This window comes from Medicago truncatula, chromosome 4 (genome assembly GCF_003473485.1).
Source record: "Medicago truncatula cultivar Jemalong A17 chromosome 4, MtrunA17r5.0-ANR, whole genome shotgun sequence".
Classification (NCBI taxonomy): Eukaryota; Viridiplantae; Streptophyta; class Magnoliopsida; order Fabales; family Fabaceae; genus Medicago; species Medicago truncatula.
The window spans coordinates 15,298,236-15,442,414 of NC_053045.1; the positions used below are offsets into that span (position 1 = coordinate 15,298,236).

The 144,179-nt window shown below is 34.5% G+C and overlaps 11 protein-coding genes and 1 non-coding gene across 18 annotated transcripts; 5 read left to right on the forward strand and 7 right to left on the reverse strand.

The window, feature by feature from the left end:
• Positions 1-19,550: 19,550 nt before the first annotated feature.
• Positions 19,551-20,480, reverse strand: LOC112421387 (uncharacterized). The gene has a single exon (XM_024782992.2). The coding sequence runs from the start codon at positions 20,462-20,464 to the stop codon at positions 19,571-19,573; it is 894 nt and encodes a 297-aa protein (XP_024638760.2). The 5' UTR covers positions 20,465-20,480; the 3' UTR covers positions 19,551-19,570.
• Positions 20,481-28,682: 8,202 nt separating this feature from the next.
• LOC25491973 (cysteine proteinase inhibitor 5) lies at positions 28,683-29,119 on the forward strand. Its single transcript, XM_013600022.3, has one exon. It carries the CDS (start codon positions 28,744-28,746, stop codon positions 29,092-29,094), a length of 351 nt encoding a protein of 116 aa, XP_013455476.1. The 5' UTR covers positions 28,683-28,743; the 3' UTR covers positions 29,095-29,119.
• A 1,039-nt stretch (positions 29,120-30,158) lies between these two features.
• LOC112420792 (uncharacterized) lies at positions 30,159-30,911 on the reverse strand. The gene has a single exon (XM_024780485.1). It carries the CDS (start codon positions 30,909-30,911, stop codon positions 30,159-30,161), a length of 753 nt encoding a protein of 250 aa, XP_024636253.1.
• Positions 30,912-31,469: 558 nt separating this feature from the next.
• Positions 31,470-37,487, forward strand: LOC25491975 (receptor-like protein EIX2). Its single transcript, XM_024780486.1, has 4 exons — positions 31,470-34,603; positions 36,034-36,571; positions 36,716-36,859; positions 37,380-37,487. The coding sequence occupies exons 1-4, from the start codon at positions 31,470-31,472 to the stop codon at positions 37,485-37,487; spliced, it is 3,924 nt and encodes a 1,307-aa protein (XP_024636254.1).
• Positions 37,488-40,380: 2,893 nt separating this feature from the next.
• Positions 40,381-44,416, forward strand: LOC25491976 (aminoacyl tRNA synthase complex-interacting multifunctional protein 1). The gene is made up of 3 exons (XM_013600025.3): positions 40,381-40,901; positions 42,716-42,922; positions 44,062-44,416. The coding sequence occupies exons 1-3, from the start codon at positions 40,479-40,481 to the stop codon at positions 44,203-44,205; spliced, it is 774 nt and encodes a 257-aa protein (XP_013455479.1). The 5' UTR covers positions 40,381-40,478; the 3' UTR covers positions 44,206-44,416.
• A 62-nt stretch (positions 44,417-44,478) lies between these two features.
• Positions 44,479-47,866, reverse strand: LOC25491977 (receptor-like protein EIX2). The gene is given in 2 exon segments (XM_013600026.3): positions 44,479-44,906; positions 44,909-47,866. Coding segments are annotated over 2 exon segments (3,150 nt in total). The 5' UTR covers positions 47,682-47,866; the 3' UTR covers positions 44,479-44,529.
• A 19,841-nt stretch (positions 47,867-67,707) lies between these two features.
• LOC25491979 (pentatricopeptide repeat-containing protein At2g06000) lies at positions 67,708-71,244 on the forward strand. Its single transcript, XM_013600028.3, has 3 exons — positions 67,708-69,586; positions 70,508-70,659; positions 70,928-71,244. Exon 1 carries the CDS (start codon positions 67,871-67,873, stop codon positions 69,443-69,445), a length of 1,575 nt encoding a protein of 524 aa, XP_013455482.1. The 5' UTR covers positions 67,708-67,870; the 3' UTR covers positions 69,446-69,586; positions 70,508-70,659; positions 70,928-71,244.
• Positions 71,245-71,732: 488 nt separating this feature from the next.
• LOC25491980 (receptor-like protein EIX1) lies at positions 71,733-74,846 on the reverse strand. Its single transcript, XM_013600029.2, has one exon. The coding sequence runs from the start codon at positions 74,844-74,846 to the stop codon at positions 71,733-71,735; it is 3,114 nt and encodes a 1,037-aa protein (XP_013455483.1).
• A 10,389-nt stretch (positions 74,847-85,235) lies between these two features.
• On the forward strand, positions 85,236-91,731 carry LOC112418158 (uncharacterized). Its single transcript, XM_039832654.1, has 7 exons — positions 85,236-85,815; positions 85,940-86,167; positions 86,263-86,343; positions 89,641-89,879; positions 90,080-90,280; positions 90,691-91,196; positions 91,563-91,731. The coding sequence occupies exons 1-6, from the start codon at positions 85,288-85,290 to the stop codon at positions 90,851-90,853; spliced, it is 1,440 nt and encodes a 479-aa protein (XP_039688588.1). The 5' UTR covers positions 85,236-85,287; the 3' UTR covers positions 90,854-91,196; positions 91,563-91,731.
• LOC112418157 (uncharacterized) lies at positions 91,263-101,009 on the reverse strand. 6 transcript variants are annotated; one of them, XM_039833573.1, is made up of 10 exons: positions 100,737-101,008; positions 99,809-99,938; positions 99,444-99,694; positions 96,032-96,234; positions 95,416-95,938; positions 95,040-95,267; positions 94,640-94,944; positions 94,155-94,298; positions 93,808-94,053; positions 91,263-91,539 (listed from the first exon to the last, which is right to left on the reverse strand). In XM_039833573.1, exons 4-10 carry the CDS (start codon positions 96,175-96,177, stop codon positions 91,491-91,493), a joined length of 1,641 nt encoding a protein of 546 aa, XP_039689507.1. In that variant the 5' UTR covers positions 96,178-96,234; positions 99,444-99,694; positions 99,809-99,938; positions 100,737-101,008; the 3' UTR covers positions 91,263-91,490. The 6 variants fall into 6 exon arrangements, with proteins under 6 accessions (XP_039689507.1, XP_039689506.1, XP_039689503.1 ...); XM_039833572.1 differs by lacking the exon at positions 91,263-91,539 and adding an exon at positions 92,522-93,441 and having other exon boundaries at positions 95,518-95,938; XM_039833569.1 differs by lacking the exon at positions 91,263-91,539 and adding an exon at positions 92,522-93,441.
• A 10,474-nt stretch (positions 101,010-111,483) lies between these two features.
• Positions 111,484-117,435, reverse strand: LOC25480671 (uncharacterized GPI-anchored protein At1g61900). Of its 2 annotated transcripts, XM_024774431.2 has the most exons (8): positions 117,263-117,435; positions 116,028-116,185; positions 114,855-115,730; positions 113,281-113,526; positions 113,163-113,174; positions 112,462-112,608; positions 112,319-112,366; positions 111,484-112,147 (listed from the first exon to the last, which is right to left on the reverse strand). In XM_024774431.2, the coding sequence occupies exons 2-8, from the start codon at positions 116,059-116,061 to the stop codon at positions 112,071-112,073; spliced, it is 1,440 nt and encodes a 479-aa protein (XP_024630199.1). In that variant the 5' UTR covers positions 116,062-116,185; positions 117,263-117,435; the 3' UTR covers positions 111,484-112,070. The 2 variants fall into 2 exon arrangements, with proteins under 2 accessions (XP_024630199.1, XP_013442315.1); XM_013586861.3 differs by lacking the exon at positions 113,163-113,174 and having other exon boundaries at positions 117,263-117,434.
• A 1,498-nt stretch (positions 117,436-118,933) lies between these two features.
• On the reverse strand, positions 118,934-119,040 carry LOC112418159 (small nucleolar RNA R71). Its single transcript, XR_003008419.1, has one exon. It is a non-coding gene; the product is annotated as a small nucleolar RNA R71 (small nucleolar RNA).
• Between the last annotated feature and the right edge of the window lie 25,139 nt (positions 119,041-144,179).

Genomic DNA, 144,179 nt, shown 5'->3' on the forward strand with positions numbered 1-144,179 from the left:
TTGGTAAACGATTTGGTACCTTTTCCTAAATTCGACCATCAAGTTTTTGGCGCCGTTGTTGATATTTTCGACAAGGTGCGCAATTTAAATTACTTATTCGTAATTATTATTTATTTATTTATGTATTCCAAATATATATATATATATATATATATATATATATATATATATATATATAGAGTCAGGATCCATTGACACCAGGTGTCAATGGATTCGTTGACACCAAATTTTAACCGTTGATTGTTTTTAATCAAAGGCTAATAATAACTTTTTAAATTGATTCACCGTATCTTTACTTTTGATTAGCACATTTATCAGTTTTAAAACAAAATTAATTTGTTTGATAACAAAAAAAAAAACTCAATTTGCTGACCGCCGCCGCCACCGTAATGATATTCATCTTTCCTAACCGAAAATTGTTCTCCACCATTTCACATATGCATTGAAACCGATGCAAACTATGATTAATTGAGTTTTTGTAATTGGATTAATTGAATAAACATGATTTTATAGCAACTGCATTGAATTTGTGAGAAAATGGCTTGAATAGATCATATCGGAATCCCTTTAAATTAAATTCAAAAAGATCACACCTTTTGGTATGAAATATGACTAAGGAGACGGCCATCGGTGATAGCGAAAAGGAATTATGCCCTGTGTTACAGCTGATGGGAAAAAGGAGTATGCATTCCTGTAAGTCTTGAGAGAAAAAGATCACGCTATTAATTTAACAAATAAACTCACACCCTTTGATTAAAAACAATCGACGGTTGAGATTTGGTGTCAACGAATTCGTTGACACCTGGTGTCAATGGATCCTGACTCATATAGAGTCAGGATCCATTGACACCAGGTGTCAATGGATTCGTTGACACCAAATTTTAACCGTTGATTGTTTTTAATCAAAGGCTAATAATAACTTTTTAAATTGATTCACCGTATCTTTACTTTTGATTAGCACATTTATCAGTTTTAAAACAAAATTAATTTGTTTGATAACAAAAAAAAAACTCAATTTGCTGACCGCCGCCGCCACCGTAATGATATTCATCTTTCCTAACCGAAAATTGTTCTCCACCATTTCACATATGCATTGAAACCGATGCAAACTATGATTAATTGAGTTTTTGTAATTGGATTAATTGAATAAACATGATTTTATAGCAACTGCATTGAATTTGTGAGAAAATGGCTTGAATAGATCATATCGGAATCCCTTTAAATTAAATTCAAAAAGATCACACCTTTGGTATGAAATATGACTAAGGAGACGGCCATCGGTGATAGCGAAAAGGAATTATGCCCTGTGTTACAGCTGATGGGAAAAAGGAGTATGCATTCCTGTAAGTCTTGAGAGAAAAAGATCACGCTATTAATTTAACAAATAAACTCACACCCTTTGATTAAAAACAATCGACGGTTGAGATTTGGTGTCAACGAATTCGTTGACACCTGGTGTCAATGGATCCTGACTCATATATATATATATATATATATATATATATATATATATATATATATATATATATAGATAGAGAGAGAGAGATGGGATCACCTGGTGTCAACGGATTTGTTAACACCAAATCTTAGCCATTTAATACATTTAATCCAAGGGTCATAATTATTGTGAAATTAACTCACGTGAACCTTTCTCCATCTGATCCCTCCTCCTCTTTCTCCTTTGCTCTAACCAACAAAGCTTGAATGAACAACAATGAAAGTGTCTATTTCAAAATTATAATTGATCAACAAACTGGATTATTTCATAGATTGATTGTTGTCGGTGATTCAATTTTCAATTTTACCTCCCTATTCAACGGCCGACGGAATGTTCATCGTCTCTTCTCTTTCTCATTTTCTTTATACCAATTTGCATTCTAAACATTAAGGTCAATGGGGAAATTAAAGTTAATAGAATAGTGTATGTGGAACGTTTTTGATTAAAACAAATTAAAAGTTATACCCTTTAATTTCTTTGGTCAAATAAAAAATCAAACCTATCGAATCAATTGGTAAGATCATGAGTTCTCTTTGTTCGTGCACAAAACTCAAGCCTATGATATCAATTGTATTACCTATCGTATGCACAAAACTAACGCCCTCTTCTTGCATCCTTTTTTACTACGATCAAACAATTTGGAATTTGGATAGATTTGCTTTGATTGTTGGTCATTAACTTCTCTATGTTGAAGCTGACGAAGACGAAGAATGGGCGTGGATCAGGCAAGTTAATGGAAAGTAATCATCATGTGAGATTTCAATTAAATAAATACGAGCCTTTTGATTAAATGAAATGTATGGTTGAGATTTGGTGTCAACGGATCCTGTATATATATTTGACACCAGGTGTCAACGAATTCGTTGACACCAAATCTCAACCATCAATTTTGTCTAATCCAATGGTCCATAATTATTGGTTCAATTAACTTGTGTATCTTTTTTTTCCTTATCTCACCTGATCCCATGCCCAATGTTCTGCTTCATCTTCTCCAACACACATCAAATAACCAACCCATTCAATATCGATCAATGCAAACCCATCCAAAATTTAGAAACACAATTTTCATGTTAATTTCACCAATCAAAGCAATTTAGAAATTGAATAACTTAATTTCAAGAATAATTCTTCCGTCTGAATTTCAAATACACAACTAAAAGTGGTGAAACTCAAGAACTCAATTTAAAAAACAATTTTTTTGTCTAAATTTAAAGAACTCAAGAACACAATTAAAAGCAATCTTTGCTTCTCACATATCTGAATTTCCAAAGTCAATTTTCACACCTAAAATTCCACCAATCAAAGTGAAGCCATCCAAAATACCATGAATTCATTAGCTTCCTCTAATTCCAATCGATTTCATGAATGATAGATAAATTATATGTATAGGTTGCAATCTATATATGAGCAATAAATCAAGGAGTGGATGTGGTGGAGAGCAGCGCATTGTCCAGAACAAACAATTGAGCTTCATTGTGATTTATTTTTTTGTTGAACAAACATCATTGTGATTTTAAATTGCCATCAAAAGTAATTAAGTAAGGATACATTAGCGTGAGTCAATTTAGAGAATATTACTAGCCTTTGATTAAAATAGATTGACGGTTGAGATTTGGTGTCAATGAATCCGTTGACACTAGGTGTCAACGGATCCTGACTCATATATATATATATATATATATATATATATATATATATATATATATATAAATTCTGATTAACTCTGTCTTACTAAGAACTTTGTTAAGTTTGTTTCATTCGTGATACCATAACATCTATTCTCCCGCTAAATCCACACATATAGACAAAACTGAACGAACACTTCAAAAAGCAGATTGAATTACAAGAGAAATGACAAGTCAAGTAGAGATCATCCCAATTCATGACTATTCATTAGATTAGTCAGAAATAGGAGACGAAAATCCTCGCATATCTAGAAGAGACTATGTGAGGCTGGATAACTTGGATGAAGTATCTCTTTGGTTCCAACATGCTACCCTGTAGTGTTCGACATCAAGAACAGCGTGATGATTAATTTGAAATCTAACCAATTTTCAGCTAAAATCAGAAGATTGCAATGCTCACTTGACGCATTTTTTGGCTTCCTGCAGCACCATCAATCCACCAGGGTTATCATAATCAGACAAGTGACTTAGGTTGTTTGGATATTCTCTAACCGGATGAACAAATGATTGACTTGACACATTATCAAGAGTCCCACAAGAGTCCCACAAGCAACACAACAACACAAGCAACACAACAAGTTTATCATCTACATAGACAGTTGTCATACCCCAATTTTTGACCTAAGGCCCCACTAACACATGTCACTTGACTCTGATCGATCTCTGATTTTTCAGTGAAATTTTTTTTCGGCAGCGAGGTATTTTAAAATACCTCATTTTTTGATTCCGAGTCGGACCCTCTTTTCTCTTTTTATTTTCTTTCCACATTTTATTAATTTTAATTTTAAGATTAGTTACGTTTTTTATATTTAATAATTTTTATTTTCCATCTTTTAATTTTATTTTTCTTTAAATAATTTAGTTTAATTTGTTTTTATTTTATTTCGTATTAGATTTATTTTATTTTATTTTATTTTATTTCTTTTTAATTAATTAGTGTCCAAAAAAAACAAAGTGTCAATAGGTCCAAAATAAAATGTACAAGCTCTAAAAAAATTTTAAGTCAAGTGTCAACTTTAACATTCCTTTTTCAAAATTCACCATAATTGTCCATCATTTCCATTAAACCAATTTTCCATTTTTCATCAACCTCCTCACCTATAAATAGAGCCCTCATTCCACACAATTTCACACACCAAAAGATCTCTTGAGTTGTCAAAGAACTTTTCTCTCTTCTCCCTCTTTAGCTTGTGTTGACAAGCTATTCTTTTCTTCTCCCTCTTTTTTCTGTCCCTTCGGAATTTTGTCTCTTCGGTAATTTTTGTCCCTTCGGTTGTCAATTTCTTTTATTTTCTTGCATTTTATTTCATTTTAGCATTTTTTTTATTTCTATTTAGCATTTTAATTATTGTTATTTATTTTCCAGCAATTAGAATGTATTTAGGTCCATATATAAATATAAATGAGAAAAATGTGTGGGTGTGTGTCCTTTTATTTCTTTACCGCCTTAGATATATCCAAAAAAATGCAAAAAAATTAGATTAGGGATTTTGTGGTTATCCAACGTCACTACAAAAGTCCACGCGCTTTTATTTTTATTGCTCCATTAGTTTAATTTTCATTTAATATTCCAAAAACAACAAAAACATGCAAATAATCAAAAATCACAAAAATATTTTCATAATAAACCTTGATTTCAAAATCAAGTGATCCTTTTTTATTTTATTTTTCTTAATCAAACTTTCAATCAATTTAATCATACATTGAGTTCATTTTCTTTTAAATTAAAAAATACAAACAAATACTCATTTGCCACTCGGCTTTTCTTTTAAAACTTTTTTCAAAACTAATAAAAAAACACAAAACCAATCAAACGTCAATTTCTACCCCGAACTATGAGGTTTTGATCCCTCACGGGTACGTAGGCAGAGGACCATGTCCTTCCAAATCAATAAAAATGTAGACAAATTAGGTCTCACTTTCTTTTTCTTTTAATCATCACATTAACTTCTTTTTTCAAAAGCAAGCAAGTTATAGCACCTTAAATTAAATAAAACCAAAAGGTTCCCGTAGAGTACTACGGACATAAAGGGTGCTAACACCTTCCCTTTATGTAATTAACCCCTGAACCCTAAATCTTTTTAATGTGGGGTGGTTTGAACTTTTTTCCCCTTTTTCTTAAAAAATAAAATGTTTAGTCGTGAAATAATATGTGAGTCAAAAGCTAATCATTAGAGTTAACACTCTATCCTACGTGGCTCAACACGACTCTACTACACGGTCGGACGGACCAACCTGCTCTGATACCAATTGTAACACCCCGTTTCTCAAAATCATTTAAATTAAAGAATATACATCAATAATCAGAGTAATTCACAACGGGCATGCCACATTTCTTCATTAAAATTTACTAAATAGAATGTATATAAAAAATCTATTTAATCAAACGTCATTCACAAAATTGTCATTAAACTCGCAGCGGAATATTTGCAACATCAATAAGTCTCCAATGATTATTCTTGGCTTAAAAGCCAAATCAGCATAAAATTCAATCACAAAAAGGCTACATCAGCAATATTTCAAAATTGATACATAGGAAAGAATTCAAGCAGTAAAATCCCATCCCACGTATCAGAGCCCTAGACACTGTGAGCCACCACCTACTACTCAGGATCACCTGCAAGTTACCCATAGGAAGGGCAACATTTTCAAGCAGAAGGGGTGAGATTCTCAAACAATAATAATAATAAATAATAACATAAATGAATCTAACACCCTATCATCATGATCATTCATCAATTATAAGTATAGCATCATTAGCAACTTCTACATCCAATAGTAATAAAAATAGTAAATAACGACTCATGCAACAACCCGACTTCACCGCTAAGACTCATGCAAGACATGACAACTCCACTAAGACTCCTCAACAAATGCAACCATGCATGTGGTACCATATCAGAGCCGAAACCCTCATCGTTATAGAATGGTTAAAGCATTCTTTTATCAGGACATGAGTCCTCATCGTTAACATCGTTTTGAACAACATAGTGCTCCATCGTTTTGAACGACAAGGCGTTCCAGGACCGAAGTCCTCATCGTTTTTATGCTTATGCAACTGACTCCACTTGTGTATACCTACATACAACTCAACGACAAATGCATATGTACTTATATGACTCACCACCCTTTTAATGCAACATGTTCATTCACTTTATTCAAGTACTCCAACATCTTCAAAATTCATACAATTAACCAATTAATTAACATCGTGATATAAGTAGGATTTATGCCTATTCAAGGGTTATACCAGCTAAGAGAAACACTTAGAAGTATTCGAAAGGGTCCCCTAGTGCACGAAGCAAGATTCAGAAAAGGCTGACTAACGCTCAGTTCGCTTAAGCGATGGCTAGTTCGCTTAAGCGACCAGCTTACAGTAGGTCTGGGTTCAGTTCGCTTACGGGTCGCTCACGGCTCGCTTAAGCGAATTCTTGGCAGAATCAAACTTAATTTTCGCTTACCAGTTCGCTCACTGTTCGCTTAAGCGAACAGGTAAAATCGTATTCTGGGCAGTTACATGAATGTTCGCTTAAGCGACGGCTGCTTCGCTTAAGCGACCAATCATCTAGGCAGGGTAAAAGTTACGATTTTCAGACTTCTCCTCACTCCAAAAACCCAATTTTAATCCCCTGATCACCCAAAACGTTTTCCTGAAATATTTACAAGTCCTATACACAACCAGACATCAAAGGAACAGAAAACTAAACATCAACAACAACAATTCAGCCCATTCAAGCATTCGTACAAAACTTCCCAATTCATCCATCATATTCTATTTTCATTTAAATTACGATCAACATCAACAACATAGATTAAGAAATCATACTAAACATCAAAGTACAACATTATAAACTTGATTCTTATACCTTTTCTTTCAAAATCATCATTAACCCTTAATTCCCAATTTGACCTTAAGAACAGTTCAATTGATTAATTTTCAGAAATTATATATTATGACTATTGAAAGATAATCCCACCCTTACCTTAGAATTGCAAGGACAAATAGCACAGCAAATCCGTTCCTAAGTTCTTCTCTCTTGGTCTTCTCCCCTTGCCTTAGCTTTTCTCCTCTCAGACTTGTTTTAACGTTAAACTGTTTTCTGACTTTCCTTCCTTAACTCACCAAAACTATAACTTCCCCTTTTTCATTAAAACCTCCCTTATTACTATTAATTTCTAATTATTCCCCAACCTCCTAAATAATTCCATTACTCATATTATTCTATTTTTATTAAATAAATTATATAAATAAATACTACACACCACATAAATCACATATATTAATTAAAAACACACAAAAGACTCTAAGTACTTCTAAAAATAATAAAATAACGACTAGGGCGTTACATTGATCTTCGAAAAATGACGCGACAGAAATGGCGACTTCACTGGGGACCTCCTAGAGGGTTGAGCCTAACTTGGCTTTATTTAAATTCTTTGTTCTATAACTTGCTTAAAAAAAAAAAAATGGAAATACGTGTATATATGTTCTCCCTCTTCTTTCTTCTTTCTAACGTGAGTGGTGAGATAAGCTCTACACCCGAGCTTGAGAGAGATTTAAGATAGGACGGTGGTATAATCATAGTTCCATGCCAAGAGTACTCTTCGGTATTGGCACATGTGATAACCCCACTCAACGGAGAGATCTTGGAAGTATATGTTGTCAACGTGAGTACTCATGTTTGGCATGCTATTTTCAAGGGACCATTGAAGTTGAGGACCTTTAGTCACCTTTAACCCATCTTGGCCTTTTAGGACGTAGTGCGGTGGCTAATCGAGAGTACTCTTGAATTAGTTGATACGCGATACTACACCCAAACGAGACTTTCCGACGAATGTTAATTGGAATGGGAGTACTCCCGTCACCCGATAAATAATCGGAAGTGGTTAAAGACTTTGGGAACTTGGTAGAACCCTTGTTACAAGTGCAATTTGAAACCATAGTCCTTACCAAATGGCGCTGTTACCCTTAAGCTCCAGCATTGTGGACTTAACCTCACCATGCATTCCATGTTCTTTAGCATAATCATTGCATACATGCATTCATTCATAAAACCTTTTTCTCACTAATATCGAAGCACTTAGATAAGTTTTTGTAAACATCAAAGATATGGTCCATGTAAGAAGGAACACCAAGAAATACAACTTCAAAAATCTTAACTAAGCTTCCACTTTTGTTAAGAACTTTTTCCTTGGTTTCGTTATTACCTTTGAAGAAGGAACCGTTTGCAATACCTTTAAAATTTTCAAATAAGTTCATGTTCTTCTACAATGTTTACAAATCACTTTAACAAGTCCTTCAAAAAAAATGTGTCTATTTTTGCATAAGCATAGCATGCATCATTTTGCATACATAATTTCAAGTCTGAGTCTTACACTGTGTCTTTTCTACTAAAGGTCAATCCATCTCAAAGGTGTCCCAACTGTCCTCGTCCAAAGTCAACTCGCACCTACAACACTCGTGCAAACAAAAAAGAGAACGTATCAGTTTGAACAAGAAATCCACGAGCATTCGTGAAGAGGTAACAACACTATTGACGTTCCTTCCGCTACTTTTTGTTCAATTAATGTTTGTTTGTTGCTTTTCGCTTTTAAAAAAAAAAAAAACATCCTTTCGTCCCGCCCGAGATGAAAGTGATCTTGTGTAGGGCTTTTTGCTTTAAGTATTGGTCATCATTAATAAAAAGGTCGTTTTGATCCCGACTTTATTTTATTTTGTGCTTTTTCTGAAAAATGGTAATACAAAAAACCAAAAAAAAATTCTTTAATCATTCTCATATATCTGCATAATCATAGCTTGTACTTACTTGTCAAAATCAATAATCAAATCATGCATTAATAAACCCGTTGAACATAATAACCATGTACTCTCTCCCAACTTTGAGTTCTCTATGACCGAAGATGAAGAAGAGGAGAATGAAGAGACTCCCAGCAAGATCTCTCGCCCACTAGGGCATCTTAGCCGTCAAAGCTGCAAACAAAATATCAAAGAAGATTGTCCAAAAGATTGCTTTCATTTACAAAGACTGGCACGAGATGCTACCACTTGCACTTCATGAGTATTGTCCGGTAGTACACACTTCAGCAGGGGCAACCCCCTCCTTCCCTCAAGTATATAACATAAAGGTCGTGCTTCCTGTGGAGGTCGAAGTCCCGACAATAGGAGTTTTGCCGAAGTCCAAGCTTGATTGAACTTAAAATGCATGACGACCTTGTACAACCATGTCAAAAGAGGTTGAAATAAACTTCCAACAAAAAGGTTCGTCCCCGCAAAATTCAAGAAAGAGACTTGGGACGCCTAACTATGAAGGTTCATGTGCAATGACTTTTACAACTATGGATGGTGACAAACTTGCACTTCCTATGAATGCCGGTGTAGTCAAGAAATACTCTGTCAAATATAAAAGCTCGATAAGTCGCAAACCTGAAAAGGCGGCTTAGGCAAAAATGAGCATCTCGGTGGACTAAAAACCCAAAAGGGCGGTCCAGGCAAAAGTTAGAGACATGAAAAAAAAGATTATCCTGATAGACCGCAAACCCGAAAAGGCGATCTATGCAAAAGTTAAGGATCAAAAGACAAAGTAACTGCATCCGGTCAGGCACAGTCCACTTGGGGCATCCAGCTATCAAAAGACCTCCGATACGAAGCATCTGCAGATCAAAGACTCGGAACAGGGGCATTCAAAGTTGTTAGGGAGAATAGCGGTTATTGTTTTCAATGTACCATCCCATACATTTACCATTTTTCCAAAAAATTTCAAAAATCCGTGGATCCATGCCCTTGGCAGGTCACCACTCAATTCATCAAAATTTGAGCCTGTGCCCATTTATTTGGAACTCTCATTTATTCTATTTGCAAAATTTCTTCTATTTTCTATGGCAATACTTAAAGCAAAAATTTTCAAAAAAATACAAAAACTTTTTTTACATCTTTTGAAAAGTGTGAACAACAAACACACTCACTTTGAACTCATGAGTAGGGGAAGTGTACCTCAACATTCGCCTCAAGAACGGTTACACTCCAGAAGAGAAACAGGGCTAAGCACTATGGAAAGGACCTCTGCCTTGAACAAGATGCTGTCACAGTCAAAAAAAAAAATAAAAAAAAAAGTACAAAAAAATCAAAGCTCGCTAAGTTGAAAACCTGAAAAGGCGGCTTAAGCAATAGAGAGCGCCCAGGTGGACTGAAAACCCGAAAGGGCGGTCCAGGCAATAATTAGGGGCACAAAAAAAGAATATAATCTCGGTGGACTGAAAATCTGAAAGGACGGTCCAGGCAAAAGTTAGGGATTTTTTTAAAAAATGACTGCTGAAACATACCAATGGAGGAACACTCTGTGCCAGTTCACAAATGGCGACTTCTTCCAGACTTTTTATCAACGATGGGCTTTACCCCCAGGAGGCATCAGTTGCTCCTTGTGTCGGGTCTTACACCGTCAACGGCTCGATTTGTTCATAATAATATCATCTCCAATGAAGTTTGCCGAGTGTTTGTGCTGTGATGTCAGTTCGCCTCCAATCTTACATGTCTTGTCTCGTTTCATCGAGTCACCTGTCATATACAGTCTATATAGTCATGCAGTTGCATATTTGTATATTCGCACATTCATACATTCACACATCCATGCATTCATACGATCATGCATTCATCAATATTTTCACATATTCGCAAGTTTCTACAAATAAGCCTCTTCCATTTACCTTCTTATTGTCAAAGTGTCATCCCCGACGTGAAGCCGTGCTAGTCATGACACTAATCAAACTTCAATTTCAATTTCAAAAAGTGTCATCCCCAGCGGTAGCTGTGCAAGTGGTGTCACCGGTCAATTTCATCTCTCAATAGTGTCATCCTCAGTGTGACTGACCAAGTTGTCCTTTCATTCTTACCTTTGTTAAGCTATCTCATCGATAGTTAGGTAAAAGTATCATTTGTCTTTGTTAAGCTATCATTTCAACGGTAGTTAGACGATGGTTTTTCTCTCATTCTTACCTTTGTTAAGCTATCTCATCGATAGTTAGGTAAAAGTATCATTTGTCTTTGTTAAGCTATCATTTCAACGATAGTTAGACGATGGTTTTTCTCTCATTCTTACCTTTGTTAAGCTATCTCATCGATAGTTAGGTAAAAATATAATTTGTCTTTGTTAAGCTATCATTTCAACGATAGTTAGACGATGGTTTTTCTCTCATTCTTACCTTTGTTAAGCTATCTCATCGATAGTTAGGTAAAAGTATCATTTATCTTTGTTAAGCTATCATTTCAACGATAGTTAGACGATGGTTTTTCTCTCATTCTTACCTTTGTTAAGCTATCTCATTGATAGTTAGGTAAAAGTATCATTGGTCTTTGTTAAGCTATCATTTCAACGATAGTTAGACGATGGTTTTTCTCTCATTCTTACCTTTGTTAAGCTATCTCATCGATAGTTAGATAAAAGTATCATTTGTCTTTGTTAAGCTATCATTTCAACGGTAGTTAGACGATGGTTTTTCTTTCATTCTTACCTTTGTTAAGCTATCTCATCGATAGTTAGGTAAAAATATCAATCGTCTTTGTTAAGCTATCAATACGATAGTAGACAATCATTTTCCCCAATGAAAATACATTCCCCTAGCGGAGTCAGATCCCTTTTCTTCAACGAATTAGGGTATCCCGTTGTTGTTTCTCATTCGAGTCAAATCATCCTGCATTCATAAATTGCATCACATGCATTCATAGCATCTTAGGTCAAAAATGGTGTACTTTGTATTTAAGTCTCTTCGACTCGTCAAATCAAAGATTTCATCTTCAAATCTCCGGACGAAGAAACTTAAATAGGGGCATCTGTCATACCCCAATTTTTGACCTAAGGCCCCACTAACACATGTCACTTAACTCTGATCGATCTCTGATTTTTCAGTGAAAAAAAATTTCGGCAGGGAGGTATTTTAAAATACCTCATTTTTTGATTCCGAGTCGGACCCTCTTTTCTCTTTTTATTTTCTTTCCATCTTTTATTAATTTTAATTTTAAGATTAGTTACTTTTTTTATATTTAATAATTTTTATTTTCCATCTTTTAATTTTATTTTTCTTTAAATAATTTAGTTTAATTTGTTTTTATTTTATTTCGTATTAGATTTATTTTATTTTATTTTATTTTATTTCTTTTTAATTAATTAGTGTCCAAAAAAAACAAAGTGTCAATAGGTCCAAAATAAAATGTACAAGGTCTAAAAAAATTTCAAGTCAAGTGTCAACTTTAACATTCCTTTTTCAAAATTCACCATAATTGTCCATCATTTCCATTAAACCAATTTTCCATTTTTCATCAACCTCCTCACCTATAAATAGAGCCCTCATTCCACACAATTTCACACACCAAAAGTTCTCTTGAGTTGTCAAAGAATTTTTCTCTCTTCTCCCTCTTTAGCTTGTGTTGACGAGCTATTCTTTTCTTCTCCCTCTTTTTTCTGTCCCTTCGGAATTTTGTCTCTTCGGTAATTTTTGTCCCTTCGGTTGTCAATTTCTTTTATTTTCTTGCATTTTATTTCATTTTAGCATTTTTTTTATTTCTATTTAGCATTTTAATTATTGTTATTTATTTTTCAGCAATTAGAATGTATTTAGGTCCAATGTAAATATAAATGAGAAAAATGTGTGGGTGTGTGTGTCCTTTTATTTCTTTACCGCCTTAGATATATCCAAAAAATGCAAAAAAAATAGATTAGGGATTTTGTGGTTATCCAACGTCACTACAAAAATCCACGCGCTTTTATTTTTATTGCTCCATTAGTTTAATTTTCATTTAATATTCCAAAAACAACAAAAACATGCAAATAATCAAAAATCACAAAAATATTTTCATAATAAACCTTGATTCCAAAATCAAGTGATCCTTTTTTATTTTATTTTTCTTAATCAAACTTTCAATCAATTTAATCATACATTGAGTTCATTTTCTTTTAAATTAAAAAATACAAACAAATACTCATTTGCCACTTGGCTTTTCTTTTAAAACTTTTTTCAAAACTAATAAAAAACACAAAACCAATCAAACGTCAATTTCTATCCCGAACTACGAGGTTTTGATCCCTCACGGGTACGTAGGCAGAGGACCATGTCCTTCCAAATCAATAAAAATGTAGATAAATTAGGTCTCACTTTCTTTTTCTTTTAATCATCACATTAACTTCTTTTTTCAAAAGCAAGCAAGTTATAACACATTAAATTAAATAAAACCAAAAGGTTCCCGTAGAGTACTACGGACATAAAGGGTGCTAACACCTTCCCTTTATGTAACTAACCCCCGACCCTAAATCTTTTTAATGTGGGGTGGTTTGAACTTTTTTCCCCTTTTTCTTAAAAAATAACATGTTTAGTCGTGAAATAATATGTGAGTCAAAAGCTAATCAAATAGCCTTGATCTCCGAAAAATGACGCGACAACAGTATATAATAAGCCATTGAAATCAAAAGAAGAAACCCACAAGTTTATCATGTTATTTAGGGAATCAAATAAGAATATAAACAAACAAGAAATCCAAAATCGAACAACATACTTAAGTGGTTTTTCAGAATCGAACAAGCTCGTACCTGGGTTTTTCACTTCCATGATTTCCAGTCACGAGTTTGAATTCTAGTTCCAATCACCAATTCTCAGTGCTAATCGAGTTTCAATCACAAATTCCTCCAAATCATGTTCCAATTGACCAAACCCTAATTCATTTCCCCCAAATTTTATTACAAGAAAGAGTTTGATAGGGAATACGAATAAGAAGAAGATGAAGACCGGGGCAAAACAGTCATTTCACGCATGGGCTTTCTCAATAAGGGCAAAATTGTCCATCCATGTCTGTGTTGCTGGCGTAGCATCGCTCATACCCAGTCACCACTAGACACATAGGCGCCACGTCGCTAATGACTCTTCACCTATGCAAAAAAATAAAATCCCACACCCTGTTTAAAATTATTGGACTGGGCTTATAGTACAATGTTTTGAAAATTGATATGCAAGAAACAAAAAATCCGCGCTTGTCTTTTTAAAGCTAAAACTATCACCCTATGATACAGAAAAATCTTGAATTTCCTTTCTCACTCTCTTATTATTTCCTCTTCTTAAAAGAAATCTCTAGTCACCTCACCTCTATGAATAATTGAACCCTAATCCCCTCTCTCATTTTTCATCACTCGTTCACTATATATCGATTTCGGTTGGTGTTTTTCTTATTCTCTCATATTTATCTTCTGCTATTCAATATTTCTCCTTTTTTTGTTCAAATTGATTGATTGTTTTTTTTTTATTCTCTTTATATATTTAGGTTAACGAAAGACTTGAACCAGTGACCAGAAGTGCTTGTTAAACCAACACAAAGGTGTGCTTATCTGCTTTATGAAATAGGTTTTGGTTTTGATTTTTATTTTTATTTTGGTAGATTTTAGTACCATATGAATGTGAGATTCATTTACTATTTTTGGAACCTGCTTAGTGATGTTGATTGAGAAATTCTTAACCTCTACAACACTGCGATTGATGGCATGTGTGTCCGACACACCGACACGACACTGACACTAACACATTAGATTTTTACCTGATATATACACGCAAAAGAAATTATTTTCCAAATAATCTCACAAAATTCATTTAAGTAGATAAACTCAAATTAATAATCCAAAAAGGTCCTTAATCTCTTTGAGTTATGCTAGTATTTTGCTTTCTGTTGTTTGTTTGATCTATATTTGTGTTTAAATGATTGATATATACACACGCATTATTCCATTGTATTTGTATTTAGGCTATTCATATATACTCACATCCATGCATCTGTGGTTTGGTTTTCCTTTGTCTCACTAAGCTATGCCAATAAACACACTTGATCCTATCAAGTTTTAGGTTTTGTATAAGAAAATAATTTAATGCTCTTTTAGAGCTATCATCTATGTAAAGGACTGTTTCTTACAGTTTTCTCTTTCTATCTTGGATATATTCTTCTTCTTTTTTCCCATACTATGTTTACAGTTTTCTTAAGAAATCATAACTATGTTTACAGTTTTGAACTAGTAAAACATGCATATAGTATCAATTTTATAGATACGGACTTGTTTTCACTCTTTGGTTTGTTAATAAATGCTACATGATGTTGGCAACACATGGTCAATACTTTTTATTTCCCATACTTATATGTAGAAATGAATATATCCCATACTCAATTCTGCTAGTTTAATTACATTTTTGGTCCTTGCATTTTGACCAACTCACGAAATTGGTCATACCTTTTTTAAATTAAACAAAATCGTCCCTAAACTATATGTTTTTTGCAGTTTTAGTCCTATCTCCCTATTTCCAACTCCAGAAACGCACAGAAATGACAGTTTTAGTCCAACCACCTATGCTCAACCATGAAATAAACAAGGAATAAATCATGTGGGTACAAGGAATCTACTTTGTTCAGCACACAAATCAAGAAAAACCCTAATTTCTAAGACATGTTTCAGGAATGTAACATGTCTCGGAAATTAGGTTAGTGTGCTAAATAAAGTAGATTCCTTGTACCCACATGTTTTATTCTTTGTTTATTTCATGGTTGAGCATAGGTGGTTGGACTAAAACTGTCATTTCTGTGCGTTTCTAGAGTTGGAAATAGGGAGATATGACTAAAACTGCAAAAAAAATATAGTTTAAGGACGATTTTGTTCGATTTAAAAAAGATATGAGCATTTTCGTGAGTTGGTCAAAATGGTAGGACCAAAAGTGTAATTAAGCCATTAATAATTACACTTTTGGTCCTTGGATTTTGACCAACTCACGAAATTGGTCATACCTTTTTTAAATTGAACAAAATCGTCCTTAAATTATATGTTTTTTTGCAGTTTTAGTCCTATCTCCCTATTTCCAACTCCAGAAACGCACAAAAATGACAGTTTTAGTTCAACCATCTATGCTCAACCATGAAATAAACAAGGAATAAATCATATGGGTACAAGGAATCTACTTTGTTCAGCACACAAATCAAGAAAAACCCTAATTTCTAAGACATGTTTCAGGTATGTAACATGTCTCGGAAATTAGGTTAGTGTGCTGAATAAAGTAGATTCCTTGTACCCACATGTTTTATTCTTTGTTTATTTCATGGTTGAGCATAGGTGGTTGGACTAAAACTGTCATTTCTGTGCGTTTCTAGAGTTGGAAATAGGGAGATATGACTAAAACTGCAAAAAACATATAGTTTAAGGATGATTTTGTTCGATTTAAAAAAGATAGGACCATTTTCGTAAGTTGGTCAAAATGGTAGGACCAAAAGTATAATTAAGCCCATAATTAATTGTAGCATCTAAGTGTTGGTTACTGGATTTTTTTTTCTCATAATTATTTAATAGTTAATCTTTTATTGAATACATAATTATTTATATGTTACATAGGGTGACATGGAAGGAGATTCAAGACATTGGTTAATGGGTGCTATGCGATCTGCACTTTTTAAGGTACAAATTTGTAATATTATTTGTTTTTAAATATTGATTAAATTATTATTAAAATTACAATGATATATTATGACAATTTGATGATATTTTCTTGTATGTCAGTGTAAAATAGTTTTACATTGACAGCGCATATCCGGTGCACCCTTATATAAATGGGATGATATTTACTAAGTTCCTAATATATTTTTTTTAAGAAGCTAAAATGAAATTTATTTAAAACACTAAGAATCCTAACAAGCACAAGAAATGTTAGACTAGGAGACTTAAAAAACAATATACTAAGGAAAAGTTTGTCGTATATATGCGGAACACCCAAACAAAATAAATACAAACTTCTACAAACAAACCAAAAACACCCTCCATGGAGGGCCCTCGAAACCAATAAAAACTAAACACCAAACCAAGAAGTCATCTTCAAAAACCAAAGTCTGAACGCCCTAAACAAGCCACACCGTCTAACATCCATGTATTTGAAAACCTCATCCACAAACTAAATGCATTTAGGCGGTGCATAGAAGAAAACCCACAAAAAAGCACAACCACCACTAGCCACCACAAGCACTACCACCACCACCAAAACTACCATTAACCAGCACAAAAACCACCATTAATCCTCACCAAAAACCAGCACTAGTCACCAACAAAAAACCAACACCAGCCACCACTAAGTTCCTAGTATTGATTATAATTATGTAAGAAATAATTCATTTTATCTAAAGATATTGTTTCTTAATCATAAAAATTTCATCAATTTGGTCTAATCAGTTGACATCAATCATCAATTATAAATAATATCACTGGCTAGTTCAATAAAATATTTTTTTATTTTCATTAGGCAAAAGTATTACATGATTTTTATATTGTACTATACTTTCTCTTAAATGTATTGGCGAACCAGGATTGTGGCACAAAAGTTGCTCAGAAGCTTTGCAAGATTGCATCCTCTTGGAAGGACTTTCTAAAGTTTTGTTCATCAGAGCTACACAGTGTTGAATTTGCAATTTTTTCATCTCTAAGTCACTTAATATTATTGTTTATTTTGGGTCGTGCTTATCATCAAATCTTCTTAAGAAATGACTCAAACACATTACTACTAACCTTGTGGAAGGCATTTACTAATCTTTTTTGGCCAAGTATATTGAATGCTATGTTCATTGTGAACATTGTCTATGCATTTGCCTACAGAGTGCCTTTGGTTCAACCTCCAGCCTTACGCGTGCCTGTTACGATAATGCTATCGCTTAATCTTCTATATGGCTTATCGATTTGGGTAGTCGCAGCATCAATGTTCGATGTCATCGTCTTCTCCTTTAAAATGAATGGCATCTTGTTTGTGTCTCTTTGGATTCCTGGTCTTACCTTGCTTTATTTTATTTTGACCATGTTTGTGTTTTTTGTTGTATGGAGTTGCACAAAACAAAACTGAGCATTTTATAATATTCATATAGATCAATTACTTTGTTACAGTTTAACATTTTTTTGCACAATGAATGAGGGGAAATTTTTGTCACTTGCTTTTACCACAATTCATTCACCAGTATAGTGAAATGTTGTGGGTTACAAAAGTGTTCTTATTTGCTATTATAAATATTGGAACCTCCATTATTCTAGGTTTAGGGTTTGCGATGTAGTTTGGATCAAATTTGTTGTGACAAGTGAGAGATGAGTTAGAAGATCCACATTATTTAAACAATCTCTATTGTGTGAAATTATTTAAAATTTTGATTCTTCGATGTCTAAGTCTTCTTCCACATAGATCACTGTTTTATACTACTAGAAGTCAATTTTTCATTATAAATTGTCTGTTTTTGTAATTATAAAAATTTTGTCTCTAATTTGGGGATTATAATTTTCCAAACCAAAAAAGAAATTTATTTACACTTTCATGGTTTAATGGGTTAAATATGTTTATGGCACCTGTAACATTTTAAAATTTTAAGTTTTAGTCTCTAAAAAAAATTTCATCAATTTTTGGTCCTTGCAATTAAGTAAAATTATGTGTATCTTTCGAAATTTTATATTCTTTTATAGAAATCTATCTTGCAAAAGTTTAATTTTTTTAACAAGTAATGAATTAAATATAAATTTTTAATTTTTTAGCGCTTAAAAATTCATACATAATCCATATCTTGTTAAAAATTCAAATTATTTGTAGAAGAGGTTGTTATAATATTATAATCTCTATAAAAATTCATTCAAAAATGTGAATATACACATGATTTGATTTAAAAACAGGGAGCATAAGTGGTGGTAGAAAATTTTGTAGGAACTAAAACTTGATGAAATTTTTTATATGGACTAAAACATGAAATTTAAAATTTTTGTAAGGATCAAGAATATAATTAACCCTAGTTTAATTGTATCAATGTTTGATAGGGGATGTGTGTCTTGCTTAAAGAGAAAAAGGGTAGAAACAAATGAAATGACTCATATTTCACTATCATTTTCATACGGACGCAAATGAATTGGAGGGAGCCGATATAATCTTTTTTTTATTTACCCTATTTTATATGGAAGCCTTCCAGTCACATGGTAGAGTTCAAAATGGTCTCTATCTTTGCTCAATATTTTTATCTTCCCATTTTAATGTAATAATATTCATCATTTTTCTTGTGTACATGTTTATACTTTATAGTACATCATGGTTTTTATATGAGAAATGATATTTGAACAATCATTTTTTGACAACTTTTGTGACAATTTTCTCTCTCATACTTATATTATTATTTTACTTTCTCTCTCTATTGCTTTAATTTTTACGCCACTACCTAAATTCCTTTGTATAATTTAGTTGTCCAAAAGGTTGTCACAAAAAATGGTTGTTCAAATATCATTGCTCTTTTTATATACGTCGTCGGATATTCAAATAGATCAGTTTTAAATTAGATTTCTTTTTTTTTTTTTTTTTTTGACAATCCACTCTTTCATTAAAGAAACAAATCAAGAGAGAACAAAGACCAGACTTTAAGAGGGGCATTCCCCACCCAAGTACGTGATCCTATTGATTTTGCAGCCTGAGCAAGCTCATGAGCAGCTACATTACAAGAGCGATTAACAAAGCTAACAGAACTACCAACTAAACTACCAAACAAGTCATGACAGTCACTAATAAAGGGACTAATACTAGCTATTGTTGACAGCCCATTGAAACACTTAACTACAACAGAAGCATCCAATTCAAACATAATATTACTAAGTTGTAATTCTAGGACAGTTTGGATACCCCATCTTAGACCAAGAGTCTCTGCCAAAAGTGGATCAGCCATGATATCAGGACTTTGAGTCGCTGCAAAGAGCACCTCGCTTTCATGATTGCGAATAACCAGCCCCCAAGTGACCTTCCCGTGCTTGTCGCGCCCAACATCTATGTTGGCTTTCAAAAATTCAGTAGGAGGAGCAATCCAAAATTGTGCAGGGATCTGGAGTCTGTCAACGGAGCGCGTCGGATTTGCTAGATTAAACTCCGAGACAAAATCATGAGCACTTGCAGCAACCATCCTAGGCTCAAAAACAACTTGATTGAAAATAGCTTGATTTCTAAAAAACCAGATTTTCCAAAGGCACGCACAGAAAAGTTGTACAGCTAGAGGTTCTTTTGCTGATAGCCAACTTTGTAACCAAGCATTTAAGTCTGTTTGAGGGGGAGGTTGGAAACCCAAAGGGGAGGCAAACCATACCTGCAGCATCATAGGGCAAGCCATGAAGAGGTGGTTGGACGACTCATCCGCGTCAAAACAAAGAGGGCACACCGTATCAAGAACTACTCCCCTCCTTCTCAAATTGCACCTTGTTGGGATGATGTTACGGGCAAGTCTCCACATGAAGTTTCGGGCCCTTGTTGGGAGAGGCAGTTTCCAAATGAGTTTCCACAACTTATCCCAAGGGAGTAATGACGGTCCCGGCTGGTTCACAACTTTTTCATTGCTCAAGAAATGATGGGCTGATCTAACAGAATATTCACCACTCTTTTCACCCGGCCAAAACAATATGTCTTCCCTAGCACTTGACGGAAGTGGAATGTTTGCAATAGCCTGTGCCTCCATGGGAAGAAAAATTTGATTGAGAAGGCGCCTATCCCAAATTCGAATATCATCAAAAATAAGCTCGTTCACAGTGGCTTCCTCCTGAATCCCTCTAACCGGACTAAAAACCGTAGCATGAAGATGAGGCGGCACCCAATTATCTTTCCAAATTCGAACCTTCCTGCCATTTCCTATAATCCAAGCAGCTCCTCTTTGAACAATATCTCTAGCTGATAGGATGCTCCGCCATGCATAGCTCGGCTGATATCCTACTGAAGCCTCCAAAAAGTGACCTCTAGGAAAATATATGCTCTTGAAAATCCTTCCCATCAGGGACTGTTCATCTTTGATAAGTCTCCAGCTCTACTTCCCTAGAAGTGCTTTGTTGAAATCACTGAAATTCCGGAAACCCATACCACCTTTCATCTTTGGTGCTGACATTCGATCCCAACTCAACCAATGGAGCTTCCTTGTTCCTTCCTTTGCACCCCACCAAAATCTAGCAATCATGGCCTCTATCTCTTTGCAACACCCCTCTGGGATCTTGAAACAACTCATTACATAATTCGGGATGGCTTGGGCTACAGATTTGATAAGAACCTCTTTACCGGCCCTCGATAGACATCTCTCCTTCCACCCTTTAAGCTTCTTCCACACTCTATCTTTCACAAAAGAGAAGATTACCTTCTTTGACCTCCCAAAAACAACCGGAAGGCCAAGGTATCTATTCTGAGAAACCACAGTCTTTGCTCCCATCATATTACAGATGATTTGGCTATCTGCTTCTTGCACATTTCGACTGAAAGAGGCCTCAGATTTCTCCATGTTAACCACTTGACCAGAAGCTTTCTTGTAAGTTTCAAGAACTTTGAGAATGACATTGGCTTCTTTTTGACTTGCTCTAGCAAACAAGAGACTATCGTCTGCAAACTGAAGGTGGGAAACTTGTGGGGCTGTCCTTGCTATTTTAATACCATGGATATTTTTGCATCGAACTTCCTTGTGAATTAAACCAGATAACACATTAGCACAAAGGATAAAGAGGTAGGGTGAGATTGGGTCACCTTGGCGGAGTCCACGCTCCGGAGAGAAAGCTTTGCTAGGTTGGCCATTTATAAGAATTTGATATGAAACTGTTGAGACGCAGCTCATGATCACCTTCACCATATTCTCTGGAACTCCCATTGTTTGAAGAACGGTTTGGACAAAACTCCACTCAATGCGGTCATAAGCCTTTGACATGTCTAATTTAACCGCCATCATACCTTTCTTTCCTTTACGCTTTTTCTTTAGCCAATGAAAACACTCCATAGCAATTAAGCCGTTATCAGTGATCAACCTTCCCTGCACAAAACCACTTTGTTCCTCATCAATAACATTAGGCAGAATTGCCTTTAGTCTATTGGCCAAAGTTTTTGTTACAATTTTCATGACCACGTTACACAAACTAATGGGCCTATACTCCTTTGGGGACTTCGGATTCTTGCCTTTTGGGATTAAGACAATATAAGTACTATTCAAATGAGCAGGAGAACTGTTATTATTAAGGATATTCTTTACAAGCTTTTTCACATCAGACCCCACAATGTGCCAATACCTTTGGTAGAAGAGTGTTGGGAGTCCATCCGGGCCTGGAGCTTTTAAGGGGTGCATTTGTTTGTTCGCTGCTTCAATTTCTTCATCAGAGTAGAGTTGAGAACACCAATTCTTGTCTGCTTCGGTTAGCCGGTTTTTTACCACATCACAAGTTTGTGCCATCATCTCCGGTTCAGAGCAAGTAAAAAGGTCAGAAAAATAATTAACCAACAATCTTTCCACATTTTCAAAGTCGTTCCACCAAGCCCCATGATCATCCTTGAGCTTTGTAATCTCGTTTACATTCCTTCTTTGATTAGCCTTTCCATGAAAAAACTTTGTGTTCTTATCCCCTTCTTTAAGCCAAACTGCCTTGCTTTTTTGTCTCCAAATTAATTCTTCTGTTTGTAACAGCTCCCCATGTTTCTTCTCAAACTCTTTATACCTTTGAATACTAGTCCCCTCTTGCTCCCACATCTTGTTATCCTTGAGCTGAAGCTCAATTTGGTGAATTTCGTTCCTAATTTCAGGCCAACGATACTCTTTAAAGTCACTATCAAGAGCTTGCACCGCCCTGGCTTTTGTGTCCCAATCTTGAGCAGAGTTCCCCCAATATTCCTTAACATAATTCTCGCATCTCGCATCCTTCGCCCAACATTCCTCAAAGCGGAATAAATGTTTTCTTCTTCTGTTGCGAATACCAGGTTCAGCCTCCAAATGGATTAAAATTGCTGCATGATCAGATCCGAAACGGGGTAAATGATAGACTCTGATAGGAGAGAATCTATTTGCAAACTCTTCTGAACCCATTGCTCTATCATGCCTGCACTGAACATTGTCACTACCTTCGCGTCCATTTGACCAGGTGAACTGATATCCTTCAAAACCAAATTCAGCAAGACCACAAACCTCCATCACCCTTCTCCCAATCGCCATTTGAGACTCAATTCTAGGATTACCCCCTTTTTTATCTTCAGCCGACACCACATCATTGAAATCACCAAAACAAATCAGTTTAGGGCCCATTTGATCACACAATTGCTCAATTAAATCCCATGTTTTCTTCTTGTTTGGCTCCTCTGGATGTCCGTAACAACCCATCAAAAACCACTTCTCATTAACATTAGGATCTTCAACTGAGCCACAAATATGATTAGTGGAATAAGATAAAATGGAAATATTAGCTAAGTCATTCCACATAAGAGCTAAACTACCAGACCTTTCTCTCCCCACACCATCACAATCCACTGCTATACAAGAGTTGAAACCACACTTAATTTTTATTCGATCAAATTCACTAGACTTAAGGCGTGTTTCCATAAGAAACACCACATGAGGACTTTCCACCCGAATGAGCCTTACAAAGGCTCGAACTGCCCGAGGACTCCCCAATCCCCGACAGTTCCAACTTATAAGTTTCATTGGGATAGGAGGTGTTGGTCATCCAACACCCCCTCTGGTATATCTGTCAATGGACCATCAGCATTCAACCGTCTTCTTTGTTCCCCTCCACACAATTCCATGGGTCCCCTTCCACTATATTCACTTCAATAAGTTGGCGCTTTCCCAGTTCTGTTGCTAGAGTTGCTGTAGCTTTCACTTTCTTCACCCCTTTCTTTCTAGACCACTTTTTAGTGTCCTTCTGGATTGGCTTTGGTTTTGTGTGAGAGCCTTTATCAAGTTTACCTAGAATTGGTACTGATATAGCAACATTATTTAGGGATTCTGCAACGCTTTCCACCTCTTCCTGCTCCTCTCCTCCCCTTGCATCTGTTCCAACCTCAAGTGGCAGTTTTGAAACTAAAGGGCTTACAATCTGCTCAACCTCCGCCTCTTTCCCCTTCTCCTTTGTTGCCTCCTTGCTGTTACTAGTTTCAGAGAACAAGGTTTTGCTACAAGATCCAGTGCTAGTTTCTTTTTTCACCTCACCCGTCACTTTCGGCAATGGTGAAGCTCTCAACCATTGTCCGAAAGGAAGCTCTTTTTCCTCTAACTCATCAAAATTTGTATCGTCCTTCCCTTCCATATCATCACAGTCTTTGATTTGGTGTCCAATCTTCCCACACACAAAACAAAATGTTGGTAATCTTTCATATTTAAAGTACACACACAGATTGTTACCTTTGTACTTTATCACTGTTCCCCGCTTGAGTGGTTTCCTCAGGTCAATTGTAGCTTTAACCCGTAAAAATTTCCCCATCCTGTTGCTTTCCTTGGAGTCAACTTCAACAAATTTTCCCAGCATATCCCCTAGTTTCTTCGCTATCTCGTTCGATCTGAGTTTGAGAGGAAGATCATAAACTCTAGCCCATAAATCACTAGTGTTCATCTCAAGATCTGATGGCTGCTCATCACCAGATATTCGTTTCAGAATAAGCAAGTTCCGATCAAAACTCCATGGTCCATTCTTCATTACCGTCTCAGCATCCCTCTTCGACGACAACCGAAAGAGGTACAAATTCTTGTTCAGATCTTGAACCTCTACTGGATTCTTGAGTCGCCAAGCTTGAACTATAACCTGCTTGAAAATTCTCGCATTATATGGATCTGTAGACCACAGTTTCCCCACCAGTGAACTTGCGAAAATTTCATCCCCACACTCTACCCCATCCACCTCGAAGCCGTCTTCTTCTTCCTCCTTTGTTAACTCCACTTTCCTCCAGCTCTCCATCACAAACCAGTAGCACACATTCACCAAAGAAATACAACCTCAACAAGTAAGGGTATGGGTAGGAAAGAACCTAGATCAGCAACCCATTTGAGCTGGAGCACCAAACAGGATGAACCGGTGAAGACTCGCCGCCGCAGAACTAAGAAAACCTAGATTTGGGTGGTGAGAGACACGATAAGTTTAGAGAGAGAGAGTCTACCTTCTCTCTAGAAACACGTGGAGAATTTTTTAAATTAGATTTCTATTTTGTCCATTTATATGCTATCTTACCGTTTTCTTATTATTTTATGTAAGTGTGTTCTTCAAAAATTAATTCCCCAAATCATCGTTTCTTCGAAGTTCAAAATTTAAAATTATTTTATCTCATGATTTAGTTATAGCATTCCTTAACCACACTAACGGTTCTTTAAATTATCGACATATTTTGTCGACATTATACATAGTTTGATCAATTTTTTTTAAGTTTAATAGCAGTTTTCGCCCCCTAACTTTCACGAAGTTGAGATTTTGGCCCCCTAAGAAAAACAACTACAAAACTGTCCTTTAAGTTTTGCAACTATACCAGTTTTGGCCCCCCAATGCCAATTTTCGGTAAAAAAATAAAATAAAAAATAACACGTGGCACCTCACTTATGGTGCCACGTCAGCGTAAACCGAGTCAAAATTGGCCTTGGGGGCCAAAACTGCCACAAATGCAAAACTTAGGGAGCGGTTTTGTAGTTTTTTTTCCTTAAGAGGCCAAAATCGCAACTTTGGAAAAGTTAGGGGGCTAAAACTACTATTAAGCCATTTTTTTAACAGGATAACGCTAATAGGATGGACCTTGGGCTTCTTGAAAGCTATTTTAACCAAGTGTTAGATGAGATTCTTGATGATAGAATTTTATTTGCCCCTGAATATGGTAGTGTAAGAAACATGTGGTTTGTGTAAACTGAGAGCAGAAGTGGAAGAAAAAGATGAAGGGGACAGAGAAATTCAGAGAAACAATGTTCTTATGCTTTTATTCTATCTATAGTTTTACTACCGTTTTCTATTTTTTTAGGGCATTGGTCAATTTAGTCCCTTAATATGTGACGAGTAAGCACAATAGTTCCTCAATGTATCGAAGTTCTAAAATAATACCTCAACCCATACGATAATCCTAACCTGCTAAGCACCAATACCAAACCCATGGATCCTAATCCTTTAACTTATAACTAGCACCAATCTAACTTCGAGGTTGTCACCCTAACGTTTTAACTCCTCACTTTGAGGACCAAAACTCTCTTTTTGAAACGGCACCACCTGGAAAACATCTCAGAGGAGTAGGATTGTCTCCCCCACTTGATTCTTTCCCATCGCCTCTTGTTGAAATTTTTATTCTTTCCTATTAGCCGGAACCTCATAGGTTCTACTACCCTATTGATTCTTACCCGCCTTCTCCCTAGTGCTCTTGTAGTGAGCGGATTCTCGCTAGACTATCCTCGTCTAACCACCCTTTTCATGCACCTTCAGTAGTTAGATACACTATTAAAGGGATCAGTCATTGATAGTGTCTGCACACGTGCCATCTGTGGGGACTCAACAAAATTATAAAACCTAGGATGGATGGACCGACTTACTCTGATACCAACTATGTAACACGCTAAAGCTCGACGTTGATTTATTAAATAATAAGAATATATTTAAATAAGAGGATGTCACAAAACTCGCCATCCGTCTTGTAATAAAACAAAAGTAAGTCATAATTAAGTAGCGTAAATAAATTAAGCATTTCTCTCATAAAAGGAATAATCTGATTCTCAACATTAATTGTAGAAATAACATAACTTTCACAAAACTTAAACTTCATAGGAAATAAGAATTCAACATTTGACCTCAACCTTAGTGTTACAGATCAGATCACGTGTTTATTCGACTACGTAAAATTATTAGGCAATAATAACGGAATTCTGTCACCACCTTCTAAGCGCCCCACAAACTAGAGCTACTTGTCATGAGTATATGTACCCCAAGAGTACAAACACTATAAATACAACAACAAACAAAGGGGCAAGAATACACATCACAATATTTATTGAGATACATGAATAATAAAATAAGCAGTCATAACGTCATTAGTCCTCGTTCATAAATACACTCAATTTACTTCATAAAATCATACACCCTCCGATCACTATTATAAGCAAAAATCTACATTTTAGATTCATTCATTTAATGATGCACATGGTCTTTATTATAGATCACATACATCATTAAACGAATGAACCTAAAATGTAAATTTTTGCTTATATTAGTGACAGGAGAGTGTACATCATTAGCACATTCATCATTGACGCCTATATCAGTTACACACCTTTGACACACACATATCGTATAGAACGCCAAGCATAAAAATCCATTTAAACACCTTTGACCCAATCAAGCCAGTAATGGTTATGATCCTCAATTAAATTGTCACGAACTTCAAAATAGGTGATGCTACTTTTGTTTTTCTAATTTCCATATTTACTCACTTTATCCAAAATAGGTGTCAACCTTACCATTTTTCTTTGTCTCATATTATTTGTCCATTTTATGATAACAATACATCATTAATTATGAGAAATGATATTTGAACATCCATTTAGTGACAACTTTAGCAACAACTTTCTCTCTCATACTCACATTAGTTTTTACTTTATCTCTCTATTGTTATGGTTTTCGTGTCAATACCACTTTTTTCTTTGTAAAATATGGTTGTCAAATAAGTTGTCACCAAATTGGTTGTTCAAATAACACTCCTCATTAATTATTATTTTTCACCAACATACCATTGTTTATTGCATTTCAATCATCTAACTACTCCACTAATTAACCATGATTAATAAGAGTGTTTTAGCAAATGAAACACATTTTACCATTTTTTTTCTTCTCGAATAAGCTAAATTATCCCACTTAAATTGACACCGGGAAAAATTGAACCTAAGACCTTGAGGAGGAGCACACTCTCATATCCCAAGTCAAACCACCGAACCAACCCAAGTGGGTTAAACACATTTTACCATTAAAACAAGGACAATGATATTGAGTGCCTTAAGGGCACTCCTTAAAGGGTTTTAGATAATACTCGTTTCGTCCAAAATGACCGATTCATTTGCAAAAGCAAAAATTGTCTCATTTCACTTTTTTATACATTAGCACACCTGTTAGCATTTTTCTTTATGGAATACTATCTAAATCCCTTTAAGGAGTGCCCTTAGGGCACTCATTAGCACACTTGTTAGCCTTTCCCTTTTTCTTAATAAGTGTGAAATGAACAAATGACTCATTTACTATGAGACTGAGGGGGTAAGCTTTCATGGGGAACTTGTGCAGTCAATGTTTCCCAAATGACTGCCGAAATTGAAATATTAAGCTTTGCAAATGACTGCACAAAGGTGAGGCTCCATAATTTAGTATCCTTAAAGAGTGTCCTTAAGACACTCGTTAGCAAGACCCACTAGTAAAAATTAGGGGGTACAAGTGATATAATTTTATGAGATATTATAAAGAGGTTTTAGTTATTTGGTAAAAAAGTGATATAATTTATTTTCATTAAATTGAATTAAATTGTTGACTTTCTCTTTTAACAATTTTAAATTTTTGACTTAATTTCATTGACCTTCGGTGGTAAAAAAATACCATTAGTATTTTCATTAAATAGAATTAAATTTTGTATTTACTTTTTTTACCAATTTTAAACTTTTGACTTGATTTTATTCATGAAAATACCAACTTGCATTACTGTTATGCAATATATATGCTCAAGTATCTAAGGCTAACTCACACCATCGTGATTTCTGAAACATAAAACGATAATAATATAAACATCATGAGATTCCAATCCCTTGTTCCTGTCCTCCTTGTTTTGTTGGCTTATGTGGCTAGGATTCAAGCTATAGAGGATGGTTATTCCCCCATTGGCAACATCAATGATCCACATGTGATCGAAATCGCTAATTTTGCTGTGACCGAGTTCGACAAGAAATCAGGAGCAACGATTAAGTTCGAGAAGATCATCAAAGGTGAATCACAAATTGTTCATGGGACCAACTACCGCCTCACCTTTTCTGCCAAAATAGATTCACTTACTAAGGTTTATGAAGCTATTGTGTATGAGAACAAAAGCACAAGGAAACTCACTTCCTTTCGACTTGTTGCCTTTGGACTTGTTCATGCTTAATTATTAAATGTTGCTTATTATGTGATCTTATAGCATCATTATCATTTATGTCTTATTATCATGCCAATAAAATTTTCTATTTTGTCATATCATAATGGATTATAGATGATAGATCAAATTCACCGATATGATGCTCTAACTAAATATGACCAAACATCATGTTATCATCTTCTAAAAAAATCACCATTTCGATAAAAAAAAAATATTATTTTCATAAAATTCCTAAATACTTGCTTGAATACATTTGGAATTGGTCAAAAAAATAAACAAATGGAATTGATCCAAATAATGTATTTTCAAACAAATGTTGTCTCATGACATCGGCATAGAGAAGGCGCAAGTCAAAGATAAACTCGATGTAAATCTAGATTTAATGATCAACACGGTGATTTAGAATCTTGAAAACGACTCCTCTTTCTTACCAATCGTAACGCCATTTCGATGTCGTTTACTGTGGAATGGCTAAAAGGTATTTCACTTTATGGATCAATTAGTATCATCTTATAAACGATCCTCTCCATTCTTCAGCATAGTGAAATGATCTAAGTCACAAATGTTCTTACTTGCTCATCATAAATAACGGAACCTCCCCTATTCTAGGTCTAGGGTTTGCGATGTAGTTTGGGTCAAATGTGTTGTGGAAAGTGTGATCCTTGTTTAGAACTGCAGCTGCGACCGATTTCTCGCATCCCAAAACGATATTCCTAGAATTTAAAACGAGACTGTTTGTTTAAGATGATAGCCATTGGTACTTGGCAGCTCCAATCAAAATGACCTGCATTATAGAATATGAAATCAGTTTGACTTCTTTTTAGATTTCTTGGACTCATTGTATTGTATTGCTAGTCTACTGATCTATTACTAAACAATGTAGAATGACTGATTCAACATTCCTATTGTATTTATCAATTTTATTTTTTTTGAACAAATCAAAATGGGATATATTGCTCAAAAGAAAGGTGAATCACCCTGCACAAGGTGTGCAAAAGTGAAAGAACACCTAAAGTCTGTTACAAACAAAAGCACCTAAAAGTGATGCCAAAAAAGTTGAAAGCTACAAGAGATTACATAATACCCATACAAAACCGTGGATATCGCCACCAATCATGAAAACCAAACGAGAAACTAGCCACGTTGGACGAAAGCCAAAGAAAAGACAACAACTTCACTCTTTCAAAAATGTTAATAGGATTGGTAACCAACAAATTGAAAACACAGTTATTTCTCTCCTTCCAGATTGCCCAAACACAAGCCAACCAAATAACCTTCATAAAATCATGAGAAGGACGCGTCATCCCTGCCATCTGACTAAACTGAAGAAAGTGTCGTTTAACCGAGCCCTGAAAAACGCATGGTATACCAAGCCACTGACACACAAGATACCAGACCTGCCCAAATGAAGTACACTGAATAAAAAGATGATCTGCCGTCTCAGGGTAGCCACATCCACCAACACACAAATTATCAACAGCTTGTAACACACGACGACGCACCAAATTTGCGCGAGTAGCAACTCTATCTTGAAGAAGACGCCAAGCAAACACAGACACCTTGGAAGGAACACATTTATGCCACACATCAAGACCTACAGCATCAGTCACCGGAACCTCCGTATTCGTTAAGAAACAATAAGTCCCCTTAACCGTATAACCATGAATAGGATCAAGTAACCACCTCCACTGGTCCTGAATATTATCCTGCAAAACAATGTTATGTAACAAGTTGACACAATCCCTCACGCCTTCCTCCTCCCAAGCAAATAAACGGCGTCTCCACTCCCAACCACCTCCACCAGCGTCCCACCCCGCTCGCGCCATATCCTCCACCGAACACTCCTTATTAACAGCTAAATCAATGGGTGTCCGACGGAGGAGTTTCCGATCCTGAGGGGTCAAATTTGTTCTAGATCTAGAATATGATTAGTCAAAGCTATTAATATCTCAAAGCTATTAATATCTCAAAGCTATTAAAATTTGTCAATGTTAATAGCTTTTATACCTCTGATTAGTCAAATTTGTTTTTTATATCTCAAATATAAAATGCAAAATAAGTGACTTTGTTGGCAGCATTTTTTTGGCACTAGTTGTAAATATGTTAATCTGTTGACGTATATTTTTTGTAACAGAAGGAAATCAAGACATACAATTTAGTTCCTTCCATAGGTTTTGATTGTGACCCCTTCCATGGAAAAAAAATAAATCAAGTTTCCTATGTTGGTTGTGAACACAAATGGTCAAGTGTTGAATAGAGGAAATTATTAAAACTAGTCCCGAAAGACCAGCTACGCGGAATTTCACTTTCAACATTAGGTTGAAAAATTGGAGCTATAATTATCTGTAGACAGCCATAGCATTAGAGCAACTTCAATAGAAAACATGTCTCAAGTTTGGTTGTTAATATTACTAATTTATGGATTGTTGTTTCTGAATTATGTTAATAGCAATACTCTAGCTATTGAATGCTTAGCTTCTGATCATGAGGCTCTTGTTGACTTCAAAAGTGGTCTTGAGGATTCTCACAACCGTCTCTCTTCGTGGAAAAACACCAATTGTTGTCAATGGCGTGGAATTTATTGCGATAACATCACAGGTGCGGTCATTTCAATTGATCTCCATAATCCACATCCACCATCATTTGATTATCCTCCTAGCAGGTATGGAATGTGGAACCTGAGTGGTGAGCTAAGACCATCTTTGTTGAAGCTCAAATCACTAAGACATTTAGACTTGAGCTTCAACACATTTGGTGAAATTCCAATTCCTAATTTTTTAGGATCATTGGTGAATTTGCAATATCTGAACCTGTCAACTGCTGGCTTTGCTGGTTTAATTCCACCCCATTTGGGAAACCTTTCTCGCTTGCAATCTCTTGATCTCACCGATTATAGCTTGCATGTTGAAAATCTACAATGGGTAGCTGGCCTCGTCTCCTTGAAATATCTTGTCATGAATGGAGTTGACCTTTCATTAGTAGCAGAAACAAACTGGGTTAGTTCATTAAGCCAATTTCCTTTTTTAATAGAATTGCATCTACATTTCTGTCAGCTTTTTGGTCATATTCCATCTCCCCCGTCTCACAATTTTACTTCACTTGCTGTTCTAGATCTTAGTATTAATAGCTTTGTTTCCAAGATACCCGATTGGCTTACTAATATTAGCACCCTACAACAAATCGACATAGGAAACAGTGGTCTGTATGGACAAATACCACTTGGTTTAAGAGACCTACCAAAGCTACAATATTTGAACTTATGGGACAACCAAAATCTCACAGCAAATTGTTCTCAACTCTTCATGAGAGGATGGGAAAAGACACAGGTGCTAGCTTTGTCGTTTAATAAATTACATGGGGCACTTCCTTCATCCTTCGGAAACTTGAGTTCTCTCACTCATCTTGATCTTTCTTATAATTCTATAGAGGGTGTTATTCCTAGTTCCATAGGTCAACTCTGTAACTTGAATTATCTTGATTTATCGGATAACAATATGGCAGGAACTCTACCTGAATTTCTTCAAGGAATAGATAGTTGTCCTTCCAAAAAACCTCTTCCTAGTCTTGAGTTTTTTGAAATGACCAACAACCAACTACATGGTAAAATTCCAGATTGGTTAGTTCAACTTGAAAACCTAGCCCGTCTAAGTCTTGCACATAATCAACTTGAAGGTCCTATTCCTGTATCCTTAGGGTCATTGAAAAATATAAACAGTTTGGAACTTGAAGATAATAAATTAAATGGTACCCTCCCAGATAGTTTAGGACAACTTTCTAAGCTATCGCAGTTAGATCTTTCTTTCAATAAGTTGACAGGCATGGTAACTGAAGACCATTTTTCAAAGCTAATTAAGTTGAAGAGGTTGATAATGTCTTCCAATTTGTTTACATTAAATGTCAGTGACAATTGGTTACCACCATTCCAAGTATCTTTTCTTCATATGAGTTCATGTCCTTTAGGGACTTCATTTCCACCTTTGCTGAAGTCACAAAGAGAGCTCCAGTATTTAGACTTATCAAATGCAAGCATTTTTGGTTTTATACCAAACTGGTTTTGGGATATTTCATCCCAGTTGATAAGATTCAACATGTCTCATAATGAGTTACAAGGTCGGCTTCCAAATTCAATGTCTATGGCATTGAGGGCTCCTGTTATGATTGATCTAAGCTTTAATCTTTTTGACGGACCGCTTCCTGTTATAACATCTGGATTCCAGATGCTAGATCTCTCGCACAATCACTTTTCTGGTGCAATCCCGTGGAATATTAGTCAACACATGAGTTCTGGGCAATTTTTATCTCTGTCTCATAATCAACTTCACGGAGAAATACCATTGTCTTTAGGAGAAATGTCATATGTTACTGTCATTGATCTTTCGGGAAACAATCTAACTGGAAGGATCTCTCCCAACCTTGCAAATTGCTCTTTCCTAGATGTACTAGACCTTGGGAACAATAATCTATTTGGGACAATTCCAGTTTCTTTGGGAAAGTTAAAACGTCTCAGATCATTGCACCTTAATGATAATCACTTTTCAGGGGATTTGCCGTCATCTTTAAGAAATTTCTCGAGGTTGGAAACCATGGATCTTGGTTACAATATACTGTCCGGTATTATTCCAACTTGGTTTGGGGAAGGTTTTCCATTTCTTAGAATTCTTGTTTTGAGGTCTAATGCATTTTTTGGTGAATTACCACCTGAGCTTTCAAAGCTACGTTCATTACAAGTGCTTGACCTTGCTAAAAATGAATTTACCGGCAGCATTCCAGCTAGTTTGGGTGATCTGAGAGCAATAGCCCAAGTGGAGAAGAAAAATAAATATTTACTGTATGGAAAATTTGAAGAACACTACTATGAAGAAAGCTTGGATGTGTCTACGAAAGACCAAATGTTAACGTATACCACGACTCTTTCCCTTGTTACTAGCATAGACCTTTCTGATAACAACTTCACTGGGAATATTCCCAATGAAATAACAAAACTATCCGGTTTAGTTGTTCTCAACTTGTCAAGAAACCATATAACTGGCCAAATTCACGAAACCATGTCAAATCTGCTTCAATTATCATCTCTTGATCTCTCAAACAACCAACTTTCTGGACCAATTCCTTCAAGCTTGTCTTCCTTGTCATTTTTGGGGTCCCTAGATTTGTCCAATAATAACCTGTCTGGTGTCATTCCTTATACAGGCCATATGACAACTTTTGAAGCTATCACTTTTTCTGGGAATCCTAGTCTCTGTGGTCCACCACTTCCCGTAAGGTGTTCAAGTGATGGCGATTCTAGTCATGACTCTGACAAGGGACATAGTAATAATGATTTGTTGGACAAATGGTTTTACTTGAGTCTTGGTTTGGGGTTTGCATCAGGCATTCTAGTTCCTTTTATCATTTTAACAATGAAGAGTTCTTGGGGTGATGTCTACTTTGATTTTGTCGATCAAGTTATTCAAAAGTTATTGAAGTTCACTCACAAACAAGGAATAAATCATGGCCAAAGGAGGAAGATACGTCAGAGGCAATAGTTGAGATATATGTATACATGGTTTTATGTGTTAGATCATAAGGAATTGGGCTTAAGCTATTGTGTCTTTATATTACTAAGTTAGTAGTCTATTAGGTTTTATATACATTCTCTTGTAACCTTTTGTGATATTAAGTTATTGGATTTCTATGAAACCCTTGCCGTCTTTGTTAATCTTTGTTATTCTCTCTAATTATCTATATTGTTAACATTATGAACCATCCAAGGGAAAGATAAAAGTGTTCAAGATTCAAAAAATTGTTCATAATCATCGAGCATGCTGTAACTTGATCTTTTATTCTACCTCTTGACGCTACAATAAAATCTGAAATGTTTAATTAATAAAGAATAGCTTGTTCTCAAACTTGTGATGTTATTCCTACTTATATTGTTGAAAGTTGAAACTATTATTGAGAAATGTTATGACATAAGTTTGTTCCGTGTAAAAAAAAAAATAGTCAAGTTCATAGTGAAAACTTATTATCTGCAGTGTAAATTCCGAAATCAAAATGTAAATTCCGAAATTCTATTCATGTGGATTAATCTTTGCAGTGTTAGCTGTTGATGAAATGTGATGCAAATGCAGTAAATAAGAGGAATGGCACAAATGAATATAAATGTCGGTGTATTATTGAGAATGAAAAGTGAAATGGTGATGGGAATAAGATCCCTATCAGCTTCTACTATAAAGATAGTATCTCCTCCGTTAGTGACTTCAACTCTTTACTTTACAGCTTTCTTAAGTAAATAACAATGAAACACTGAAGGTACCCTAACTGTTTCCGGACAATGGAGCTTATAACCTATCTTTTCGAACACTTGATAGGGACCAAATTAATACCTTTCCAGTTTTCTTAAAAGATGATAATCTGTACAGTTAGTCTTTTATTTTGTTCTGTTCTGAGTTGCTTAGTTGATAAGCTAAGTGAAAGAGCAACCAAGGATCGCATTTCTTACCACAAATCTATACGGTATAAGAAAAATGTGATCCTCTCTATGTGTGTTTCTCTCACCTTTCAAAGGACAGTTATTTTTAATCTACGATGCAATATTACAATATTTTATTACCTATAACGATAGAAAGCACCCACCATGGTCTTAAACCAAGGCCGCGATGTAATGTGATGCGGCTTTTGCACCCACTTTGTTACAACTGTTGTGTTGTTACAAAAAGAAGTTTCTCTGACACGAGGGATCAGAATTGGTCAAAAGTTGGCATCTATTTATAAATATAATTTGCCTATCAAAATCAATCAAATAAGCTTAAAATGCAATGTTTTGATTGTGACCTAAGCTTTCACAATTGACATATAATTATCAGTTTACAGTGAGAGGATGAGAGAAACATCAATGGAAAACATTTCTCAAGTTTAGTTGTTAATGTTAATAGTTTATAGCTTGTTACTTGATATTTCTTTTAACAGCCGAGCTCTAGCTATTGAATGCTTAGCTTCTGATCATGAAGCTCTTGTAGACTTCAAAAATGGGCTTGAGGATTCTCACAACCATCTCTCTTCATGGAGAAACACCAACTGTTGTCAATGGCGTGGAATTTACTGTGATAACATCACAGGCGCGGTCGTTTCAATCGATCTCCATAACCCACATCCGGTGCTCTTTGATTCTTCTCCTAGAAAGTATGAAATGTGGAACCAAAGTGGTGAGCTAAGACCATCTTTGATGAAGCTCAAGTCGCTACGGCATTTAGACTTGAGCTTCAACACATTCAATGGAATACCAATTCCCGAGTTCTTTGGATCATTGGTGAATTTGCAATATCTGAACCTGTCAACTGCTGGTTTAATTCCACCCCATTTGGGAAACCTTTCTCACTTGCAATATCTTGATCTCAAAACTGTTGGCTTGCATGTTGAAAATTTTCAATGGGTTGTTGGCCTTGTCTCTTTGAAATATCTTGCCATGAATGGAGTTGACCTTTCATCAGTAGCAGGAACAGACTTGGTTAGTGCAGTAAACCACCTTCCTTTTTTAATAGAATTGCATCTATCTTCTTGCCATCTTTTTGGCCAAATTTCATCTCCTTCATCTCTCAATTTTACTTCACTTGCTTTTCTAAACCTTAGTTCTAATGCTTTTTTTTCCAAGATACCTAATTGGCTTGTTAATATTAGCACCTTAGAACATAGTGGTTTCTATGGAAACTTGACATCTCTCACTTACCTTGATCTTTCAAATAATACTATTGAGGGTGTTATTCCTAGTTCAATTGGTGCAATCTGCAACTTGAAAGTACTGATTTTATCAAGAAACAACATGACAGGAACTTTTCCTGAGTTTCTTCAAGGAATAGAAAACTGTCCTTCAAGAAACCTCTTTCTAATATGAAATTTTTCTACGTGAGCGACAACCAGATACATGGTAAAATTCCAGATTAGTTAATTCAGCAAGAAAATTTAGCTGCTATTAGTATTGCGAATAATTTTCTTGAAGGTCCCATTCCTCTTTCCATAGGGTCGCTGCAAAATCTCACTCTCCTGGAACTTAGAGGAAATAAATTAAATGGTACTCTACCATATAGTATAGGAAGATGGTTGGGATAAATTGAGAGAAGATGGTTGGGATAAATTGTTTGCTAATGTGATATATTTTTGGACGTTCTCGTCTCGAAGAGAACCAGGTAACAATAGAGCACAATTTTAGAGTTGAAATGTTTTTTACTACCATTGATAAACAATTACAAGAGTTGAATAGTAGATTTAGTGAGGAGGCAATGGATTTGTTAACTCTAAGTTGTGCTTTGATTCCTGAGGATAGTTATAAAGCTTTTGATGTTGATACTATTTGCACTCTTGTTGATAAATACTATTCCATGGATTTCAATGATTTAAGAGAAGATTCACTTGTGTTATCAACTTGAGCAATTCATTGTTGATGCCCGCAAAGAACCATGTTTGAAGAATTTATCAACTATTCAAGAATTATGCTCGTGTTTGGTTGCAACTTAGAGGAATAAAATTTACTTCTTGATTGATAGACTACTCCGCCTTATCATGACTCTTCCAGTTTCTACAGCCACAACTGAGAGATCTTTTTCAGCAATGAAGATTATCAAGACTAGGTTGAGAAACAAGATGGGAAGTGGGTTTCTAAATGATACCATGACAGTTTATATCAAACGGGAAATTAATGCAAGTATTAGTTCTGAGTCAGTTATTGATGATTTCAAGTTAGTTGGATCGCGTAACGACTTATTTTAATTTTCTAAAGTATATAGTTTACTTTTTTGACTAAACTTTGTGCTTAGCGTTTATTACAACTGAAAAATTTATATTTTACATCTGAAAAATTTTAATCAAGAATTCCAACAAGTTTGGCTGATTTAAAAGCAATAGCCGAAGTGCGGAAGAAAAATAAATACTTATTTCAGAGTAGTGATAATACAGATGATGAGGAATTGTTTGATAACTGGTTTTACTTGAGTCTTGGTTTGGGGTTTGCAACAGGCATTCTAGTTCCTTATTTCATTTTAACAATGAAGAGTTCTTGGGGTGATGTCTATTTTGATTTTGTCAATCAAGTTATTCACAAGTTGTTGAGGTGCACACACAAACAAGGAATAAATCATGGCCAAAGGAGGATGGTTCGTTAGAGGCAATAGTTTGTATACATGAATTTGACATGGTTTCAAAGATAAAAAAAAAAAGGTTCATAAGATCATCGAGCATGATGGAACTTGATCTTTTACTCTTATTCTTGCCTTTACAATAAAATATGTAATGTTTGATTAATATAAAATAGCTACATGTATCGGTTGTTCTCAAACTTCTCATGTTATTCCTACTTTATTGTTGAAATTATTATTGAGAAATGATATGACATAAGTTTGTTCCTTTGAAAAAAAAAAAGTATAGAATATAGTGAGAACCTATTATTTGTCAAAAGAAAAGAAACATGAAGAAAAAGAGTAAGACTCATAGGTGTAAGGTACCCTGGCGGCGGAGTGTCAGGTGTGGCATGCTTGATTACATTCTTCGGTGGCGGCATGCATGTGGAATTCCTCTTCCATCTTCGTCGTCTCTTTTTTTTTCAGAGTTTTTTTTTCTTTGAAAAATATAATACAAATAGAATGACAACAATTCAGATAAATATCATCTAACAAACATATATTGGACATCCCCCATCCATTAAATGTTGATGAAGGAAATGAAAGACTAATAAAGAAAATATTTTTTGTAAATATGTACCAGAAGATATAATCAAGACAATGACCATCACTTTGATTCATGTATATACCTCAATCTTCCCAATATTATATTTTTTCTGATAACTTTTTTTCAATTTCAATTTGATATGGATTTTTTCTTCTTCGCCACCGTTGTCTGTCTCCAAAGTATAGACATTTGAATGCTTTAGACATTCATTGTTCTCTATTTTTTGTACAAATCACATACATATTTATGCAAAGATACAAAATCAAGATATAGAACATACTCTAAAACAACACAAAATGTTAGGAAGCATATGAGGACCATCAATCAACTCTTGCAAGAGGTAGAGAGCCACCATGGATAAAAAAGAACACCATCATTATTAAAAAATAAAATTGACATAAGAACTCATCAAAGCATAACTTGCAGATACATCTAACTGTTGCACCTAGAGGATTAACAAAAAAAAAAAACACATTCGTGATGGTAATGTAATTCGTTCCCGAGGAATTCAAATGAATATAAGGAAAAAAACACTATAAAATACAACATCTATGAAGCCACTTCTACTATATATGTGTCCACGGTAGTCTTAGTTTTTAAGTAATTGTATCCTTTTGGCTGTTCTTGTACAATCCGCCATCAAGTAAAATTGTGCAACCAGCAAATGAGAGCGTATTGCAACATTAGAATGAAAATGTTAATTAAAATAGATTGAAATTGAGAGTGAAACATACACTCAAAATTCTGCATAGTTTAATTAATGGAAAAAAATTCAAACAAATTATAAAAACTTCTAATCTCTATTCTCCTTCAATTGTTTGTCTCTCTTAGGAAAAATTGTGGAACCGCATAAAACTGCTCAATTCTAAGTGGGTTTGATTTATTAATAGCAACAATGGCATTTTAGTTTACGGTAAAATGGGAAGTAAAATAGGTTACATAAAAACAATGCTTTGGGTTTATATATGCTACAGACAGATAATGATCTAATCAAATAATGATCTCATGGATGATATAAATTTAGATACCTATGTTTGCAATGATGCTTTCCACTCACTTTGATCTTCACTATTAATTCTTCAATTATTTTGATTTCCCTTAAAGCGATCTCTTTTCATTTCACCAATTTAATTTTGAAGTGATGTGAATAGGAAATAATGTTTTTGAGTAGATAATGGGAGGAAAAGATAGAAACAATATTTAGTACACTTTCTTGTACCACCCGCAAGTTTGGGATAGTAAATTGCCATGAATCCTTTTAGTGGTTTGATGAAAAATTAAAGTTGAATAAAAATCTCGAGGAGATTTTTTAGAAGTTGTTATGAATGTGCTCTCTTTGATTCAATAAAAAAAAAGTTGTTGTCTTTCATAAAAAAACCGCTGCCTTTTCATTTAAAAAAAAAAACTGTTAACAAAAAGGGAGTTTATTTAGCCTATATAAAAAAAAAAAAAAAAAATACTGTTTATGGGTTACATGCGTTAGCGCAGTAGAAAGAGCGAACAGACGGGCCGTGTCCGTCTGGACGCAATTAGATAATTATAACAAAAGGGGGGTTTATTTAGCCTATATAAAAATAAAAAATAAAAAGGAAAGAAACAAAAAATAATGGTCTCTCTCTCCATCTCCAAGGATTGAAAATTGAAATCCCTGGTTCATTCTCGCTTCATAGCAATAACCAACCAAAAAAAAAAAAAAAATGGCAAATGTATTGAAGGGTGGCAGTGCTGTTATGCTCTCATTCATCTCTTCTTCACGTACCACCACAACACTCTCACGAACAATCACCAATTACTCATTCCTACCCAAATTCCCTTTTCTCTCACTCTCATCCTCTTCTCGCCCCAAAACTCCATCTAGTTTCTCTTCATTTTGCACTCTTTCTTCTTCACCGGAGACAGTCACAGAACCCATCTCTGTCGAAAACAACGGCGAAAACAATGAGAAGAGTAGTATTAAAGATGCTGCTGGGTTGCTTGATATAAGGGTTGGTCAGATTGTGAAAGCATGGAAACATGATGAAGCTGAAAGTCTTTATGTTGAAGAGGTTGATATTGGTGAGTCTGAACCTAGAATCATTTGCAGTGGTCTTGTCAATTATATCCCTCTTGAAAACCTTCAGGTTCTTCTCTTTCTTTCTTTTTTCCTTTTTCTTTTAAATTCAATCAAATTATGCTTTACCCCAAATATTACTTTTTTTGTCCATTTTACTCCATTTCAATATGAAATAGTATTAGTTATGAACCAAGATTGTGTGGTCTTAGTGGTAAATAGTTTGTATATCTTAAGCATGTAGTCGGTGGTTCGATTTCTAACTCATAGGTATATGAAGCACGGACACTCCTCAGATTAGACGTGTCCCAGTGTCGAACACGTGTCGTGTCTGACACGGCACTGACACTTGTAATGTAATTACATTGAATTATGTGATTTTTTCAAATTATTAGGTGTGTTAGAGTGTCAGTGTCTGTGTCCGGTGTCTGTGTTAGTGCTTCATATTGAGGCAACATTGACAATATTGTCCCACATTTGAAATGATATGTATATATTGTGTCTTATAAATTTTAATGGTATACTCCTCGGATCATGTGCATCCTGGTGTCGGATACGTATCATGTCCGACACATATGATTAAATTGAATTATGTCATTTTCTCAAATTATTATCGGTGTCCGTGCCTGAGTTTGTGCTTCCTAGGTGAAAAGTGAGTGTTAGTCATGTGTTTTCATCTTGGAACATGTTCTTACTGCATAGTAGTTGGTTCATAATTGGGATTTAATGAAACTCTGGGATAGTTGTTTTGTTGTATCATATCAATTTGGTAGAACAAAGGTTGGAACAGAGTTTGATTTTCGGGTGTGAGAGGGAGATACTGTAATTAGAACAGTTTGTATTGTGTTAACCACATCATTACAAAAAATTTCGAGAACTGAATCTGAATCTAAGTTCTGTGGTCAGTCTTCTCATTGCCCATTCTTCATACGAGACTGAACGGGTCGCCAATGATTCAAAATCAAAAGTTTTTCTGGGTGATCTCAAACCTTTCGAAGGATTTGATAAGTTTTTTGTTGGTTCAAGAAAGAAAAAATTAGGGGGTTTTTTTAACAGTTTTTAAAATCTCAATCATGACTGTCAAATTCTTGAGTTAACTCAGAGTCTTACGAATTTATGATTCTTGGTATCAAAATAAGTTAACTTGATTGAAAGAATTGTTTCAGTGTTAACTCAGGTAGACTCATAGGCTCGAATATAATTAAGAGTTTGACATTGATTGAACAAGTGTACAAAATTGTTATTTTTCCTGTAGATACAAACAATAACCGTGGTTTAGTGATGCACAAAACATTAACCTCACAGTTGTAACATTGAACCCCACAGAAGCATCTAACATCCCAGAATGAACCCATATGCAAAGGAGGTCAAGGATGTTCGTAGTGTTTCAACCTTCTGTCTCCAACACATACAAAGTCATGAACCAGAAAACATGAACAAACTCATAATTGCAAGTTCTCAATGAACCCAACAAGACAATGAGTTGAATGAAGTGAACCCAACTCTGATGTGTTGAAACCTAGCTCTATTGAGCTGAATCTAGCTCTCCAACGAGATGTCAAGTTTTGCAGGTCTAGCCTGACAATTTTTGCAGGTCTATTGTTTAAGGCAGAGTGGCCAGCCATATGGTGTCTTTGGTCATATTTGTGTGTTTGAAAATGAAAATTATAAGATACTCTTGTCTTATTCGTGGTTAACTTTTCATATGCAAAAATGAAAATAACTTATCCAGGTTGCTTAATATATGTGAGTTGATGCTTATTAAAATGTAAGTTTATGAAGAAGACACTTTATGTTTTGCAATTAATGTATTTGTTGAGGTTGTTTTATAGCCATCATACTTTTGTTTGTGCTTATATAACGAATAGTACGGCACAAATGCAGGGCAAAAAAGTTATTGTTCTTTCGAATCTGAAGCCAAGGAATATGCGTGGCGTCAAGTCTTCAGGAATGTTGATGGCTGCTTCTGATTCAAAGCATGAGAATGTTGAACTTCTGTGCCCTCCCGAGGAAGCAACTCCTGGTGAAAGAATATGGTTTGGATCTGAAGATGAAAAGGACAATCAACCTGATGCTGCCAAACCCAATCAGGTAATAACTCCACTTGAATAGTATTACATCCAAAAAAGTTGAATAGTCCGCTTAATAATTCAACTGCCAAATTAAAAATTATTGTTTGAGTAGATCAACTTTACAAATTTTCATAAACTTTTAAACTATTTGATAACTTAATCAAGAAACATCGGTTGAATGTATTATTATACATCTTTTAAGAGTATCAGACCCCATTTACTTTGTGAATTCATTTTTCGATTTTCATTTCCTAAAATTTGTGTTAATTTTACTTGCTAAGAAATAGACTCTTGAAGTGAACAATTGAGTGCATTTTTTGGAAACAAATAAAATGCAAATAGAGTTGTTTTTCATTATTTCTAGAAATGTTTCACCTCAAGCTAATATTTCATCTTCTCTCCATCACAGCAATTCACTTCTTGAATCTCACATCTTAATAGCAAGTTAAAATGAACACATATTTTGAAAAATAAAATAGAAAATGTTTTCACATAGTAAACATAGCTATAAATTTTGACTATAAGATAGCATAGCTACGAATCTTCAATTTATCTAAAACTTTGTGGGCATGAACATTTTTTTGACCTAACAGTTTGCTGTTTGAATTGGTAAAATTCAATATCTACTTCATGTTATTAAGCAGGGTAACTGTTGCGAGAGTTATTCCTCTAGTGAGTTGATTCTCATCATATATTTGTATGTGTGTGTGTGATTGCTTCGCATATGGTTAAGTTTGACACAATGACTGTTGAGAATGTAGGATTATGTCAAGTGATGACCCAAATTGAAACTAGACTCAATAATTTTGAGCTCAAAATGTTAAGGAGAAAATGGGAAGTCTATAGACTTCACACCCTTTTTTATGTATTCCCTTTTAACTGCAGAACTAGATTTTTATTAGAGTAATAGGGTTACTCATTATACTATTCTGTGCTTTGTACATGTTTTTCCTATAAAAATGAGAGCGACTTTCATAGACTTTGGTCACATTGACCACCAAACCGCTTAAGTCTTTGTCTCTTGTTCTTCATCTTTTTCCTTCGATCTTTTGCGTGGTTTATTCCTATCTATTGCCATAACATGGTAATTCGTTAGTTATGTCCAATGTGGTGTCTTTTTCCATTTGTAACTTAATATTCTTGTGTAACAATATGCAGATACAAAAGAAAAAGATATGGGAATCGGTGCAGCCTCATCTTAAAACAGATGGTTCTTGTACTGCGATGCTAGGCGAGCATGTTATGCGTACATCTGCAGGTTCAGTAGTATGCCAGTCTTTGCAGAATGCAAATATCTCCTGACCTACACTCAGATTCTTACTTTACGCATCAGAATTAGCACTACCCATCCGTATGCAATTCTTCTTTTTTAGCTCATACATGAACATTTGTTCTATATGTACTTTTTTTTTAAAATAATTTTAAATTGTTTTTCAGTAGTTTCGTTTGGAAATAATGATTTCACCGTAGCATAAATATCTTGTCGTGGCGGTAAATGATTTTACATTGATTATCTATGGAATGAAAATATAAATTTATTTTACACCAATTCAATCATATATTGTCGTGTAGATATTTTAGTACATAAAACAAGAGACGGATACACAAACACGTGTATATCTTAAACTACTGCCTATGCTGAATCTTCCTCCTTTGGCCATGATTTCTTCCTTGACGGTGTCGTAGCCTCAATAATATTTTGTCAATAAATTGATCCAGAAAGTCAAAATAGGCATCACTCCAGGATCTCTTCATTGCTAAAACAAAATAAGGAACTAGAGTGCCTGTTGCAAACCCCAAACCAAGACTCAATAAAAACCAGTTATCATACGTTATATCGTTTTCAGAGTCATGACTAAGATCATCATGACCTGAGCACTTCACCGGAAGTGGAGGACCACAAAGACTCGGATTCCCAGTAAAAGCTGATGCATCAAAGGTTGTCATTTGGCCTGTGTAAGGAATGACACCCTGAAGGTTGTTGTGGGACAAGTTTAGGCCCCCAAAAATGACAAGGAAGGCAAACTTAAAGGAATCTTACCAGAAAGTCGGTTGCTCGAGAGATCAAGAGATTCTAGTTGATGCAGATTTGACATGGTTTCAGGAATTTTGCCAGTTATATGGTTTCTTGACAAGTTGAGAATCATCAAACCAGATAGTTTTGTTATTTCATTGGGAATATTTCCAATGAAGTTGTTATGAGAAAGGTCTATGCCAGTAACAAGGGAAAGAGTCTTGGTATACTCTACTCTTCGGTCTTTTATATACACATTCAAACTTTCTTTGTAGTAGTGATCTTCAGAATCTCCATAGAGTAAGTATTTATTTTTCTTCTGTGCTTGGGCTATAGCTTTCAAATCACCAAAGCTTGTTGGAATGCTTCCAGTGAAGTCATTTTTGGAAAGGTCGATGACTTGCAGTGAGCCTAGTTTTGAAAGATTAGGTGGCAATTCACCGGAAAATTCATTAGACCTCAAAACAAGAATTCTTAGAAATGGAAAACCTTCCCCAAACCAAGTTGGAATAACACCAGACAGTCCATTGTTTCCAAGATCCATAGTTTCTAACATTGACAAATTTCTTAAAGATGACGGCAAATCCCCTGAAAAGTGATTGTCATTAAGGTGTAGTGATCTTAGTAGTTTTAACTCACCCAAGGAATCTGGAATTGTCCCAAACAGACTATTATTCCCAAGGTCCAGTACATCCAGTAAATGGCAATTTGCAAAGCTGGCAGGGATCCTTCCGGTTAAGTAGTTGCCTGAAAGATTTATCACAGTACAAGGTGACATTTCTCCTAGAGACAATGGTATTTCTCCATGGAGTTGATTATGAGAAAGAGATAAAATTCCCACATGATTCATGTATTGACATATGTTTAATGGGATTGTACCAGAAAAGCGATTGTGTGAGAGATCTAGCAGCGCGACTCCAGGTTTTATAACAGGAATTGGTCCATCAAGAAGATTAAAGCTTAGATCAACTCCATCAGAATCAGATCCCACATGCATTGGATTTGGAAGCCAACCCTGTAACTCATTATGTGACATGTTTAAAAATTCTGAGCCGGAGGAAATATCCCAAAACCAGTTTGGTATAAAACCAACAATGCTAGCATTTGAAAAGTCTAAATAAACGACCTTATTTTGTGATTTAAGCCAAGGTGGAAAAGAGGGTCCCAAAACACATGAACCCATAAGAAGAAACGATATTTGGAATGGCGGTATCCAATTGGCACTGACATTCATCGTGAGTGAATTGGAAGATAGGATCACAGTCTCCAATTTTGTCAGCCTTGAAAAATGTTCTTCAGTTACCATTCCTGTCAATTGATTGAAAGAAACATCTAAGTGTGACAACTTAGAAAGCTGTCCTATACTATATGGTAGAGTACCATTTAATTTATTCCCTGTAAGTATCAAGTAATTGAGATTTGGCAGTGACCCTATAGAAACTGGAATTGGACCTTCAAGCAAATTATATGCAAGAGTGATACCAATTAGATTGTCTAGCTCAACTAACCAATCTGGGATTTTACCATATAACTGGTTGTTTTCCATGATAAAATACATCAAATTAGGAAGAGGTTTTCGAGATGGACATTCATCTATTCCTTGAAGAAATTCAGGTAGAGTTCCTGTCAAATTGTTTGTTGATAAACCAAAATATTTCAACCTACAGAGTTTACCAATGGAACTAGGAATACCACCCTCAATAGAATTGTAACCGAGGTCAAGGTAAGTGAGAGAAGTCAAGTTTCCAAAGGATGAAGGAAGTGTCCCATGTAGTTTATTTCCTGACAAACCAAGCATTTCTATCTTTCTCCATCCTCTCATGAAGAGTTGAGAACAATTGGCTGTGAGATTTCCATTACCCCCTAAACTCAAAAACTTTAAGTTTGGTAGGTCTCTTAAACCAAGTGGTATTTTTCCATACAAACCACCACTGCTTATGTCAATATGTGTTAGGGTGCTAATATTTACAACCCAATCAGGTATCTTTGAAACAAAGTTATTAGAACTAAGATCTAAAACAGCAAGTGAAGTAAAATTGAGAGATGTGGGGGATGGAATATGACCAAAAAGTTTGCAAGAAGATAGATGCAATTTCATTAAAGAAGGTAGCTGGTTCAGTGTACTAACCCAATCTGTTCTCGCCACCGATGAAAGGTCAACTCTATCCATGGCAAGATGTTTCAAAGAGACAAGGCCAGCCAACCAGTGTAGATTTTCAACATGCAATCTAAAAGCACCGAGATCAAGAGATTGCAAGTGAGAAAGATTTCCCAAATGGGGTGGAATTAAACCAGCAAATCCAGCATTTGAAAGGTTCAGATATTGTAAATTTACTAATGATCCTAAAAACTTAGGTATTGGTATTGCTCTGAATGTGTTGAAGCTCAAGTCTAAATGCCTTAGTGATTTGAGTTTCATCAAAGACGGTCTTAGCTCACCACGTAGGTTCCACATTTCATACTTGTTCGGAGAAGAATGATATGGTTTTCGATACGGGTTATGGAGATCAATTGCAACGACCGCACCTGTGATGTTATCGCAGCATATTCCATGCCATTGACAACAATTGTTGCTTCTCCACGACGAGAGACGGTTGTGAGAATCCTCAATCCCATTTTTAAAGTCTATAAGAGCTTCCTGATCAGAAGCCAAGCATTGAATAGCTACAGTATTGCTGTTAACAGAAATTGCAACTAACAAGCCATAAACTAATAATATTAACATCTCAACTTGAGACATGTTTCCCATTGAAATTGCTCTCATCCTCTGGCTGTAAACTGATAATTATTTGTCAATTATGAAAACCTTGGTCACAATCAGAACCTAGTCTTTCATGCCTATTTATTTTTTGTGTGAAAGGAAATTTGTATTATATTTATAAGAAAAAGAGACCAACATTTGATCTTTTATGACCCCTGATAACAACTTGCTTTTTTGTTTTATTTCCATGCAAGGGGTCACAATCAAAACTAAAATAAATGTTCAAAGATATTACAAATGAATATATTAAAAATAACTACCTACGACCAAAATATTATAAAACAGAATCAAATTATGTGTAGTTTGCCTTTTCCTTGCTAGTTTATTGGTTTGGAAGTATGCATTCTGTTACTTTCTGTCCCGAAACATATTTTGACTATTATTATATTATATTCAAAATAGAAAATCTTTTGAGCAACCTTCAAACTTAAGGTCTTAGAATGCAACTTAGGAGGCATCAAAATGAAGATATTAGAATGAACTTAGAACACATTAAAAGGAACATATTATAAAATTCGTCAAAAGAGTGAACAAATCATTGTTGCATGTGCTTGATTTGATAAAGAAAAATAAAATTGACACAGCTTATGCAGAATGGATTTCAAATAAATTTGAATCACTTTTTAATACTCATGAACGATTATTTAAACATCATGTGGTTGGAGATTAATATGATATACAACATGCATAATGTTCATGTGGTGCCAAGTTACCGTATAAGATATTTTTTCCTCTACTTGTTTTTTTATATTTTTGTTTTCAACTTCGCCAGTCCTCTTGAGAATGAGATTTAATTCTGTTCTAAAGGTATCTACACTTTGTGTGTATTTAGCTGTATATAAATCAAATTACACACATTTCCAACAGTTGTAGGTTTTATTTCTGCTAAGCTGGTTAGAGTTCGGGTGGGGTTTAGTCTGGGAAAGACTATTTTTTTTCCCACCATGGAAAAGTTGTTTTTAACCATTTGATTAAAGAGTTAATTAAGTTTTTAGGCCTTATATATATTCACAATTTTGTTTTTAGTCCCTGTGACATTTTCCTTAAGCATTTTAGGGACCAAAAATGTTGATGGAAATTTTTTATGGGGACTAAAAATGCTGATGGAAAATTTTATAGGGGCTAAAAGCACTAACGAAAATTTTTGTAGGGACTAAAAAGTGTGATTTATTTTTATATGGACTAAAAACAAAACCGCAGATATTTATAGGGAGCAAAAACTTATTAACCCTTGATTAAATGAAACACACAATCTTATCATGCTCCTCTAACACTGGATTTTTTTCTCACTTTCTTCTCCAACCATTCTCTCCGAGATGTCTCTTTCACCCACTATCTTCATCTTCCCCTTTCAAGTTCATCGTGTTTTGTCTCTCCTATCAATTATGGTAATAAAATGGTACAAAAGTTGTTTGCTTATGTTATCCAATTTCTGCATTCCATCGTACTAATTATCTTGCTCTAAAAATAGAAATTGGTGCTATCTTCAACTCTTGGTCTAAACATGTTAGCGCTTAACACCCTAAGTCATTAACAAGAGTTATGTAATGACTTGCAAGAAACCCAAAGGAAAGATTTTCGTCGATTTTGTTTTGTCCCAAAACTAGAAAAGGGGTTTTCTTATTTGATGGATGTAGTAACTCCATTGAAATCAAGATAAAAAATCAGATCTGCAAAGAGGTTGATATACATCTTGAAGAGTCTTGCCATTATTAACAAGACAATCCTTATTATTGAGGCGTTTGAAAATTGTTGGGTTGATAAAATGTGCAGAACTGAAACATGTGTGAGAGAGAATGGTTGAGGAAGAAAGTGATAAAAAATTCAGTGTTAGATGAGCATGATAAGATTGTGTTTTTTATTTAATTAAATGGTTAAAAATAACTTTTTCATGGTGGAAAAAAAGTAGTCTTTCTCAGGCTAAATGCCACCTAGAGTTCGTGTTGGTTTAGACAAAAGAATACAAGTTTTTTTTTTTGAACAAGGACAAAAGAATACAAGTTGTTATGATCATTACTTTGGAAAGATTGTGAGACGCAACAATACTTGATTTGTGAACCTACAAGGCTTGGGTTGGGGTAAAAACAATGACTATTACTTTTCCCACTCTATCCATTTTTCGCGCGCCCTTTTGTTTTTTACAAAGATGCCCATGAGGTTTTTGGATTTTAAAATCCGAAATGATTTTTCACTAATTCGGATTTTATAATCCGAAATATGCTTATGTTTAATCAGTAATCAAAATTTGTCTCATTTCAACAATTTTGAATTTTGCTTTTAAAATCAACAAAAAAACAAAGTAAAAAATGTTAAAAACCTGTCAAAAAAAATCATAAAAATTCTAAAAATCAAATAAAACTAATGCAATTTATTTTTTATTTTTCTGAGAGTACGAAAGATTTTAAAAAATGAAAAATGGGTCTAAACGATGAAATTTTGGATCTTGAGGGGCGGAGTCCCGTAAGAAGTCCCTTCCTATGGGAGTCCTTGATTTTTTTTCCTGATTTTCTGAAAAAGTTTCGGAGCAATCCGATCAAGTAGCTTGAAAACAGGATTTTTGATCAAGAACAGGTAACAATGACCTAAAATAGAAGGATGAGGGTTAGGAAGATTAATATTGTTCTTAAACGACTATCCATGTTACAAACATGTTCAAAATTTGTGTTGATACAATTCAGATTATATAATATGAACTGTTTTTCCCTTGAAAAGTGTGTTTAAGAGGGTGTTTAGATTCTACAATCTGAAAAATAATGAACACGCCCTATTTTTGAGGTTTTCGGATTATAAAATCCGAATTGGTGAAGAACTCATTTTTTTCATCCCATAAAAAAGGAAAAACTCAATTTGGATTCTAAAATCTGAAAATCAGAGGAGTATTTTTGGGAAAGTAAACAGGGTGTGCGAGAATAGCATAGGGTGGGAAAAGTAATAGTAAAAAACAATCGACAACTAATTGATTTCATAGTGAAAAGTCCTTTTTAATATAGATACTACAAATAATCAATGACCGAAATTTTTTTCCCACACCCCAACATTTTACTAAAAGTACCCATTTTTCCCTCTTATGTATAGTAAAATTCCTAAAAAAGGTTTGTGTGTGTGATTTCTTTTTTAATTAAATTAACTTTCAGGTAAAAAAAATGTTCACATTTTTATGGATATAAAATAAATTTATATTCCTCGATAATTTTTTTTTATGTTGATTAACAATTCTGATATATGCAGGACGTTCCAAAAAAAATATGTTGGACAATGAAGTTAAAAAAAAAAACTTGGAAGCCATCATAAGGTAAGAATGAAATAAAGGGTATTGGTTGAAAAAACAAAAAGAAGGCCACTTCTCTACTCTTTCTCGTTAGTTCTACGGAGAAAGAAAAAGTGGTGGGACCCCTGCTTTTAAGTTTTCTCTTGTCTCTTTCTCTGCAAACCAAACAAGGTAACTCTCTCTTCTCAAACCAAACACTGTGTAAGACTTAGAATTTCTAAGATACAAACTTTGATAAGAAATTTGTAAGTGTTCTATGCCCTTTTTGATTTGAGAGTACATGCACAGTTAAAATAGCAGAGTGTTGTTTTTATTCTTTAAGTCTCCAGCTCCTTATATAGGCAAGGATTTGAGAGACGTTAGAGAAGAGTGCCAACACATTAAGAGTCGTTGAAAAGCTTTAAATCAAAAACATTGGATCTTTGCCTGATATGGATAATGTCGTTGATTAGACATTCAAAATTCCTTTGCTAAAATTGGAATTATTTCTACACGTGGTCAGAAGAGGACAAACTGTACTATCGACTTTGATAGAGACAACTACAAAAGAGGAAAAATCTGACTTGGTGTCTGGGTCCCTCAAGTTCTTTTGTACTTCAGAGTTTGGAGGTCTTCAGAGTTTGATGGTCTTCAAAATCTAATGTAGATCTTCAGCTTCTAAGTAAATTCCTTTCTTCTGATCCGAGGCATTGATATCTGGTTGACCTTTCCTCATACCTCAATTGTACTATCAGACTTTGATAAAGATAGCTACAAAAGAAGACAAATCGGATGTGGTATCTGGGTCTCTCAAGATCTTTTGTACTTCTGAGTCTAAAATTCTTCAAAATCTAATGGTCTTCAAAGTCTAGTGTAGATCTTCAGCTTCAAAGTAACATCCTTTCTTTTGATCCAAGGGGTTAACTTCTAGTTAATATGATGAGATACACTATAGAACCACATCATATACCCCTTCTCATACCTACACTGCTTCCTCATTGTTGTTTGTCGACCCCTCTACTCCTAGTCAAGGACGTAGACCAGAAAATTCTGAGAGGCCACAAATGTAACACCCCGTTTTCCCAACATATAAATAATATAAAATAAACCAGAATCCATCACAACAGGATGTCACATTTCGTTCTTCAAAATATCATTAAATGTAAATAGAGTTAAAATCCACTCTTCATTAAAAAGAACCGCTTTCAATAATTTCAAATAATGTCGCAGCGGAAAGTATTCAATGTTTAAACAATACTTGGCACTAAGGCCTCAACATCAACAACGTAAATAAAATCCACCTAAAAGTGGTCCAACATCAAGTTATAGAAAGATACGTAACAAAGGAAAACAAAACACATAAATATCCCCCATCCTGTTACGTATCAGGATGGGGGATATTTGATGGATGTAGTAACTCCATTGAAATCAAGATAAAAAATCAGATCTGCAAAGAGGTTGATATACATCTTGAAGAGTCTTGCCATTATTAACAAGACAATCCTTATTATTGAGGCGTTTGAAAATTGTTGGGTTGATAAAATGTGCAGAACTGAAACATGTGTGAGAGAGAATGGTTGAGGAAGAAAGTGATAAAAAATTCAGTGTTAGATGAGCATGATAAGATTGTGTTTTTTATTTAATTAAATGGTTAAAAATAACTTTTTCATGGTGGAAAAAAAGTAGCCTTTCTCAGGCTAAATGCCACCTAGAGTTCGTGTTGGTTTAGACAAAAGAATACAAGTTTTTTTTTTTGAACAAGGACAAAAGAATACAAGTTGTTATGATCATTACTTTGGAAAGATTGTGAGACGCAACAATACTTGATTTGTGAACCTACAAGGCTTGGGTTGGGGTAAAAACAATGACTATTACTTTTCCCACTCTATCCATTTTTCGCGCGCCCTTTTGTTTTTTACAAAGATGCCCATGAGGTTTTCGGATTTTAAAATCCGAAATGATTTTTCACTAATTCGGATTTTATAATCCGAAATATGCTTATGTTTAATCAGTAATCAAAATTTGTCTCATTTCAACAATTTTGAATTTTGCTTTTAAAATCAACAAAAAAACAAAGTAAAAAATGTTAAAAACCTGTCAAAAAAAATCATAAAAATTCTAAAAATCAAATAAAACTAATGCAATTTATTTTTTATTTTTCTGAGAGTACGAAAGATTTTAAAAAATGAAAAATGGGTCTAAACGATGAAATTTTGGATCTTGAGGGGCGGAGTCCCGTAAGAAGTCCCTTCCTATGGGAGTCCTTGATTTTTTTTCCTGATTTTCTGAAAAAGTTTCGGAGCAATCCGATCAAGTAGCTTGAAAACAGGATTTTTGATCAAGAACAGGTAACAATGACCTAAAATAGAAGGATGAGGGTTAGGAAGATTAATATTGTTCTTAAACGACTATCCATGTTACAAACATGTTCAAAATTTGTGTTGATACAATTCAGATTATATAATATGAACTGTTTTTCCCTTGAAAAGTGTGTTTTAAGAGGGTGTTTAGATTCTACAATCTGAAAAATAATGAACACGCCCTATTTTTGAGGTTTTCGGATTATAAAATCCGAATTGGTGAAGAACTCATTTTTTTCATCCCATAAAAAAGGAAAAACTCAATTTGGATTCTAAAATCTGAAAATCAGAGGAGTATTTTTGGGAAAGTAAACAGGGTGTGCGAGAATAGCATAGGGTGGGAAAAGTAATAGTAAAAAACAATCGACAACTAATTGATTTCATAGTGAAAAGTCCTTTTTAATATAGATACTACAAATAATCAATGACCGAAATTTTTTTCCCACACCCCAACATTTTACTAAAAGTACCCATTTTTCCCTCTTATGTATAGTAAAATTCCTAAAAAAGGTTTGTGTGTGTGATTTCTTTTTTAATTAAATTAACTTTCAGGTAAAAAAAATGTTCACATTTTTATGGATATAAAATAAATTTATATTCCTCGATAATTTTTTTTTATGTTGATTAACAATTCTGATATATGCAGGACGTTCCAAAAAAAATATGTTGGACAATGAAGTTAAAAAAAAAAACTTGGAAGCCATCATAAGGTAAGAATGAAATAAAGGGTATTGGTTGAAAAAACAAAAAGAAGGCCACTTCTCTACTCTTTCTCGTTAGTTCTACGGAGAAAGAAAAAGTGGTGGGACCCCTGCTTTTAAGTTTTCTCTTGTCTCTTTCTCTGCAAACCAAACAAGGTAACTCTCTCTTCTCAAACCAAACACTGTGTAAGACTTAGAATTTCTAAGATACAAACTTTGATAAGAAATTTGTAAGTGTTCTATGCCCTTTTTGATTTGAGAGTACATGCACAGTTAAAATAGCAGAGTCTTGTTTTTATTCTTTAAGTCTCCAGCTCCTTATATAGGCAAGGATTTGAGAGACGTTAGATAAGAGTGCCAACACATTAAGAGTCGTTGAAAAGCTTTAAATCAAAAACATTGGATCTTTGCCTGATATGGATAATGTCGTTGATTAGACATTCAAAATTCCTTTGCTAAAATTGGAATTATTTCTACACGTGGTCAGAAGAGGACAAACTGTACTATCGACTTTGATAGAGACAACTACAAAAGAGGAAAAATCTGACTTGGTGTCTGGGTCCCTCAAGTTCTTTTGTACTTCAGAGTTTGGAGGTCTTCAGAGTTTGATGGTCTTCAAAATCTAATGTAGATCTTCAGCTTCTAAGTAAATTCCTTTCTTCTGATCCGAGGCATTGATATCTGGTTGACCTTTCCTCATACCTCAATTGTACTATCAGACTTTGATAAAGATAGCTACAAAAGAAGACAAATCGGATGTGGTATCTGGGTCTCTCAAGATCTTTTGTACTTCTGAGTCTAAAATTCTTCAAAATCTAATGGTCTTCAAAGTCTAGTGTAGATCTTCAGCTTCAAAGTAACATCCTTTCTTTTGATCCAAGGGGTTAACTTCTAGTTAATATGATGAGATACACTATAGAACCACATCATATACCCCTTCTCATACCTACACTGCTTCCTCATTGTTGTTTGTCGACCCCTCTACTCCTAGTCAAGGACGTAGACCAGAAAATTCTGAGAGGCCACAAATGTAACACCCCGTTTTCCCAACATATAAATAATATAAAATAAACCAGAATCCGTCACAACAGGATGTCACATTTCGTTCTTCAAAATATCATTAAATGTAAATAAAGTTAAAATCCACTCTTCATTAAAAAGAACCGCTTTCAATAATTTCAAATAATGTCGCAGCGGAAAGTATTCAATGTTTAAACAATACTTGGCACTAAGGCCTCAACATCAACAACGTAAATAAAATCCACCTAAAAGTGGTCCAACATCAAGTTATAGAAAGATACGTAACAAAGGAAAACAAAACACATAAATATCCCCCATCCTGTTACGTATCAGAGCCTGACTCCTATGATGACACGAGAAATCAACTCACATCAGCGGTTACTCCTTGTTATCTGCACGTTACCCACGTAGAGACAACATTCAAACAGAAGGGGTGAGATTTCACATTCAATAATAATAAGCAATAATTAATGTAAAAGAATTTAACAATATAAAACAGCAACAATTTATCATCAACGATGCTAATAAGCAATAATTCATCAATCAACAATGCGTCACATAATTCCAACTACAAATCATCAATTAACTTCGCTCAACAATGCAACAACGACGACTCAACGAATGCAATGTCATGCGATTATGCATGTGGTACCAACAGAGCTACAACTCCCTTCGCTAATGCCGTAATTCAGCTTTGACAGGATACATCCCCCTTCGCTTCTAAACATTAGAGCTACAACTCCTTCGCTATTGCCGTGTTTCGACTTACCAGGCTACAGCCCCCTTCGCTTGACAATGATTATGCAATGACACAACTAAATGCAACAACATCAACATCAACTTCGCATCATAATCTCACAATTCATCAACATGAATAATATCATATAGACATCATATTTAACAACAATATTTCATTCATACCTCTTCGTAAAAACATGTTAAATTATCCACAAAAGATTTTCACGTCAAACCAAGACTACTGGAAAGATAACACAATTACCAACAACTTTCATGTTTACACCAAAGACCAACTCGAAACAGAAACGTGTGAAACAGACGCAAGAACGCGAAACAGGGCAGGCTGCTACTGAACAATTCGCGAGGCGAGTACTAACCCTCGTCGTGGCGACCTCACATCTAAACTACTCGCCATGGCGACCAAGTCACTCGTCGTGGCGAGCTAGAACAGGTAGCTCTCGGGAACTTAACATTTTTCACCCAAAAATCCCAATTTTAACTTCCCAATGCCCAAATTTGATTCCAAAACTTGTCTAAACATTTCTAAACATGAAAAGGCACTCGAATTCATATAAAACTTGGACCAAAACATCATTTCTACAAAATCACTAATTTTACCACTGATCAGTTCGCGAGGCGAGTTGACATCTAAGCCACTCACGAGGCGAACAAGGACACTCGTCGTGGCACAGACAACTCTACGGGCAGAAACCAGTTTTTCACCCAGAAACCCCAATTTCAACTACCCAAATTCCAAATTTGACAGGAAACATTACTTATTGTTATTCTACAATCTGAACATCAATTTCTATGTTAATTCATTGGATTACCTACACTTTCAACAATCAAATTTCAATTTAACCCTAACTTCTATAACATCAAAACTATCAACGACTACAAGATCAAACCCTTTTTCAGAATTATATACTCATGATTAAAGAAGGTTAGTGCCACCCTTACCTTAGATTGGTTAAATTCTGAATTCTACAAGTTTTCCCTTCTTCTCACAAAGCTCTTCTCTTCTCTGACTTCTCACTTTCTCCCAAAACTGTTTTTACGTGTTCTGACTCTCTATTCCTAACCTCTCTTATTCTAAACCTACATAATCTTCCTTATTCCAATTCTGCCCTTATGCCTCATTAATTTATTTTAATTAAATTCCCTCACTAAAAATGTTCAATAATAACTATTAATAATTACCAACATATAACACATCACAAACAAAAAGACACTAAATTCGATAAAATAAATAAATAATAAAATAGGGCATTACAACAAACACATCCTTTATGTCGTGTGAAACTGAAATACAAAAAATTAAACGAACAAAAAATCGTTAAAATAAACAATAATTAAAATAAATATTAAAATTTTTAACATAACAATTAAATTGTAAAATTAAATTGACGCGTTATTAGAATATTTTAACATAACAGTTAAATCATATAATTAAATTAAAGTAAACAATTAAATTGACGTGTAATTAAATTGACGCATAATTAAAATATTTTTACATAACAATTAAATCATAAAATCACTACCAAAAAAAATCATAAACTGAAATTCAAATAAACAATTAAATTGATGTGTAATTAAATTGACGCGTAATCAAAATATTTGAAAATAAAAATTAAATCATAAAATTAAATTAAAATAAACATATCAATTGACTCGTTATTAAATAAAATTAAACAATAAAAATTACCGTGACGTCGCTCCATAGCCTGCATGTCACGTGTCTAGTAAAATTCGGTAGAAGCGACATGTCAGTAGGGTCCTCGAGAAAAACATGCGGACCGACCTCCTCCTAAGCCTCCTCTTCCTAACCATGCTGTTGAGCCTGACGCTCCGGGGACGACGACGCCTACCATATTTGAGTCAAACCTACTCTAATCAACATGTAAACAATAAATTCTAACTTAATTCATAATTACCAATCATAAAAACTAACATGCAAACTAAATTTCTAAAAACATAAATATGTTAAATTTCTTCCACAAAAAAAAAAAAAAAAAAACCCAAATTTAAACCATAAAAAGTCAATGCAATAGGATAATAAACACTTGATTTTGCGGTAGAAATTGACGTTGATTGATGCAAGATTGAAGAAAATCGCACAAAGTGGGAGCAAAATCGCACTTTGGGTTTGAATATCAATGGTGGTTTCTGTTTCTGGGTTTGCTATTCTATAACAGCACGCAACGTGACTTAAGTCACGTTGATATGTACCGAGCATGACTTAAGTCACATAGGTGCATTTTCGCTAGGTTGTATAAGAGTGAGCAATTCCAATATCAGGGAGGTTTGATAATTCACTGTTTCGAACTATGAGAAAGAAAGTTTTTTATTTTATTTTTGGGAGTGGAAAGATATTATAAAATCTTGAATTCAAATTTGGTTAAATTAATAAACAATAATCTAACAAAGTAACTATTAATAATTACTTCTTAAAACTTGTCAAAAAAAAATTACTTCTTAAAAAAAATAACATTTACTTAAAAAAAATACTATTAACATTTACTTTTTTTAAAAAATATTAACATTTAATATTTATAAAAAATCATTTGCTATTAAAAAGAAGAGTTAAATATGTTTTTGGTCCCTATAAATATACCAACTTTTCGTTTTAGTCTAAAATTTTCCTTCAACTTTTAGTCCCTATAAAATTTTCAATCACTACTTTCGGTCTATATTTTAAAGTCAATTTTTGTATTTTTTTAATGAAATTATGCAGAAATGTGTAGAATATTGTAAAATAAATTCCCTAAAAACATTAATTTTTTTTAACAAAACATAAATTAAATATGAATTTTTAACCATAAAAAATATTAAAATTTATATTAAATTCATGTTTTTGTTAATAAATTCTATTTTTTTTTTTTTTGAGAGATTCTTATAATATTATAAATTTTTCTGCAAATTTTTATTCAAAAATATGAATTCTACATATGAGTTTACTTTAAAAGAGGGACTAAGTGAAGTTGGAAAATTTTATAGGGACTAAAAGTTGAAGGGAAATTTTAGAGGGACTAAAACGAAAAGTTGGTATATATAAGGATCAAAAACATATTTAACCCTAAAAAGAAAAACTAAAAGGGTTAAATATGTTTTTGATCCATATAAATATACAAACTTTTCATTTTTGTAACACCCCGTTGCCCAAAATCAATTAAATGATAATTATAAATCAGAGTAAATCCCAAACGGGCATGTCACACTACATTTTCAAAATTTCTTAAATAGAATATAAAATCTATTTAATAAACATCCATCAAATCACCATTTATTTAGCAGCAGAATATTCTCATCAAAACAACAACAACTATTTAAAACCTCCATAATAAAATATTGGCATAAAAGCCTTAACAACAAAATCCAACATCAATAGGGCTACAACAACAATATCCAAAATTTCATACATAGGAAAGAAATTAAATGATAAAATCCTATCCCACGTATCAGAGCCCTAGACACTTTGAGCCACCACCAACTACTCAGGATCACCTGCAAGTTACCCATAGGAAGGGCAACATTTTCAAGCAGAAGGGGTGAGATTCACAACAATAACATAGACAAAGAATGCATCAATTGAATCTAACACCCTATCATAAAAATTCATCAATATTATATATAAACATCATCATTTTTCAATGTCATCAACTATGGTAATTAAAACTGTAACGCCCTCTCTAATTATTTGATTATTTTAAATGAGTTTAGAATATACTTATATGATTTGTGTGATTTATATGATTTATTTTGATGAGTGATATTTTGTTATGATATATGTTATATATTTATTAATATAATATATATGTTATTTGATTTAGAAATATATATATATATATATATATATATATATATATATATGCTATTTGATTTAAAAATATAATATATGTTATTTGATTTAGGAATGTATATATGTCATTTGTTATAGAAATATATACACGATTTGTTGCAGAAATAAATGTGATTTGTTATAGAAATAAATGTTATTTATTGTAGAAATATGTATGATTTGTTGTAGAAATATATATAATCTGTTATAGAAATATGTATGATTTGTTATGGAAATATATATATATATATATATATATATATATGTTATAGAGATATAATTGTTATTTATTATTGTTATAGAAACATTTTATATATATATATATATATATATATATATATATATATATATATTGGGATAGAATATTAATATTTGGATTTAAGAGAAAAATAAGTAGGTTAAAGATTTATATAAATAGGAGAGACCTAGTTTAGAAAAACATAACGTACGTACGACTGCTTTTGGAGAAAAGGGAGAAAAGCCAGGAGAAGAGGGAGAAGACCTAGAGGAGGGCTGCGATTTTGTGTATTAAGGTAAGGGTGAGACTAACTTTGCAATTCTATTAAGTATGTGAATCAATGGTTAGGTTTAACATGATGTAGGATGAGTTTTTGAGGAATTGAAAAGTAGGTTAAAATTGTAGAATTAATGAATAAACGGTGGAAACTTGTTAAAAAGATGTAGAAACTGTCCTTAGACCTTAGATAATGATTAAGATGAATTAAGGAATCGAAATTAGGCTTAAAACCTTAAGAAAGGATTGAATTGGAGAAAACGAAAACTAGGTCAAAACCTTAGAATTGATGATCAAACGGTGAGAATTGGTTTAATTGATGTAGAAAGTGTTCCTAGACCTTAGATAATGTTTAGGACGAACTTTGGAATCAAGAACAAGCTTAGAACCATGTGAATCGTCGAGTTTTTGTGAAAATAGGAAGCCTGGCCGTAGCGACATTCATCGCTCGCCACGGCGAGCTATGAACCTCGCCTCGCGAGTGATGATCTTCATCGCTCGCCTCGCGAGCCCTTTCCTTTCGCCTCGCGAGCGTTTCTGGCATCGCTCGCCACGGCGAACAACCCTTCCTCGCCTCGCGAGCTCAGGCAGAGAGCATGTCATATTTTGTGTTTCGACCTTTTTAGTTGGACCTTGGATGCCTTAGAGCGCCTGAACATACCTAGTATTGATTAGGATTGAATGTAGGATCAGATTGAACCCAGAACAACACTAGTTTGGGAGATGAGTGGTACTCGCCATGGCGAGTAAGAACTCTCGCCTCGCGAGCACATCCAGAATTGAGTGCTTTTGAGGAATTTGAGACCTGAGTCGTTTGAATGGATTAGGAATGGAACTTTAGGTACTAATGAGACCTATCTAAGATGTTAACTGTTATTTGTGAAGCTATATTGAAATGCTAAGTGTTTATAATGTGATTTATTGATTGATTGCATTACTTGAATTATTATTGAATGATCAGGAAGTTGTTGAAAATGAATTGATATTAAGCTGTTGATATGATCTGATTATGCTGCTATTGTTATTTAACTAAGTTGCATGAGTTGTTGTTGATTATCATTTGATATTGTTATATCCTGAGATGTTCATGTGTCGCCTATGTTGTTGTTGTTGATTATGTGAAATATTTATATGCCTTATGTGGAAGATGTTTGATGTTTAAGTTGTTGATGCTTCACATTAATATTGTTATGTTGTTTATTGAAATTGATATATTGATATCTCTCTGTTGTTGTGTGACTTGACTGTGCTACTGCTGTTATTTAACTAAGTGCATGATGTCTATATATATATATTATGAAATGATGACGTTTAGCTCCAAATTATTGGATGCATGATGATATGTTGATTACGATGATTACGGTGTTTTGTTGTTAAGAGTCCATGCATAGCATTTCATTGAGCTTTGTCCTCACCACGATTAGGAGCTTTGTCCTCCGCACGTTTTAGGAGCTTTGTCCTCCGCACGTTAAAAGTATATTAATACTTATGATGACGATTGGTACCACATGCATATAAGTGTCTAAGTTGCATTGTCGCATATGTCGAGTCAAGGTCGTTGTTGATGAATTATCATTCATGAGTTGTTAAGTTGTCGATGAATTATCATCCATGAGTTTGTCGAGTTGTGTTCTACCCATGTGTCGTTAAAGAAGTACCTACGAAGATTATACGATGTGAATTATATGATGTTGATATTGCTATGTTGTTTAACATGTTGATTATGATATTGTTATGTTGCTACGTTGTTTAAGATATTGATTATGATATTGTTATGTTGCTATGTTGTCTAACATGTTGATTATGATATTGATATATTGCTATGTTGTCTAACATGTTGATTATGATATTGTTATGTTGCTATGTTGTCTAACATGTTGATTATGATATTTTTATGTTGCTATATTGATTATGATGTTGAATATAATTGTTACTATTAAGTGATGATTATGTTGTTCTATATATGATTAATTATTATTAAGTGAATATTATGTTATGTTATTGACGACGATCGAATGTTGTGATTACTTGGTAATTGTTTATCAAAGATTTATGATGTCGATTATGGTGTTAGTATGTGTTGATTATATTTATATAAGATGATGAATACGTTGTTGTATTAATATAAGAAGATGAATATGTTGTTATATTATTAAATTATGACGAGATGATGTATATATAATTATTATTATTGTTAAGTGAATATTATGTTATGTTGTTGTTATATTATTATAAAATGATGACTATGTTGTTGTTGTTATATTACTATAAGAAGATGTTTATGTTATGATGGATATAATTATTATTATTATTATTAAGTGATGATTATATTGTGTAGTTTAAGTTATTAGTGATGATGATTATATGAAGATATTTATGAGTTGTTAGGTGTACTTGATGATGTTCATGTTAAGTTGATAAGTTGTCTTTTAATCATGAATTGATAATGAGATGTTTGATGAATAATTATTATTATGAATTAATGATGTTGTTATGTTGTATATGAATTAGGATTAAGATGTTGTATATGAACTATGACTATGATGTGATGATCTATGTTTGTTACGATTTGGTTAATATGTGTTATATGATGATATTTATAATGTGATGAATATAAAGTAAATGATAATTAGAGGTTAGTTGGATTATTAAGAATTATACATTAAGAAGTATTATTGCTAATAGATGAAGTTATTTGTGTTGTTAAATATAATTATTGAATTATATGCTTGATATTATTGTTTTGTGAAATCTCACCCCTTCTGCTTGAAAATGTTGCTCTTCGTATGAGTAACTTGCAGGTATTACTGATTAGTAGGAGTGGTGGCTCAAGTGTCTTAGGTGCTCTGATACGTAATGGGATGGGAATTTTATTGTTGTCTTTCTATTCCTTACGTATTGTTTTAAGAAGAATTATGACTTTGGTTTTAGATTGGATTATATGAGAAATTTATGAAGAGGCCTTCGTGCCAAAGACTGTTTTGATTATTGAATAATTTCCGCTGCGAAGTATTAAAGACTTTTTAGTTATTGAATTTTAAAGGATAAATAGTTATTTATACAGTTTATGATTTTAAGAAAAGAATGTGACATTCCGTTTAGGTGAATTACTCTGATTAAATAAATGAAATTTTCACGTTGGGAAAACGGGGTGTTACAAAAACCAACTCAACGACTCATGCCACTCATCACCACTCCACTAAGACTCCACTAACAACACCCATACATGTGGTACCATAATCAGGACCGTAGCCCTCACCGCTGTAGAATGGTTAAAACATTCATTTTCAGGACATAAGTCCTCACCACTAAACACCACTTTGAGCAACTAGTGCTCCACCACTTTGAACGACAAGGCGTTCCAGAGCCGAAGCTCTCCCACTTTTATGCTTATGCAACTGACCCACTTGTGTGTATCTACATACAACCCAACCTATGCATATATATGTATATGACTCACCACTCCAATTACAACATTCATGTATGACTTAATTAAATAAAAGCATACATTCCAGCCAGCATCAATTCATTATAACCAATTTAGAATATCCAGAAAAATACACCATTATAATAGCCATGCTTAATCATCTAGATAAATCAACCATCAACAACAGAATCAATCCAACAACTACTGGGCAACTCGCCTCGCGAGTGCCTCTGCTCGCTATGGCGAGCTCCAGGAATTAACTACTCGCTATGGATGTAACACCCCGTTCCCGAAAACGAATTAAATAATAAATAAAAATCAGAGTTTATCACCAAACAGGCATGTCACACTACATTTCAAAATTTCTTAAATAGAATATAAAACTATTTAATAAACATCCTTCAAAAACATCAATAATTTGCAGCGGAAATATTTTGCAACAATAAATTCATCATCAACATTAAATCCTGGCACTAAGGCCTCAACATGAATTCGTCAACATTGTTCAATTAACAATAAGATAGCTACATCAACATTTTCCAAAATTTGATACATAAGGAATGAAAGTAAACAAGAAATCCCATCCCGTACGTATCAGAGCCCTAGACACTTGAGCCACCACCTACTACTCAGGATCACCTGCAAGTTACCCATAAGAAGGGCAACATTTTCAAGCAGAAGGGGTGAGATTCTCAAACAATAATATTAATATATAATAACATCAAATGAATCTAACACCCTAAAATATCAATGATTATTCAATATGCATAAATATTTCATAATCAACAACACCATCAAAATATAGCAATTCAACCAACAACAACGACTCATGCATTGACATGACAACACCTCTAAGACTCCTCGATAATTACGACTATGCTTGTGGTACCATATTAGGGCCGAAGCCCTCACCGCTAATCGAATGGTTAAAGCATTCTTTTTCAGGACATGAGTCCTCACCGCTAAACACCGCTTTGAACAACAAAGTGTTCCACCGCTTTGAACGACAAGGTGTTCCAGGGCCGAAGCCCTCCCGCTTTTATGCTTATGCAACTGACCCACTTGTGTATATCTACATACAACTTCAACAAATGCATATGTATTTATATGACTCACCACCCCTTAATGCAACATCATGTATAACTTAATTAAATAGAAGCATACATCCCATCAACAGCAAATTACCAAAACCAACCCAACAATTCCAGAAAATGCACAATTATTAATAATCATGCTAATGCAACAAGTTCATTCAACATAGTATACGAGTTCACTTAGTTTCAATTACTCCAACATCTCCAAGATTCATAAAATTTAACCAAATCAATTATCAAGGTGCTTTAGTAGGATTTGATACCTATACAAGGGTTATACAAGCTGAAAGAAACATTTTAGAATGCTCAAAAGGGTCCCCTAGTGGCTGACTAAGGCTCACTTCGCTTAAGCGAAGGCTGGCTCGCTTAAGCGACCGGCTTACAGAGAGTTTGGGTTCCGCTCGCTCACGGTTCGCTTGAGCGAACTCAATGTCGAATGTAAAAGGTTTCTTCGCTTACGGCTCGCTTACGGTTCGCTTAAGCGAACTGGCTTCTTCAAAATCTGGGCAGCTAGCTTGAATGCTCGCTTAAGCGATGGGTCGTTCGCTTAAGCGACCACTCATCTGGGCAGGGCAAAAACCTACGGGTTCAGACCTCTTCTCACTCCAAAAACTCAATTTTAATCCCCTGATCAACCAAAATGATTTCCAACAGATGTTTACAGGTTTAATGCACAACTAGACATCTAAAGGAACACAAAACAGACATCAACAACAACAATTCAGCTCATTCTAACAATCTAGCAATTCTCTCCAATTTTCTCCAACAATTCTAATCTCCCTCAAATTCTGATTACAACAACATTAAAGATCAAGGAATCATTCTGAACACGGAAACTATTCACAATAAACATGAATTCTCACACCATTCCTATCAAAATCATCATCAACCCTATATTCCCAATTTTATCTTCAAGAACAATTCAATTCGATTAATTTTCAGAAATTATATATTATGATCATTGAAGGATAGTCTCACCCTTACCTGAATTCAATTGCACAAACAAAGCTACAGCAAAATCGATCCCTTCTTGCTCTTGCTCTCCCCTTGGCTTGGTTTTTCTCTCCCAAACTTGTTTCACGTAAAAAAACGTTTTCTGAATTTCTCTTTTCTTAACTCCCCAATATTAACTCTCTTTTAATTCATTAAACACCCCTTAATTCTATTAATTCCCAATTAACTCCCCATACTCCAAAATAACTCTATTTCTCATATTATTCTATTTATATTAAATTAAACCATATAAATAAATAATACATACCACATAATCACACATATTATTTAAAAACACATAAAAGACTCTAATTAATTCTAAAATAAATAAAATTAACGACTAGGGCGTTACAATGGCGAGTTCAAGGCAAGCAACCATATGGTGCTCTCGAGAGTTTTGACATTTTCTCACTAAATCTTCATTTTTAAGTTCCCTATTCATCTTTTTAATCTGAGAATTGTCCCAGTCCTCTCTAAAATCATCTAGGCACCTAAAACTATCCAAATTACAGCTTATAACAACAATTCAAAAATCAAGTTTTACCACGACCAACTCGCCATGGCGAGTGGTGCTGCTCGCGAGGCGAGCTATGAACATTGCTCACTCGCTATGGCGAGCACAGGTTGCTCGCTAGGCGAGCGATGAATGTCAGCATGACCAGAACTCAGATTTTTCCCCAAAATCCAAATTTCTTCAATTTCACTCCCCAAATTAGTTTACAGATATGAAATGAATTACTGTCTACACTCAGAACCCATTTCTAACATCAATAGAGCAATCTCTACTCTCAAAACCCATTAATTTAACAAAACCTAGTTTCTTCCAATTCTCTCATAAACCTGTTAAAATCAAAATCAGAATTCAGAACCTATACAATTGCGGTAAACCTCACCCTTACCTTAGAATTGCAGAAAGAAATGCGCATAAATTGATGAACTTGACTCTACTTGCTCTTCTCTCCCTTATCTCCCAAAAGTTGATGTTATCACGTAAACTGACTTTCTGATATTCTCTTTCTTAACTCCCCAAAGTATAACTTCCCCCTTTCTATTAATCTCCCCTTAATTCTATTAAATTCTAGGCTAAAATATGGTTTTGGTCCCTGCAAATATGCCTCGTTTTGGTTTTGGTCCCTGTAAAAAAAAATTGTTGTTTTTGGTCCCTGCAAAATATTTTGTTTTTGAAAATAGTCCCTTTTGTTTTTGAAAATAGTCCCTGGGGACTATTTTCAAAAACAAAATATTTTGCAGGGACCTTTTTCAAAATCAAAAGATTTTGCAGGGACTATTTCTCTAATAAATGAGTTCAGTCATCATGTGCCACGTGTGCAAATCATCACAAAATTGGTGTCAGGGACCAAAACCAAAATGAAGCATATTTGCAGGGACCAAAAACAACAAATTTTTTTTACAGGGACTAAAACCAAAATGAGACATATTTGCAGGGACCAAAACCATATTTTAGCCTAAATTCTAATTAACTCCCCAACCTCCTAAAATAATATTAATTCTCACTTATTCTAATTATTATTAAAATAAACTATATAATAAAATCTAACACACCATAAAATCCACAAATATTATTTTAAAATCATAAAACGACTCCACATAATCCAAAATAATTAAAATAACGAATAGGGCGTTACAATTTTAGAACCCCTAAATTTTTCCTTAAACTTTTAGTCACTATAAAATTTTCAACCACTACTTGTGGTCCCTATTTTTAAGTTAATTTTATTATTTTTTTAATTAAATTTTGCAGAAATATATAGAATATTGTAAAAATATTTCCCAAAAAGAATTGAATTTTTTTAACAAAACATAAATTTAATATGAATTTATAACCATAAAAAATATAAAAAGTGAAGATGGAAAAATTAATTCTACATATGAGTTTACTTTAAAGAAGGGACCAAAAGTAAGATGAAAAAATTTTAGGGACTAAAAGCTGAAGGAAAATTTTAGAGGGACAAAAACGAAAAATTGGTATATTTATAGGGACCAAAATCATATTTAATCCAAACTAAAATTCACAAAGTAGTGAATGAATCTGAGTCATTGATTTTTTTTTAAAATTCCACGTGTCATTAATGTAACGGATGAATCCCATTTCCTCTCCAAAAGGAGAGTATGCATTCGTGTTCCCTACTCCTCCTTCTCCCCTAAACCCCTCCGCCTGTATCACCCCAAAACCCTTCCTCACTTTCCAAATGAAACGACACCGTTTTCTTCCCAAATCACTCAATTTCAACACAAACTCATGAAATTTTCTTCACTCTTCACCCCTCAAATTTTCAATACACCCCTCATTACCCATTACCACACTCTCAAACCTAACAAACCCAACCCTTGGTTCATCAAAATAGTCACAACCCTCTTCCTCTCCAAAACCCCACTCAACAACACAATCTCCAATTATCTCAACCACCACTTAACCCCATCACTCGCATTCGAAGTTATCAAAAATCTAACCCACCAACATTCACGTTTCAACTTCTTCATATTCACCAAACAATACTTAAAGCTCTCACATTCATTTTGGACTTACAACTTCCTTTTCCGCTCCCTTTGTCGCGAAAGTCAACACAATTCCGCGAAAATTCTTTACGATGTTATGAGGTCTGATGGGTTATTACCTGATGGGAGACTGTTAGGGATTTTAGTTTCGTCGTTTGCGTTTGTTGGTAGGTTTGATGTTTGTAAGGAGATTGTTAATGATTGTTTACGTAATAGCGTTGATGTGAATGTCGTTGTTTATAATAACATTCTTAATATTTTGGTTAAATGTGGTAGGTTAGATGATGCTGTTAGTTTGTTTAGGGAGATTGTTAGGTTGAATTTGAATGTGGATAGTTTTACGTTTAATATTTTGATTCGAGGTTTTTGCGTTGCTGGGGAGATTGATGAAGCGTTTAGGTTTTTGAATGATATGAGAAATTTTGGTTGTTGCCCTGATGTTGTTAGTTATAATACTCTTATGACTGGTTTGTGTAGAGTTAATGACGTTGATAGAGCACGAGATTTGCTAAAAGAGATTAATAGTCCTAATGACGTGAGTTATATGATTGTGATATCGGGTTATTGTAAATTGAGTAATATGAAGGAGGCTTCTTCTATCTTCAATGAAATGGTTAGGTCCGGAGTTCAGCCGAGTGTGGCTAGTTTTAATGCACTTATCGATGGATTTGTTAAGGCAGGTGACATTTCTTCTGCAGTAGACATGCATAAGAAGATGATTTTACATGGCTGTGATCCGGATGTTGTTACATTCACTTCGTTAATTGATGGATATTGCCGAGTTGGACAAGTGGACTATGGTCTAGAACTTTGGAATGAAATGAAAGCAAGAAATTTTTCTGCAAATTTGTATACTTATTCTATTATTATCAGTGCTCTGTGCAAGAGCAATAGATTACAAGAAGCTCACGAGCTTCTGAGACTATTGAATCAGAGTGAAATTGTTCCGCAGGCCTTTATTTACAATCCGGTCATTGATGGATATTGTAAATCTGGGAATGTTGATGAGGCTAATGCAATTGTTGTAGATATGGAAAAGAAATGCAAACCTGATAAACTGACATTTACTATTCTTATTATTGGTCATTGTATGAAAGGAAGAGCGTACGAAGCAATTGGTATCTTTTACAGGATGTTGGCGACCGGTTGTTCCCCAGATGATGTTACTATTAGAACTTTAAGTTCCTGTCTTTTGAAATCTGGAATGCCTACCGAGGCTGCACGCGTTAAGGAAATTCTGTTTAAGAATCAAGGCAGTTCACCGAAAAATTCATATCATCAAAGTACAGATTCAGATACGCAGCATTCTCTTTATTGAAGTGGTACTGAAAATCAGTGGTTAAGCATTGACTTCCAATGTTGTCGCTTGAGAAAATACACTCTTTTGTCTACATTATCAGCAAGGGAGTTGGAATTGTAAACTCCCCCAAAATTCTGCTGATGTTGTTGGAATGTGCAGGTAAGCATGCTGCATCTTGTTGGCTTTTTTATTTTTAGAGTTGTTTTTTTTGACTAAATTTGAACTTTAATTTCTCATGTCAAAATGGTTCTATATATATTCCTTGTTTTTATTATGTTTTAGTTGTTTTTTGTGTTCATTTCGAAGCATATTACTTAAAGAGTATATTGAATTATTCCTAAAAGAAATATAAGTGATTGAAATATTGAAGTGTTCAGTTTGAAGCATATTGCTGAAAGAGTATATAAAATATTAAGTAGTATTGTATAAATATAGGAAGATTATTAGGAGGAGTTACGGTGACAGAAATATTTGAAAAAAGGTAGGAAGGAAATTCCCTGGCTTAAAAGGTTGGTGATTTACAAGAGAGTGATTGTCTGATGGAGTTATCAAATCTTTCTAGATTAAAAGGAAGCAGCTTTTAATTCTCGTGTTTCATGCATATGATATCAAGTGATTGTGGTTAAAATCTGGCCTTATTATATCTTTTGTTCTTGAAATGCAAATAATTTTTCTACTGACATATAAAGTGGCATTGTACACCATATATTGTTTAGTATTGTTACCATAATAAAATGATTTGCAATTCTCCAATACAATGTTGATCACATTCACGACTTTATAAAAGAATCTGGATTGATTAAGCGCATGGCTGTTGCTGCGGTGACTAACCGCATCACCGTGCATTCAGCCACTGCTACTAATTGGAGCTTCGTTAAATTCACGGCAATGTTGTTTTGGGATGCAAGAAATTGATCGCAGCTGCAATTCTAAACAGGGATCAAAATTTGATTATTTCTAGATTTAGCTGTCTCTTTTTCCACTGGTAAACCAACGTTGATATCTTGAACACAGTGATGAATTCTGAAGTCCATGCGACGAAGGATGCTATGAATCAATCAATCAACATTGTTTTTTCAGGTTCATGGACAATGCATGTCTATTTGGTTTTGGTAGTACTTGGAATGGAAGGTTTTGTCATCAAATTTCATACACTTGACAAAACACTGATTTAGGGAATGAGCCTACCTGGTTAATAACAAGCTTGATGCTTGTTGGATGTCATTGAAGAGGTAAAGTTTGTCACATGGAATGAGATTTAATTCTTAAGTTCAACTTATCAAGTGGCAAACTTTTAATTTCATTCTTCAGATGAACTTGGTTTTTCATTAATTTTTTATTGTCGATCAGGGGATACATATTTAAAGCGAGGTTCTAAACGTTATATTGGTCTCTGCAGATCTATATCCTGATCATAATTTTAATCGCTATTGTAATTCTTAGACATTTTTGGGAAAGGATGCTATAAGTCAATGATGCTCTATTTTGATTGTGTTTCAGGTTATGGACATTGGACATTACATGTCTCTTTGGGGAAGGATGCTATAAATCAATGATAACCTATCCTGAAGTTGTTAGTTATTTAAGACCGTATAAATCATAAGGTAATGTCTGTATGAACTTGCTTGCATTTCATAATGAAAGCAAGCTTCTGAAGGATCTATCTTTTGATCATAACTAGTTGAGAGACCTGTGCTGAGCATGGGTAGTGCGGCTGCGCCTCACGTGACATGTGCGATGTTGATTGTTGGCAAATAATATATTACAAATTTTATAGTCTTTAAGCAATAATTAATTAATTTCAATTTAAAATTTAATACCACAGGTTTAATTGATTATTATATTAATTAAGGAGATAAATATTATTTCAGATTGCATACAAACCAAATTTTAATTAATAGGAACATGAATATTACATCCTATAGAACTGCAATATCTAGAAATAAATTCATGAAAAGATCAAGTATTGTCTCTTCCTCTTCTTCTTCTTCCTTTTCTTTTGACAAACAATAAGTTTTCACTATTTTCTATACAGTTTTTTAAGTAACAAACTTATGTCATATCATATCTCAATAATAATTTCAATACAATTAGGAATAACATCAAAAGTTTGAGAACAAATTATACATGTAGCTACTCTATATTAATCAAACATTACAGATTTTATTGGAAAGGCAAGAAGAAGACTAAAAGATCAAGTTCCATCATGCTCGATGATCTTATGAATTTTTTTTTTTTTTTGGATCTTGAACATTTTTATCTTTCCCTTGGATGGTTCATAGAACCATGTAATCATGTGTATACACTATTGCCTCTGACGAATCTTCCTCCTTTGGCCATGATTTATTCCTTGTTTGAGTGTGCACCTTAACAATTTGTGAATAACTTGATCCACAAAACCAAAATAGACATCACCCCAAGAACTCTTCATTGTTAAAATGAAATAAGGAACTAGAATGCCTGTTGCAAACCCCAAACCAAGACTCATGTAAAACCAGTTATCAAACAATCCCTCATCATTTGTATCATCACTACTCTGTCTGTTGTCACCATCATCTGAACACCTCACAAGAAGGGGAGGACCACAGAGACCCGAATTCCTCGAAAAAGTCATAGCTTCAAAAGTTGTCATATGGCCTGTATATGGAATGACACCCGAGAGGTTGTTATCGGACAAATCCAAGGACCCTAAAAATGACAAGGAAGACAAGCTTGAAGGAATTGTTCCGGAAAGTTGGTTGTTTGAGAGATCAAGGGATGATAATTGAAGCAGATTTGAAATGGTTTTAGGAATTTGACCACTTATATGGTTTCTTGACAAGTTGAGAACCACCAAACCAAATAGTTTTGTTATCTCATTTGGAATATTTCCACTGAAGTTATTATTAGAAAGGTCTATGCTTGTAACAAGGGAAAGGGTCTTGGTATATTTTAGCATTTGGTTTTTCACATAGACATTCAATCCTTCTTCATAATAATGACCACGATATTCTCCATACAATAAGTATTTATTTTTCTTCCGCACTTCGGCTATTGCTTTTAAATCAGCCAAGCTTGTTGGAATTCTGCCACTCAAGTCATTTCTAGCAAGGTCAAGGACTTGCAAAGAACCTAGTTTTGAAAACTCAAGTGACAATTCTCCATAAAATGCATTAGACCTCAAAATGAGAATTCTAAGATAAGGAAAACCTTCCCCAAACCAAGTTGGAATAACACCTGACAGTATATTGGACCCTAGATTCATGGTTTCCAAACTTGACAAATTTCTTAAAGATGGTGGCAAATCCCCTGAAAAGTGATTATCATTAAGGTGCAGTGATCTGAGTAGTTGTAATTGACCCAAAGAACCTGGAATGGTCCCAAATAGACTATTATTCCCAAGGTCTAGTACATCGAGTAAAGAGCAATTTGCAAGGCTTGGAGGGATCCTTCCAGTTAAGTTGTTTCCTGAAAGATCAATGGCAATAACAGAGGACATTTCTCCTAAAGACACTGGTATTTCTCCATTGAGTTGATTATATGAAAGAGATAAAAATCTCACTCCATTCATGCGTTGACTAATGTTCACTGGGATCGCACCTGAAAAGCAATTGTGTGAGAGATCTAGCGACTCAAATCCTTGTGTCATAGTAGGGAGAGGTCCGTGAAAAAGATTAAAGCTTAGATCAAGCCTAACATATAAAGAAAATGCCATAGGGACTGGACTTGGAAGCCGACCTTGTAACTCATTATGAGACATGTTTATAATTGTCAACGAAGATGTAATATCCCAAAACCAATTTGGAATAAAGCCAACAATGCTAGCGTTGGAGAAGTCTAAATTCGAAATCCTACTTTGTGATTTCAGCCAAGATGGAAATGAAGGCCCCAAAGCACATGAACCCATACCGAGGAGAACTAGTTGGAAAGGTGGTAGCCAATTTGCACTGACATTTAAAGTGAATGAATTGGAAGACATAGTCCAAAGTATCAACTTACTCAGCTTTGAAAAATGGTGTTCAGTTACCATGCCTGATAACTGATTGGAAGAAATATCTACATATTTCAACTTATCTATTTGTCCTATACTGTATGGTAGAGTACCATTTAATTTATTCCCTTTAAGGTCCAACACAATGAGATTTTGCAGCGACCCTATGGAAAGAGGAATGGGACCTTCAAGCAAGTTATCTGAAATACTAATACTAGTTAAATTTTCTAGCTGAATCAACCAATCTGGAATTTTACCATGTATCTGGTTGTCGCGCACCCAGAGTAACTTCAGATTAGAAAGAGGTTTTCTTGAAGGACAGTTTTCTATTCCTTGAAGAAACTCAGGAAAAGTTCCTGTCATGTCGTTTCCTGATAAAATCAGTAGTTCCAAGTTGCAGATTGCACCAATTGAACTAGGAATAACACCCTCGATAGTATTATTTGAAAGATTAAGGTAAGTGAGAGAAGTCAAGTTTCCAAAGGATGAAGGAAGTCTCCCATATAATTTATTATTTCCCAGATCAAGGTCCTCTATTCTTTCCCATCCTTTCATGAAGAGTTGAGAACAACTTGCTATGAGATTGTAGTTAAAGCCTAAATCCAAATACCATAACTTAGGAAGGTCTCTTAAACCAAGTGGTATTGTTCCATAGAAACCACTATTTCTCATGTCAATATGTTCTAAGGTGCTAATATTAACTAGCCAATTAGGTATCTTGGAAAAAAAAGCATTAGAACTAAGATTTAGAAAAGCAAGTGAAGTAAAATTGAGAGATGAAGGAGATGAAATTTGGCCAAAAAGATGGCAAGAAGATAGATGCAATTCTATTAAAAAAGGAAGGTGGTTTACTGCACTAACCAAGTCTGTTCCTGCTACCGATGAAAGGTCAACTCCATCCATGGCAAGATATTTCAAAGAGACAAGGCCAGTCACCCATTGTAGATTTTCAACATGCAAGCTATTATCTGTGAGATCAATAGATTGCAAGTGAGAAAGGTTTCCCAAATGGGGTGGAATTAAACCAGCAAAGCCAGCAGTTGACAGGTTCAGATATTGCAAATTCACCAATGATCCTAAAAACTTAGGAATTGGAATTTCACCAAATGTGTTGAAGCTCAAGTCTAAATGCCGTAGCGACTTGAGCTTCATCAAAGATGGTCTTAGCTCACCACTCAGTTTCCAATCAAATGACGGTGGATGCGGGTTATGGAGATCGATTGAAATGACCGCGCCTGTGTTGTTATCACAGTAAATTCCACGCCATTGACAACAGTTGGTGTTTCTCCACGAAGAGAGACGGTTGTGAGAATCCTCAAGGCCATTTTTGAAGTCAACAAGAGCTTCATGATCAGAAGCTAAGCATTCAATAGCTAGAGCATTGCTATTAACATAATTCAGAAACAACAAGCCATAAATTAGTAATATTAACAACCAAACTTGAGACATGTTTTCCTTTGAAGTTGCTCTCAAGCTCTGGCTGTATACTGATAATTATATCTCAACTTTTTCAACCTAATGTTGAAAGTGAAATTCCGCGTTGCTGGTCTTTCTGGACTTGTTTTTATAATTTACTCTGTTCAACACTTACCATTTGTGTTCACACCCAACACAGGAAACTTGATTTTTTTTTTTCATGGAAGGGGTCACAATCAAAACCTACGGAAGGAACCAAAGATATACGTCAAGAGATTAACATATTTACAAATAGTGCCAAAAAATGCTGCCAAGAAAGTCACTTATTTTGCATTTTTTATTTGAGGTATAAAATAGATAAATACAATAGGTTTTTGAAACCTTCATTCTATCTTGTTTATTAATAAATCAGTAGACTGATTTCATATTTTTGCAATACAATACAGTGAGTCCAAGAAATCTAAAAGGTCAAACTGATTTCATATTTTATAATGCATATCATTTTCCTACGAGTTTATTCAATTTGAAGTATGAATTCTGCTGGCTTCTATGTGTTGGCTTTGATTACCATTAGGTCAAATAACCATCACATTATTCCATCTTTTATCTAAAGTTAATCTATTATTTACATGAACAACACTGATAGATTAATAAATTAATAAAACAACATAACCACTGATTTTGATAAGATCTGCCAAGTTCCAATTCTTGTCTGACCTCTTCCAATGGATGTAATCATCTTAAACAAACAGGCACATGCTAGTTTAAAGAATTTTTTTCTTTTCTTTCAAAGAATGGAAAAGAATATATATGTAGTGTCATTACAGGTAATTAAAAAAGAATCATGTTTTACGTTTTATGGTTAAATAAGAAAATTATTGTACTAAGAGTCTAAGAGAGGTTAGAGAAACACACATAGAGATAGATGAATATATTTGTGGTAAGAAATGTTAGCATCGGTTAACTGCACCAAATTGGTGTTCATTCCCCTTTATTAGATAATTTTTAATGAGAGTAGTGAGAATCTGTCATCACTATCTCCTCTTGTTTCGATTCTCTACCTTATATATGAGTTTCTTAGAGGCAAAAGTTATGGTGCATAAGCCATAACTTATGCACCATGCATAAGGTCTTCACAACCATCAGATCAATTTGACACTAGTAATAATCCTACGGTCTTCAAACCATGCACCCTCAGCTCAGACCCCACAATCTGATTGCACAAACCCTTTCTTCTACGATCTTGCTCGCCGCGACCCTTGCCCGACGTGGTTTTTCCAGCTACTTCACGACGTGATTGCGCCGATTTTCAATGGTGAACCTTGCTTCACATTTGCTCGCCGCTCCGACGTCGTTTTCCGGCTATCGCACTCCAGCAACATTCGTACTGCAATTGAAAAGGTAATCATGTATATGATTTTTGTTGTATTTAGGTTTTGATTCAAATTTCAGATTTTGTTAATTGTTTTCTGTTCTTAGGATCAATTTAGTGATAAAATACATCTAATGGTAAACCATTTCCACAGCACAATGGTTTTGACATAGTTTTGAGAGTTTAACAAAGTGCTAACAAAATGCATTCTGGCTTCTAAATCTCTCTTTCCATATTACTTGTTATTTCACTTATATTTCTGGCTCTTGTGTGTTTTTTCCTAACTCAAGCACAAGATGAACATGAGACATATCAATGTCGGCATCAACACACGTGATTATATTCAAATAATTCACACACACATACAATAAAACCAAATATATTAGTGTCTGGCAAAACCATTGAAAGAAAACAACCGTTGGCAGGGCAATTAGTGCATCGGCCGAAAATTAACACACAACCACGTTTTTAATAGCATCAAAATATATTAGAATTTAGAGCCAAATATGTGCTAGAATTAGTATCTCACAAGGATAACAATGAAAACCTAGTATGTATTTGGTACAAAGAATCATCAACACATCCCAATAATTCTAAATTCTCAGCATTCGGTGGTGTCATAATAAAGCATAAGTTTCAATGAAAACCTAGTAGTTCTGACACTAATATATTTGTTTGTTCTTAATAGTGTTTGTTGCTGTTTTCAATGGATTTGATATCAACTTCATCTGAGAGTGGACAACTGAGTGTTGAAACTTCATCACTGATTCATGATAGTTCTCAATGTTACTCCCCTAGCAATAAAGAATCATGGAAGTCTTTAGTCTTTAAAACTATTAAAGAGATTGAAGATTTTTATGGTAATTATGCATATAACACTGGATTCTCTATTAGGACTATGTTGAAGTCGAAGAACAATTCACAAAATAAGAAATCAGATAAGGTACATTATGTGCGTTATGTTTGTAACAAACAACCTTTCAAGAAGGGAAGTCTGCTTAATCCTAACAACAGGCCAACATCAGACAGTCCAGTGGTTATTGAATTTGTGAAAGTGAAAGAAAAACCTGAGGAAAGGGTTGGTTGTAAAGCTGGAATATATTTGAAGCTGGATGAAGTTTTTAATGTATATAGGGATGTGACTCACTGTCATCCATTACATAAACCAGAGCATTTGTGTTACCTGAGATCATTTCGAGAAGTAAATGAAGTTCAAGGACAACTCGCTTTGATAAATTCTAAAGCTGGAATGTCGATGAGAACATCTTATGAAGTTATGGGTCAAGGAGTTGGAGGCACGAAGAATCTTCCTTTTCGGTTTTCGGACTTAAAGAACTATCTAATGACAATTCGTCAAAAGGAGATGGTGGTTGGTGAAGCAACTGTAATTCAAGAATTCTTTAGAAATGAAGCTCTCTCGAAACCATCTTTATACTATGATATCCAAGTTGATTCTGCAGAAGACATAGCTAGCATTTTTTTGGGCAGATGGAATTATGCAACTAGATTATTCTCTATTTGGCGATGTCATCAGTTTTGATACAACTTACCGAACAAACAATCAATATCGGCCATTGGGTTAGTATTTTGTACTTCTCTCAGGTTTTAAATTAGTGTTTACTTTCATTATGTTGTATTTTATTCTGGCTTGGCTAGTGTAGGTAGGAGTACATTTTGAATTGCCTAGTGTCTAGGTGTGTGTGTCATATGTGTCAGAGTCTGTAGTGAAGTGTACTCCTTTATTTATAACTATTATATTATATACCTACATGTTTTACTCTCTTCTCTTCACTTTACTTGTCAGTTTCATCTATTGGTTGTAACTGGTTTTTTGCAGTACTGCTTGTTTGATTCTCAGTTTCATACTACATTTTTACTTGAAACATATTGTGTAGTAACCCTTTGTAGGTGAGTTTTTTAGTATGGCATTAACTTGTGGAACTTCAAACAAGGAGTGGTTATGGTGCATAAGGATTTCCTTATGCACCGTGCATAATTGCTTCCTACACCCCAACCCATTTTGTCATACACCCCCCCAAACCAAACGAAATCAAACTAAAGCCCATTTTGTTTCTCTCCAAAAACACAACCTCATTTCTCTCCAAAAACCAAAGTCATTTCTCTCCAAAAACGAAACCATCGTCGTTCACCATAACGGTCACCGTCGCTCACCGTCATTTCTCTCCAAACCACCGTCGCTCACCACAACCTCGCCAGTCGTTGTGTTCATCGCCACCACAGTCGCTGTGTTCATCGCCATCATCGTCGCTGTGTTCATTGTAACAGCCCGATTTTTAGCTAGATTTATTTTAATTATTTATTATGTGATTATTTGTGTTTGTGTGTGATTATTCATCATTGGGTGCATTTTCATGGATTACCGTATTAGAAGGGTATTTTGGTCATTTAGCGAGTAAGGGTAAAATAGTAATTTTGGTGTGAATTATTTTTAGTGGTTAGTGAGAACCATTATTTTACTAAGTTACTAGTGTAGTAATTAATTTTTACCGTTTAGTGACTGTTGGTTATATTTTACTGTTGTTAGTAATTTACCGTTGAGTGTATAGAAACTTTTTAGAATTATGTTAGAATGGGTTAAGCCTACTAGGGTCTAGAATTGAGCCCAATTGAGTTGGAGCATATCCAAACCTAAAACTTGGAGAGAAATTCATTCATTCCTTTTCATTTCACAAAGTTAGATAGAGGTAGAGAGAGAAAGTGGGAGAAAGGAAGAACAAGGGTTAGAGAAAGGGGGAAACTTGAAGATTGAAGAATTATGAGCTAAAGTGAAGCTTAAGTTTGGATTAATCATTATCTAAGGTAAGGGGGTTAGGCTTCATCATAATCATAATTGTTTTGCTTGCAATTTTCTTTGTTTGTATGAAAAAGTGCTTGTTTGAGTAAGTATTTATATGAACCCAATCTTTGAATTTCGTGCTCTTGTTTTGGTGATAAGTTTGAGTATGTTAATTTAATGATAAATGAATTATTGGTGATGAAATAACATGTTCATAATGTATGAAAATGGGTAGTTGTGAAATTATGCTTAATTGATGAATTATGACATGTTGTTGTTGAATTGAGGTGAGAATCAAGTTTTAATTGATGTTGTTGTTGCTGAGACATGTTGTTTATGATTATGGCTTGGGTGTTCATATATCATGATTGTTGGTGAGGAATAAGATGTTGTTGGTTGTTTTGCAAAAATGGGTCAAATGGTGATTTTGTTTAAAATGATGTTTGATTCAAGTAGTTGTATGTAATTGAGTGTCTTTTCATGTTGAGAAACGTTTGGATACACTTTGGGATCGAATTTGGGTAATGGGAAGTCAAAAATTGGGATTTTGGGGTGAAAATGGATTTTTCCCGTAAAACAGAATTTTTCTGAAACTATGCTCACTTGCCAGGCGAGCTGGTGGCGAGCAACCTTCCTCGCCAGGCGAGCTGCCCAATTGTAGCATCCCATGTTTTCGCGTTTTGCGCCGTTTTCACTCGTTTCCGTTTTGTTTTGGCTTTTGATTTTAACATGAAAGTTTTAGACAATTGAGTTGGCATTCCATTGGCCTTGATTTGACTTGAAAATAATGTTTTGTTTCTGAGTTATGAAGAAAATACTCTAAGGAGGTTTTAATAAAACTTTACGAAAATTCCGCACAATTGTTTCTAAGTCAACCCAAACCTTATGGATTGTTTCCAAACTTCAAGGTCTGTTTATTATAAGTTCAATTAAAGGTTTTAGAGTATTTGAGACTGATGAGATAAAACCGCAAGTGCACGGTCTTACCGAAGTAGTATGGAAAGAGTATTGTTCCGACAGGGAGTAGTTTAATTCAATTAACCTTTGATGATGATTAGAGGAGAATCGAGTTGCAAGTTGGGGTTTTCAAACGATTGAAAGATAACATAATAAAAGGAGCCTTGGGATCATTGGTTCATCTAAATGACAAGTCCTTCACAAACTAAGCTATAAGCTTATAACTTTATGTTAGACCTAATTTCTCAAGACAGTTTCTCTTTTGTTCCTCTAGCAACCAAGCCTATTTCGCTGACTTGATTACTATTAGATTTTGGTTCCTCTAACAACCAAGTCTATTTCGCTGACTTGATCATTATTAGTTCCCTTGAAGATCGAAACTATATGTCTCAAAGATTGCAAAGACTATTTCGCTGCCTTTGCAATCCTTGTCTAAATTCACTTGTTCGAATATCAAAGCTCCACATTCGTTTTATGAATTGATATTTGAGATAATGGATAAACAATTATCAAACCCTCCACTTTCGTTTCCACAGTTTGATAATGGTTGATCCATGTTAAAGCGGTGAATTTAGATAAGAAATTAGGGTTACATAAGATTAAGGCTTAGAGCTTGGCTTGATTAGGATTATGTCATTTAGACTTATCCAACAATCCCAAGACAATGAGAAGTCTACTCACTCATGTTCATCGTAGACATGGAGAAGAATAGAGAAAGCATAAAAGTAAATGACAAGAAAATAAAGGAAAAGTAAAGAACTTTTATTAGAAAGACAATTGTCACTTATTGAATTCCCAGAAAAGATGAATATTTGTGATGGCTAGCTACTCTATTTATAGCATACATTCGACTTAAAATCTAAGCAATTACATTACTAGAATGTTCCACAAGAAACTGCGGGCTAAAATAGAGTAGCTTAAAATCTAAGCAAAAGCAGCAAAAGTGACTCTGGAGGGTGGCACGGCCGTGCCAATGCTAGCACGGGCCGTGCCAAGCTTCTGACTTTGGGGTAGACATATTTTTGTCTCCGAATCTTCGTATTTTCGCACTAAATCAGCTCCAAGTCCCTTTCTTTTGCTCCAAGATTCAATCCATCCAGTATTCGTTCCTGAAATATAATAAAATGCAATTTGTAGTAAACTATCTCAAAAAGGAAATAATACTAATATAAAATAAAATAAAATCTAATTAAAACTAAACTAAATAACATATAAAAATAGATAATAAATGACTCATCAGAGACTTGGTTTGTGAAATTGAGACTTAATTTGGAAAATTACTTAGAATGTCGATTTTTTCGGAATGTGATTTCTCTTAAGAAATGGAATGGGATTAATGTTGTTTAATGATTATTGAATTTCTGGAAATGGATGAGATTGGTTCCTTTGAACTTTGATTGGTTTTACTTTGAAAATGGAGATGTATGGATGAATTATGATATGTTGGATATGATATTAACATGAGGTGTTGTATGTTCTCTTACTTGGTATATGAGAAATATTGTAATGTTGTGATGATATTGGTGAGTCCATATACATTGTTTATTATGATATGGTATTGATTGTGAATGTGGTGATGAATTATTGGTGTGATTGCATAACTGCAAATAAATATTGGTGATGATTTGGTGAGTTGTTGTGTGGACATATGCATTATTATTGAGTCATATGTTCATGCATACATATTTGGTGATGACGGGTATGTTTATATATCCAATTGGTGATGATGGGCGACGGCCTAAATTATTGGTGATGATCGGTACCGCATGCATATAGGTGTTGTGTCTAGGATCATATCATGAGGTGACATGAGTCCTAACTGTGAAATTACTTGATGTACTTGTGGTTGTAAGTGATTGATGGATTGTTGTGTCATGTTATGATTAATTATGTGAATTAATGAACTCATGGAATTGGTGGAATTGTGAATGATGATTATTGAAAATGTATGTATGGAAGTTATCTATTTTGATTCATTACATGATATTGGATTATGCTATTCCTGCTTAACTGTGTTATTGATTATGTTGATGTAATACTCACCCCCAGTGGTTTTAACCGCCTACTTGCCTGTATGGGTGAGTAGACGTTGTGCAGGAATAGTAGCTTGGTGAGTTCCTGATGTTGGTGGATAGTGGGAGTTTTCTCCACTATCGGGTCTTAGAGTAGAGTTGGCTCTGATCTAGGATTTTGTTGTTAGCTCTAGGTCTTGTTGGATTATTTTTATATTTTGAGATTTTGTCCATGTGTCGGACTTGGAGATTTTATGCTTATGCATTTTTGAGATCACGTGACATGTATGCTCGTTGTTTATGAATTTTGTATCCGCTGCGACTGATGAGTTTATGTATGCATGCATTTTAGTTTTCGATCTTTGGTTTTCGTTTTTGGTGAAAGTAGCGTCTATTTCTTGAATATATGAATTATTCGCATGTTTAATTGCTTTAATAGAAATAGGGCGTTACATTCATCGCCGTCACCGTCACTGAAATCATCATCACTGTCACCGAAATCATCATTGGTCCCCATAGTTCATCACCATTCAACATCACGGGAAGCATCATCATCACCATTCAAACGAAACAAACAACAAAATGATGAAAACAAAACAAGTTCAAACTTATCATATATGATTTCTTGCTCAAATAGTTTTGAAAGTGTATCTTGTGCTTTCAATTTGTAAATGTTAGTTAGAAATAGTTTTGTTTAGTTTGGAAAGTAATTGCATTTGTGTAACCCTAATTGACAATTTGAAAATCATCTCAAATTGACATTTTAATTTCAAATTGGGGAAAATCAACTCACATAAATAGTTTAAAAATTGTATATGTTAGTTGGAAATGGTTTCAGAGTGTTGTGAAGAAAAAACACATTGTGTATTTTATCAAATCAAAACATTAGCTGAATTGAAATTGATTATAGGTTTAGAACACATTTGAAAATGTTGATTGATTATAGGTTTTGAAATGGTTTCATAAGTTCTATTTGACTCTATTTTCATAGATTAGGTATAAAATATAGCTTAGGTATCTCGTAGATTTGGTTTAAAATCGTCAACATTTTCATTCTAGATTCTAGTATACATTGATTAACAATCGTATTTGTTGATATCAGAAATATAGCTTACGTATCTCTTAGATTTGGTATCCAGTAGATTCATTCATTCATGGTTTTTATGACATTCACCCAATTTTTTATCCCAAAACCATTTTGTTTGGGAAATGGTTTCTGTGCTTAAATTTGGAGTTAGACCTATCTCGATCAAACAACCACCGATGTACATGTACTGACTGCGTGGGATTTCGGACTGCATTCATTTCAAATTCTAAAAACTACAACATAATTACAAAATATTTGAGCTACATTCATGACAGGAATATTACCATTCATACTCTGTGCATATTACCATTCATTTGTGGTTCTAAAGTCTAAAAAAAGTGAATATTTTAATGAATGACCTGCAAACTTAAGTTCTTTTTTCATTTTGTATTATTAATTTGCTTAGATTACAGGAATTTTACACAATTGAAAGATGATATGCCATAACATTAGGAACCCTTTGAAGAGAATTGATAGAAACAGTTGAAGGAAAGGAACAATTTTATTGAATATTGAGAATAGGATAGTGACAAAACCAGACCAAAGTGTTGAATTTGGGTAAATCTAAATATACATAACCACCGTCATTTTAGGCATGTCTAAGGGAAAATAACCATTATGTAGTAGACTCATAAGTTCTAAGGGAAAATAACCATTATGTAGGTAACTTTTTTCTTTCTTTCATCACGTTGTTGTCGTCGTTTTTGTTGATATTATTTGTGAAGCAAAGAGAATGTGATTTTGAAAAGAACGGGTATCAGTGCCCTGTTTGGATAAATAGCTTTATAGCAAATGGTCATAAGCTATCTTGGAAAACTTATGAAAATTGTCATAAGCTGTTTCTATAAGTTTTCCAGAACAGGCTCACAAAACTTATGCCATTAGATAAGCTAAAATAAGCAAATCCTAACAAGCCTATAGCATAAACACATATCAGATAAGTACTTATTTTTAAATTGTTTTCATATAATAATCTGCAAGCTGTTTTCATAAGCTGTACTAGAGAGCGTATAATAATAAGTTGAAAACAACTTGGTGACTTGTTATAAATTCTTTCTGTAAGCTCTCTCAAACAGTCTCAGGTTATTATGTCCGTTGATAAGCTCAAATAAGCCAGTTCAAAGAGTTCGCATAGTGTTGACAATTTAAATTGTTTTGGTGGTACTATTGTAGAGTATCAATGTAGGAAACAAATTACTCAATGAAAGAATAGCTAATGAAAAGAACAGACGTTACAGGTAAACTTTAGTTAATCAATACGTTTAAACTTGAGGTTTTTATAATTCTGCAATAGTTATGCCTTCACTTAAACTCATTCCAGCAGGTTATAGATTATTGAAAGGTGGCCAAGATTAATTTCTACCATGTAAAGCAAATAATTCACCTTCATAAGTTCTGCATTGCATTGGCACTAAGATAATTCACCTTCATAAGTTCTAAGGGAAAATAATCATTATGTAGTAGACTCATTCTATGAAAATCAATGTAGTCTAGCCAAGTTGGATACCTAGAGTTGAGAATATGTATAGTTCAATGAATTCACTCTAGAGCTGGAACCATGTGTAACAACGGTATTGTTGATGTACAACTCAGAAATGATCATAAAAAACATAAAACAAAAAATATAAAGGTTAACTATGTGTTTAGTCCATAGAAAATGAGACAATTTTGGTTTAGATCCTTGTAAAACATTTCATTTGATTTTCATGCCTCCAAAATCTGAAATCAGTAAATTACTGTTTTTGGTTCTTGTAAAATAGGCAAAATTTGGTTTTAGTCTTGGTTAAGTTTTTCCTATAGTTTTTCATCCTTCTAAAATCTAAAATGAGGTGTTAATGCCGCGCCTGAAAGGATTCTCTCTTTCTTTTGTTTTCTTTCACATTATTTTCTTTCACATTGTAGTGACATTCTTTATTCCAAAACCATTAGATGTATTTAATGGTTTTCATTGATCCAGCACGTGAAAAAAACTAAGGACCAACAGCCATTGCCATCATTCAGTTTTGGACTCACACAAATGGAGGAGGAGCAAAGGAATGTCACTGCTTCATCATCCGGTAAAGAAAAGAAGCAGAACATAAAGAAACATAAAAAAAAGAATCAACGGACTGAAGCACATAAAGAAGGAAGTTCAAATGATGAAAATGTGAAACAAAGACTGAGGTACAAGATGAGTATACGTAAGGTATATGAGCTTATGCATTAAGTACATTGCAAAAGAAGAAAAGAGGAGATAATTGAGCTTTTGAATGACAGTGGCTTTGGAGGAATGTTGCATATCTGCAACTGGACAAAAGTCCACACTTTCTTTGTGGATTGGGGTTAGAAACTTTGACAAAGAGAACATGTGGATTACATTAAGCAAGACTGAGGTACTTCCATTGAAAGAGGATGATGTACATAGGGTGTATGAGCTTCCAATGACGGGGAAGCAGATTAACGTTGATATCTGCTCTGAAGAAGCAATAAAGAGATTGAGGACAGAATTAGGATTTGATGAAAATTATTCACCTTTTGTGAAGGTGGCAGATTTGGAGAGAATATTGAAGACACTAGAGCAACCAAAAGCATGGGTGAAGGGTGCAATCTGTTTTATCATTCACAACATTTTGTGCCCCACTAATAGTAGCTTTGTATCTCTCCAATATGCGCACATATTAGAAGATCCAGCTGGGGTATCATCTTATAACTGGTGCTCACATGTTCTTGCATATATGAAAGAAGGCCTGCAAACTCAGGAAGTTGCAAATCCATTAGCGGACTTCCACTTCCTAATGGTGATATATATATATATATATATATATATATATATATATATATATATATATATATATATATATCTATTTTTAAAACAACTAAGTGGATTTTTAAAATATGTGTGTGCATGTTTTTATTGTGCAGATTAATTACATGGAGAAAATGGGTAAGAGAAGCCCATTTCTGACAGGGAAATACAAGCGGCCATCACTTCGTGATTGGGATGTGAAGACGGCAAACCAAGACCTTCAGAAGGTGCATGACCTTATGGGACTTGAGCATGGACTGACGACCGGAGTAACCAAACTGTACAGCACCGATGAAGGTCCGCTTGTATTGTGTTTTGATGCAGATACATGTCCACTATCTAAGGTGAGATCAAAATAATGATATAACTACTATTTATGCAATAAGCTATGAACATTTTTGTCTATCATAGAATCTTTACTGAATGTGACATATTGCAGGCAGAGATGCATCTTAATCATTGTAGGTCTTGTATACGGATCTACACTACAACCGCAGAAACCTTGGAAAGAAGAATAGCTGTAACACCCCGTTTTCCCAACATAAAAATTTCATAAATTAATCAGAGTAAAACACCTTAAACGGAATGTTACACTTCTTTTCTTAAAAATCACAAATGGAATAATTAAATAATTATCCTTCAAATTTCAACAACGTAATAATTAAAACTTTGCAGCGGAATTAATTCAACGACAATAAAAGCTTCAACAACATGTTCCAAAATTGACACATAAAGGAATGATAAACATAGCAACAATTTCCCATCTCGTTACGTATCAGAGCCCTAAGACACTTGAGCCACCACTCCTACTAAACTTTAATACCTGCAAGTTACCCATACGAAGGGCAACATTTTCAAGCAGAAAGGGTGAGATTCACAATCAATAATAATAATATATAATTCATCAAATGTATCTAACAACTTAAACTCCATCAATTAGTAATAATAATTCTTTTAACGACTCCTAAACCATATCATATACTCATCATATCAACAGTCATAACTTGATATCATAAACAACATCATAACAGCATCATAATCAACATCTTAATCATAATCATATAACATCATACTCATAATTCGTATACAACATGACAACTTCATAATCAATAACATAAACAACGTAACAACATCATATTCATAATTCATATACAACATAACAACTTCATAATCAATGACATAAACAACGTACCAACATCATATTCATAGTTCATATACAACATAACAACATCATTAATTCGTATTAACATTCTCCACCAAGCACCTCATTAACAACTCATAGATAACATCACATAATCATCATCACAACATTCATAATCATCATCAAGTAACATCCTAACAACCTCATATTCAACACCATAAACAGTCATCATAACATTATAATCAATATCATAATAATATAAACAACAACATATATTCAACAATAATGTTCTTACTTCTTTAACTTTAGTAACACTTGCTAATTCAACCAACAACGACGACAACAACAAGATTCAACAACAACGACAACAACTCACTCAACAACGACGACAACAACTTAATCAACAACAACAACAACAACAAATCTCTCAAGAACAACGGCAACTACAATTATCCAATATATGTATATATTTCATAATCAACAATATCATCAATAATAGATATCTAATTCATCAATTAAATTTAACACCCTGTCATAATAATAATTCATCAATATATAAGTATATCATCATTAACAACATCAACAACAAATGATAATTAAAACCAACAACAACGACTCATGCAACAACTCGACACCACCGCTAAGACTCATGCAAGACATGACAACTCCACTAAGACTCCTCAACAAATGCAACTATGCATGTGGTACCATAATCAGGGCCGTGACCCACACCGCTGTCGAATGGTTAAAGCATTCTCATCAGCACATAAGTCATCACCGCTCCACACCGCTTTGAACAACTAGTGTTCCACCGCTTTGAACGACAAGGCGTTCCAGAGCCGAAGCTCTCCCACTTTTATGCTTATGCAACTAACCCACTTGTGTATATCTACATACAACTCAACTAATGCATATTTGTATATATGACTTACGACTTCAGAATTCAACAACATGTATGGTTTTTAATTAAATGAAAGCATACATCACCGTCAACAGCAAAATCATCACAAACCAGTCCAACCATTCCAGAAAAATGTACAATTAATAAAATCAAACTAATGCATCAAGTTCATTCAACATAGTATATGTTCACTTGGTTTCATACTCAATCATCTCCAAATTCACTAAAGTCAACAACGGCAACATCAACGACAACGTAGTCAAAGACAACTGTGCATAAATAATTATGACTTACTCCACAACTTGGTCAACATCAACAACTTAAGACTCCAATACTTTGGACGACATCTTACATCTTAGACCGACACATGCAGCTTAATCAATTTACAACAGCAACATAGGCAGCACATAAACATCTCAAGATATAACAATATCAAATGATAATCAACATCAACTTAAACATCTTATATAACCCACATAATGCATATACAAACATATCTCATTACTAACAACATCAAATCATATTATATCTGACTCACTCAACATCAACAGTACTATAATCAACCTCCATTCCTACCCCAAGGGTCAACTCACAACATGGGTTAAATACTCTTAAACACCTTAATTGCACTCATATTACTTCTAGTTTTGAGCCTTGGAATTATCCCATAAGTTTTGGATTAACTTGGAAATGGTTGTGCTGAAATTTCATAAGATTTCCCTAAGACCTACTTGGAGTATTTTCATCATAACTCCTAAACCAAAAATCATTTTAAAGTCAAACCAAAGCCATTGGAAAGCTAACAAAATTATCTAAAACTTCCATGTTTACACCAAAGTCCAATTCAAAACAGAAACGTGTGAAAAAGACACAAGAACGCGAAATAAGAAATGCTGTCAAAAGGCACTTCGCTTAAGCGAACGAGTATTCGCTTAAGCGAACTACTTACAGTAGCTGTTCGCTTACAGCTCGCTTCCGGCTCGCTTAAGCGAACAGTCATCGTTTCTGCATAATTTTTCACGGGTTTAACCATTTTTCACCCCAAAACTCCCAATTTTGATCTCCCAATGCCCAAACATGTTTCCAAAGATTGTTTATAGGTTCATTATACAATTAGGCATCTAAAGGAACATAAAACATGCATCAACAACAACAATTCATCTCATGCTCACAATCTTGCAATTTCCCCCAATTTTTCTCCAACCATCCTAACCTCTCCAAATTCGGATTACAGCAACATTATAATTCCTAAAATCGATCTGAATATGAATTCTAAGCATAATTAACATGAATCCTTACTCTTTTCTTCCAAAATCAGTATAGAACCCTAATTCCCAATTCTTATTTTTCAAGAACAATTCTAATCAAACAATTTTCAGAAATCATATATTATAATCATTGAAGGTTAGCCTCACCCTTACCTTAATTTAGATGAACAAAAGCACAACAATCGGATTCTCTGACTCCACTTGTTCTTCCCACCCTTGTTCTTGATTTTCTCTCCCAAAATTTGTTTCTCGTAAAACTGCTTATGACCTTTTCTTTTTCCTCACTCCTAAAACTATAACTCCCCCTTTATTTCATTAAACTCCCTTAATTTTTATTAAATCCTAATTAACTCCCACACTCCAAAATAATTCTATTTTCTCGACTTATTCTATTAAATAATGAAAATAACCATTTAATAAAATACACCACACCATAAAATCAACATAAATCATTTAAAATCATATAAAAGACTTTAAATCAACTAAAAATAATTAAATAACAATTAGGGCGTTACAATAGCTGAGGGAAATATTGGAACTTCTGGGAAAAATGATGCAGTTGCAGAAGAAACAAACACAACCAAGGTCAATCCGATTGAAGTGCAACCTGAAACTGAAGATAATATAAGTTTGAGTGCCGGAACAGATCTAACCCGAAAAAGAAAAGAAAGAAGTTCTAGTGTGGATAATGGACAGGCTCAGAATGAATCTTCCATACCACAAACAAGCACTCGAGGGGAAGAAAGGTACTGAATCTAACTATATCCGATGTTTCATATTATGTTTTGTATTTCACACGTGTACACGTTTTTATGTTTTGTATCCGATGAACAGATCTAACTGCACAAGATCGACACATATAAGCATATGTATAATTGCTTCCTTATCTAATTATTACTGATATCACCGTGTCTGTTATATGCGTTGGCATCATTGATGGTTTCAGGTTGAATAATCAGGAAGATGTAGCAGATGAGATCAATGCCAAAATCATTGATGATAATGATGATGATGAAGAAGATGAAATTGATGGCAAAAACCTTGATGATTCAGTGAGGAAAGCATGCAATATGGGTATTTCCTTTACACAGGAAACAATCTTGAAGCGGCCAGAGTTTTTTGATGGGGGAGAAGCTTCGAATGCAGGGTAAGAAATGAATATATATGATGTGTTTTAATGTTTTTTAATTTGTGATGTGTAAAACTATAAGAACTAACTATTGGTTTTATATATACGATGCGTTTGCCAATAGTTTTGATATTTGATGATGTGTAAAACTATAAGAACTAACTAATAGTTTTTCTTTTTAATTTGTGATGTGTAAAACTATAAGAACTAATTATTTTGCTTGCCATAGTAGCGAGTCTGTTTATAGTCGCGACTGTTATTAAGGAAAAAACTTCGAATTGGGAGGGCGATCCTACTTGTTCACCGGTGAACAAGTAGAGTATACTAGGGCGCTTGAGAGAACCATGTCGATGACATGGTTTCAGGTTGAATTGGGAGGGCGATCCTCCTGTTTTGATATTTGATCAAAGGATTTTTAATGGTTTCAGGTTGAATAATCATGATTCAGTGAGGACAGATTCAGTGAATAAAAAATGCAATAGTGAATCGTTTAAGACACAATGCAAAGTGAAGCAAGCAAACGTGATGGAGGAGGAGGACCCGAAGGAGCAGAAGCCTTTGGAACCTAACATACACTTTGTTTTAGAGTAAGAATCAACCAATGTGACAATTCTACATTACAATTGATTCATTAAATTCTGCACAATATTAATTCTGCAAACTAACAATTATGTAATTTATTTGACAGGCCAATTCCATTAAGGTATGTGTTACCGGATGCAATAATCGACTTGGATAATGTCGAAACTGTGCAGAAAAAGAAAAGAAAGAAGCATGATATGCTTTATTCTGGTGGCACATACCCTGAGCGTAGAAGAGCTGTGAAGAAGTCAAAATACCTTGCAAGCCCCTACGATGAAGCTGTCTACGAGTCAAATGCAACTAAGATGCAGAAGGATATATCAACATTTGCATGGAGCATTTCACATGATAAGTAAGTGAAAACCATTTTAAATATATATTGGTAAAGTATATGAATTAGTAAGCTTTGCAATAGTACTAGTAATAATATTTTGAATAAATTAAACTATTCTAATTAAGAAAAATGTAGTAGCATGCAATTTAGTTTTTAAAGCTGAAACCATTAATTTTCAAGTGCCAACAAGCAAATTCATATTACTAAATACAAAGTGCCCTTGAGCAGGCAGGTCGGCATGCATGTTTCTCTTGTTTTTTGGTCCAACTAGGTAGTGTGTTTGTGTTTTCATGATTACATGTTCTTTAGTCACTAGGTTGTCCTAAAATCATTAAATGTTAATATCCCAGTAGTACAAATCCTAAATGCTTTATAATAATGTAGGACGGAGATTTTGTACTGCTCGGATAACAAGGCTCATGCTTACCGTCTACAGAGGAGTGACTTGTGGACACTTCAAAAAGATGAATGGGTGTCATGCTTCGTGATAAATGCCTGGGTCAATTGCTTGAACTGGAATCAACCAAATGAAAAAATGACAAGACTGGTTACACCATTCATGTATGCATTACATATTCCATGAATGTTAAAAGTTTACATACTGTTTAGATCTTTTTAGAATTGATTTTACTCATTTTCATATAAACAGATTAACATGGAAAGACCTAATTCCCTAGATATAACGAAATCAGTTGCATGCAAAAGATTCATCGAGAGACTGAAAAAGTTCAAATACATGGATTGGAAGGCTATTATTGACCCTACAAGTCTAGAATATGTAAGACTCAGTTCAATATAGTTTTGAAAATTTCTACAGATTGATTGTTTGACTTATATGGTGTTGATTATTTTGCTGATGAAATATATCATGACGCCAGCACTAATTGGGAATCCGGGTTTTCATTATGTATGCTTTGTTGTGAATCTCAAGAGCCAAAAATTAGAGTTCTTGAACAGCTTGATCGGAGAGACATTGCACATGAAGAATGGCGAAGCGACTGTGTACAAAAAGATGTTTGATGTATGGCTGAAGGAGGTGGAAGCATTTGTGACAGAATTGTATAAGAAAAGAAAAATCACAATGCCTTTCCAAATTAGCACATTTAAGTGGGAAACACCAAGGGTGCCTACTCAACCTGATAAAGACAGTTGTGGAGGTCTTTTGCATGAAGTTTCTTGCTGAATGGGAGGGTGACAATACCAAAATGGAATCTTTCAAAAATTGGTCAAAAATGAGAAAGCATGGGGAGAATGGCAAGATTGCAAAAAATGTGGATTTGAGAATTGGAATTTGTTCAACAATATTAAGCGACTCAAGCAATTGCAAATGAAACAATATTGTTGAACAAATTCCAATTCTCAAATCCACATTTTTTGCAATCTTGCCATTCTCCCCATGCTTTCTCATTTTTGACCAATTTTTGAAAGATTCCATTTTGGTATTGTCACCCTCCCATTCAGCAAGAAACTTCATGCAAAAGACCTCCACAACTGTCTTTATCAGGTTGAGTAGGCACCCTTGGTGTTTCCCACTTAAATGTGCTAATTTGGAAAGGCATTGTGATTTTTCTTTTCTTATACAATTTTGTCACAAATGCTTCCACCTCCTTCAGCCATACATCAAACATCTTTTTGTACACAGTCGCTTCGCCATTCTTCATGTGCAATGTCTCTCCGATCAAGCTGTTCAAGAACTCTAATTTTTGGCTCTTGAGATTCACAACAAAGCATACATAATGAAAACCCAGATTCCCAATTAGTGCTGGCGTCATGATATATTTCATCAGCAAAATAATCAACACCATATAAGTCAAACAATCAATCTGTAGAAATTTTCAAAACTATATTGAACTGAGTCTTACATATTCTAGACTTGTAGGGTCAATAATAGCCTTCCAATCCATGTATTTGAACTTTTTCAGTCTCTCGATGAATCTTTTGCATGCAACTGATTTCGTTATATCTAGGGAATTAGGTCTTTCCATGTTAATCTGTTTATATGAAAATGAGTAAAATCAATTCTAAAAAGATCTAAACAGTATGTAAACTTTTAACATTCATGGAATATGTAATGCATACATGATTGATGAATGGTGTAACCAGTCTTGTCATTTTTTCATTTGGTTGATTCCAGTTCAAGCAATTGACCCAGGCATTTATCACGAAGCATGACACCCATTCATCTTTTTGAAGTGTCCACAAGTCACTCCTCTGTAGACGGTAAGCATGAGCCTTGTTATCCGAGCAGTACAAAATCTCCGTCCTACATTATTATAAAGCATTTAGGATTTGTACTACTGGGATATTAACATTTAATGATTTTAGGACAACCTAGTGACTAAAGAACATGTAATCATGAAAACACAAACACACTACCTAGTTGGACCAAAAAACAAGAGAAACATGCATGCCGACCTGCCTGCTCAAGGGCACTTTGTATTTAGTAATATGAATTTGCTTGTTGGCACTTGAAAATTAATGATATCAGCTTTAAAAACTAAATTGCATGCTACTACATTTTTCTTAATTAGAATAGTTTAATTTATTCAAAATATTATTACTAGTACTATTGCAAAGCTTACTAATTCATATACTTTACCAATATATATTTAAAATGGTTTTCACTTACTTATCATGTGAAATGCTCCATGCAAATGTTGATATATCCTTCTGCATCTTAGTTGCATTTGACTCGTAGACAGCTTCATCGTAGGGGCTTGCAAGGTATTTTGACTTCTTCACAGCTCTTCTACGCTCAGGGTATGTGCCACCAGAATAAAGCATATCATGCTTCTTTCTTTTCTTTTTCTGCACAGTTTCGACATTATCCAAGTCGATTATTGCATCTGGTAACACATACCTTAATGGAATTGGCCTGTCAAATAAATTACATAATTGTTAGTTTGCAGAATTAATATTGTGCAGAATTTAATGAATCAATTGTAATGTAGAATTGTCACATTGGTTGATTCTTACTCTAAAACAAAGTGTTTGTTAGGTTCCAAAGGCTTCTGCTCCTTCGGGTCCTCCTCCTCCATCACGTTTGCTTGCTTCACTTTGCATTGTGTCTTAACCGATTCACTATTGCATTTTTTATTCACTGAATCATGATTATTCAACCTGAAACCATTAAAAATCCTTTGATCAAATATCAAAACAGGAGAATCGCCCTCCCAATTCAACCTGAAACCATGTCATCGACATGGTTCTCTCAAGCGCCCTAGTATACTCTACTTGTTCGCCGGTGAACAAGTAGGATCGCCCTCCCAATTCGAAGTTTTTTCCTTAATAACAGTCGCGACTATAAACAGACTCGCTACTATGGCAAGCAATTATACATATGCTTATATGTGTCGATCTTGTGCAGTTAGATCTGTTCATCGGATACAAAACATAAAAACGTGTACACGTGTGAAATACAAAACATAATATAAAACATCGGATACAGTTAGATTCAGTACCTTTCTTCCCCTCGAGTGCTTGTTTGTGGTATGGAAGATTCATTCTTAGCCTGTCCATTATCCACACTAGAACTTCTTTCTTTTCTTTTGCGGGTTAGATCTGTTCCGGCCCTCAAACTTATATTATCTTCAGTTTCAGGTTGCACTTCAATCGGATTGACCTTGGTTATGTTTGTTTCTTCTGCAACTGCATCATTTTTCCCAGAAGTTCCAATATTTCCCTCAGCTATTCTTCTTTCCAAGGTTTCTGCGGTTGTAGTGTAGATCCGTATACAAGACCTACAATGATTAAGATGCATCTCTGCCTGCAATATGTCACATTCAGTAAAGATTCTATGATAGACAAAAATGTTCATAGCTTATTGCATAAATAGTAGTTATATCATTATTTTGCTCTCACCTTAGATAGTGGACATGTATCTGCATCAAAACACAATACAAGTGGACCTTCATTGGTGCTGTACAGTTTGGTTACTCCGGTCGTCAGGCCATGCTCAAGTCCCATAAGGTCATGCACCTTCTGAAGGTCTTGGTTTGCCGTCTTCACATCCCAATCACGAAGTGATGGCCGCTTGTATTTCCCTGTCAGAAATGGGCTTCTCTTACCCATTTTCTCCATGTAATTAATCTGCACAATAAAAACATGCACACACATATTTTAAAAATCCACTTAGTTGTTTTAAAAATAGAAATATATATATATATATATATATATATATATATATATATATATATATATATATATATATATATATATATATATATATATATATCACCATTAGGAAGTGGAAGTCCGCTAATGGATTTGCAACTTCCTGAGTTTGCAGGCCTTCTTTCATATATGCAAGAACATGTGAGCACCAGTTATAAGATGATACCCCAGCTGGATCTTCTAATATGTGCGCATATTGGAGAGATACAAAGCTACTATTAGTGGGGCACAAAATGTTGTGAATGATAAAACAGATTGCACCCTTCACCCATGCTTTTGGTTGCTCTAGTGTCTTCAATATTCTCTCCAAATCTGCCACCTTCACAAAAGGTGAATAATTTTCATCAAATCCTAATTCTGTCCTCAATCTCTTTATTGCTTCTTCAGAGCAGAGATCAACGTTAATCTGCTTCCCTGCCATTGGAAGCTCATACACCCTATGTACATCATCCTCTTTCAATGGAAGTACCTCAGTCTTACTTAATGTAATCCACATGTTCTCTTTGTCAAAGTTTCTAACAACCCAATCCACAAAGAAAGTGTGGACTTTTGTCCAGTTGCATATATGCAACATTCCTCCAAAGCCACTGTCATTCAAAAGCTCAATTATCTCCTATTTTCTTCTTTTGCAATGTACTGAATGCATAAGCTCATATACCTTACGTATACTCATCTTGTACCTCAGTCTTTGTTTTGCATTTTCATCATTTGAACTTCTTTCTTTATGTGCTTCAGTCCGTTGATTCTTTTTTTTATGTTTCTTTATGTGCTGCTTCTTTTCTTTACCGGATGATGAAGCAGTGACATTCCTTTGCTCCTCCTCCATCTGTGTGAGTCCAAAACTGAATGATGGCAATGGTTGTAGGTTCTTTGTTTTTTTCACCTGCTGGATCAAAGAAAACCATTAAATACATCTAATGGTTTTGGAATAAAGAATGTCACTACAATGCGAAAGAAAATAATGTGAAAGAAAACAAAAGAAAGAGAGAATCCTTTCAGGCGCGGCATTAACACCTCATTTTAGATTTTAGAAGGATGAAAAACTATAGGAAAAACTTAACCAAGACTAAAACCAAATTTTCCTATTTTACAAGAACCAAAAACAGTAATTTACTGATTTCAGATTTTGGAGGCATGAAAATCAAATGAAATGTTTTACAAGGATCTAAACTAAAATTGTCTCATTTTCTATGGACTAAACACATAGTTAACCTTTATATTTTTTGTTTTATGTTTTTTATGATTATTTCTGAGTTGTACATCAACAATACTGTTGTTAAACATGGTTCCAGCTCTAGAGTGAATTCATTGAATTATACATATTCTCAACTCTAGGTATCCAACTTGGCTAGACTACATTGATTTTCATAGAATGAGTCTACTACATAATGGTTATTTTCCCTTAGAACTTATGAAGGTGAATTATTTGCTCTACATGTTAGAAATTAATCTTGGCCACCTTTCAATAATCTATAACCTGCTGGAATGAGTTTAGTGAAGGCATAACTATTGCAGAATTATAAAAACCTCAAGTTTAAACGTATTGATTAACTAAAGTTTACCTGTAACGTCTGTTCTTTTCATTAGCTATTCTTTCATTGAGTAATTTGTTTCCTACATTCATACTCTACAATAGTACCACCAAAACAATTTAAATTGTCAACACTATACGGACTCTTTGAACTGGCTTATTTGAGCTTATCAACGGACATAATAACCTGAGAGTGTTTGAGAGAGCTTACGGAAAGAACTTATAACAAGTCACCAAGTTGTTTTCAACTTATTATTATACGCTCTCTAGTACAGCTTATGAAAACAGCTTGCAGATTATTATATGAAAACAGTTTAAAAATAAGTACTTATCTGATACGTGTTTATGCTATAGGCCTGTTAGGATTTGCTTATTTTAGCTTATCTAATGGCATAAGTTTTGTGAGCCTGTTCTGGAAAACTTATAGAAACAGCTTATGACAATTTTCATAAGCCTTTTTCAGCTTATTTTCATAAGTTTTCCAAGATAGCTTATGATAACAGCTTATGACCATTTGCTATAAAGCTAATTATCCAAACAGGGCACTGATACCTGTTCTTTTCAAAATCACATTCTCTTTGCTTCACAAATAATATCAACAAAAACGACGACAACAACGTGATGAAAGAAAGAAAAAAGTTACCTACATAATGGTTATTTTCCCTTAGAACTTATGAGTCTACTACATAATGGTTATTTTCCCTTAGACATGCCTAAAATGACGGTGGTTCTGTATATTTAGATTTACCCAAACTCAACACTTTGGTCTGGTTTTGTCACCATCCTATTCTCAATATTCAATAAAATTGTTCCTTTCCTTCAACTGTTTCTATCAATTCTCTTCAGTGGGTTCCTAATGTTATGGCATATCATCTTTCAATTGTGTAAAATTCGTATAATCTAAGCAAATTAATAATACAAAATGAAAAAAGAACTTAAGTTTGCATGTCATTCATTAAAATATTCACTTTTTTTAGACTTTAGAACCACAAATGAATGGTAATATGCACAGAGTATGAATGGTAATATTCCTGTCATGAATGTAAGCTCAAATATTTTGTAATTATGTTGTAGTTTTTAGAATTTGAAATGAATTCAGTCTGAAATCCCACGCAGTCAGTACATGTACATCGGTGGTTGTTTGATCGAGATAGGTCTAACTCCAAATCTAAGCACAGAAACCATTTCCCAAGCAAAATGGTTTTGGGATAAAAAATTGGGTGAATGTCATAAAAACCATGAATGAATGAATCCACTGGATACCAAATCAACAAATACGATTGTTAATCAATGTATACTAGAATCTAGAATGGAAATGTTGACGATTTTAAACCAAATCTAGGAGATACCTAAGCTATATTTTATACCTAATCTATGAGAATAGAGTCAAATAGAACTTGTGAAACCATTTCAAAAACTATAATCAATCAACATTTCCAAATGTGTTCTAAACCTATAATAAATTTCAATTCAGCTAATGTTTTGATTTGGTAAAATACACAATGTGTTTTTTCTTCACAACACTCTGAAACCATTTCCAACTAACATATATAATTTTAAAACTATTTATGTGAGTTGATTTTCCCCAATTTGAAATTAAAATGTCAATTTGAGATGATTTTCAAACTGTCAATTAGGGTTACACAAATGCAATTACTTTCCAAACTAAACAAAACTATTTCTAACTAACATTTACAAATTGAAAGCACAAGATACACTTTCAAAACTATTTGAGCAAGAAATCATATACGATAAGTTCGAACCCGTTTTGTTTTCATCATTTTGTTGTTTGTTTCGTTTGAATGGTGATGATGATGCTTCCCGTGATGTTGAATGGTGATGAACTATGGCGACCAATGATGATTTCGGTGACGGTGATGATGATTTCAGCGATGGTGACGGCGATGAACACAGCGACGGTGATGGCGATGAACACAGCGACTGTGGTGGCGATGAACACAGCGACCGGCGAGGTTGTGGTGAGCGACGGTGGTTTGGAGAGAAATGACGGTGAGCGACGGTGACCGTTATGGTGAACGACGGTGGTTTCGTTTTTGGAGAGAAATGACTTTGGTTTTTGGAGAGAAATGAGGTTGTGTTTTTGGAGAGAAACAAAATGGGCTTTAGTTTGATTTCGTTTGGTTTGGGGGGGTGTATGACAAAATGGGTTGGGGTGTAGGAAGCAATTATGCACGGTGCATAAGGAAATCCTTATGCACCATAACCACTCCCAGTTGTTATAACATAAATTCCTAAGTCTTGTGGGAACAAATTATCAAAATAAAAATATAAGGATTAGAAAAAACCGCAGACCTTGTTATCCGAATGCAGCCACATCACCACGCAGAGTCACAACAAAAGAAGAATTAGTGCGAGGGAGTTTTGGAAAGTTAATAGAGTGCGGAGGGATTTTTGACATTATATGAAAACAATTTGACATTATTTTATGTTTTATTAAAGAAATAACTTATACATACGCACTTATGCTATACGTGCTTGATTAAGCTATTTATCCAAACATGGTCAAAATATGAAACTAATTCCAATCATTTCAGACTCACCCAAAAACCACAGGCGCTGAGGAGTTTGAAAACAAAGATTCTTCAGTAATACTAGCAAAATGCATGAAGTCTGACACATAATAGCCTGATGTTCCACTACCATCTCCATACTTGAATATGTAGGTGCATTGGTTATTCCAACCGGAACAGCTGCTATCTGATGACTGTACTCCATTCTTGCACCTTTGGTCAGAACAAGCGATGAATGAAGATGTCGACGAACTCCTAGAGCCAAAGTAATTGAGCTGAATCTGTAACAAAATCCAGCAATAGTGGATGAAAATTTAAAACTCTCACAAGTATGTTGATCTCACTGTTATAGGCTTATTGCATTGAATTAACAAAGAAAGTAACATGGGATTTACTTGGAGACCACTTGTTTGGGGACAACCAATGCAGGAAGCACAACTAACCCAAAGAACATCAATTCCAGTATCAATCTGAACATAAAATTCTCTTCGAGGAGTACCCAAATTCATCTTTGTAAAGTAAAGCCTGAAAGAAGCCACACATTTCATTTTTTTTATTTTAAAAATCCAATATTTGACAAGCAGAAAACATAAAGCAAAGAAAGAGGTGTTAGGGAGTCTGGAGAAGAATCAGGAGCAACAAGAGGCTAAAAGGCCAGGATATCGGGTATATGAGTTGCCAATCTTATATATCGCTCATTTAACTAATTCCTAGTCAACGTTGGACCACCCACCCACACATGAATCTCCCCTCAAGTGTTAGTCTCCCAATCCCTATATTCGATCCATTACACTTAAATCCACACACTCTCCTCCATCAAGCCGAATAAGTGTTATGATACCACTTGTTGGAGAGTCCGGGAGCAACAACAGGCTAAAAGGTCACGACAATCAAGAGAATATATTCAATATTATAAGTCACTACCACTCATTTTAAAATTCTTCTGAAGGAGAGAACCTCCAAAGCCCAAACATACAACAACAACAACAACCAAACTTTATCTCACTAAGTGGGGTCGGCTACGTGGATCACACATTTCTATCTTCATCATTAACCTCAAAACATGTGAAAATCAATTATATAACTCAGAAATCAATTTTACACCCTTCCAAAAATGTAACCAAACATACACTATCTATTCTTTCCCAATAACCATTATAACAAATATAATTACTATCATTAAAGCTCAAATTAAAAAACTAAAAGTATATAATTGTGAATAACATAACACAACCAAACCAAACAATTTATGATTCTAAATTCTAATAAAGCAAAAACAAAAAACAAACTCATTTGATAACAAAAATTGATAAAATAAATTACCCAGATTTAGAGGTAACAAAGGATCCTTTAACAGGAAAATTAACAACATAATTAGTAGTAGACTGCAAAAATCGTTGATGTCTGAAGCTCTTTTAAGATGACTCAATTCAACGCCATGATATGAAGGAAAAGCTCTTTCAAGTGTTGGTGTTACCGAGATGAAGCTACCGCCGATGAGAGAACCACCGTGACGGTGAACTGAATTACGGCGGTTACCATGGTGTGTCGGTGGTAACAACAGAAAAGGAAAGTGAATTTAGAAAGTAGCAAGTGTGATTTAGATATTTAAATACTTATTTTTTGAAATAGTGTTTTACCCTTGCAATATAAGTCATTTCTGGGTTTACCCTCTGTAAAATATTTGTTTTTATTTACTCCCCTCTAAATTTTATTTTTTTTTTACAAAAAATTTGGTTTTTGTATGTCCTATTAGGGGGTATTTTGAAAAAAAATACTTTTACAAGGGGGTAAATCAAAAAATATTTTTACAGAGGATAAACTTAGAAATGACTTATATTACAGAGGGGTAAAACACCATTAACCCTTTATGAAATTAGTGAATTTATAAGATGATATAAAGTATTACTTTAATTTATAATACTTCAAATAATATATAACAATATGATTTATCAAACTAAGGAAATCAAGAGAGAAGGAAGTAGGATGATATGTTTTGATTTCTTAAAATGGTGTATTTTTACATAAATCAAAGTGTGGTATTTATACTACTAAATTTACCATTATTACATGTGTGAAATTATTTGTTTTACTATTCTAATTTGACATTTACATAGGTAATAGGTAATTGACACTTACTATTGTAAATTGACACTTTGGATAGATATTTCAAATAGTAAGACATGTAGTTATAGGATAATTTATGTTTTTACAATTTCTTATAACACTCCCCCTTTGAAATATCTATCACGGTGTTTCATTGAAGTCTTGTGGAGGATAATTTGATTGAAACATATGTTGCCTCATTAAAAACCTTATTAGGAAAAATCAATTGGGATAAAAACCTTAATAAGGGAAAAAGAGTACAATATTATGCTCCCCCTCAACCAAACACATGTTGATATTCTTTAAAGATCTCGAAGCTGACGCATTCCAATATATGTTTCCTGAAAACTGATATAGAGACTGCCTTTGAGAAGAGGTCTGCCACATTATCACTCGAACGAATATGTTGAATATCCACTTCTTTGTTTCTTTCAAGTTCTTGTGTGAATGAAAAGAACTTAGGGGGGATATGTTTGGTTCTATCACTTTTGACGTAACCTTCTTTCATTTGCGTAACACATGCAACATTCTTCATACAAATTATTGGGTTCTTATTAATTGTTAAACCAGACGCTCCTTGGATATGTCGCAAAACTGAACTTAACCATCTACACTCTTTGCTTGCTTCATGAAGGGTTATTACTTCAGCATGATTTGAAGAAGTTGCTACAAGTGTTTTCTTTAGAGATCTTCATGATATTGCAGTGCCACCATATGTAAACACATATCCAGTTTGTGAATTAGCATTATGTGGATCTGAGAAATATCCTGCATCAACATAACCAAGCAAAACTGGTTTTGTATTGTTAGAATAAAACAAACCAAGATCATATGTACCTCGGATATATCGAAATATATGTTTTATTCCTTTCCAATGTCTATTTGTAAGACATGAACTGAATCTCGCTAGTAAATTCACTGCAAAAGTTATATCAGGTCTTGTACAATTAGCAAGGTACATGAGTGCCACAATGGCACTTAGATATGGCACTTCAAAGCCAAGATCCTTTTCATTATCTTCCTTAGATCTAAAGGGATCATTTTCAACGTTAAGTGTTCTTCCCATCATTGAAGTACTTAAAGGGTTTGCCTTGTCCATGTTAAACCTTTTTAACACTCTCTATGTATAATTTGATTGATGTACCAATATACCATCTTTATTATACTCAATTTGTAAACCAAGGCAGAACCTAGTTTTTCCTGGATCTTTCATTTCAAATTCTTTCTTTAAGTACTCTTCTGCTTCTTTAATTTCTTTAGTGGTTCCAATGATTTAAATCATCAACATAAACAGCAATTATTACAAAACCAGATATTGTTTTCTTATAAAAACACAAGGGCAAACTGGATTATTCTCGTAGCCTTCTTTAAGCAAATATTCACTTAGCTTATTGTACCACATGCGCCCGGATTGTTTTAACTCATATAATGATCTTTGCAACTTAATTGCATACATTTATCTAGGTTTGATGTATCAAGCATCTTAAGTCCTTCCGGTATTTTCATGTATATGTCATTATCAAGTGATCCATATAAATAAGCAGTAACAACATCCATAAGATACATATCAAGATTATTAAATACTGACAAACCAATTAAATAACAAAAAGTAATGGTATCCATAGCAGGAGAATATGTTACCTCATAATCACTTCTTGGTCGTTCGGAAAAACCTTGTGCAACAAGACGAGCCTTGTATCTTACAATTTCATTTTTCTCATTTCGTTTTCTTACAAAAACTCACTTATAACGGACAGGTGTCACACCTTCAGGTATAACCACAATAAACCCAAATACTTTTTCGATTCTTAAGAGAATTCACTTCAGTATATATTGCATCTTTCCAAGTTTTCCAATCATGTCTATTTTGACATTCATTAACAGTTGTAACTTCACATGCAATGGAGAATGAAAATATTTCATCAATATTTATGTCTTTTCGGCTCCACAAATTTCCAGTATTAACATATTTAATTGAAATCTCGAGATCATTCTTGTTTTCAGTTTCATTATCGATGATCTCATTATCATCATCTTGTGCTTTTTCGAAAGCACGCTTTTCATTTTCAGATTTATCATTATCTAGTGTCTTTCAAGATCACTTTCAATCATATTCACCTTTTATGTTCCTTTTCTTTTTCGGGGATTTTTGTCTTTGGAACCTATAGGTCGAACACGCTTTAAGCGTGCCTTAGATGTACTTGCTACATCATTTAGTTTCGAAATCTCAATCTAAGCTAGAACAGCTGGTACATGTGACTTTGTCACTTTTTTCAAATCAGTAAATGAATTTGGCAGTTGATTTGCTAATTCTTGTAAGTGAACTATTTTCTTTACATTTTATTCCCATGATTTATTATATGGGTCCAAATGTAATAAATGTGGTACATGCCATATTATTTCATTTTTCAATGGTTTATTTTATCCTCCTAGTGTTGAAAATTTTGTTTCGTCAAAATGACAATCAACTAATCTTGCTTGAAAAATATCCCTTGTTTATTTTATCCCCTAAAGAATATACATAATTTTTCTATTTAACAAAAATGAATAGAATGTTTATGATTTAAAAAAAATATATATATAATAGAGGGGCATGCGCTGGCTGGCATCCATAATGAGATGCCATTATTTTATTTTTTTTTTGACCAACTGATGCCATTATTTTTTACTTCATATCAATGATTTTATGATATAGATATGGTAGTAGATTGACATGTTTGGTTAGTGAATTCACATTAGATACAAAAAAAAAAAAAAAAAAAAAAATCAATTTCATAAGAATTGCTACTATATTTAACCCTATCAAATATATAGATCCCAAAATTTCAAAATATTTTAATGAATAAGTGATATATAATTAGGAACAAGATTCTTCTTGGAAATGGATCAAGCCACAACATCCAAGCATAGCAGAAGAAATAAGTGGTGAATCAAAACTGATAGCAGAGGTGCCTCCACCACCAATTCCGCAGCACAGGTGCCTCCACCTCAAGCACCACATCATACAGCCACGGTTGTCCCTGCCCATGTCCCCATTCAAAAAGATATTGCACTCACGGCAGAGGACGTCCAACAAGAGACCCTAGAGGTAGATAATTCAGATGCACAACATGTGGCAGAAACAACCATGAGCACTCATGACGCAGAGAATTTGGAGTAGACAAGTGATATACCTATTCGGGCAGCCATGGTAAACAACACTACTCTGTCGCAAAATTCTTTCAGTATGCAACTTAATAATGTTACAGATGAAATTGTTCGTACTGAAATTATTAATGATGATTCATTTTTAACGCCGTCCGGACTTTAGATGTCTCCTCTATAGCGGTAGACCCTAATGCAAATATTGACCCTACTTTACGAAAAGAAATGGATTTTACGCAAACATGGTTAGATAAAGTTGCTGCAACAGAAGTGCCTTTTTCCCCATGTTTTCCAAGTCTCAAAAGAATAAATTGAATAAGTAGAAGGTAGATTTTTAAACCAAAACCCGTTCACAGGGTCCTCTTCCAACCTCTAAATGAAGATTATTTTTTGGAACATTAGGAGGATCGGTAACAATGATTTCTGTAACACCCCGTTTTCCCAGCATAAAAATTTCATAAAAATAATCAGAGTATTCACATAAACGGAATGTCACATTCTTTTCTTAAAATCATAAACTGAATAAATAACTATTTATCCTTTAAAATTCAATAACAAAATTTTTAATACTTCGCAGCGGAATTTATTCAATAACTAAACAGTCTTTGGCACGCAGGCCTCTTCATAAATTTCTCATATAATCCAATCTAAAAACATAGTCATAATTCTTCTTAAAACAATACGTAAGGAATAGAAAGACAACAATAAAATTCACATCCCGTTACGTATCAGAGCACCTAAAGACACACATGTGAGCTAATCCACTCACAACAGCAATCTAACAGCAACTTAAACTCAATCACTTGCAAGTTACTCATACGAAGAGCAACATTTCCAAGCAGAAGGGGTGAGATTTCACAAAACAATAATATCAAGCATATAATTCAATAATTATATTTAACAACATAAATAACTTCATCTATTAGTAATAATAATTCTTCATGTAATAATTCTTAATAGTTCAACCAACTTCTAATTATCATTTACTTCATATTCATCACCTTATAAACATCATCATATAACACATAATAACCAAATCATAACCAACATAGATCATCATAACAACATCTTAATCATAATTCATATACAACATAACAACATCATTAATTCGTAATAACATTTCTCCACCAAGCATCTCATTATCGATTCATGAATAAAAGACAACTTATCAACTATACGTAACATCATCAATTCATAATAATAATTATTCATCAAACATCTCATTATCAATTCATGGATAACATCATGTAATCACCAATCACTAATAACTTAAACAACACAATATAATCATCACTTTAATAATAATAATTATATACATCACATCATAAACATCATCTCATAATAATATAACAACAACATATTCATCATCATATAACAACATCACAAACAACATCATAATCAACATCATAAATCTTCAACATAAACAACATCATAATCAACATCATCATAATCACATCATAAACAGTCTTAATCATCATTGCATCTTTAATAACTATTATCAAGTAATCACAGCATTCAATCATCATCAATAACATAACATCTTTAGACTCGACAAATGCGACAATGCAACTTAGACCTCTTATATGCATGTGGTACCAATCGTCATCATAGTATTAATATACTTTAAGCATCGTGGGGAGGACAAAGCTCCAATCGTGGTGAGGACAAAGCTCAAATCGTGGTGAGGACAAAGCTCAATGTATGCTAATGCATGGACTCTATCAACAAAACATCTTAATCATCAAATCTCTTATACATCCAATAATTTGGAGTTCATCATCATTTTAATTATCTTATTCAGACTCATGCAACTTAGTTAATTAACAATAGCAGCATAAACAGATCACATCAACAGCTTAATATCAATTCATCTTCAACAACTTCTTGATCATTCAATAATAATTCAAGTAATACATTTAATCATTAATTCACATTATAATATTCTCTCATTAATCATATCATCATCATCCACAATATAAAATATTCTCTCATTAATCATCAAGTAAATCATATTCATCACAACAACAAAACAACATCATTCAATAATAATAATCATCATATATAACAACTACAAATGCACGTCATCAACATTTCAATCATCAAACATAATTCATGCAATATATATCTAATTATATAACATTATAAATATCCTCAAATCATCATATAACAACTTCACAGATCATCATTAATATCATATATATTCCTCATTACTATCCTAAGGTTCAACTCATAACAACTCGTGCGACAAGAATCGCATTTAACCTAAACAAGCATTCTGTAATACTAGTGCTTGCGAGGCGAGAGCCTCTGCTCGCCATGGCGAGTTCAGTCAGATTCTCCAAAGTTTCATTCTAAGTCTTTCCAGGTTCAATCTCATCCTACATTCTTTCCTAATCAATATTAGACATGTTCAGGCACTCAAAGGCATCTAAGGTTCACCTCAAAAGTCAAAATCACGAAATCTTGCATGCTCTCTGGTCAGGCTCGCGAGGCGAGTTCAACTACTCGCTATGGCGAGTTGCGACGTGAAGCTCGCGAGGCGGGTAAGGTTTGCGCGCGCGGCAAGCGATGAAGTTCATCACTCGCCGTGGCGAGGATCATAGCTCGGGAGGCGAGCGATGAATGTCGCTACGGGCAGAAGTACAGTTTTGCCTAAAAATCATCAACTCTCATGGTTTTAAGCCTAATCTCGATTCCAAAATTCATCCTAATCATAATCTAAGGTCAAAGGACAGTTTCTACATCAATTTAATCAATCTTCACCGTTTAATCATTAGTTCTTCAATTTTAACCTACTTTTCGATTTCTCTAAAACTCATTCTACTTCATGTTAAACCTAACCATTGATTCACATACTTAATAGAATTGCAAAGTTAGTCTCACCCTTACCTTAAAGAATGAAAATCGCAGCCTCTAGGTCTTCTCCCTCTTCTCTTGGCATTTTCTCCCTTTTCTCCAAAAACAGTCGTACGTTATGTTTGTTCTAAACTAGATCTCTCCTATTTATAAAAATCCTTAACCTACTTATTTTTCTCTTAAATTCAAATCTTAATATTCTATTCTAATATATATAAATATATATATAAAATATTTCTATAACGAATAACAAATAACAAATATATCTCTATAACGTATATATATTTCCACACTAAATACTATATATTTCTATAACAAATCATATATATTTCTATAACAAATTATATATATTTCTACAACAAATAACATATATTTCTACAACAAATCATGTATTTCTAAACCAAATAACATATATATTTCTAAATCAAATAACATATATATATTTCTAAATCAAATAACATATATATTATACTAATAAATACCAACATATAACATAACATAATATCACTTATCAAAATAAATCATATAAATCACACAAATCATATAAGTATATTCTAAACTCATTAAAATAATCAAATAATTAAAGAGGGCGTTACAACTCCCGGATAGCATTTAGAGATATGTAAATTGTTGTGTAGACGCTTTGGCTTCTGTGGGGCATGAGTTGTCGGACACTTCTTGGTTCCACGTTATGTCAGTTTCTTGGTCATTTGATTTCACTAGAGATAGAAATGGGTTGCCCAACTATAGATTACCGTAGCCTTTTTTGTCTTTTTTTTCCTGTTTTATTTATGCTTTGTTTTGAGGGTATTGGCCTAGTCCCCCCTCCTTTGTACAGTTTTACCCTTTTTTTTTTAATAATATTACGTACTCCCTCCGGTCCTATTTACAAGAGAAAGTTGACTTTTTAGATACATTGAATAATATATGTATCTAATCAAGAACTTAAACCAAATACATAAATTATTTAATGTATCTAAAAAGTAAATTGTCTCTTGTAAAAAGGACCGGAGGGAGTATTATAGAGGCGGTAAATGATGAGAGTTGCTGTTGGGTGCCAACCTAGTTGGGATGTTTCAGTTTCTCCCTTATATCTAACCTCTCTGTTCGCCTATAAAAAAAATACAATATTAATTATTTTTTTCCAATTATAAAACTAATTAATACTACTTTCACCACTCCTAATTCAATATATTTTACTTTGCATTTATGATAAAGAAGAATGAACCAATAGTTGATAAGGACACTCAAACCCATTTTTCTCTCTCTTTCACTTACACATTTTTTTCTTAATAACTGTGAAATGAGCCAATGACTCAGTTAAAATGGGACGGATGGAGTATATTTGTTATATTGTTGGTATTAGTGAAAAAGATAAATATAGTTTGTTACAATATGAAAGTGCAAAAGATCTATTATACATGCTTATAATTTTAATCAAAATCAAAATCAAACTAATTTTAATCAAAATTTCATAAAATTCATTGTTCGTAATATTTTACGCATTAGTGAAATAAATGAGAAAGACGGACACAAATTTGTACCCGTCTAAACTCTAGTGATATATAAAAACAAGGGTTAAAAACAATAAGTACACAAAATACTTGTAAGTAAAATTATAACTGATATACTCTGCTTTAATGCTATGAATCAATGGAAGCTATAATGGTAGGTAGGCAGAAGTAGAGTAATGTGAGGATGAACCGGATACCTGATTCACAAAGGCAAGAATATGAAAACAAGAAAATAACGACACCCTATTTCACAACAAATGAAATGAGAACAATAAGAAGATTTGACATGGTTATTATTGGACAAATCTAGGGACCCCAAAAATGACAAGGAAGACAAGCTTGAAGGAATTGTTCCAGAAAGTTGGTTGTTACAGTAAGTATTTATTTTTCTTCTGCACTTGGGCTATTGCTTTCAGATCACCCAAGTTGGTTGGAATGCTTCCAATCAAGCCATTTCTAGCAAGGTCTAGGAATTGCAAAGAACCTAGTTTTGAAAACTCAAGTGACAATTTTCCATAACCCAAAACCAATTTGTTTCAAAGAGACAAATCCATCCACCCATTGTAGATTTTCAACATGCAAGCTATTATCTGTGAGATCAAGAGATTGCAAGAGAGAAAGGTTTCCCAAATGGGGTGGAATTAAACCAGCAGTTGACAGGTTCAGATATTGCAAATTCACCAATGATCCAAAGAACTCGGGAATTGGTATTCCATTGAATGTGTTGAAGCTCAAGTCTAAATGCCGTAGCGACTTGAGCTTCATCAAAGATGGTCTTAGCTCACCACTTTGGTTCCACATTTCATACTTTCTAGGAGAAGAATCAAAGAGCACCGGATGTGGGTTATGGAGATCGATTGAAACGTCCGCGCTTGTGATGTTATCGCAATATATTCCGTGCCATTGACAACAATTGTTGTTTTTCCGTGCCTAGTTTAATAATTGTACTTTTCATCATTTGACCATTCCTGTTCGCACCTAACACAGGAATATTATTTTTCCATGAAAGGGGTCGCAATCAAAACTGATCAAAAGGGATTAAATTGTCTTGTTTTTCTTCTATACAAAATATATACGTCAGCCATTTACCAAAAGATGCAGTCAATGAAGCTAATTATTTTTCCCTAAAAAAATTGAAATAATTAGTTTGTATTTTATAATTAGACGTACAAAATAGATAAATGAAATAGGTGTTTGGAATCAGACATTCTACATAGCTTGTTGGTAGATTACTACAATAGATGTCAAACTGATTTTATGTTTTTTCTTCAAGGAATTTTATACTGCAGGTCATTTCCCTGCCATTTTATGCATTCTGCCGCCTAGTTTGATTGTAACTACCAGTTGGGTTCTGATATATAGTTTGAAACCATCTTAGACAAAAAACGAGGAGAATTTTAACCATGGCTCCAGGGACGTTGGTTAAAAACTAAAACAAACAAGTTATTTATAAAAAGTGATATACTCCCTCCGTTCCAGATTAACTGAACCATCTGCTCATTTCACACATTTAAAAAAAAAAACGTATAAATAAAGGAGAGAAAAAAATTAAATAATGTTATGTATTGGTGCATTCTCCACTATTATAAATGCAAAGTGGAATATATTGAATTGAGAATGATGAAAGTAATATTAATTAGAGTTATAAAGGAAAAATAATAATTACTTTTTTGGTCCTCTAACTATTTAATTGGTATCGGATTGGTCCTCTAACTAAAAATTGATTTATTTATGTTCTCTAAGTTTCTCACCGTTACTACATTTAGTCTTTTCTGTTAGTTTTATTCAAATAAACGTTAGGGTTTGTGTTATGCGGGTATCTGACCTCCTGTTTCACACATACACATGAACCATAACAGTTACCAATAATATCAGTCACTATTTAATCATAATACCTTAACAAGGCATAGGACCAAAATGATACTAATAAATAAAGTTAGAGGACCCACATAACACAAACCTCAACGTTTATTTGAATAAAACTAACAGAAAATACTAAATATTGTAACAGTGAGAAACTTAAAGGATCGAAATAAATCAATTTTTAGTTAAAGATCAATCTGATACCAATTAAATAGTTAGAGGACCAAAAAGGTAATTTAGCCTAATTAATATTGTATTAAAAAGTGAAATGTATCGACAAATTATGAAGATGACCAACTACTGATAGTGTTTTGGGACAACCATCATTTACAAAGAAAAAGTTGATATTTGCACGAAAACCAAAGCAATAGAGGGATAAAGTAAAAAGTAATATGAATATGAGAGAGAAAGTTGTTGCAAAAGTTGTCATAAAATGAATGTTCAAATATCATTTCTCTTTGAAAAACGGTTTTAAAATAGGCTTATGGCAAAATGATAAATTGTGATTTGGATGTTTGTCTTAAATAATGCCATATAGACATGCACCTCATCAATTATATTCTTGTACTTAACTTATCTCGTATGTATCAAAATATTAATTTTCCTTCAAACACTTTCCCTTTCAAAATCCTCATCCAAATATTTCCATCCTAAACTATGGGTAAACACAATTTCTTTGCATTTTGATGTTTATTTACAGAAGTCCACTCGGACTATTATACAAGACTTGTGGTTCACAAATTACTCTTATACTTTAGATGAATTTCTTAGAGGCACCAGATTGTCTCTACCAATAAAACCCTTTAATTGCCAAATTTTGTTTAATTGATTAGACAGTCTTTTCCATTTTGAAAAATCAAGCTTTACCACTCGAATCAACGTCTCATCTTGGCTTACCGAACCTTGATAATGGTATTGTGTATTGGAAGCAGAAGTTCGGTGTGCTAATTTTGATACTTGCTTGGCTGCATTTCATCACGAAAACAATTGAACCCTTCACAGCACATATGGATCCTAAATAAAATAAGCACTAACTCAGGCATGATCATACAAGCAAAGGACACGCGGAAAGGGGGGCAAAGGATGCTGCTATACAATGAGGCCGTTAAAAAATATACATGCAAAACCCACACCATTGGCACTTTGAAATGCCTTCCTGGCACACTTCAAAATCCTAAAATCTCAGTACAACCGTACTGATGAAAAATGAAAATATAATTGCAAGCAATCCCACTCCAGCAGAATTACAACCTGCACAATCCACCATATTCATGGGTCAATATTGAATCCCACACAGGCAGCCAAAATTTGTGGCCCAAGTATTTAAATAATGTTGAATTTAATTAATCAGCTAACAGCCTGGATGGTATTAATTCATAGAGAAAAAAATTAAAATGGAATTGGAACCAAAACGGCACGCACCAATGTTTTTCAATGACTGTGAAATTGGTAATGCTGGTAATGACATCTCTGCAAAACTCCAAAGAGACACAAGTTAAGCAAATGTGAACACTAACTATTATGTAATATCATCAACATACATGAAAAGTAAGAAATAGTCATACCAGGTGCACAGAGTGATAGAGATGTAAATGAAGATGATGAGGGCCAGGGTGCAGGAATATTGTCATTTAAATCACATGTAAAACTAACGCCTGTTGAATTGTCAAATATCACATCTCCAGGCAAGCTTCGAAGTAGACATCCTACATCTAAACCAACAAATATCAATTTAACTTGCAATTCAATCATACCTTGACAAAAACAAAGCATGTACTTACTTTTTTTTGAACAAAAAGCATGTACTTACTGTCCTTGTCTTACTGAATATAATTATGGAGGAATAATCCAAGATTGTACTCTAGCAAATCCAAATGTGTCCCAAATACGGATTCGGATTCTCTCCATTGAAAATTCTCTCTAGTTTTCTCAAGTGGAATCCCAACCATCAAACATAAGAGAGAAAATGAGAATTAAATTATTAAAATACATGGTTGTTGTATTTTAATGATGGATATTGAAAATGGAGAAAACTTGAGAATTTTCAACGGAGGGAATCCAATCCCCCCAAATACCAGGTTCTACTAACAAAACCTAATGTATTATCTTACTAAAAAGAGGGTCAAATTATTCTTAAATGGCCTGATCATATTTAACCAATGATTGTTATAACATATATATATTCCCAAGTCTCATGAGAGAAGATTATGAAATTAAAAAGAACAGCAATCGAAAAAAATGCAAGGAGTATAAAAAAACAGAACACCTTGTCTGTATGCTGCCCCAGCACCATGCGAAGTCACAACAAAATAATTAAATTAGATATATTTCTAGAATAGTCATAGGTAGTAATTTGAACATCACTTAAGCACAAGAATAAATACCTTGTATGCTGAAATCTTTCAAATCAACATCACAAAGCTCAAAGACATTTGTCATCACCCCACCTCCGCGTAACATAGATCCAAATTGTGTTGCACATATTATAGCTTGTTTATTGGTAACTAACATTTGTTTTTGTATCCCTGCAATATATGTGTTTAATGAACTGCAGCAGGAAGGACTAGGGGCAGCTACATTCTGACATACAGCAATTACATCTGAAGGCTCCGTAAAAGTCAAAGGACAAACTGCAAAAGCCAGATTTACTGAGTTAATAAAACAAAAAAATGTTACAAATTAATTTTTTTAATACATATTATTTAAATACTTATCATGGATACATTTTTTCAAGTAGATCTCTTTCATTGTTTGATGCACATGCTAAGGAAAACATTTAATTTAATTTTATATGGATACTATAAAGAAAATTTATTATTTAAAAATGTGTATAGGATGTGAGTCTTAGTACAGTCTTAGTACAAAAAAGAAAAGGAATCCCAACTCTTTTCTATTGAAGTAATAAACTTGTTAGAATATCCTGTCTCAAAATGACTAACCTATTTGCATAAAGAAATTGTCCCAAAATGAATGACCTTTTCAATTTTCAATACAACATTAATTACTTTATTTCCAATTGTACCCTCTAAATAATACTCCCTCCGTCCCTTAATAAGTGACACAGTTGACCCAATTACGCATACCAATGCGTAATTTTGAGTTTAAATATCTTGAATAATATATTGGAAAAAATTATGAAAATTTGATATTTTGAAAATACTCATCGAGACGAATCTAACGACATCTTATATGATATTATTTATCTTTGTATATTAGTAGAAAAATATGGTCAAAGTAAGTTAGGTCAAAATTGCACATTTTCAAACAGGTCATTTATTGCGGGACGGAGGGAGTACTTACTTACATCACTCCCAATTCAACATCTACTTTCCATTAATGATATTGATAAATACACCAATACGTAATAAGGTTACTTTAGTAAAAATATTATTCTCTATCTTTCATTTATGCACTTTTTCTTAATATGTGCGAAATGATTGAATAGATCACTCAATTTGGGATGAGGGGGTAAGAAGTGTCTAAGAATATCTTGATATTATGTTGGATATCATAGTTTATCTCATAAGATTAGTTTCGTATCTCAAATTAACCCCTAAGATTAGTTTCCATATTACATAGGTATTATCATGATCTCCCTATCTATTAAGAATAGGAATCCTGTATCCCTGTAAATTAGGATTAGTGTTCAGTCTTTTGTATCAAGTCATTAGTAAATATTACATATCTCGATGGTCTTGGTACTTGCTAAAGATTATTAACAATCATATTAAACCATTGTTATTTAATATTAAAAGTCATCTTACGCCTCTAAAAAATATTAAAAGTCAGTATTTCTCTTCTCCTTCATCTAGACCCATAACTAGAAAGAAAGAAAAAATTAAAAAAGTGACATCTGAGGTAGGCTAAGACCAGCAATATAAAATTAGTCATGCCATTGACATGCCCTCCAAACCCAAATATACAACTACAACAAGAATCAAATAGTTTAACAATGTACCTTTGTTGACTTTGCAGGCAGATAGTATCCGGAATGCTTTATTTGCGGCCTCAATTGATAGTTGTTTGGAGAGATATGAATAAACTACGCCTTTACAATCATTTAGATAATCAGTGTGATTCATTTCCCCAGCCATATGGTCATCATTATTGATCATCATTTGTCTGCCAGAAATCTGAAGTGTGGCATCCATAATTGCAGGCTGACAAACAGGTCTGCAGCACTCTTTTAGTGGATCAACAGTTCTGCAGGCCTCAACTAATTTGCTTGTGTTAACCGTTCTTTCAAAAGTAGCATGATCCTTCACAGGGCATGACCTGCCTGTAAAGTTAGATGATTTAATGGAACAAAGTGTGGAGAGTGAACTATTTGCCCCCCTGCTGGCTAGAATACTAATAACATCGGAAAAACAATGATCGGCAACTGTATTTGGCAAAACCAGATTATTAGATTTCCTGCCAAACAAACCCTGGACGATGTGGATTAAGCTACTAAACTGTGGACAACATATTACATTCCCTACAAGGGATGCCAAAGGTACAGCACAATCAAATGCTGTTCTATCGAGGATTTCTGATATTTCTGGTAGTGAAAAGTTTACAGGGCATTTACCAGTTAAAACTGGTTCATATCTGGAAGGGAAACTAGGAATAGGATACATTGGTGGGCCAGACTCGGTGGGAAATGGAACTTTAGGTATGACAGCAGGTGATATTTCTATAGGTTCAAAGAGTCCAGTGTCTCCAGAAGTAGGTTCACTAGCTAAGACTCCCAGAGAAGTAGTTCGCTTATGGTCAGCATGTACTTCTTGTGCTGTCACATCTAGGAAATTAGGAAGCCAGATGACAAATAAAATTAACCGATAGCACAAAGAACCTGCAACAATTTAAATAGAGCTTGACTTAGCACACATGTCAATCATTAAACAATAGTGCTCGAAGATATAAATAGTGCTCGAAGATGCTTTGCTTTAATGAAGAATAATTTCTTGATACATGTCAAATTAAATATTACAGCATGAATATCCCTCAACAATAACACATTACCATAATTGGGTTTACAAAACAAAACTACAAGATTTTACATACAAAAACAATCAGAAACTTATGAAAACCTCAAATAAATATTCATGATTCGCTTGTAAGGAAGTACAACCATACTACTAATACTTACCTCTATAATAATTAGCATCCTGATAACGGCCCATAACTTTCTAGCCCTTTGGTGACATTGAGTTTTTACACAAGAGAACCAAATTGATGCTCGTGAAAAGCCAAACGGCCGCACATAGAGATGATGCAAACTATTACCTCCAACTCCAAGCTTAATATCTGTGATTAAAATAACAGTGTGATTAAAATAACAGTAAAATTTAGGCTCTGTTTGGTAAACCAATTGATAAACTAACTGAAAGCTAATAATAACTTAACTAATAGCTAATAAGCTAGCTAAAACAAGATAATCACAACCTAGTAGTGCCTTTTCAGAATACCACATAATTCCCAAAAAGGCCAACAATGACATGCTTAAGCATAGAACAAAATCAATGAGATTCTATTTCAAAAATTTATATTATGACAACAACAAAACTAAAGATAATGTTCAAAGAAAGCCAATGTTCTTCACAACAAAGGATCTGTTTGGGAAGGATGTTACTAGAGGTTAACTACTGGCATAAATTATGTGAGACTGTTTCAGAAGAAATTATATTAACAGCTTATGACAGGAACCCACTTGGGTTGGCTTGGTGGTTTTGGTTTGGGACCTTGAAGTGTGATCCTCCTTAAGGTCTCAAGTTCGATTCTCCACTATGCCAATTTGGGTGAACTAGTTTAGCTACTTCCGGGAAAAAAGAAAGGAAAAAAAACACAGCTTATGACATGTTCACAAGCTATTTTCAACTTATTTTCACAAGTTTTGGGAGAAAGTTAATAAAAACTTAATTTTATATTTTTGTTATAGAAATAACTCATACATAAGTGATTATCATGATAACCACGTATGCTGTAAGCTGCAAATAAGCTTTTCAACCAAACAAAGCCCAAGTATTTAGGGATAAGCCAATGTAGGAAAGAAGAAAAAAAAAATCCTTCGAACCAAAAAAAATAAAAGATAATTAAATAACCCAACCAAACTCCATTATAGTAACTACTATACAAAAAGATTTTCTAAACCCGAAAATTTTGATTTAACAATTTATCTAATAAAAAAAAACAATAAACACTGATTATTCATTCTTTTTTGCACTGAAACAAAATCTAGCAACGAACAGCAACGTTCACTCGATTAAACTCACAACAAAGCACCAATGTTGAAGATAATCGAAAATTAAGCGGTTATTAGAATCAGTAGTAAGTGTTAGTGGTAGAACCAAAGAAAAAGCGGTTAGAGAGAGAAAATCACGGTACCGAGTAAGAGGAGAGAGAGTGAAAGAGAAAGGAGTTACGGTGGTAGTTGTGAAGAATGGATCGGAAAATGGAAACCCTAATCGGAGAATAACAGTGAGCAGAAAAAGATGAAGAGAGAGAAAGAGAGGTGAAGAGAGGAGGGAGAAAGAGTGATATGGTAACAGCTGGCAGCCTTATTACCTACTCCTATTGCTATGAGTTTTGTTTTTTAGCCAAAAACTCAATTATTACTGGTGGGTGGTTTTGAGTAACAGAGTTTTACACGTTAATTAATTATCTGAGGATCTTGTTAACGAGTGTTTGGGGCATTCTTTAAACATTTTAAAAAGAAATTTTTTCATAAAAAAATTAAATATTTCATTTTCCGATGCATTGATTACATTAATTTTCAAAAAAAAGTTACTATTTAAAGGTCTTGATGCCTTGGAGCCTTTGCTCACCACGTTGGGGGTTTGATGCCCTGAAGCTTTAGCTCAACTAAGTTGAGGGCTTGATGCCCTGGAAATATATTAATACTTATTACGTTGAGAGCTTGATGCCTTGGATTGGTACCACATGCATATAAGAGGTCTAAGTTGCATAGTCGAATTGGAGTCGCATTTGTCGAGTCAAAGTTGTTAAGTTGCCAAGATGTTTAAGTTGTGATTCTTTATATGAACCATTAAAGAAGTGATATATGATATATTATTATCTATGATGAATATTATGATGTTTTCATGTTGTTAAATATAATTGTTGAATTATACGTTTAATATTATTGTTTTGTGAAATCTCACCCCTTCTGTTTGGAAATGTTGCTCTTCGTATGAGTAACTTGCAGGTGATCGAGAGTAGTTGCTGTTGATTTGCTGTCGTGAGTGGTTGTCCCTCACTGAGTCGTTTAGGTGCTCTGATACGTAACGGGATGAGATCTTTTGTGGCTATTTTCTATTTCTTACGTATTTGATTTATGATGTTAAAAGAATTAGTTGTTTAACTGAATATTTATGAGATGTTTGATGAGGCCTGCATGCCAATACTTATTTATGTTGATGAATTTGATCCGTTGCAAAGTTTTGGAATTAATATGTTGATGATTTTTGGAAGAATAATTAATTAATTATCTCATTTATGATTTTTAGAAGTGTAGCATTCCGTTTATGTGCTGAATACTCTGATAATTGTTTTGAAATTTTTATGTTGGGAAAACGGGGTGTTACACTTTGCCTTTATTTTTTTTATTATTAGTATTATTATTATTTTTGCTTCTATCTTTAACCGTTTTGATTTCAGGCATAAAAGAAGATGAAAAACAGACAATAATAACGATATGACAGAGAAACGTGCTATTAAAGAGTATGCAACCCCTTCTACGGAAGAGCCACATGTTATTATTGTGTATCCAACGGTTGAGGGTAATTATTTTGAAATAAAGCCTGCACTTATTTACTTAGTGCAACAAAATCAATTTTTCGGATCACCGACTGAGGATCCGAATTTTCATATTTCTACTTTTTTAAGACTCAGTGGAACCTTGAATGCAAACCAAGAAGCTGTAAGGCTGCACTTCCTTTTTCCTTAAGGGATAGAGCTAGTGCTTGGTTTCATTCATTGGAAGTTGGTTCTATCACTTCATGGCACCAAATGAGGCAAGCTTTCCTTGCCCGATTCTTTCGCTATTCTAAAACTGTTCAATTAAGGAATCAAATCACACAATTCACTCAAAAAGATGGGGAATCTCTTTACGATGTTTGGAAGCGTTTCAAAGAAATGCTTAGACTTTGTCCTGATCATGGTTTAGAGAAGTAGCTTATTATTATCACTTTTTATAATGGTCTTTTGTGTACCATAAAAATTTATGTTGATGCAGCTGCAGGTGGAGCTTTGATGAATAAAACATACACAGGAGCAAATGCTTTGATCGAGGACATGGCCCAAAACCACTATCAATGGACAAGTGAGAGAGTTATCACTGATGTTACTCCTCCACCCTCTAAAAAAGAGAAAGGTATGTATCAGGTTTCAACCCGTGATCATCTATTTGCTAAGGAGGACGCATGTAACACCCACTTTCGTTTAATCGTTTATTTAATCGAGTTTAGGTGATTGTATTATAATTATATAATATATGCATGATTTTGGTATGTTTTGATGATTTATGATGATTTGATCGATGACGTGATGAGTTATGAGTTTTGGAAGATTTGATAAGGATATGAGAATTATTTTATTGTTAAATAAAATAAAGATTTGAAAATAATATAAAATATTTAGTTGAGGGCTGTTTTGATATTTTAGATAGTTTTAGGGGAGAAAGTGAGATAAGATAAGTAATTAAGAAAAGATATAAATAGGGAAGACCTAATTTTTAGAAAAACAAATTGTACGTGAAAACTTTTGGAAAAAGGGAGAAAAAGCTTAGAGAGGAGCAAGAGACCAAGAGGGCTGCGTTTTTCTGCAAACTTAAGGTAAGGGTGAGACTAATAACTCAGTAATATTAGTTGTTGTAATTTTGATGATTAATTAGCAAGAATTAGGATTATTTGGAGAAAAGGAAAACTAGGTCAAAACCTTATAATTGATGATCAAACGGTGAGAATTGGTTTAATTGATGTAGAAAATGTTCCTAGACCTTAAATAATGTTTAGGACGAACTTTGGAATCAAAAACAAGCTTAGAACCATGTGGATCGACAGATTTTTGTGATTTTAGGAAACCTGGCCGTAGCGACATTCATCGCTCACCACGGCGAGCTATGATCCTCGCCTCGCGAGTGATGAACTTCATCGCTCGCCACGGCGAAAAACCCTTCCTCGCCTCGCGAGCTTAGGCAGAGAGCATGTCATATTTTGTGTTTCGACCTTTTTAGTTGGACCTTGGATGCTTTAGAGTGCCTGAACATACCTAGTATTGATTAGGAATGAATGTAGGATCAGATTGAACCCAGAACAACACTAGTTTGGAAGATGAGTGGTACTCGCCATGGCAAGTAAGAACACTCGCCTCACGAGCACAACCAGAATTTAGATGCTTGAGTGTTTGTGCGATCTGTGTCGCACGTGTTGATCAAGAGTGAACCCCTAATTGGTAATGAAACCTAATGATGACGTTTAATGCAATCTGTAAAGCCTTTAAGACATGTTGTCGCTAATTAAGCATGATTAATGTATTGTACAATCAAGTAAGATATGAAAGTTAATTATGATGCAAATGATTTGCTGTTGATATAACGATATCATCTTGTTATGTGACTTGTTTATGCTGCTTCCATTATTTAACTAAGTACATATGGTATATGATGAAGTTTAGCTCCAAACTATTGGATGCATGTTGATATGTTGATTACGGTGTTTTGTTGTTAAGAGTCCATGCATAGCATATCATTGAGCTTAGTCCTCACCACGTTTATTAGGAGCTTTGTCCTCCGCACGTTTTATAGGAGCTTTGTCCTCCGCACGATTAAAGTATATTAATACTTATGATGACGATTGGTACCACATGCATATAAGGAGTCTAAGAGCATTGTCACATTGTCATGATTAAGATGCCTTGTTGATAATGATTGAATATGTGATTACGTGATAAATGTTTATCAATTATGTTATGGTGTTCATGATAATTGGATATATGATTACGCGATAATTGTTTAGCAATTATGCAATGTTGTTAAAGAAATGATTATGATGTTAATTTATGATTCGCAATTACATTGATTAATGTTATTTTGTTATGAAATCTCACCCCTTCTGCTTGAAAATGTTGCCTTTCGTATGGGTAACTTGCAGGTGACCGTGCTTAGTGTGCAGTTGCCGTCGTGAGTGGCCTTGCCTTTTCTGTGTCGTCTAGGTCGCTCTGATACGTAACGGGATGGGGTTATATGCTATAACATGCTTCATTATTTTACGTGAACTGCTATGATAATTTCTGTTTTGATTAACTCTTTTGAGATACTTTGTTGGGGCCTGCGTGCCAAACTGATCTATGACTTCTGAACTAATATTCCGCTGCTATGTTAAGATATTATGTGGAAGTTAAATTATTATTTAACTGTTTTTGGATTACGTTTCTATGTGATATCCCGTTTATGGTTTTTACTCTGATAAATGTTTAAGAAATTTGTATATTGGGAAAACGGGGTGTTACAATTGGTATCAGAGCAGGTCGGTTCGTCCGGTCAATTAGAGAGTCGTGTCGAGTCTTAGTAATATTTATATTACTATCTTATGCTGTTGTTGCTACTTTTGTAGAATACCAGGAATGGCTGGAAGAAACGATGCTGCGTTAGCTGCTGCTCTACAAGCTGTGGGACAACAACCTAACGCAAATGCTGGTGCGAATGCTGAAGCTAGGATGTTGGAGACTTTCATGAAGAAGAACCCTTCAACTTTCAAAGGACGTTATGACCCTGATGGAGCCCAGACGTGGCTTAAGGAGATTGAGAGGATTTTTCGGGTTATGCAGTGCACTGAGGATCAGAAAGTGCGGTTTGGTACTCATCAGCTAGCCGAGGAAGCTGATGACTGGTGGGTTGCTCTTCTGCCTACCCTTGGGCAGGAGGGAGCTGTTGTGACTTGGGCTGTTTTCAGGAGATAGTTCCTGAGAAGATACTTTCCGGAAGATGTTCGCGGGAAGAAGGAGATCGAGTTCCTTGAGTTGAAGCAAGGAAACATGTCTGTGACAGAGTATGCTGCCAAGTTCGTGGAGCTGTCAAAGTTCTACCCACACTATACTGCTGAGAATGCTGAGTTCTCGAGATGCATCAAGTTCGAGAACGGTTTGAGGCCCGACATCAAGAGGGCGATTGGATACCAACAGCTTAGAGTTTTTCAGGATTTGGTCAATAGCTGTAGGATCTATGAAGAGGATACGAAGGCTCACTACAAGGTAGTGAATGAGAGGAAGGGCAAGGGACAACAGAGTCGTCCTAAGCCGTACAGTGCCCCCGCTGATAAAGGGAAACAGAGGATGGTCGATGATAGGCGGCCTAAGAAGAAGGATGCTACAAAGATTGTGTGTTTCAATTGTGGTGGGAAAGGCCACAAAAGCAACGTCTGCCCTGAAGAAATCAAGAAGTGTGTTCGGTGTGGCAAGAAAGGTCATATTGTAGCTGAATGCAAGCGTACGGACATTGTGTGTTTTAACTGCAATGGAGAGGGTCACATTAGTTCACAGTGTACTCAACCTAAGAGGGCGCCGACTACTGGTAGAGTCTTTGCTTTGACTGGTACTCAGACAGAGAACGAGGATCGTTTGATCAGAGGTACTTGCTATATTAATAATACTCCTTTAGTTGCTATTATTGATACTGGTGCTACGCATTGCTTTATTGCTTTCGATTGTGTTTCTGCTTTGGGTCTTGGTTTGTCTGATATGAATGGAGAGATGGTTGTCGAAACTCCAGCTAAGGGTTCGGTGACTACATCTCTCGTATGTTTGAAATGTCCTTTGTCTATGTTTGGTCGTGATTTCGAAATGGATTTAGTTTGTCTACCTTTGAGCGGTATGGATGTGATTCTGGGTATGAACTGGTTGGAGTACAACCACGTTCTTATTAATTGTTTTAGCAAGTCAGTGCATTTCTCTTCCGTCGAGAGGAAAGTGGTGCAGAGTTTTTATCTACTAAGCAGCTGAAGCAACTGGAACGCGACGATATCTTGATGTTTTCGTTAATGGCTACTTTATCTACTGAGAATCAAGCAGTGATTGATAGGTTACCGGTGGTGGGTGAATTTCCTGAAGTTTTTTTCCAGATGAGATTCCTGATGTGCCTCCAAAGAGAGAAGTTGAGTTTTCTATTGCTCTTGTTCCTGGAACGAAGCCGGTCTCGATGGCACCTTATCGTATGTCTGCTTCCGAGTTATCTGAGTTGAAGAAACAGTTGGAGGACTTGCTTGAGAAGAAGTTTCTTAGACCAAGTGTTTCACCTTGGGGAGCGCCGGTTTTGTTAGTAAAGAAGAAAGATGGTAGTATGCGGTTATGTATTGATTATCGGCAGTTGAACAAGGTAACTATCAAGAATAGGTATCCACTTCCGAGAATTGATGATTTGATGGATCAGTTAGTGGGTGCACGTGTTTTTAGCAAGATTGATTTGAGGTCAGGTTATCACCAGATTAAAGTAAAGGATGAAGATATGCAGAAGACAGCTTTCAGAACGCGTTATGGTCACTATGAATATAAAGTTATGCCTTTTGGTGTTACCAATGCACCTGGAGTGTTTATGGAGTATATGAATCGCATCTTCCATGCATTTTTGGATCGGTTTGTGGTTGTGTTTATCGATGATATTGTGATTTACTCCAAGACTGAAGAAGAACATGCTGAGCATCTGAAGATTGTTTTGCAAGTGTTGAAAGAGAAGAAGCTTTATGCTAAATTGTCTAAGTGTGAATTCTGGTTGAAAGAAGTGAGTTTTCTAGGCCATGTTATTTCTGGTGATGGTATTGCAGTGGATCCGTCTAAAGTTGAAGCGGTATCACAGTGGGAGACTCCTAAGTCAGTTACTGAGATTAGAAGTTTCTTGGGTTTGGCTGGTTACTATAGAAGGTTTATTGAAGGGTTTTCTAAGTTAGCTCTTCCGCTAACGCAGTTGACTTGTAAAGGTAAAACTTTTGTGTGGGACGTCCATTGTGAGAACAGTTTCAGTGAATTGAAGAAGCGTTTGACGACTGCTCCAGTGTTAATTTTGCCGAAGTCAGATGAACCTTTTGTGGTATATTGTGATGCGTCCAAGTTGGGTTTAGGAGGTGTACTTATGCAAGAAGGTAAAGTGGTAGCTTATGCTTCAAGACAGTTGAGAATTCATGAGAAGAATTATCCTACGCATGATCTCGAGTTGGCGGCCGTAGTCTTTGTATTGAAGATATGGAGACATTACTTGTATGGTTCGAGATTTGAAGTGTTTAGTGATCACAAGAGTTTGAAGTATTTTTTCGATCAGAAGGAATTGAATATGAGACAGCGAAGATGGCTTGAATTGTTGAAAGATTATGACTTTGGTTTGAATTATCATCCAGGTAAAGCTAATGTTGTTGCAGATGCCTTGAGTAGGAAGACATTGCATATGTCCGCTATGATGGTCAAAGAGTTCGAATTGCTTGAACAGTTTAGAGATATGAGTTTGGTTTGCGAATGGTCACCTCAGAGTGTGAAATTGGGTATGCTGAAGATTGATAGTGAATTCCTGAAAAGTATCAAGGAAGCACAGAGAGTTGATGTCAAGTTTGTAGACTTGTTGGTTGCTAGAGATCAGACTGAAGACAGTGATTTTAAAATCGATGATCAAGGTGTGTTGAGATTCCGAGGAAGAATTTGTATCCCAGACAATGAAGAGATTAAGAAGATGATTCTTGAAGAGAGTCATAGAAGTAGCTTGAGTATTCACCCGGGAGCTACGAAGATGTATCATGATTTAAAGAAGATTTTCTGGTGGTCTGGTTTGAAACGAGATGTGGCACAGTTTGTGTATTCCTATTTAGTTTGTCAGAAATCGAAAGTTGAGCATCAGAAACCTGCTGGAATGATGGTACCTTTAGATGTGCCAGAATGGAAATGGGATAGTATATCCATGGATTTTGTGACGAGTTTGCCAAATACTCCTAGAGGGAACGACACAATTTGGGTTATTGTTGATAGATTGACGAAGTCGGCTCATTTTCTACCGATTAATATTAGTTTCCCTGTTGCCCAGTTGGCAGAGATTTATATCAAGGAGATCATGAGGTTGCATGGTGTTCCTTCGAGCATTGTGTCAGATAGAGATCCAAGATTTACTTCTAGATTTTGGAAAAGTTTGCAAGAGGCTTTGGGTTCGAAGTTGAGGTTGAGTTCGGCGTATCATCCGCAGACAGATGGTCAGTCGGAGAGGACAATTCAGTCGCTAGAGGATTTGTTGAGAATTTGTGTTCTTGAGCAAGGAGGAACTTGGGATAGTCATCTTCCGTTGATCGAGTTCACATACAATAATAGTTACAATTCAAGTATTGGAATGGCACCTTTCGAGGCTTTATATGGTCGGAGATGCAGAACCCCGTTGTGCTGGTTTGAGTCAGGTGAAAGAGTGGTCTTAGGACCAGAGATTGTTCAGCAGACTACTGAGAAAGTTCAGATGATCCAACAGAAAATGAAGGCGTCGCAGAATCGACAAAAGAGTTATCATGATAAGCCTAAAAAAGATCTTGAGTTTCAAGAAGGAGACCACGTGTTTTTGAGAGTCACTCCTATGATTGGTGTAGGACGTGCTTTGAAGTCAAAGAAGTTGACCCCGAAGTTCATTGGTCCGTATCAGATATTGGAAAGAGTTGGAACGGTGGCTTACCGAGTGGGTTTACCGCCGCATCTTTCGAATTTGCACAACGTTTTCCATGTGTCGCAACTTCGAAAGTATGTTCCGGATCCATCTCATGTAATCCAAAGTGACGATGTGCAAGTTAGAGACAACCTTACGGTAGAGACTTTACAGGTGAGGATTGATGATCGTAAAGTGAAGACGTTGAGAGGCAAGGAGATACCTCTCGTGAGAGTCGTTTGGACGGGAGCGACTGGTGAAAGCTTGACGTGGGAGCTTGAGAGTAAGATGCTGGAGTCTTATCCAGAGTTGTTTACTTGAGGTAAATTTTCGAGGACGAAAATCTTTTAAGTGGGGGAGAGTTGTAACACCCACTTTCGTTTAATCGTTTATTTAATCGAGTTTAGGTGATTATATTATAATTATATAATATATGCATGATTTTGGTATGTTTTGATGATTTATGATGATTTGATCGATGACGTGATGAGTTATGAGTTTTGGAAGATTTGATAAGGATATGAGAATTATTTTATTGTTAAATAAAATAAAGATTTGAAAATAATATAAAATATTTAGTTGAGGGCTGTTTTGATATTTTAGATAGTTTTAGGGGAGAAAGTGAGATAAGATAAGTAATTAAGAAAAGATATAAATAGGGAAGACCTAATTTTAGAAAAACAAATTGTACGTGAAAACTTTTGGAAAAAGGGAGAAAAAGCTTAGAGAGGAGCAAGAGACCAAGAGGGCTGCGTTTTTCTGCAAACTTAAGGTAAGGGTGAGACTAATAACTCAGTAATATTAGTTGTTGTAATTCTGATGATTAATTAGCAAGAATTAGGATTATTTGGAGAAAACGAAAACTAGGTCAAAACCTTATAATTGATGATCAAACAGTGAGAATTGGTTTAATTGATGTAGAAAGTGTTCCTAGACCTTAGATAATGTTTAGAACGAACTTTGGAATCAAAAACAAGCTTAGAACCATGTGGATCGACAGATTTTTGTGATTTTAGGAAACCTGGCCGTAGCGACATTCATCGCTCGCCACGACGAGCTATGATCCTCGCCTCGCGAGGGATGAACTTCATCGCTCGCCACGTGAGCCTTTCCTTTCGCCTCGCAAGCGTTTCTGGCATTGCTCGCCACAGCGAACAACCCTTCCTCGCCTCGCGAGCTTAGGCAGAGAGCATGTCATATTTTGTGTTTCGACCTTTTTAGTTGGACCTTGGATGCTTTAGAGTGCCTGAACATACCTAGTATTGATTAGGAATGAATGTAGGATCAGATTGAACCCAGAACAACACTAGTTTGGAAGATGAGTGGTACTCGCCATGGCGAGTAAGAACACTCGCCTCGCGAGCACAACCAGAATTTAGATGCTTGAGTGTTTGTGCGATCTGTGTCGCACGTGTTGATCAAGAGTGAACCCCTAATTGGTAATGAAACCTAATGATGACGTTTAATGCAATCTGTAAAGCCTTTAAGACATGTTGACGTTAATTAAGCATGATTAATGTATTGTACAATCAAGTAAGATATGAAAGTTAATTATGATGCAAATGATTTGCTGTTGATATAACGATATCATCTTGTTATGTGACTTGTTTATGCTGCTTCCGTTATTTAACTAAGTACATATGGTATATGATGAAGTTTAGCTCCGAATTATTGGATGCATGTTGATATGTTGATTACGGTGTTTTGTTGTTAAGAGTCCATGCATAGCATATCATTGAGCTTAGTCCTCACCACGTTTATTAGGAGCTTTGTCCTCCGCACGTTTTATAGGAGCTTTGTCCTTCGCACGATTAAAGTATATTAATACTTATGATGACGATTGATACCACATGCATATAAGGAGTCTAAGAGCATTGTCACATTGTCATGATTAAGATGCCTTGTTGATAATGATTGAATATGTGATTACGTGATAAGTGTTTATCAATTATGTTATGTTGTTCATGATAATTGGATATATGATTACGCGATAACTGTTTAGCAATTATGCAATGTTGTTAAAGAAATGATTATGATGTTAATTTATGATTCGCAATTACATTGATTAATGTTATTTTGTTATGAAATCTCACTCCTTCTGCTTGAAAATGTTGCCCTTCGTATGGGTAACTTGCAGGTGACCGTGCTTAGTGTGCAGTTGCCGTTGTGAGTGGCCTTGCCTTCTCTGTGTCGTCTAGGTCGCTCTGATACGTAACGGGATGGGATTATATGCTATAACATGCTTCATTCTTTTACGTGAACTGCTATGATAATTTCTGTTTTGATTAACTCTTTTGAGATACTTTGTTGGGGCCTGCGTGCCAAACTGATCTATGACTTCTGAACTAATATTCCGCTGCTATGTTAAGATATTATGTGGAAGTTAAATTATTATTTAACTGTTTTTGGATTACGTTTCTATGTGATATCCCGTTTATGGTTTTTACTCTGATAAATGTTTAAGAAATTTGTATATTGGGAAAACGGGGTGTTACAACGCACTTCTTCAAAAATTTGATAAATTAAGTGTAAGTGTCGTCACACCTGCTCCTATTTCACCACCTTGTGAATTTTGTGGAATACTTGGCCATAATGGTGTTGAATGCCAACTAGGTAGTGTTGCTGAAATGTCCCGAGCAAAATTTTTATAACAAAACTCCTAAAAATCCTTTTGAACAACAAACAACACCACCCGGTTATGCAAACAATCAAAGAGTCCATCAGAAATCCAGCTTGGAAATTTTATTAGAAAAATATTTTATGGATCAATCCAAGCAACTTCAAGAACTTAAAAATCAAACTGGATTTTTGAATGACTCTGTTGTCAAGCTTACATCTAAAGTGGACTCCATTTCTACTCACCAAAAATTGCTAGAAACTCAAATCTCTCAAGTAGCCCAACAAGCGGTTGCTTCCTCTCCTACCATCGGAATCTTTCCATGTCAAACTGAAACCAACCCCAAAGGCCAAATCAGTGCTATTACTCTTAGGGATGGTAAACAATTAGAAGATTCTGTTGTCAACGCTAAGAACAATGAAGGAGAGATAGGGAGCGATGAGCCTCAAGGTGAGAAAGCCAAAGGAGAGAATGATAAGTCATTTGTTTCACCATCTCATGAGCCTAAAATTCCATTAACACAAGGTTTTGTTAAATCCAAGTTAGATGACCAGTTTAGGAATTTTATTGAAATACTTCCAAACAAATTGCCACCTAAACTTAAGAATCTAAAAAGTTTTTCCATACCTTGTGTCATAGGATCTGAAACCTTTGAGAAAGTCATGTGTGATTTGGAAGAGCATGTCAGTTTGATGTCATTGTCCCTTTCTGAAAGATTGGGTATAGGATAAACAAATCACTTTCTAACCGTCAAACTAATGACTCTAAACGAGCGCTTCGTGGGAGGCAACCCATGAGTTTTATTGCTCTTATTTTGTTTGTTTTGTGTTATTTTAATTTGTTGTGTAGGTACTTGTCCAAGATGATTCAAAGAAAAAAAATTGAATTTTTTTTTTCCTTTTTAAAAAAAAAAAATTGTGCCTAAGACCAGAGACTAGGCACGGTCCGTGCCTATGAAAAACAATTTTTTTTTTTAGGGAAGAAGATTGTTGGCTCAGATGATGATGCAGGGAGGAAGACATCAACAGTCATGAATCATGACATCGAATTCAAAGATACCGAATAAAGGACTCTTATCTCTAGACCTATATCTGCTTGCAGGTACTCTGATAGTAATACTATGATTACACTAGGTATTGGAGATAGTATGGTTAGATTATTGAACACATTGACTTGCACCATATGGAGTAGGAAAGAGGTAGGGATGATGAGGACTGATGAACTGTTAATGTTGTGGGCTATGCTTTATAACCACCCTGTTAACATTTGCTTGATTATCTTGTTTCAATTGCTAAAAAGAAACCGGATGATAAGAGTGATGTAATGGTAGGTGGAATCATCACCTTTATTGCTAGAAAGTTTGGGGTGAGTGTGAATCAAGGGATCAAGAGGATAGAGGGGAACTATTATCTAGACTTATATAATCTCACTACTTTGTCCTTCCTTAGAACCCATGACCATACTCACAATTACCAATATGAGTGGAGAATTATTAGAGCTAATTGTTTGATTATTCTACCTAATCCGGACATAACTAATCTGGAGGTGGTGGAAAAATTTGCTTTATGTTGGTACTAACCCACAGGTACAAGGTGATGGTGGTGATGAAGAGGAGGTACGTGCACAATACCATGAACAAAAGCCGGTGGAAGCTATAATGATGAACGGTGGGCATGGATGCAAACCAATGTTCAAAGAATAAGTACTGAGCAACAAAGACAAGGTGTTGAAATGGCCGAGCTAATGAACAATGTCTAAAGGGGCAATCGAATAAATGTAGAAAATAATCAAATGCTCTGGAACATGCTGCAACACCTTCACCTCCAAGGTCCACCTTATGGACCTCAATAAAATTGTGAGATTTCCTCTTCCTCTACTCTTCTCATGCTTCTCCTAAGATAGGGTTAAGAGTGATAATTGAGGATTAGATGATGGAAACTTATAGAATTGATGTAGGAAGTGTGTACAGACCTTAGATAATCCATAGGGTGATGTTTAGAATCAATTTTAAGCTTAGAACCATGTGAATTGTTGCATTTTCATGGAAAACTGCATTATGTCTGAGCTGACATTCATCGCTCGCCTCAGCGAGCAGCAAGTCTCACCTCGCGAGTGATGAAGTTCATCGCTCGCCTAACAAGCAAATCCCCTCGCCTCGCGTGTTGTACCTTGTAGCTCGCCATAGCGAGTTGATCAGTGAGTCAACCATGATTTTGAGAATTAACTCCTTTAGTCGAGCTTTAGATGATTTTGGGTGCCTGAACACGTATAAGAATGATTAGGCAAGTTCTTAGATTGAAATTGAACATAGGGAAGTTAAAAATGGGATTTTTGGGTTAAAAATGTCAAGTTCCTGAGAGCACCCAGTTTCTGTTCTCCAAGGCGAGCAAACTTTTTCTGAACTCGTATAGCAAGTAGAGTGGCTCGCCTCTCGAGCTGCACAGTGTCAGACTACCTTGTTTAGGGTTCTTGTGATCTTTGTCGCACGTGAGGTTATGAGTTGATCCTTGGTGTAGGAATAGAGGTTGATTATAATGTTTATGATGTTCAGTAAAATAATTGATGTTGTTAGTAATGTGATGTAGTTGTATATGCATTATGTGGATTATATAAGATGTTTAAGTTGATGATGATTATTATTTGATATTGTTACATCTTGAGATGTTTATGTGCTGCTTATGTTGCTGTTGTAAAATAATTAAGCTCCATGTGTCAGTCTAAGATGTAATATGTCGTTCCAAAGTGTTGGAGTCTTAAGTTGTTGAAGTTGTCTAAGTTGCACACGTTGTTGAGTCCATACATACTCATTTAAGTTGGGGGTTTGATGCCCTGGAGCCTTTGCTCAACACGCTGGGGGCTTGATGCCCTGTGAGCTTTTGCTCAAATGCTTGATGCCCTGGGAGTGTATTTATGCTCAAATAAGTTGAGGGCTTGATGCCTTTGATTGGTACCACATGCATGATTAAGAGGATTAAGTTGCATAGTCAAGTCGAGGTTGCATTGTCGAGTCAAGTTGTTAAGTTGATATGTTTTAATGAAAAGTTTAATGAATAATTATTATTATGATGTGCTGATGATGCTTATGCTGTTAAATATAATTGATGAATTATATGCTTAATATTATTGTTTGTGAAATCTCACTCCTTCTGCTTGGAAATGTTGCCCTTCGTATGGGTAACTTGCAGGTGATCCAGAGTAGTTGCTGTTAGTTGCTGTCGTGAGTGGTTTCTCTCTCATGTGTGTCTTAGGTGCTCTGATACGTAACGGGATGGGAACCTTGTTATTGCTTTTCTATTCCTTACGTATTACTTTATGAAGTTTCATGACTATGTTTTTAGATTGGACTTTTATGAGATGTTTATGATGAGGCCTTCGTGCCAAAGATTGTTTTTAGATGATGAATAATTCCGTTGCGAAGTATTAAATATTATGTTGTTGAATTTTGAAGGATAAATAGTTATTTATTCCGTTTATGATTTTTAAGAAAAGAAGTGTGACATTTCGTTTATGTTGAAAAACTCTGATTATATGCGAAATTTTTATGTTGGAAAAACGGGGTGTTACACTTTAAGTCTTGCATCTCCTGATGAACTTCAGCTTCTGGTGATCTTGCTTCTGATGAGATGCTTCTGATGAACTTGCTTATGATGACCTTATCACTTCAGGAGCACTTTTACTTCAAGAGCACTGTGACTTCAGGAGCACTTCTCTTCAGACGCTTCAAGCTTCCTTTTGTTGATTCATTTGCTCTCTTTTGTTCTTCCAGAACCTATTTAAGATGTCAAATTTTTTTCTACGATCCTGTACACTTGAACAAATATTACCATATCCAGTTGACAATTTTTAATATCTTGTTATCACCAAAACTCTGAAAGGGTAATGTTAAACACATTTTGTTCCAACAGAATTATCCGTTTATTTCATTTACCCTTGAGGTTCCTTGTTTGTATATGCACGTAATCAGAAGAAGACAAAGTGTACTATCTGAGTTTAACGGTGGCATTTTCAAAAGACAATAAATCTGACGCGTCCTTCTGAATTTTCTTTATTCGACATCTAATGACATTCTTTGGAAAAATTTCTTTATGGTTGAATCTTAATAGAAATGGTTGGCCATGAGAATTCAAACTTGTTAAGATTATAAATTTAGTCCTTGTATTTAAAATTAATTCATTTTTTTTTCTTTTTAAAATAAATAACTTTAATAGAAATTGTTGGCCCTGAGAATTTGAACTTGTTAAGATAATAAATTTAGTCCTTGTATTTAAAATTAATTCATTATTTTTCTTTTTAAAGTAAATAACTTTAATAGAAATTGTTTAAGAATTTGAACTCGTTAAGATTATAAATTTAGTTCTTATATTTAAAATTAATTCATTTTTTCTTTTTAAAGTAAATAACTTTAATAGAAATTGTTGGTCTTGAGAATTCGAACTTGTTAAGATTATAAATTTAGTCCTTGTATTTAAAATTAATTCATTTTTTCTTTTTAAAGTAAAATACTTTAATAGAAATTGTTGGCCGTGATAATTCAAACTTGTTAAGATTATAAATTTAGTCCTTGTATTTAAAATTAATTCAATATTTTTCTTTTTAAAGTAAATAACTACTTCAAGAATATCTGAATAATATTTTATGTAATTTATTGTTTTTTTGTTGGTGTTTGTTATTTTTATCCGTATAAGTAAAAAATGTTTTAAAACTACAATCCTTATTTAATTGAAAACTTAATAAAACTGTAATGATATAATTTATTATAAGTATTTTTTATGAACTAAGTGTGGTTAAATATTAAGATGAAACTTAGATATTCCAACTCAGTTTACACCTCCTAAAAATCCATGTCCTCTTCCATCCACTCATAATAAATTAACTAAAAAAGGTAAAAATATGTTTAATAGGGGGTCAAACCAAAATCCAAAAAAATGAAGATGATATATATTATGACATCTTTTTTTTTTTTTAAGGGATTATGACATTTTTGCAAGACTAATATATTTATCATATAAAATAGATGTATTTAATTATTTTTTAGCCTTTAATAGTAAAAGAAAAAGAAAGAATGTTTTTTATATTTTGAGGGGAAGAAAGAATATTTTTTACCCTTGGGAAGAAATATAGTATGATTAGAATTCTCTCAAAGTCACAACCAAAAAAATAAATAAAAATTTCTCTCAAAAGAAAAAAAAACCCATTTGCTTTTTCACCGAAATATAAAAAAATTCCTCAAAAACATCAAAATCAGATCCATAAATATTTGGGCAACACATAGCGACTAGGGTGGCAACAAATTTGATGTAAGAAAACCTTTGAAACCCTAAAATCCAAACAAAAGAAAAAGGCACACATAATGGAGAAAGGAACAGTGGAGTCTCCGATCATGGTTCTCCCAAAGGAACTGATGTTTGAAATCCTTTTTAGAGATGAGTCAAGCAATCCTTTGGAACTGATGCGTGTTTCCAAGTTGTGGAAATCTCTAGTTCTTGATCCTTATTTCGTCGAGAAACATATGAAAAAATCCTTTATTGACATTGCCTTTCTATTTGCTAAGGCCATGAAACCCTGGAATGCTTTTCGATCGCAACATTTTATACAAAAAGAAGAAGAAGTTGTTGATAAAGAAGAGGGAGCTATTGAAGAAGAAAAAGTTGAAGAAGAAGAAGAAAGAGTTGTTGATGAAGAAAAGGAAGCCATTGAAGAAGAAAAAACTGTTGATGAAGAAAAAGAAAAATTTGAAAAATTGGCGAAAGGAGTAGTTATTGTATTGAATAATGATTTGGCGACTCTTTCGTCTATCAAAGGGAAAATGGAGGCTCTCAACGTTGAAATGGAAGTCCAACCTATGGAGGATAGAATCAAGCGTCTCCGAAGCTTTGTGCTTGTTTATATCAAGTCAACAACATCTTCATCTTCATGCTCTCATTGATGATTATTTTTGGTTTCGTTTTATCTTTTCTCTCTTTTGGTTTCAATTTGCATTGTTCTTTTTTTATTTAATCTGACATTACAATGAAGGAATATTGGAGTAAAAATAAGTGAACTATTTGATGTCATTGTTAGTGTTCAGAAATGTGGTTGCAAATAATGGTGAGTTATTGAACTAGTATATGCTTCTTTGCACGTCAATATTTTTTACGGGAATTGTACGTTATTACATTATTATGTTTCTTGTCGCATATTTTTCTTACATGGTCACAAAATCAAATATAAATTATTAGACACACATAAAATGTTGATTTTAACTTTTAATCTCTTAATTTTGTCAAAAAACAAACTTTTAATCTCATAACCATTTCGAAAATGATTGAAAAATTAATTAAATATTTTTCTTTTATAATTCGATTGGGTTGGTCTTTATATATGCCCATAGTTTATGACTATGGAAGATTTGATCCTAATATCATTTGTAATCTCTTAGTATTTTTTTGTTGAGGAAAAACACAGTGCTTTTCATTATCTATAATATGTCGAATGCATGACGGTACATCACCATAAACGTGAGAGCTAGCACTAGATAAGATTCTTATTTGTTTATAGTATTTTTTCTAATAAGAAATTTATTAAAATTAAAACAAAATCAGATATTATTTGTAATCTTAACAATTAATTGTGATTCTTTTTAAAAAAATAATAATTGTGATTAATTTTTATAGCTTTTTGGATAAATAAATACTATAATGGAGGATATTGATACACAATCATTACTACTTACTAATTATAACATAGCAAAAGATTGTCTTGTTTCATTCCCCCTAGATTCACAATTTGATAGATGAAATGAAAATAGCAGAAACTCAGACACATAAGTGAAGAAATTTAAGATTCGAACCCTAATTCTGGAGTCTAGTCTATTAATTTCCATTTTTTTTTTTCAATGAGCTAAAACTTACAGACTGTTAGAAAAATTTAATTAAATTAGTTATGTGATGGGAAGAATGTTTTCTCAATCTTGACCATGGTTATTTTTTTTTTTTACCAATTGGTAAATTTCATTATAGACAATTACAATTCGAATCACAACTTCAGTTTTCTACATAAAAAAAAAAAAACTTCAACTTTTAAAATATAGTGATACATATAATTTGTTATATTTGTCGACTGAAACGACCCAATTTTTAGGATATAATTTATTTAATCGTTTTATTATTTATTAATTGTTTGAATTGTTGGATTAATTGAATTTTAGTAGAGATAGAAGAATTAAGAGTAATTTGGTAATTTTTTTTGGAGTGGATGGCATTTTAGTGATTTAGAGGTGGAGAAATATTTATTGAGGTTTGTAGTAACTTGGTGGAATTACTAGAATAGAGGTAAATGGTAAAAAGAGGATATTAAATGAATTAGAATGATTAGTGTTATTTGTTAGTAAGAATAAGACTAAGTCCAATAAGAGTAAGTGAACTAAGAACAATTGGTGAGAGTATATAAGACAAGTAGTAGTCACAAATTAGGGTTGTGAAATCATTTGTAAGTTTACAAATTAGAAGCTAGAGAGAGAATATAGAGAGGAAGAAAAGAAAGAAGAGCTCAAGGGGAGAAACGAAGGAAAATTTAAGAGAATCAAAGTAGAGGGGAAGTTGAAGCTAGAAAAGCTTAGCTTTTGGAATTATAAAGTATGGGTGTGAAATTTATTCATCCTTGGGAATGATTGCTCATATGGATAGAATCTTGGTTGTTGTGTTTGTTGTGTATTCATGAATTATTGATGAATTATGTTAATTTTCATTCTCCATTAATTATGCTTATCAAAGGCCAAAAAACAATTTAAGCTGTTTTCGCAGCACTGGCGTTGTAAATGGGGTGCTAGGAGCCTAGTTACAGAAAGGCAGTGCTTGAGCTGGTCATCAACGGCGCCAGGCGCCCTTGACAATGCAAGGAATTCTTTGGATTTTGTTTCGGGTGCTTCGGGGATAGGTTGACATGCTACTATGCGATACATTGATGATGTTAAATTGCTGTTTTGATGAATCAGGGGATGATATGCAATGTTTAATTGAAAATGAATTGATTATGTTGATTTGGAGACATAATTGAATGAAACTTGAAGAATGAAAATGAACTAGAACGAAGTAGAGTTTTTCCCAAGTGAAATGATATTGTTATGCTTACACTACTATTATTGTAAACATATAGATAACATGTAAGGATGTGTGTGAACATGTAACTTGTTTTTGGTGAAATATGTGAAAATAGATGAACTTTGGAAAATAGACGAACTTTGATAAATGATGAATCATGCCATGTTAACTTGTGAATGACCATATGATAATGATAAGTTGATGAATAATAGTGAATTGGTGATTGCTATATGCATGATACATTGATTGACTAGGTGTAAATGATTAATCGTCTCAAATGCTATTTTTTTTCTAAATGAAGAGATGTCGCTTCTTTGATGTGGTAATTGTTTGATGATGATTATTGATGATGAATATGTATATATGTATAAATGGTGATGAATACATGTATATAAAGTGGTGATGTTAATGATGGTGATGTCTTGTATGAACATATGCATTTGGTGAGTCATATTTTCATGCATTCATGAGTCGGTAGGATACTCAAGTATCCAAAGTAACGATAGAATGTTTTATCATCCAAGTGGTGAAAGGATATTGTAATATCCAAGTGATGATGGGATCAATTGGTAACATAACTCCGACATCCAAAGAATGGTACCGCATGCATATATAATCATGTCTAGAACATTGCATGCATATATGTCTACTTGGGAGTCGTATTGTAACGCCCTAGTTGTTATTTAATTATTTCTGATCTATTTAGAGTCTTTTATATGATTTTAAATAATTATTGTTGATGTTGTGGTGTGATGTATTTTATTAAATGATTTATTTTTAGTATTTAATAGAATAATGTGAGAAATAGAATTATTTTGGGAGTTTGGGGTTAAATAAGAATTAATAGAATTAAGTGGGAGTTAAGTGAAATAATTGGGGAGTTAAGAAAAGGGGAGAAGTCAGAAAAACTGTTTTACGTACAAACTGAAGTTTTGGGAGAAAGCAAGAGAAAACCAAGAGGAGAGCCAAGTGAAGAGAACCGGATTTTCTGTAGAGTTCTGTCCTTCAATCTAAGGTAAGGGTGAGGCTAACTCTCAATGATATAGATTATAATTCTGATTTTGATTTAGCAAGAGGGTTTATGGTTAAATTTGGGAATTGGGTTAGGTTTTAATCTTCGATTTTGGATTGAAAGAGTGTAGAAACCATTGTAATAGTGTTAGAATGTGTTCAGGTCGTAGACAGAAACTTATAACACTTATGTAATCTGTTTTGGGGATTGAAATTGAGATTTTTTGGGAAAAAACTGCATTATGCCCGTACATGATATTCATTGCTCGCCTCCGCGAGTAGCTTGTCTCGCCTCGCGAGTGAGCCATCTTCATCGCTCGCCTCGCGAGCAAGACCACTCGCCATAGAGAGTATGTGAGTGAGAGATCATGACTTTTAAAATGTTTTTATAACACGTAAGTTGAATGGTTTTGAGTGCGTGGTTGTTTTTAGAGAGGACTGGGACAATTTTCAAATTAAAAAGATGATTAGGGAGCTTAAAAATGAAGATTTAGTGAGAAAAATGTCAAAACTCCCGAGAGCATCATTTTTCTTGCTCGCCGCGTACTCGCCATAGCGAGTAGCTCATTTCTTGAGTTCGCCATAGCGAGCAAATGCACTCGCGAGGCGAGTTTCTCAGTAACTGAAGCCGTTTATATGTATTTGAATATTGTTGGTTGGATTTTTGTGTATGACAAATAGTTATGATTAATTGTGTTATTTTACCGGAGCTGTTGAGTTGAGTATGATGAATTGTTGATTGCTGTTATGTATATTTATATTTAAATAAATTATACAAGTTGTTGAATTTCATTTTCAAAGGTTGTTGTATCATTAGTTGATCATGTTGAGGTGTAAGTCATATTTATATATATGCACTGTTGAGTAGCAGTTGTCGTCGTTCCTGCTGTCGTTGTGTTGTAGTTGAGTTGTATGTTGATATACACAAAGTGAAGTCTGAAGGTGAGAAAAACACAAGGGGGGGGGGGGGGGGGGTTGAATTGTGTTTTCTTTTTCTCTCTAAAAATTCTTCTTCTGATAAAACTTCAGAAGCAGTTTGAGAGTGCTTCTGATGAAATGATCATAATCAGATATGCAGCGGAAAAGATCAAAGCAAGACACAAGCAGTTATCCTGGTTCCTTCCACAAATCGGAAGTAGTCCAGTCCCCCTTGCACTTCCAAGGAGATTTCACTATAATCACAAAGATTACAAAATGCTCAATACTCTCTAAGTATGAGACTTCTCAAAAAATGCTCAAGCACACACACAAGAGTCTTCCAATGCTCAAGCACTAAGCAAGAGTCTTCTAATGCTCAAGCACGCAGGCAATATGCTTCTGATCAAACAAAAAATACAATGAAATAAGTTTGACTTGAACACTTGATATACAATCAGTGGTGTTCACAATACAATACGTTAAAGACTCTAGACTTTTGAATTTCTAAGATGTATCAAATCAGTGCAGAAATTCAGTGTGCTTTGTAGAATCAAATTGACAGAGTTTTGGCGCTTTTTAACTTGTGTATCTCTATCTACAATCTTCAAGTCTTCACTCCTTTATATAGAGGTGTGAAAGAGACGTTGAGATGATTAGCACGTCTAAAGAGTCGTTTGAAATCCTTTGATCATTCACCAGTAATCCTTTGCCTGATTTGGGTGTAGTCCTTTGAAGAATTAGCTTCAAATTCATTCCCATCTTGAAGGCACAAATTCTGCAGGCATAGCTGTTGTCTTGTCTTGTAGCGTGGACAAAACAGAGTAGTGGAGGTAGTGGTTGTACACTTGTACTTTGTCAACTCTGTTAACGAAGGACAAATACTCATTGCTATCCAAATGACCGTTGATACCTCCTTTTCAATTCTTCGTTCTTCTTAGATAAGGTTGAAATGAGAAACAGCTACTTTGGATCTTCAGTTTGAATTTACGGATAAAAATGTAGCTTCTGGTGATGATATCGCTTCTGATGAAAACCTTGCTTCTGATGAGCTTCTGCTTCTGATGACGTCATCACTTCAGATGGACTTCAGCTTCAGGAGCACTTTAAGCTTCAGACGCAGTTTTCTTCAGATGCTATGAATTCCTTTGCTTTCCATTGTTCTTCCAAGACCTATTGAAATTACTTGACTAGCATTTGCTCCTGTATACTTGAACAATTATTAGTAATAACCAATTGACAATTTTTAATACCTTGTTATCATCAAAACTCATTAAGGTTCATTGTAAAACACATTTTGTTCCAACAATCTCCCCCTTTTTGATGATGACAAACAATAGTATTTAAACTGTTCAATTGTTGTTGATTTAATTAATAAGTTGACTACTAGGATAGAGGTTTGTAAGCTCCCCCTGAGTCTAATAGATCTTTAAGGAGAGGTTTGTAAGCTCCCCCTAGTTCTATACTCATTAATTAAATTTCAATAAAATACTCATAGAAAAATCAGAAGTATTAAAAAAAAGGTTTAGAAGTGGTTCTGAGCAAAGCTCATATCAAAAAGTTAATTTGATGGGGCTCAGAGCCTTAAAAATACTATACATCTACTCCCCCTTTTGTCATCAACAAAAAGTAAGTAAAAAATAAAACAAAAGAAAGAGTATCAGAGCAACAGAAGGATAAACTTTAAAATACAGTGTATTAGAGCCAATGACACAACAAATATAGCAATTATTTTCAGAGCAACAACTTGAAAATAGCATGAGAAATATTGAATTGATTCACAAGCAATGATAAACAAGTTAAAATACATAGTCAAAGCAATGCAATACTTAAAACAAAATCTAAACATTCAAAAAAAAATTGGTGTGCAACTAAGGTTTGGATAGCTTAGACACTTGTTCCAATAAGTATTTGATCTGCTCAGACTGCTTCTGAAGTTCTTCATCCTTGGCTCTCAGTCTTTTTCTCAGCCCTTCTTGAATTCTATCAGCCCTTGAGATGTAAACAGCTTCTGGATAGAACGGAGTGTTGGCTAGCAGAGGCACATAATCAAGCTCCTTCACTCTAGCTGCTTCATGCATATCATCCAATAATTTCTTCAACATAGCAGAGTGAGATGAGACACATTTTGTGCTCAGTTGATCCAGCAGTATATTGAAGCCTTTCTTCAGATCCATCCATTGATCAAGATAGTGAATGGGAGGTACAATAACTGTTCTGAGAAGAATCAGTGTCTGAATCTCATCACTTAACCTTATAAGCTGTTCATCAATATATTCAGATTTCAGGATGGTGTCTGGGATGGGTGTTTGAGATGTAGAAGGTTGGTTAGAGGCTGTTTGATGTTCAGAAGAGGTTAGGTCAATTGTTGGTGATTCTGGTTGTTGTTGTTGTTCTGTGTTAGGCTGGGGTTGTTCTGTGGTAGTTTGTTCTTGGTCAGAGACAACCTGTTCAGGAACAGTTGGCTCAGGGATGATTGTTTCATTTTGTGTGGTTGTTTGTTGGTTTTCCAAAACAGTCTTTTCAGGGACTGTCTTAGAGGCCTTTGTTGGTGTAGGTTGCATTTCACCACCTAAATGCTTTTCTAAGTTATGAAGGGTTGATGATTCTTGGTGTTGGGGGGTTTATGAAGTAGTTGCTTCTGAAACTACTTCAGAGGCTTTTTGTGGGGATTGGTTATTTTGTGGGTTGGTTTCAGGAAATTGTATACTAACAGCCTCTGGAATAGTTGGTTGAAAGAAGTGATCAGCAGGAAAATTGAATTTTTCACAGATTTTTATCCTCTGTTTAGAGAATTCAATTTGGGTCTTCTCATAATCAATTGTTCCAAAGGTTGTTAGTTTGGTAGGTTTGCGGTTTAAAAGTTTTTCAATATGTTGACTAAGAGGTTGGTCATCTGATTCAGTGGATGATGATGAGGGTGAAGATGGAAGGTCAGGAATCTGAGTATTGACATTAGCTTTTAAAGAAGTACCTGAAGAGTGAGCTTCTGGGTGAGCTGCTTCTGGAGCTTTAGATGCTGGTTCTGATGAAGTAGCTCCTGAAGCCTGCTTGTCTTTCAAAGCTTGAGATAACAGTTTTACTCCCTCCTAGACAGTTTCTTTTTCAACCTCAGCAGCCAAAGCAGCAAACTCAGCAGCCTTCTCAGGAGCAAGCTTATACCCTGCAGTCTTGAGTTGTTCCTCTCTTTTCTTCTGCTGTCTCAACTGCTTCCTCCTAGCCAACTCAGTTGTAGTATAATTTCTAGCATATTGCCATTGTTCTTCTGTAGGAACAAACATTGGCATTACACTAGGCTTATTACTCTTAGCCTTCTTAGCACTTGGCTCTTCTTCCAACGCTCCTAGCTGTTCAACATGATCCTCCGTGCTTCCTTCAGAAGTTTTCAGATTTCTTGTTCTCTTGTTTCTGATGGTTTGAAGAGCAGCTTCCCTAGCATCAGATTTTTTGATTTTCTGCTTCTGAACATCTTCTTCAGAAGCAGAAATTTTTGTTATGAATTTCTTGGGCTTTTGGGCTGCAACCTCAACCTTGGTTTCTTTTCTAGTCCTCTTGGAAGGTTTCCTTTTAACGTCTTCTTCTTCCAAGTATTCTTCTTTTGAAAGGGGTTTGCTCTTTGATTTCCTGCTCTTGGCAACAGGAAGAACACCTCCAAACATCTGTTCTGGCACATCTTTCAGGCTGATCTTCTACCTTGTTCTTTCAAAATGTTCTCTGATATAGTTCATCTGAACATCCAGAGGATCTTGCTTACAGATGGGGGGAAAGTTTGGCATCAAATCTGATTTAGCATCAGATTCTTTCAAATCTGTGCTCAGCTTCTTAAGATCTTCTGCCTTAATCAGATGCATGGATCTCAGAGTTTCAGCATTTATAATCTTTCCTCTAACAGTTCCCAACTGTTCATCTGTGAAGATTTCTGCCTCCTTCAGCATATTAATGATACCTCCTTGATAAAAAATCTCAGAAAGTAGCCTCCCATAGGGTACCCAACACCTATTCTTCAGCTGGCTCTCTCTGAGCTGTTGTACCATATGCCTGAAGATGTATCTGGGCACATTAGCCTTTACACCAGTTATGAAAAAGTGTAAGAGGATTTTGTGTTCCAGAGATGGTTGATCACTACCACCACCTTTTGGTAGTAGGTTGTCATTTTGAATTTTCAGCATCACTTTGGTCTTGGCATTCATATCTGCATAGGCGAAGTCCTTGACCTTGTTGTAGAGTGTTTTATTCACAACATCATTCCAGGGGCTATCTTTGGGCTTAGTGATTCCAACTTTATAATCTCCTTCTGCTGGTGTTCTGAGGACGAAAGCAATCACATCCTCATTGATCCATACAGGAATCCCCATGATGCTTGATCGTATCTGAGTTTTAGTAAATGGTTCCAAGCCCATTTCCTTTCTGGATTTTCCCTTGAGTTCTGGATTGAGAAGAACTTTTTCATCTTCTTCAATCTTAGCAGCATCTCTATCATAGATACTGGCTCTAACCCAGAAATGTCGTACCAAAGTTTGATAAGTTGGAACGTTCAGAAAATTGAAGTAGCTTCCCAAGCCTTGCGCTTCATAGAAACTTCCAATATCACAGTTGTGAGCGGCCAAAGAAATAAAATCCACTGGATTTTCTGATTGAATCTTCAAATCCCATTCCTCCAAGGACATGGTTCTTCCTTTAATCACGTAGGCAGGAGCCTCTTCTTGTTGCATGTTTGATGATGAACCAGGTGCAGAACTTGAAGAAGCCATAAGATTGATTGAAGAAGAAAAGGGTTTCTAGGGTTTTTGGAGTTTCTTAGCAGAGAAGGTTTGAAGTGAAATGAGAGTGTGAGTTGTGAAGTGAGTAGTGTGTGTTTCTTTAAGTGTTTTTATCAAAAACGTTTGCAATTCAAATGAGACAAACAAACATAGCATTAATGACAAATTGGGGGCGCGTGTTAGTATGTTTAAAAGCAAATAAAACATCATTGCCCTTTTTGTTATACTCCAGTACAAATAGACCACGTCAGAAATTTTTCAGAAAACTAACCTTTGGGTAATGGGACAGCTGTTACAAAAAAGTAACTGCAAACGATCCCACTAGCCAGCTATTCAGAAGCAAAGAATACCGCTTCTGAAGTTTTAGTGCTGACGTCATCTTCAGAAGCACATTTTCCTCAGAACCTCAGTTAAGAGCTTCTGATGGACCAGATGCTTCTGAATGGACTTCAGAACCAAACTTCTTATTCAGAGGCAAGCAAATTTTCAATCAGACACAAAGTGCATGTTCAAATTTTTCTTAATAAAATCAAATCTTTCAACAGATAAAGGTTTTGTAAATATATCAGCCCATTGATGTTCAGTATCAATGAATTGTATATCTAAAATTCCTTTTTGAACATAGTCTCTGATAAAATGGTGTTTGATCTCAATATGCTTGGCTCTAGAATGTAGAATTGGATTCTTAGACAAACAAATAGCAGCAGTATTATCACAAAAGATGGGAATACTGTTAGCATTAATCTGATAATCTTCCAACTGATGTTTCATCCAAAGTAGTTGTGTGCAACAACTTGCAGCTGAAATGTATTCTGCTTCTGCTGTAGACATAACAATAGTTGCTTGTCTTTTGCTTGCCCAGGATATCAGATTCTCTCCCAGGAATTGACAATTTCCACTGGTTGATTTTCTTTCAATCCTGTCACCAGCATAATCAGCATCACAGAATCCAATCAACTTATAATCTAGGGATTTCCTATACAGGAGTCCAAGATTAGTTGTTCCTTTCAGATACCTGAAGATTCTCTTAACTGCAGTTAAATGAGATTCTCTAGGATCTGATTGAAATCTTGCACACAAGCATACACTGAATAAAATATCAGGTCTAGATGCAGTGAGGTATAACAGAGAACCAATCATACCTCTGTATAGCTTCTGGTCCACTACAGTTCCAGTATCTTCTTTGCTTAAGGTGCAGGTTGGATGCATTGGAGTGTTCATCACTTTACAATCTTCTAGCTTGAACTTCTTCAGAAGCTCCTTTGTATAT

Bases quoted from the DNA above. Each gene is read 5' to 3' on its own strand.
- LOC112418157 (XM_039833571.1), bottom strand. From the start codon at position 96,177: ATGGAGGAGGAGCAAAGGAATGTCACTGCTTCATCATCCGGTAAAGAA. The intron at 94,054-94,154 runs GTAAGAATCAAC...TTTATTTGACAG, and splicing joins AACAAACACTTTGTTTTAGA to GCCAATTCCATTAAGGTATG. The intron at 93,442-93,807 runs GTAAGTGAAAAC...ATAATAATGTAG, and splicing joins TGGAGCATTTCACATGATAA to GACGGAGATTTTGTACTGCT.
- LOC25491976 (XM_013600025.3), top strand. From the start codon at position 40,479: ATGGCAAATGTATTGAAGGGTGGCAGTGCTGTTATGCTCTCATTCATC. The intron at 40,902-42,715 runs GTTCTTCTCTTT...GCACAAATGCAG, and splicing joins TCCCTCTTGAAAACCTTCAG to GGCAAAAAAGTTATTGTTCT. The intron at 42,923-44,061 runs GTAATAACTCCA...AACAATATGCAG, and splicing joins ATGCTGCCAAACCCAATCAG to ATACAAAAGAAAAAGATATG.
- LOC25491980 (XM_013600029.2), bottom strand. From the start codon at position 74,846: ATGTCTCAAGTTTGGTTGTTAATATTACTAATTTATGGCTTGTTGTTT.
- LOC112420792 (XM_024780485.1), bottom strand. From the start codon at position 30,911: ATGGCGCGAGCGGGGTGGGACGCTGGTGGAGGTGGTTGGGAGTGGAGA.
- LOC112421387 (XM_024782992.2), bottom strand. From the start codon at position 20,464: ATGTGGAGACTTGCCCGTAACATCATCCCAACAAGGTGCAATTTGAGA.
- LOC25491979 (XM_013600028.3), top strand. From the start codon at position 67,871: ATGAAATTTTCTTCACTCTTCACCCCTCAAATTTTCAATACACCCCTC.
- LOC25491973 (XM_013600022.3), top strand. From the start codon at position 28,744: ATGAGATTCCAATCCCTTGTTCCTGTCCTCCTTGTTTTGTTGGCTTAT.
- LOC25491975 (XM_024780486.1), top strand. From the start codon at position 31,470: ATGTCTCAAGTTTGGTTGTTAATATTACTAATTTATGGATTGTTGTTT. The intron at 34,604-36,033 runs GCAATAGTTGAG...TTCTTTTAACAG, and splicing joins AGGAGGAAGATACGTCAGAG to CCGAGCTCTAGCTATTGAAT. The intron at 36,572-36,715 runs GTTAGTGCAGTA...TTTTTTTCCAAG, and splicing joins CAGTAGCAGGAACAGACTTG to ATACCTAATTGGCTTGTTAA.
- LOC25480671 (XM_024774431.2), bottom strand. From the start codon at position 116,061: ATGGGCCGTTATCAGGATGCTAATTATTATAGAG. The intron at 113,527-114,854 runs GTACATTGTTAA...TGGCTTTTGCAG, and splicing joins TGCCTGCAAAGTCAACAAAG to TTTGTCCTTTGACTTTTACG. The intron at 112,367-112,461 runs GTATGACTATTT...GGAGTTTTGCAG, and splicing joins TCTATCACTCTGTGCACCTG to AGATGTCATTACCAGCATTA.
- LOC112418158 (XM_039832654.1), top strand. From the start codon at position 85,288: ATGACAGTGGCTTTGGAGGAATGTTGCATATCTGCAACTGGACAAAAG. The intron at 86,168-86,262 runs GTGAGATCAAAA...GACATATTGCAG, and splicing joins ATACATGTCCACTATCTAAG to GCAGAGATGCATCTTAATCA. The intron at 89,880-90,079 runs GTACTGAATCTA...TGATGGTTTCAG, and splicing joins AGCACTCGAGGGGAAGAAAG to GTTGAATAATCAGGAAGATG.